We start from the raw sequence: 144,179 nt of genomic DNA, 5'->3' as shown, positions 1-144,179 counted from the left end.
TTGTTCCTGTTGTTTATTCATCATGATTTTGTGAGGAAGTGAGAGGCTGCGTGTTGCCTTTATACGTATTGCAGAAAAAAATATGCCTTCAGGATTTATGTCGGGAATGTCACTTTGTTTGCGTGCATTTGTATATGTGACAGGAATTGTGATGGCATAAGACTTTTTTTTTCCATTATTATTATTATTTTTTTTTTGTCAGAGTATGAGTTATTGCGAGGGGGAGAAAAGGGTGTGCGTTATCGCCTTGTATGTGGGCTAATGTTTACTTTAGAGACATGAAGATGGAGTGTGTTGGAGAAGCAGAAGCTCCATAAACTGCCCTTCCCTGAACCAGAGGCGGCCCAGGAGCCTCTGCGAAACACCTCAGGTGATTCAGGAAGTGATCGATTTCATAGTCCTACTTTGTTTCCCTGCTTTCTCATAAATAGCAGATCAACTTGCCATCACCCTTGTTTGTTTTGTTTTGTTTTGTTTTGTTCCGCCTTTGGGCTATTTTCTCTGACATTTCCTCTACTAACCCTGTTGATGCCGGGAAATCATTTTACTTATCTGTACCTGCCTTATCTATTGAGGCAATGATGATGATGGCAATTATGATGAAAAGCCTGAGGGTAATCATACAAATGGCTTTTGATGGTTGTGATGCTGACAGAGAATGTGAGATGCTTGGGCTCAGAAAATAAAGAAAAAAAACTAAAACCTCATTTATAAGATTTGAGAATGAATGAAGTCATCAGTTAATGACATAGACGTGTGTCCTATTTGGGAGGTCAAGGCAAATCACGCATGAACTGAAACAGGCATTGTTTCTGAAAGCTTTATAAAAGAAAAGTTAATGAAAAAAAAGTCAAAGTTAAAATTAAGTCTATGACTTGTATTGTAGATGATTCTTATCTTAGATTTGTCTGACACCAAACAAGGGAAGGTCTTAAAGCAAGTCAATGATATGATAATAAACCACGAAAAGAGGAAACTGCTGAATCATTTGGCTTGAGAGTAACTAAATCCTGACTGGAGCTAACTCCAGCAGAATGTAGACACACAGCTAATATTAATTCAGCAAATGTATGAAGTGAACCAACAGAAACCTGAGTTTGAAAGTAATGCTGACGTGTTGCATGACGGGTCAGTTGCTGTTAATGTGTAAACAAATGAAGCCCATGTTCTGATTGAGTAAAATTAAAGCAGGAAAAATGTATAAAATGTGTGTACAAGTATAGGTTTCAGACAGCCATTATGATCATTTCAATCTTCTCCTTCCTACTTTGACTCCATTCTGCAACTTCCTGTCATATCCCAGCTTTGATTGTCTGAGTGACCCGCTGAGAGGTGTTATTATTCAAACTAGTAAGTTCCTTACGGATTTCATAAATTCCATTAAATTTGAACCCTTCTAACCACCCTGTGACTAATTTCATTTCATTCTGTCAGAGTGGAATGTCAATAAAAACCCTTGAATCCCTCAAGTAAATAGTGACCCCATTGAGTGTCTAATGAGTTGTCTGTCATTATTTTATTCACAATCATTTTTCAGAGGACCAAATCAGCATGATTTCATATTTTCTTTCATTGTGTTGTCTTTTCCCTGCACGCCATTCTCTCTTCTCTAATGCAATTGTTAATGCAACCCCTGCTACTAACACCACTACTGAAACTATCACTACTACGCTTCTTCTTTTCATTTTGTCTTTTACTTTCAGGGTTCGCCACAACGAATCAACCTTCTCCATCTGACCCTATTCTCTGTATCCTCCTTTCCACTCTCACTACGTCCATAAATTTTCTCTTTGGTTGTCCTTGAGACCTCCTGTCTGGCTTCTCTGACCTTCTCTCCAAAACATCTAACATGAGCCGTCCCTCTGATAGACTCATTCCTGACCCTACCCATCCTTGTCATTCCCAAAGAGAACCTCAACATCTTCATCTCTGCGACTTCCAGCTCTGCCTCCTGTCTTTTTGTCAATGTCCGTGTTTCTAGATCGTACAGCATCCCTGGTGTCACCACTGCTCTGTACACCTTTCCTTTCACTCTGGCTGATTGCATAGTACCCCTGATACTTTTCTCCACCCGTTCCAACCTGCTTGAATCCACCTCATATCACAATGTCATCTGCAAACAACAACAACAACAACAACAACCACTACTACTACTACTACTACTACTACTACTACTAATAATAATAATAATAATAATAGTAAATAACAGTAAATGCAGCCTCTGGGGGCACAAGCCACTGCCATTTTGAGCCAGTTCCAAGACCAGATAAATGCAGAGGGTTGCGCCAGGATGGGCATCTGGTGTAAAAACTATGCCAAAAAACAACTATGCAAATCAAACCGATGACTTCCATACAGCTCGATCTAGGTCCGAGTTAACAGCCACCATTGTTGCCGATACCCTACAGGGTGCCAGTGGAAATTGGGGTTACTGTGGGGTCACCCACAAAAATGTGGACCAAAGAAGGAGAAGAGGAGTGTGTGTTCAAAAGCAGAGAGAAAAGAGAAAAGGAAAGAGTCTGTGACTTAGAATAGGGACTTTGAATGTTGCGACAATGACAGTAAACGCTAGAGAGTTGGCTGACATAATGCAGGGAAGGAAAGTTGATTTATTTTGTGTCCAGGAGACCAGGTAAAGGGAGTAAGGCTGGAAGCTTAGAAGCAGGTTTTGAGATGTACTATCAGGGTATTGACAAGTAGAGAAATGGAGTAGGAGTTATTTTGAAGGACAGTTTTTTTAGGAATCCTCTGGAGGTGCAAAGATTGTCTGATAGACTGATGAGTCTGAAGCAAGAAATTTAAGTTTTAATGCTAAATGTTGTAAGTGATTATTCCCCACAGGTGGGATGTGAGTTAGAGAAGGACAAATTCTGAAGTGGATTAGATGAAGTGATGTAAATATTCCCAGAGGTGAGAGAGTGGGAATTGGTTCAGACTTCAATGGACATCTTGGTGCAAGAAATAGAGGTTATGAAGAAGTTATGAAGCAAAAAAGTTTGCTATAGTGAATAATTTTACTGTGAAGAGACATAGGACAACTAGTGAAGTAGGAGAACACAGGTAGATTACATCTTGTATCGATGATGTAATCTGAACGAGATCAGCTACTGCAATGTAGTGGTAGGTGAGAGTGTAGCCAAACAGCATATGATGGTTGTTTGTAGGATGACTCTGGTGGCATGGAAGACGAAGAGGACAAAGGCAGAGCAGAGGATGAAGAGGTGAAAGCTAAAAAAGGGAGGAGAGTTGTATGGTTTGCAGAAAGGAGTTAAGTAAGACTCTCGGTGGTCAGGGAGAGTTTCCAGATGACTGGACAACTGACGCTAATGTGTTCGGGAAGGCAGGTAGGAGAATACTTGGTGTGCCGTCTTCAAGGAAAGTAGATTAGGAGACTTAGTATTGGAATGACGAAGTTCAGGAGTATATACAGAGAAAAGGATGCAGTGGGACATTGAGAGGACTGAAGAGAGCTGACAGGAGTACAGGGAGATGCAGTACAAGGTAAAGGTAGTCCAAATAAAGGGTACAGGATGACTTGTGAAGGTTGAAAAGTAAGGGGCGAGAGAATGATTTATGCACGTTAGCAAAACCGAGCAATAGAGATGGGAAGGACCTGTAATAGGTTAAGGTGATTGAGGAAGGAGAGAAAAATGTATTTACAGATGCTAGGAGAGTGATGGGAAGATGGAAAGAATACTTAGGTTAAATAGAGCAATAGAAGAGGTGACTATTGTGGACCATGAAGTAACAGAAATTAGTAAAGGTGAAGTGAGGAGGGCATTGAAGAGGATGAAGAATGGAAAGGAAGTTAGTCCTGATGATATATAGTCATGGCCAAAAGTTTTGAGAATGACACAACCATAGAAACATCTGGCAAACACCTAAAAACCCTGAAGGAACAGACTTTGTGAAAGTGTCATTCTCAAAACTTTTGGCCATGACTGTACTTATGGAAGTACGGAATTGTCTGGCAGAGGCAGCCGTAGAATTTCTGGTTAGATTATTCAACATTATCTTAGAGAGAGAGAGAGGATGCCTGAGGAACAGAGAGGAATTGTGATGATGCCCATTTTTAAGAATAAGGGGGATGTGCAGAATTGCGACAACTATAGAGGGATAAAGTTGATGAGCCATAAAATGAAATTATGGGAAAGAGTAGATGAAACTAGGCTGAGAGTAGGTGTTTGTTAGCAACAGTATGGTTTTATGCCTAGAAAGGGTGCGACAGATGCAGTACTTGCTTTAAGGATGCTGGAAGAGAAATACAGAGGTCAGCGGGAGCTGCGCTGTGCCTTTTGTAGATCTCGAAAAGGCATGCGGCAGGCTGCAAAGAGAAGAACTATGATACTGTATGAGGAAGTCTGGAGTAGCAGAGAAGTATGTTAGACTGGTGCAGGACATGTATACAAACTGTGAGACGGTGGTGAGGTGTAATCGAGATGTGACAGAGAAGTTCAAGGTAGAGGTGAGACTTCAGGGGTCAGCCCTGAGCCCCTTTTTGTTTGCAGCGGTAATGGACAGGCTGACAGATGAGGTTAGGCAAGAATCTCCATGGACCATGATGTTTGCAGACAATATTGTGATCTGTAGTGAGAGCAGGGATTAGGTGGAGGAAAATGCTTTGGAGAGGTGAGGAATGAAGGTTAGTTGCAGCAAGACAGAATACATGCGTTGGAATGAGAGATCGGTGGGGCTACCAAAGTAGAGCAGTGGGGCTACAGGGAGTAGGGCTAAAGAAGATGAAGGATTTACTCAGGGTCAAAAGTCCAGAGCAACGGAGAGTGTGAAAAGCAGGGAAGAAACAGGTTCAAGCATGTTGGAATGGCTGGAAAAAAGTGTCAGGGGTAAAGTGTGATAAGAGTATCAGCCAGAATGAAGGTAAAGTTATACAAGACAGTGGTGAGACCACCAATGTTGGATGGTTTATAGAACTGCAAGGCAGAGGGCATAAAGGGAGACTGAAAAGGAGATTTACGAATGTTGTGAAAGAAGATATGAAATAAGGTGGTGTGAGAGTTTAACTTTAATAATGCAGGGTTTAGCACTTCCACCTCACAGCAAGAAGGTTCCTGGTTCAATCCTGAAAAGGGGGCATTCTGTGTGGAATAAGCATGTTCTCCCTGTGTCTGTGTCGTTTTCCTCCGGGTTGTCCATTTCCCTTCCACAGTCCAAAAACATTAAGTAGACTGTAACTTGCCCAGAATTTTGATTTTTTTATTTTCTCAATTTGTGGCCTTGAAATCGACTGCCACCCAGTCCAGGGTGATCCGGCCTACGCCAAGTGACATCTGGGATAGCCTCTTGCCCGCACAACCACTAGTGCAGGATGATAGTTATTGTAATAACAGTAATAATAACAGTAATAATAATATTATAAATAAGAAAAATATTTGGATACTGAGAGTAGCCTCGGGGAGCTGAGCGTCAGCCCCCAAATCGAAGGTCATGTCATTGAGATCGTGATGATAATGTCATGACGCGGTAGAGATATTTATGGCGGCGATCATGATGGCAAATGGGCTGGTAAAAATTATAAGTTCAACAAAGAAGATGAAATTAGTCATAATGATTATCGCAGAGATGATAATGAAGAAAATGAAAGGGTAAATGTTACAGTTTTATACCCAATCATAACACCCACATTTTTGGAGGAATCACAGTTTAATCTCCATGATTTAAATACAAACTTGCATGCAGCTCATAGGCTGCAGCACACACATTAAAATGTGGATGTAATTAAATATATTATCTGTCTCAAAAATTATCCCTTTCCAAAAATAGCAATGTTCTGTGTTTCTACTCTACAACCACATACGTGGTAGGTGGGTTTTACATGACTCCCCTTCCACCGATTTTTACCTTGATAACACATCAAGTAGATTTATTATGTTTAATCTTTATGTAAATAAAAAAAATCTGTAAAAAAGTGTCCAGTTACCATTTGTCAAAATCTAGTGATCTAGATCGTTTTTTTTTAAACCTTGGAGACAGCATTACACAGAACATAAAGATAACTTTGTCTAATCTGTATTGTTTATTGTTCTATCAAAGTGAATGAAACAACTAGTTGTTTAAATTTTTTTCAACACATTTAATAACCCCTATGACGGAAATTATGTTACTGTATTTTCATTACTTTGAAGGGAAATAACAAATCCGCAGAATAAATTACTCAGATAGAATACGACTACTGGATTTAATGTGTATTTAATACGTCCCATTTACTTGTATATGTCACTTTGACATGTATTTGAGGAAAAAATAAAATATTGTATCTTATCTAGCACTGAATGAAAGCACTGTGTGACCAAACTCTAGGCAGTACTCTCTTTACAACCAAATGAAACTGATTAATGGTTCATTGAGAAAAAAAAACATGATTTTTTTTTCTTTTTTCTTTGTGGACAGGAAAGCCTTCCTATTTATGGAAGTAATTGGTTTCTCACAGAGCTGAGATTTCATGGAAATGAACATCTGTTCAATGAAAATAACTTATATTTAACAAAAGTCCAAGAGAAACTTTCTCTTCCCAATGAAAGTTTTCATTCATCGGTATTCACCAACTGCCAGGCTGTGATAACATGACAACCGGTGGACTGACGACAGTGTTTTGATTACCTCTGTTTACAGCCTTTGAGTTGGAGATGTGATCAGTTATTTGCGTGACAGAATGAAGACCGGATCCGATTGGAACCGAATAGCATCTGTTGTTGAGAACGCCACTTATTATACCTTGATGTAATATTGAGTGTTTTCCTTTTCAAAAACTCTTGATTTATTGTCCTTAGATAGCGGAGATAGAAATGAGGACCTTTTAAGACATGTTGCAATGAGTTCCTGGTACTTGTGTGTATGTGTGTGTGTGTGTGTGAGTGTTCACTTCCGAAATGGAGTAGATGATTTATGACCTTTTTTTCTTTTGCCTGTGAGCAAATACCACAAACATACCATGGAATAGAAGTTGTGTCGCATCAGGAAGGGAAGACCAACCAGAATAGTATTTCTGCTCTGTATGGAGTGTGTGTTCATCACATCCACATACTGGTGAGAAGAGATTAGCTGACAACTTGGGATAGACCTTGTAATAACGGCAAAAAAAAAATAGCTGACCTGGAGGAAATCACCCCATCCAATGGTTAGCCACCCATGCCACCAGGCTCAAACAGCATGCAGTATTTCAGAGACACACAGATATATCTACAAAAACAGCTCAGGAAAATTCAAGCTGTGACCCCAGAATGTGGATTTTGCTGTGATCGGTACTTTAAGTTGAGTCAAGTCAGGGGAGTGAGGCCTCGTGGCTGGAGTCAAACCAACTTTCACAGGACATTGGGCCCGCAGTATCAACTCCTTGACAAAGACGAAGCTTCATCCTCTTCTTCAGTGAGGGGTCTTATGGCAGTCAACATCCATGGATTTGCATTGGGACTACTTTTTCTCAGTTCTCAATCACTGAAGGATCTGAACTTGTGCCTCACTTGTTCTGATGTAACAAGTTCATGAGTTCACCACGCAAACCTGACTAGAATTTACGATGCCATTTATGTTTGGTGATTAAGTCACAAGGTTTGAATGTTTTGGGTTGAGGTCCCTTTTTTAATGATTCACCTACGCTGGGAGAATTGATAACCAGCTTAGTGAGCTCAGAGATATATCTCTAAGAGACAACCCAGATGTCCCGAGGCAAATTGCTGACCTATATAACCTGGTGTGATACACAGATGAGGAGTAGCATTTACATTTGCTGAATGCTGACCAGGCAGCCATGGTCCCTGTTTGATGCAGCGCTTTTTAAATAGAATATTTTTATATAATTAAGACGGTGTCAATGGAATCTTGACAATCATCTTAAGTACCGTCTCTTCTTGGTAAATGACATCATCCTTCAAGATTCCGTTAAAAAAATAAATAGTGTTGCAGGAGTAGCATAGTCCTGCCTACAAGTGTGCAGGAAGTTTGCCAGAGGTGTGCACGTGAGGTGTGTGCATTGATGTGGGTGTGTCTAAGCAGATTTCCTCTCTCTAAAAGTGAGCATCGTGTTGTCGTTAGTGTCATGAGCGAGCATCGAGTTGTTGTTTATCCTCCATAACAGTCACATTAAATGTTGATGTTTGAGCTAACTGTCGTTGGAAATAAAATAGCTTTCTTGTGCTCCACCATCACTGTTTAAACATTTACATTTAATTCTCCGTGAACCAGGAGCAGTTAGCAGCCACTTAGCAGCGCCAGGGGAGCAGTGTCTTGCTCAACAACACTTCAGCAGGCTCGGAGGAGCGCGGGAATCAAAACAGGAATGTTCGGTTATAAGGACAACCGTTCTGACTTTCAAAACTATGCCACCCCGCAAGGGGCTGACGCAGTGAATAAAATATAGTGAATGATTGATTTACTGTAAGTGTGTTATTCATTCATAATCTATGCCCATTATCCTGCGGTCAGGGTCCTAATGTTGCCTGGATTTGGTGAGAGGTGCCAATGACTGGTTACAAGTCAAGTCGGTGACTGATCATATAAAAACGTTCAATCTCTCATTAACAAGTCTGTGCAATTTCAGCTCTCAAGCTGGATTTGGAGTTTGGAAGGCAACTGGAAAACCAGGAGAAAACACATGCAGACACAGGGAAACATGAAAACCCCACACAGAAAGGCCCCCAGTCACACTCAAACCAGGGATCTTCTTCCTCTAACTACTGTCCAACTATGCTGCCTGATTTGAGTGTATGCAATTAAGATATTCATAGATATTGAAAAGCAGTGACAGTAAAAATAGAGCTTTATACGAAGTGATTCTTATTTAAGCACATAGAACCCTTAAACGCAAGCATTAGGATCTGCTCTTTGAGCCGTTTTCCACCAACTCAAATAAGATCTTTTCCTAATCTTGGGCCTACGACAACAGCAAACGTGTTTGATATTATCTCAAGTCTTAACAGCGACGTAATACAATCAACAACAAACAGATGAGCTCCAACATAACCAGAAAAAAGGAAACATGTTAGACAAACGGTTTTGGTGGCAGAGACTGTATTTCTTTGCGGTATGGATGAAGGGGAATGGTGAAGGACATTCTGATCAGTATGGATCATCCAGAAAGAGAAGTGGATGGTGGAGTTGTGGGCCAAACAGCCCAGCTTGTACGATATCATTGTGTTATGACCATTGGGGGAAAAGCAAAAATGATTGACTGAAGTAGCAGAGGCTCTTCAAATACCCAGTGAAAACATTGCATGGTGAGGAAAAATTTGCAGAAAAAATCTAATTGTATTATTGTGGAAATATTCTTGTCTTGGCAACTGGACTTGAATTTCTAGTTTGAGACTAAGCAGAGACTTAAAACTAGTCATTAGATGTCAACTGGTGTGCAATGACAGTTTGATGCGAGTCTTTTCCTAACCTTATCAGAGTCTTATGATGACTTTGCATAAAAGAGCAGAAAAATTGGCAAAATAAATGGATGCCAACAAAGGATGACATTTGCATTCAGTCCAGAGAAGGAAATATGAGAGGTGATGGAAAAAAAATTCAGACCATAATGAGCAGGCTGAGGATCAGCGCAGCAGGAAAGGGCTCAATGGTAAATTGTTTATTTCAGCTAATCACCCCGTGAGTCTTACCTCTTTCAGCCACGTCCCAACTATCACAGAGTATTTCTTTTTTCTCATACGGGGAATATCTAATAATCATCCAGTAATGATAAGATGTGGATTGGTTGTCTCAGCATGAAAATATTTTGGCGCTTAGGTAGATACATTAAAAAATACAGAAAGCAAGATAAAGAGACATGTAACAAAACCAGGCCATTTTGCGAAGAAATATTTCCAAGAGAAAAATGTCATCAGATTAATTTGTTGACTGCCCTGCATTCTGACTGCACATGCTGAGAAATGAAGAACTTTGCGATAAGATCTTTCTCTCACTGCTGCCCACAACCTAAACTAGTCGGCACAGTAGAAACCAGTGGATTTGTTTATCTTTTAAGATCTTCAGACAGCACCGTATTTTATCTTCATCATGAATGAACCAGGAAAATTCTCCAAAAACACTACAGTGTCTTTTTTTTTTCTTTTTTTCCATTACCCATCCATAAATTGACTGTGTTAATGATTACAAATTGGCTGATGCTGATGAAGAGGAGGATGCAAATGCGCGATGCAAAACATTATAGTGGGGAATATTATAGTGATTATGCTAATGATGAGAATGTCATGATAATAAATAAGAATAAAGTACCAAACACTGGCAAGGAATAAAAAATCAGAGTTAGTCTTAATCCAGGAGGTGATTTCCATGTCAGGGTGACAGCTCAAAAAAAAAAGTTGCCGTGTGATGAAATAAACATTAGAAAGAGATGAAATGCGGCCATTTATCTCAGTCTAACACTACAAGGGTCCAGATTAGTTACAAAGGCAGATTTCAGCCTTTATTTGTTTAATTTGCCGGTGAATTATTCATCCAAAAGTACAAATTGAATTCCAGTCCTTCTCTCTCCTTGGCCTTTATTGGACTTTGGAAAGAGGGTTCGTTCATTGTGGATATTCTTTTCCAAAAACACTGCTTCGTTGTTTGTTTTGCTGACAGCCTTGAACCCCTTGCAGGCGTTTTCATTTCCTTGCCTGAGGGAAATGACATGCCTGTGTGCAAAATTTGAAATAATGTCATTAAGCGGTGAGATAAAATAAAACCGCTTTGCTGGAGTCAAATTCCTTCTCATTGGGAAGGACGGTTGTCTATATGTGCGTCTCTGTGATTCAGCTCATGTCGGTTTCAAGTACCATTTAGTTATGAATAAAAGTGACATCTCAAGGGCGTTTAAAAGGGTTTGAAAAGTAAGTATCAGTACTTATAAAGTGATTTGAGTGAAATTACAAAGAATTAGTCTCCAAAGCACCAACAGGCAATTGATTGTAGTTATTCCAACTGCCTGTCCTATTTTTGTATTTATTGGTTTACGCTGCAGAGAACTAATGACCACTGGGGATAGGCCACTCAATATAAATAAGACACAGCAGAATGCATGTATAACATTGATTGAAAATTATATCCGAATAGATGAAAGCAGTGTCTCTGAGATCAGGGGCGTTTCGATTCCAATAATAAAAAAAGAAGCAGTATGACCCAAACTACGGTTTGTGTTCACTGTGTTGATTGGCCGGGCCAGGCCAGAATGAGCCACTGGACTGAGCTCTGGGGATAAGTCCAAGGATTAAATGGGGAGTATGAGGGAAAATGGAGAGAAGTTTGGAAAGAGGAGGTGGTGGTGAGAAACGAAGATGAAGTGAGGCAGAGAGAAAAAGGGAAATTGTCTTGAATGTGTTGGAACAGAGGATAAATCTTTGAGGCTGTGGCTTTTAAAAACTTGAATAAAACCAACTGGCTCACGGCAGCACTGGAAAATGGAAGAAGAAGGCACTGAGTGGCCAGTCCAAGGGCCAGTGGAGCGAAGAGGGGTCCGATGAGGCTTGGTAAAAGGACAGTGGGCAAAAAGGATTTCGCAATAGTTAAGGCAGAGTGCACCACATTTAGCTAAACCGCAGATGGTTCTGAGGCATTCCTCCTCAGCCCTTGACCGAACTCTAATTCATATGTCTGCACTGAAACTCCGGGTATTCACAATATACTGCTTAGAACACGGCTATCATTTCTTTCTGCATGTGTAACTCCCTATGAAGCATTAGCAGCTGGAGTTAAAGTTAACTGTTGCACTGTAATATGACACGCAAGGTCTTTTAATTATATTATATTATATAATATAATTGCACGTTATATTAACGGTCAGTCATATTGACAGAAACACCGATATAATCTGTCAGGAAAGATAATGAAAAGAAGGACTTGATTTATATTAAAGACTCAAAGCTGCAGTGACTGATTCTAAACTTTTTTTAAAGACGTCTACAATCTGTCATGATAAACTTGACCGTATACTTGGCCACCTGGATGAGGACAGAGAGCTGAACACCTGCCAGTTCTGCATCGGCAGGGACAGCGATGGTGCCTCTGGAGCAGGTACGGGAACAGGCTGGACATCTGTAACGCTCAGCAAAATCTCTGGCATCAGACAGCATCGAGGACTGGTTATGTTAGGGCCCTTTATGACCTTACCATCTGCCAGATCCACCTGAGAGAGTACAAGGGTAAATCATCAGGGAACAAGGGAACCCTTTCAAAACTGGATGACTAGGACTCCTTGACTGGTGGCTAAGGGGAAGCAGGAAGGCTGGCTGGTTGTTGGCTCACTGTGGCATAAACTGCTGCTCATAATGTGGTTTTGCATCACCTCTCCAGAGACAGAAATTTCTGTAAAAAGCAGGTGTCCTCATAAAATAATCTACTTTGACACACCAAAGTCCTGCCTGCAAATAAAAAAAGGGTTTGGATTTGTGTACCATGTCTTTGCACAATGCCATGGTTTGTGTTCAGCAAACTAGAACTGGAGGCAAATGTAGAATTAGACACTAAAACTGGTATGGGGTTATAAGGAAATAAATCCAAAAGTGGTAATTGGTCTCTACTACTATAGCGCACCTTGTGGATTTAAAACACTTTGCACTATATTGCATTCACCCATTCACACACACACCATTGACAGCAGTGCTAACATGCAAAGCTCTAACCCAGCCATTAGGAGCAATGTCAGCTTCAGTGTGTTTCCCAAGGGCACGTCAACATGCAGGCAGGAGGAGTCAGGGACTGAACCGTCGCTGTTCTACCAATCCAGCTACACCTTGAAAATCAAGATAATCCAAACAAAAAAAAGACTTGAAGTATGATGGTACAAACTACACCGTTTATCACCGAATGGGTAACTAAGAATGGTTAATACATAGGCTACATTCTGAAGTGCAATCTGTTGAGCAGGAGAGTGTCTGGTTTTCAGAGGAAACCAGGGCACACAGATAGAACCCACAAAAACACACAGAGCTCGAGTCCCCAAGAAGATCAGTGTTATGCATGGTTGATATATGTAGTCCCATATATACTGAGAACGTTGTAAAACAACCCATTAGAAAAGTCCTTCATCTGTGGCTGGGCCAATTGAAAAATAGCAACATGTTTCCTTTCATCGGCCCAAAATAGAATATGAAGGTCACCAGAGCAAGAGAAGTGTGACTTTACGCATTGTTAGAGGGGATAGGTAGAAGTGTCAGGCAAATGAGACAGCATATCTTTTTGTGACAACAATGAATTCTTGTAACAAAATCAATTGGAGTTAAAAAGAGTGTAGCCTGTAGAATCCAAATAAGATGCACTGTGTTCATCCAGTAATATATCGAACTGTGAGAGACAGAAAGCAAGAATGGTCAAAGTCTTGAACAGCTCTTTCAAAAACATACACTCCTTGTCTTTTTTTCACATAATGACTTTGTTTGCATATACTAGCATTTGTTTTCAGATATTATACCAGTGGCCTTCAGATTTAGCTTTCCGCTCCTTTGGGGGATTTGACCCACAGCTTAGGAAGCAAGCAGTGAGACATGCTGTGTCCCGTATTTGCTCATTTACCATTATGCATTATTGAGCTATCAATTCTTTCACAAGACAGATTCACATTTTTGAGAGTAAAAGAGCATTAATAGCAGACTTAAAGAATTTCCTTTCAGTATAATGTGCTATTTGCATGTAGTTTCTGTATAATTGCTCATCACTTTCATTCTTCTGAAGTTTGCGGTAAAAAAGGAACGTTTTCCTCTCAAGATCTTGGCAAAAGAGCTCTCAAATTCTGATCTGTAACTTGGGCCTTGACAGGCTGCAGTGGGATTGCCATCAATTGCCATCTCGCTTCTTTTTTTAGAGGGAGGAGATAGCCGTGCCAAAAGAAGCCGGTGCGCTGACAGCCAAAACTGACATCTTTACAGGCCTGTCCTCCAGTTTGCATATGCTGACACCACATACACAGTCCTAGCTGACCATGCAAGGAGTATGTTGTTATATGTATCTCATGTCCTTCTTTCATGTCAATTTACTGAGGGTTTTGTTTTCATTGTGTTTTGAAATTTGACGAAGCAAACAAAAAGTTCCCATGTCAGTTTTCATATCATCACCCTCTTAAAATAATCGCCTAAGTCATTTTTTTACAAAAATGTTTTTTTTTTTGCCTAAATCATCCCCTCATGATGCTGAACACCTCTGGCAGAATTGCCAGCATCCTCAGTTAAACAGATTATGCCATTCTACCCCTTTTAGTAGAAATTGCCTATGTCAAGAGTGCATCAAACGGTTTAGTTTTTTATGTTTCCTGAAAAATCAGAAAAAATGACTTTAGCGATTATTTTAAGAGGGTGACAATATGTTACTCATTGTAATTTCCTCCACAAATATAAAAGAATGGGTGAGCTTTTTGCTTTGTGTCTCCGTAAACATCAGAATGGGATCTCCCATCCTGCTGGTTAAGACACTGACGCCGGAAGGACATAACCAGTGTCGATGCTTAACTCTGTTAGTGTTATCGCCGACAGCGAGACAGAGGTCAGCTAGTAAATAACAATGTGACCACTCAGCCATCCAGATGGCAGCTGTCTCTCCCTCTTGCTATGCGCAAGAAATCAAAAAGCCTGTTTTTCTGTAGTGTCACCTCCTCAAGTGTATTTCAGGGCTGATGACTTGTTTGTGTGATAAGCTGGAGGAGGATTTCTTCGTGACTGCATTTTCTTTGGATTTGTGTACTCTGCTAGAAGAAAATCAATTGCCATTTTTATTAATTTTCTGTTTGTTCAGGGAAGAGAGAAGGGAGGGACAAAAATATAATGGTTTTTGCTTTGAATTATGCCAGACTTTCTCTAGTGGGTGCTGTATATAGGCAACAGGACATGCTTGAGGTTCTTACAGTAATTTAAATACTTTTTAGACATACTTTCTGGGTTCTAAATGGATCCCCAGAAGTCATTTAGAGAGCTCTCAAAGTTGCTTTATGGGAAATAGGATGCACCATTAATTACAATTTCAAAACAACTATTCTTTTTGTAAGATGGGGTATGAGTGGGAGCCTGTGCCTATTATTTAGAGGTAAATCATAGTTGTGTAACTCTGGGATTTCCATCCATGCATGAAGAAAATATTCAGTATTGGGCAGATCCCTGATCTTAAAAACAGAATTTTGAGTAGCACACAAGATGATATGGACGGACAGTGTTGAAGCATACTAATTATTGTGTTTACTTTTCAAATATTTATACGATTTTGAAATATCTTATGGGCTGAGAGGCTAAAGAAAAGAAACTACAATGCAAGTCATGAATTTACTATTAGAAAGAAAATATAATTCCCTCTTATTGGACACACAGTGAGCAAAACCTTCATCCAATAAAAGGCTGAGGTCTGTTTTCAAATATGTTCTGGTGTGGACAATCCACCAATAACACAATCAAAGATTCAATGATGTTAGAAAAAAGAATTTTTGAGAATTCTTAACAGGGTATCTGTCACCGAGAGCTAGATTAGGTGTCATCAGCTCAGCCTCCTCTCCATCCAGATGTGGAAGTTTTGACATTAAATTCAGCTGTGAGGTGACAGATGGCTTTGCTCATCTTCCTCACATATGAAACTAGCGGTGGAGATGGTTGGTGGACTCAGGATAAGATAAAAGCAAAAGGTTCAATTTAAAGAACTAATACTTAATTTGACCTGTGTATTTTCCACAGTTTGGTTGGTAATATTTGGCGGATTGTTTTCTTTCAGCACAAGTTTGCTAAAGCTCACAGGAAATATTAATTATTAACCCCTTGTGTGTAGGCCTGCAGAATTGATGATTTATGGTGCCTCATCAATGACCTTGCAGGAAAACATTCTGGCCTCCTTGCTGTATGTGTGCAGCCTGCTGACATCGGGTACTAATCAAGGAATAATTCAAAATACAGCTCCCAGAATCAATAGGAAACACAATCTTCAAATCATCAGATATTAGAAAGCAATGTCTATGCTAATAGAATCCATGGCACAAGGTTCACCAGGTTTAAACACTGATAGAAAGAGCATCACAATAAATACATTTGGCTGTTCGCCTCTGATGCAGTCATTCAGTTATTTGGTGATTATAAGCAAGACAATGCGGTCGCGATGCAACGGGGGTGAGACTAAAGCAGAGAATGTGTGGCTCACATCAAAAGCGTGAAAGTCAGTCCTGGCTATGACCTGGTTGACTAAGAATCTCCACAGGCAGATGTTGTTTGTGGCTGTAATTGTTTTTCATGCTGTGAAAGCAGATGGTCTCTATATCTCCTTTAAAACATGTCCTGGAGTTTTCCTGCGGAGAAACCGCAGTCCCCTCACTGCCTCCCATCAAATATAAAATGCAATGGAAAACTACATGGGGCCTAAACATGTGTTTCAACGCTCATTATGAAACATTTTCAAAGCTGACTTGTTTATATTTTGAAAACTGTGGCCTGTCTCAATCGATGTGTGTACTTTTTTTTATTTAATACATTTCAATAAATCTCCAGCTAATATTACTATCGCACAGAATGTTATAATGAGGGCAAAGCTTCAATTGTTGTTTTTTTCCTGATACAAGAACATTAATAAAATATTATGCTATGTTGGTTTTCAGTCATTTTTATTTGTATGAACAGCAGCAAAGGAATAATGACAGGAACCCAATCACTGTATCTGTGGAGATTCTCAGTCATCCAGGTCATGGTGAGTTCTTGTCGAAATCTTCTTGTCATGGCAACTGGACTTGAATTTCTTCACTTAAAGATGTTCCGTTCCTCATCCAAGAAGCTTCTTTAGTTTTAATGACCTGTGGGGAGTTTTACAATATAACTGCCAGAGTTTTGGACAGGTCTAGATTATGGTGGTTGTTATATAAATGTAAGAGAAGAAAGATCTAAGGGGGTTGTTATGCTAATGGCGTTGTTGTTTGTTGGGGACAAAAGAGCAACTTTTGTGGGATTGCGTGGATCGGAATATGAAAAGATAGAGCTAAAAAAAGGAGTGAAACCTATTAATAAACTGAGGCTCATGTGGAAGTTACCAGGGGCTGGTTCTGGTGGTGAATCTTTCCTGGTTTGTTTGGAGGATGCGGACGGGCCTGGTTCATGTATGCAAATGCATCTTGGTATTGATCCAAGTACAGTGTTAAAAATTTGTGAAAGGTTGGTCCGAGACTCCGCCCCCCTTTTCACATTCTGATCCAGGTAATCCCACAAAAGTTGCTCTTTTGTCCCCAACGAACAACACCCCAGGATTCCAACCCCCTTGGACCGAGTTTGTGCCGATCAACTCTTACATTCACGTAACAAGCCACCATAACCTAGACCCGCCCAAAAGGAAAGTACCCACAGGTCATTAGAACTGAAGAAGCTTCTCAAACGATGGGTGAAACATCTTCGAGAGAATAAGTTCAATTCCAGTTGCCCCAACAAGAAGATTTCAACAAGAATTCAATTAATGTACAGTATCTGAATTAAGAGCTTGAGTTGAATATCTATGGGTTTCAAAACCATATCAGTGAACAAAATGATAATACTTGCAAGAATAATCAAGGTGGGAATGATTGATTTAACAGTCTTTTTTTTTTTTTTTTTTTTTCACGAACAATATGTTTCACCAAATTTGAGGTGCATCATAACACACTGCACTTTCCACACCATTTGTTACCGGCAAACATGCATGCAGTTACCTGACACACACGCCAAAGACACAGTTTGACCTGTCCATTCACTGCATCTGCCCCTCCCATGTACATTGAGAGACTCCCCAGATAACCTACTATCCCACAAATTAGAAGTCACTCAGCTCACTCCTTGTCGGCAGATTCTTCAACAGTTTCAGTTTTGTGACAGTCTCGACATACAGATTCAATTTAAATCTCCTCTCGGCGTGATGCATGGTGGAAAGTTGTGCTTTAGCATCATCTTGCTTCTGGAGGTGACAGGAATTTTCCCTGAAGGCTTGTCTTAGTGCTGAGGCAAGTGTCTGATGTGGGAATACCCCTAATAATGGAGCTCCACCTTGTCTGCCTGTGGTCAAATATATAACCTTCAAACTTTCCTATGACGTATGCTCATTTTTTCAGAGCCACCAATCGCTCACAAAAAGCTATGAATTTGTAAGAGCCGAGCTGGTGCCACTTCAGTGCAGAGTCAAATTTGCTGGCATACAGCAAGCTTTGAAATCTCTTTTAATTGTATGTACTGCTTGACTTCAAAGTTTGGGGGTGACAGTGGTGCAATAATTCCCTTCATATATGATGTGCTGCAGGAATTCCCATCGGACTCAGCTTTTATGAGAAATAAAGGTATGAATCACATCGAGCCAGGAGTAAACAGTTGCCTGTCATAAGTCTGTGATGTAAGTGATTGAAGAAAACGCCTGACAGGCAAGTGTTTATAGTTCTCTCTCATTGTCCAGGGGGATTTGTTTCTAATAAGATATTGTTTTTTTTATCATTTCTTGTTGAATGCTAAATTGGCTTCAGGGAAATTGATCATGAATGTCACTGTCAGATTTCACAGACGCTACCACCATCAACCCCTCCCCCCACTGAATCTGGAAATAGATGCACTGTTCTTATAGGAAGCTTGGATGGATTTGCTCCACTGAGAATCATGACACTTTATTGCAAAGGAAGGAAATTCAAAAATGCGCAAAGAAATATCTTTGACGATTAAAAATAAGGAAATTCAAAAATGCGCAAAGAAATATCTTTGACGATTAAAAATATTTAAGATCTTTCACCACCTGTAACTTTCAACACCACACAAAATTATAAATTCCAGTGGCCCAGATCTTACAGGATGGAAGGAAAGTTATTCTTTCCTTGATTCAATGTAGCGACCCCTGAAAGGAAAATAGAAAGAAGGAGGTGTAATCTATTTGCAGGAAGTCACAAGAATGTACATTTCCTGTGTGTGTGTGTGTGTGTGTGTGTGTGTGTGTCTGTGGGTAGGTTTTAATTTCGCCTTTGTCTTTTGTTAGTAATGAGTTTTCTCTGGTTTTCTCAGTCTTTCCGTCTTTTGTGTTTGCCCAGTTTTCCTTTGTCTCCTCCTATAATTATAGACAAATTAGTCGACATAGTTTTGCATCTTTAGAAGCCAGCCTCTTTTTCAATTTTCAATGGATGTCCAAAACCAATTGCTACCTAATCTAAAGTGGCCTTTAATAAAGAAGTTCCTGTGGCCAATAATGAGGAGAGACATGGTTTCACTGAAGCTTAGCGGAACCATCACCACAATGTGTTCCAAGTTCTCGAGAAGCCAAACCTCGAACACCATGAATATTGGATCAGGAATTCTCCTGTTCTGCCTCCTCATGACTAGACTTTAAAGTAGAACATTATTCCTTATTCAGATTTTATTTAACCTTCAGACATTTGAAAATGGTTGGCCAGTTATTCAGTTTTAGAATGTCTACATTCACCACTACTAAAATAACTGGAATGCAAGTAATCAATAACATAAATCAACTTATTAGCATTTTGTTTGAATCCCCATTTGAAACACGTACTGTATCAAATCATAATAACTGAAGTGATATGTTTCCAAGGTTACCAGCATTTTTCACATTAATGGGTCTCCATCAAATCTGTCACTTAATCTTTGGAAATGTGATCGGACTATTGCTCATTTGATCATCAGTAGCAGATTTATTGAAAGGAATGAAACACATTTCCGGACCCTGTGTTTATTAACAAAAGAAACGTCTGGCTTCATGAAATATGAATTATCATTTAATTGTCACTTAACAGCCATATTGATTTGTAAGAAAACTTTGCGTGTCTGTTTGTGTGTGTGTGTGTGTGTGTGTGTGTCTCCTCAAACAACGTAGAACATTCTTTGCAACAGTTAACCCTTCTCTTTATCAAGCTTCAGCCTCATAGGAACAGTTTACTTCTTCCAGGTACATGCTGCATATTGCTTAGAGACCCTAAATTGTCTACATAAATGAATGAGAGTTTATTTGCACAAGCGTATGAGAGTGTGAATGGTCGTATGTCTCGGCATGTGGCCTTGTGATCAACTGGCGACAGATCCAAGCTGAGCCTTGCTTCTCATCCAACGGCAGCTGGGATGGGCTCTTGGCCGGCCATGACCATTCGTCCTAGATAGGGTATATAGATAATTAATGATTTAATTAATTAACCCTTGTCACCCCTAGACATCTTGAAAGGTTAGAATAAATGTAACAAAATGAATATTACATCCTCATTCAACCCCTAATGTGACATAGTTTGCCCAGGGCTGTGTGAGACTGGATGATTTCTCAAGCACACAAATACTAATGTAGTAATTGTTTTCTTCTCTATTTCTCCTCTCTGATTTTTGCCCACTGTGGGACGATTAAAGGAATATTCTATTCTATTCTATTCTATTCTATTCTATTCTATTCTATTCTATTCTATTCTATTCCTCATTATTTCCACTTGATGCATTCTTGGCCTCTGGGTTGCTTCTATGAAACTAATTTAGACTCTGGATTTCTAGTCAGGCGGTTCGGAAATGTAAAAAATATTTTCAAAAGAAAACCTTCGGCCCTCTGCCAGTCCCTTTCATTTCTAGATTTGCTAAACCTTATTCATTTATTTTACATACTTATCAAATAGCCAAATAATCTCATTTGTTTTTTGAGTTTATTCATGTCTTTGCTGAACTTACGGGTCACCAAATTTGGAGAAAATATACCTGTGCAATGAAAACAATAAAAAACTGACTGAATTCAACAAAATCAAATCTACATAACTGAACAAATAATATGGTGGTGGATGAAGTCTAAACTTCTCAAGAGGTAATGCATACACACCCTAACTTCTTCTTTCGGCTTTTCCCTTCAGGGGTTGCCACAGCGAATCAACTTTCTCCATCTAACCCTATTCTCTGTATCCTCCTCTCTCACACCAACTACCTTCATATCCTCTCTCACTACGTCCATATATCTTCTCTTTGGTCTTCCTTGAGACCTCCTGCCTGGCAGCTCCCATTCCAGCATCCGTTTACCAATATATTCACTATCCCTCCTTTGTGCTTGACCCACACTGGTTTTGCAAAAAAAAAAGAAAAAAAAGAAAAAAAAAGAAAATGGATAATCAAATAATGGGAAAATGAAAGAAATTTCAAATATCAAAAATCGATATATTATCCTCCAATATGTCAGATTTGTGTGAAGCAGCTATGATTCAAAATGTCATGCTTAACCTGGATCACTCTGGAAATGTAATGGCGCCTTCCCTGCTCAAGATACAACACTAGATTAAAAGAAATGTCAAAATCTGTCTATGCTGTTATTCGTAATCTTTGAAATCGACAAAAGATGGGGGTCGTACAACTAATATATAAAAGAAACATAACATTTCACTGCCATCTAGCGTTGTAAAGGGGTAACTAGTTTTATGGACATTGAACAGTTTGGCCACACGGGTTCCAGCCTGATGACTGGAATATGAGCCAGATGACCCGGAGTGGGAATATCTAAATTTCACTTGACTTTGCAAGAGACAATGTATCGGATTGTAAAAGTACTGTGTCTAGTATGATTTGTAGTCTTGTTGAAATTGGTCAAACTGACAGCAGCTGCTTTGCCTGTGTTAAAGCACAGCGGAACAAATTATGATGAACATATAGCACATACTGGTAGTAATCCATCCAAATTGCAACCAAGCAAATGACATAACTTGATGAAGGCGGGGGGGGGGGGGGGGGTGTAATCTCTAATCTAACCACTGGATGTCACAAGGTCCCACATGCTCATCCTCAAAGTTTTTGATTAATAATCTAAACATCATAATGCAAATTCCTTTTAGTATATCAGCTCCGGTTGTAGAGATGTATCCTAATTTTCTCTCTTTTTTCAGTTTCAAATAAAATCATCTCAACTGAACAAAAGTAATTTGTAAATATCTTTGTCTTTCAACTGTTCCCTTCAGGGGTCACAACAGTGAATCATATTCCTCCATCTAACCCTCTCCTTTGCGTCCTCCTCTCACACCAAATGACTTCTTGTCCTTTTTAACTCCATCCATAAAACTTCCTCTAGGCCTCCAGCCTGGCAGTTACAACCTCAGCATCCTTCTAGCAATATATTCACTATCCCTACTCTGTACATGTCTAAACCATCTTGATGCAGCCGCTCTGTTTTTATCTCCAAAGTACCTTATATGTGCTTTCCCTCTGATGGACTAATTCCTGATCCTATCCATACTTGTCACTGCCATAAAGAACCTCAACATTTCCATTTCTGCTACCTTTTCCTAAATGTCACCCTCTCTAAAACAAAAACAAAAAAAGACATAGCTGGTTTCAGCACAGTCTTTTACACCTTTGCTCTTTTATCACACACCACTCCTGACACTTTTCTACAACCTGTTTCAACCTGCTTGTGCACATTTACTCACCTCTCATCCACATTCTCTTTTGCACTGGACTGTTGACCTTAAGTATTTAAAATCCTTCACCTTCTTTATCTCAACTCCCTGTATCCTCAATGTTCCTTCTCATTTACACACATGAATTCTGCCTTGTAGCAGCTAACATTTATTCCTCTAGATTTTCCTCAGCCTGTTCTCCATGCAGATCACAATGTCGTCTGCAAACATCGCAGTCGATGGAGATTCCTGTCTAACCTCAAATGTAAGCCTGTCCATCACCACTGCAAACAAGAAGGGATTCAGAGCTGATCCCTAATGTAGACTCACCTCCACCTTAAGCTCCTCTGCCCCCCAACGCCACACCTCAACACTGCCTTCCAACTGGAACCCAAAAAGCAAAAAACAAAGAAATGAATGTATGTATGGATGTGGTTTTGAGATGGCTATTTGGTAGAGTGGTCACTTCTGACTTCCGACTACTAGTACTTTGGATCCTCGGTGACTGAATTGCACTTTTTTTAAGTCGCTTTGAATAAAAGCGTCTGCCAAATGACTGTAATGTAATGTAATGTAACATATGTCCTGCACCACACGGAACATACTTTTCTCCCACTCAAGACTTCCTCATACATTACCACAGTTTGTCTTTTGGCCCCCCAGTTGTATGCTTTTTCTAGATCTATAAAGGCACAATGCAGGTCCCTCTGACCTTTTATGATCTTCTCTATCGACGGTCTCAAAGCAAATACTGCATCTGTAGTGCTCTTTCTTGGCATAAAACGACAAACCTGCTCACAAATGCTCACTTCTGCCCTCAGTCTAACTTCCACTTCTTTTTCTTGTAAATTCATCGAATGACCCATCAATGAATCATCATTTTCTTCTTCTTCTTCTTCTTCTTCTTCTTCTTCTTCTTCTTCTTCTTCTTCTTCTTCTTCTTCTTCTTCTTCACCTCCTTTTGGCTTTTCCTTTCAGGGGTCGCCACAGCGAATCAACTTTCTCCATCTAACCCTATTCTCTGTATCCTCCTCTCTCACACCAACTACCTTCATATCCTCTCTCACTACGTCCATAAATCTTCTCTTTGGTCTTCCAGCTCCCATTCCAGCATCCGTCTACCAATATGCTGTATTCACTTTCACTCTCCCCAACCATGTCAGTCTGGCTTCTCTGACCTTCTCTCCAAAACATCTATCATGAGCCGTCCCTCTGACAGACTCATCTCTGATCCTATCCATCCTGGTCACTCCCAAAGAGAACCATAGCATTTTCATCTCTGTGACCTCTAGCTCTGCCTCCTGTCTTTTTGTCGTTGGAACTGTTTCTAGTCCACACAGCATCACTGGTCTCACCACTGTCTTGTACACCTTTCCTTTCATTCTGGCTGATAGTCTTCTACCGCATAATACCCCAGACACTTTTCTCCACCCATCCCAACCTGGTTGACCCCGTCTCTTCATCTCTTTTCCACACTCTCCGTTGCTGTGGACTGTTGACCGCAAGTACCTGAAATCCTCCAACGTCTTGATCTCCACTCCCTGTAGCCTCACCGTTCCACACGAGTTCCTGTAATTCACACACATATACTTTGTCTTGTTACGACCAACTTTCCTCTCCTTTCCAGCGCATACCTCCACCTCTCTAGATTTTCCCCAACCTGTTCTCTGCTCTCAGTGCAGATCACAATATCATCTGCAAACAAAATTTATGAACTCTTATTATTAAAAGCGAAAACACTTAATTGTACGTCATTTGCATAATTGTTATAACCCCCTGGGCAGTTAATCCAAACACTTTCCCACAGCCAATAAAGTAAGTGGGTGTTTAACATTTACACACCCAGCAGCAGGCTCAAAATGTAATTTGCCTGTAAAATAGTTTGTTCTCTCTTCAGCCCTGATAATGACTCAGTGCTTCAAATATCCCTCACCCACATAAGTCCAGCTTTGCAGCGGGTACCTTTCTCACAGATTGAGTTCACGAGTATTCCTTTAGAAACACTTGCCAGTGTCTCAATCTGAAAAGGTCAGCAATGACATGAAGGTCATGCGTGATCGACCCGCCTCTGCACCGCTGAAAACAGCAGTGGTGATGATAGTAAAGCTGACCGACAAAATTCTGCAGTGTGTCTGGTGGTGGAATGATAGGGTAGTGAAAAAGATGCGCAAGTAGTGCCTGTGTGTGTGTGGAATAAACAGAACCACATCTTAAATATAAATAAAGTAGCTATTAAGATCAGGCTTTGTCTGTAAACTGGTGTCTGCTGTGATATCATATTTTCCTCTCCATGATGTTCAGGTTTCCAATGTCTTTTAAGAACATGTAATATAGCTTTTCATCCACAAGATGACAGTAGAACATCAGCTTTAGCGCTCAATAAAGTGGAATCTGTGTGTTGAATGTAGACAAGGGTAGGTTTTGTGATTCAGCTCCTTACCGCAGGAGTGAGACACTGAGAGGGTGACTGCACATGTTTTATACATTTAAGAGAAATAAATAACAAATGAGACCCTGTGGACATCCATGGACACACTCTCACATTTCATCTGTGTGCTTGTGCCTGCAAGTGTGTTTACACAACTAGGATCATCTACTATAATAAGAAACATCCTTAACCAAAACAAAGCAATATTAAATAAGAAAAACCTGATTATTTATATTTTTACAGATAACATTTTAGAGGTTCATTTAGATCTCAGAAAGAAGAAGCTGACACACAGGTGCAAATCTGGCTCGCTCACTTTACGATCTTTATTAAAGTCAGTTGGTCAGAAATTTTGGTGCCATCTTTGATCAGGAGCTCAACTGCAAAGTCGAACTTCAAACATAAGCGTAACAGCTGCGATCAAATGATTTCCACATATAGATCCACCTTGTCCAAAACATACGGCTCCAAATTGGTCCATGGATTAATCTCATGTAAGTTAGACAGTTGTAACCTCATTACTGCTAAGATGGTCAGATAGAACCATTACTGCACTACAGAACTGACTTCAGGTAATTCTGATCTTTTAAAGGTCACTCAATAATCTCACTCCTAAATACTCTGACCTGCTCACTGCTTCCCCACCATTCGGATATTCAAAGGGAATTTATGTCTTTTTTTTCATGTCTTGAAAAATAGTGGTCTCATTTCTGTCATATGAAAAAAATTACAAGGGCAAGAAAAAAAGAGAACGGTTATAAATACATCCATCCCAAATAGTAGACAATTTCTGCTGTTAAGTCAGCCGTCCCAAATTAAAATGATTGTCATGAAATCTGAGCCACCTCTTGGAAAGACTGAATAAGCAGATCTCCACAGGAAGACTGCTGAGTCTGATAACACTCAGCGTTTATAGCTGTGGTTATAGCTGTGTGACTGATGACTTGTCCATAAGGCCTGTCTAATCTAGAAATGCTATATACAAGGTTAAATGGACAACCTTTGCACGAGCATTATGTCATTCTGGAGCACACATAAAGAATCTTCTCTCAAAGCTAACTTTGTGGCAGACCTGTAAATTTATTCATTATTTTCAACATCTTCTTTTGATTCTCGCTGAAACCACATATATTATGTCTGTGTATGATGTTTTATTAGAATTGCGTTGCTCTTTTGTTGCCCGTAAATCACAATCTGCACTACTGGCTTCTCATCTCACTATAATTCTGCGGTACCTTCATCACCTCAATACATTGCTTCTCTAATATTGCGGGGGAGGGGGGGGACCCCGGGACGTGACCACAGGGTACATGCGTACATGCTTATGGTGTAGTATTAGCTCTTGAGTGTTTTTTTTTTTTTTGCACCAAGCTTGCGCACACACAACACACAGCAGGAAAAATGAAGTGCAGTGAACAAGCCCGAAAGAGACACCATGAAAAATATTTAACAGGGATGATAAGAAAGGTGGTGAGAGACAGAGATAGTGAGACAAACGAAAGTCACCCGAAAGCTTAGATGAGGGAATATGACGAAGCGTATGTAGTGCTTGGCTTCTCTGTGACAGCGGTGGAAAGACCAGTGTTTACTGTGTGGCAGGCAAATGTTGGCAGCTGACAGCAAGAAGCCAAATAAATTAAGGCGGCTCCTAAAGACGTTACACCCCTATTACGCTGATAAGCCACTTGAGTTTTTTCAGCAAAAACGTGCCGAATATTGGCAACAATCGTCGCGCTTTGTGAAAGCTGCTTTAGTAAAACAGTGAGCACTGTTATGTTAATAAATGTTAGTAAAGTTATTCTTTGTTGCAAGTTGATTATATTTCTTTCTTTTTTCTTTTCTTTAATTTTAATAAGGACACAATGTCGTGTAGAGGTGTCCATGTAACCATTTTATAGACAAATTATACTATTTACAGTTGCGGTGGAGAGAGGTGGTGGGGGCATGCGAAATATTTTCTTCTTCCTTGGGGGACATAACGGAAAATAATGGAGAAGCACTACCACTGTGCAAACTGGTACTTAAAGCCTTCAAATGTTGTATATCCTGAAAAAATATATCAGCAAATCTTGCTAATCCACAGACAGTTCTTTGGAAGATTTCCTTTGAAACCACCCTGTAAAGAAATCATAAATGTGAAAACAAGTTTGGCATCTTTCATCTCACCCGCTACTTTTGGTCATTGAGACGAGCAGTATAATGACTACACATTCATTTAATGGTAATTGAATGCTAAATTTCAGACAACGGTCTTTGTTCAACCCTTTTCAAATATACTGCTCAAAAAAATAAAGAGAACACTTAAACGAAACAATGTAACTCCAAGTCAGTCACACTTCTGTGAAATCAAACTCCCCATTTAGGAAGCGACACTGATTCATTTTGACTTGTTTTAAGGACATTACATCAAAGTTGGATCAGTCTGAAGTGTGTTTTTCCAATTTTATTTTAGTGTGACTGCAAATCCAGACATCAATGGGTTAATAATTTTTGATTTCCATTGATAATTTTTGTGTGATTTTAGTGTCAGCACATTCAACTATGCAAAGAATAAAGTATTTAATAAGAATATTTAATTCATTCAGATCTAGGATGTGGTATTTTCATTTTCCCTTTAATTTTTTTGAGCAGTGTAGTTAATTTAATGTTTTTTAGTCTAATACTTTCTGTCAAATATAAGGCAAGTTCTGTGTCTTGGCTGTGCAAATTGATTTGCAATGTTATCATTTCCAAAACACGAAACACCCAGCTGCTAATTCAAGTTATGCAGAAAAGCAATAAAGCTTTTTTGTGTACCCTCTGCCTGACCTGGCTGACAGACAAATAGCAGACACTAACTCCTCAATTTGGCTAAATCTATTTCTACTAAGCAGTGAATCTCCACCGTGTGGATAAACCCTTACAAACACTCCCCTTGCCTTTCTGCATTTCCCACTCTACTAAATACCTCAATAAAGATAAAATCATTGGATATCACACTTTCATTTTATCACTGAAATGTAAATGAATCACACTATGGTTTTGTTGAAGATAAGTAACAGGGCAGAGGAGGGCGTTTGTGAGATTTTCCATATGTGTGAGGTCAAGAAGATACTTTATAGATCTGAGCAGGGCCTGTCTAAAGGGTTTACTCTCCAATGTAGCCTTTGCAAGGTTGTGGCTGGGTGGGTGGGTGGTAGGTGTGGGAGTTTGAGTGGGTGTGTGGGTGGGGAAGGTGGGGGTGCTTCTCGCCCTCCGATCCGGTCAGTCATCCACCGTATCAGCCAGGCTGCACTACATCGACCTGACGCTTGTGTGCGCACTGCAGCTTCCACTGCAAACAACACCCGACAGGACCTACATCAACAAGTCAAGGTTGCCATCGAGAGCGAGAATAAGACGAGAAGCCGACTCTCGGTGCCTTCAAAATAAAACAAATAAGAAAGCTTAAAAAGAAGGAAGAAAAAAAAAAACTAAGCGCAACTGCCATGATAAGATTTGGCACAGTTTGCGCATGACCTAGAGGATTGAGAACCTGCACGGACACATTATAAAGGAAGAAATTAACCCGTTTGAAAAAGGGCATCTGCATTATTTCTGAAGGAATAGCAAAAAAAGATGCAAAGATTTGCAACGCTTGATATGAATCCGTCACCTGGAGTACCGATGTTAAACACCATCCAGCCAAAATAAGCGTGCGGGCGAGGGTTGGGTTAATTCGTCTAATTGTACGTGATTGAGGCTTAAATTTTGAAAGGGTAAAAGCGGATGCTCGTTTCCCCTCCATTCTCATTTACTTCACACCGGCCACCCAGCAGATCCCCACAGTACAGCCGAGACTGTCTTACGCGAAATCCCCGTTTCCCTCAGTTCCTGTTTCCGCCACAGCCCCGCACTCAATTTCGGTATCAACAACTGTTTGCTGCCCCCGCGTCAGAACCAGCGTCCGCAGCCCCGCTCGGATGCCGCTGGAAGCCGGCGTTTTCCCGTTAAGGTAGGTGATAATACGCTCGGTACATGGCGGAAATGTTGCGGCTACGAGGGGGGAACCGTTCAACCCGGAGACATCCCTGCTCCATCCCGGCCTGCTGACTGCGTCGCGGCGAGCAAACGTCGGCGGAGGGCAGGAATCCGCGGTCCGTTATGCGGACGCCTTCACGCCAGCGTGTCGTCGCTCCACTTCTAACGGATGTTTCGTTGATACGTCGGTATTTCAACGCGGCCAACCCCCTCTACTCTTCGCCGTCTTAGACAGAATTCCTTTGTTGCTTATTCAAGAAAAAGTGGGCTTGTTCCGAAGCGATTCCGTTTACGGTTGATCGCCATCTGCGGCGGCAGTTAGCCGAGCCGTCATCTAGCGGCGCGGCGTCACCTGGCCGCGGGCATCCCGGGTGGAAAATCAGCGCAAAGTGTTTTTATTTCGCACAGCTGCGACGTTTTTTTTTTACACGACAAATGCGCGAAAGCGTGCCAGAACATTCTAGCCTTTTTAAGCTAGTCGTCTTGTTTACAGTTTGTCCCGGGCATGTATGCTATCTTAACGTTAAACCGTGACCTCCACCCTCACGGCATTAAAAATAAAGACATGACAGGAAAGAAGGGGGGGTTCACGAGTGGGTGCATCCTCCTCTGTCTTCCCTCGCCGCCGAGCAGACAAAGCAGCTGCATGTGTTCGGGCTGCGCCGCCGACGGTGACACGATTGGAACCACACGCACGGGCGTGCGTTTGTTTTGGCAGCGCCGGGGGTGTGGGGAAACGGCGATCGTGGAAAATAAGGCGAACTCGGGGCAGTTGGATGCAGCTTGCATGTGGGATGTCCACCGACCCCCCCCCTCCCCTCCCCTACGGAAACCACACACGCACAACCCCGCGCATGAAGATGCGTGTACCTGTGCGTTGACCCTGCGGGAGCGCGGCTCTGCCTCCGGCCGGCCGATGCAGTGAAGGGGCGGCCAGGCTCGGGGTCCCTTTCTCGTCCCAGATGAAGCAGCTGTTGATGTGAAAGAGCCACCTAATGGCTTGTGGGGAGCAGGCAGCTGACATGTTGGACCCAGGTTGCAATATTTTCTTATGATTCATCTGTAAGAATGGAAACAAGAGGGTGTATTCTCGGAGTTTCACATATACGATTATAAATGACTTAATAGAGTGCAACTGCTTTTTCTCATGAAACTGTCTTGTGATTTTAATTAGTTTGGGCTTTTGTGGCCGAAATCCATCAAATCTCAAATTCATTTCTGCAAGATACAAGATACATTTCGAGTCCGCTTCGACGACTGATCTTTATTTCTTTGCTTGGATATTATGTGTCAACAAACTATTCGGATCCGTATTGTATAGCGGCACAATTATCCCAAGGTTTGGCTGCGTTTGTGTACGATGAGCATTGTGTTGTTTCCAATAGCAGTTGCTGACAAGGGAGAAACTCATCAGCCATGGACAACTAATGCATGATTAATGTTATCTAATAAAGTCAGTCTTGGTAACTGGAAGTAGATTGATTGAGTTAGCTGCCCTAATCCATTCATGAATAAGTAAACAGCCATATATATTGCAGTGACAGCAGTCTAAGCCTTGGCAGGGGGAGTCCATCTAGGATTTCAGTTGTGACTGTTTCTGCACAGACTCAAGTTTGAACTTTCTGATCGCGGCGCTGTTTTCGTTTTTGAGGAAAGTGAGTCAACCTCAGTCAATATATTTTCCCCTCGTGTCATTTTCACAGTTATGGGTAAACCCATCTGAATCACCAAAATGCAGATTTTCTTTTAATTTACGTGAAAGTTCTGTTCACTCTGTCCATGTGAAAGCGTGCCTCGAACAGTGTTTTGCTTCTGCGTGTTTCTGTGATGTACATCAGCTACTGTAATACATGATGTCGCTTGTATAATACAAAAGGATGTGCTTTCCAGAGAGCGCAATGTGTTGACTCACCATCTTCCCCCTCCTCACCCCTCTTGTCCTCTACTACAAACTATCATGACCCATGCCCCTGTCTGTCCTCATTCTAGCTAATGAGTTCATTAAATATATTAGCATTGCTCCGCTTTAGAGGTTAGATGTGATGCGGTGAGCAAAAAAAAAACATGGGGGGAGAGAGGGGGTGACTCATGTCATAGTTTTATATTTAACACTTTGAACATTCGTCACATTGCAAGAGCCAGTTGTTTGTTGAGTTTGGTGCAGTAGGCCACTGCCAAGCGGAGTTTTATTTGAAATAGAGGTTGGATTTGTTTTTCATTTGGGTTCTGACTATAATACCAGCCTGTCACCTGCACAGCAGGCGCCTGTGTTTGCATGAAAAGCCATTCTAATTTCAAGCATCACAGTGTTTTGGCTCAGTTTACAGTGTGTGTATAATGCTTGATATTGGCTTCCATGTGCCGTGTGTGTGTGTACATCCCCCTTTCTTGCTCTCCTGTTGTCCCAGATATATGCCTTTTTTTTGTTTGTGAAATCATCAGGCAGATGAGAAGAAGAGGCTGAATAGAGCTATGGAGGGAACCAAACAACACATTTTAAAGATATGTTCCTGTTTGCAGGACTCATACTACAAACAGAGCGCAATGAGTCTATCCAAGATGCAGGCCATTCGTGTAGCAAGTTCTAGTAACAAAACGACCGAAGGAGAAGGGCTCATCTGATAGCATTGTTTTGTGGATATAGTTAATCTCTGTGCAGGGTGTTTCTGCTCAAGTTCCAACACTGCACTGTACATAGCTGTTGGTGTTCCGCCTTTGAGGACAGGAAATAATGCTTGCACAGAACACAATGATTTCTGACTGGGTTTGGTGAGAAGTTTCTGTGTGGTCAGTAGCATTTATTATGTCACACTAGTTTGTGATGCCATGAAAGCTTGTTATTGTGGAGCTACAAGTGAATGTGGTGACAGTCTAAGACTTTTAGCTGTCTTTTAATTTGTCAGAAAAAAAAGGACCCTTTTTCCATCACTCCCCTCCTGCTCACATCCTGCCAGAGGGCTATTGTTATGTGTATTGTGTGAGAGTCTGTCTATTGATGGCAAGAGCCAATCACAGTACGATTGTGGTACAGGTTTCCATGGAGAAAAGCAGGCCGGTCAGGGTGGCAGCTGAATATCAGCCTGAGCAGGCTAGCCTGATCTAAGCTGATAGTATTTTCTATAAAAAGGTTTCGATAGGACTTCCCCTCTGTCTGTCTGTTGGAACGTCAACCTGTCTTACTTCCTCCCACTGAGAGCGCAGTGTGAAACACATTGTCTATGTTTCAAATTTTGCTGTACTTTATGCAGGGCTTTTTATAAAACTGTGATGAGTGAGAGATGTTTTCTGTCGAGAGTTGGTTCATCTCAATATTTGCTTGTCGGAGGTCTTACTTGGAGGCACACTTCTATCCAAATACTCTGCAGTAGCGTCATAGAAATGCAAGTTGTTTTTTTATTCAGATGCAATGCTGTAGCAGCGTTGCCCCAGTGTAAATACATGGAATTCTAGCATTCCGTAATAGAGCTACGGAGAGCATCTGTGCCTTGTATGAGTGGTTCTGCTGTCGGGGCTGTTACACAGATGTCGATTCAGTGCTGTAACAGCCTTCGCTGCTGGCTTAGTGGCAGAGCGTTCAATATTCCCAACTTGAACAGCCTGTAAAAAAGAAGCTTCTGACTGGCCCCCCTCGAACAGTGTGCTGCTCCAGTACTGTTTGGCTCGACAGGAAGCTGCTGCCCAGCCCGTACTGTCTTTTTATCTCTGTAGATGTGCTAATGTGAAAATTCGTTCTTGCCTTTGCTTTCTCTAGAGAAGTGAATGGATCTGTTGCCTGAGCTGAGAAGTAGGTCTTGCAACATTTTCAACTTTGCTCATTCAAACTGCCTGGAAACAGGCATGTAAACATCCAGATGTATTGCTTAAATACTTTTCCCTTTTTGAGCCTTCTCAAGCAAGAGCACTTACAGTAACTATATCTTGATTTCCTTTGCGTTTGTGCCTTTGCTCTTTTTTTTTTTTTTTTGCTAAAGAATAATCACTTTCGGCATATTCGTTCTACATTTTTCCCGTTTTGAGAACTTTCAAGGTAAAACAAATAAAATGTGTTGAATGCTTGTGGTGCCACCCCTGAATTCACACGGACATGACAGACAGGGAAATATTTAGCTCTGTATAAGTTGCTGACGGACTTACTGCGGGACCCAAGTATCCCCTTAACACTCAGCCATTGTCCAGTCCACCAATTCCCCTGTTCCGGAGTGCCAGAGACCCGTCAGACAACCTTGACAGCCCCTTGTGAGTCCACAACTCTGGCTAGGATCATAGCAGATATTGGTGGGCTGCTGTTCAAAGAGCTCGCTAAATATTTCGGTCACCTGACAAGAAACTGCGCTGTCGAGGTTTTATGCAACTGAACTCTTCTTCAAAGGGCTTTCTCTAGCATGGTAGTCTCTTGAAAGTGCAAACCCACACAGGTAGTATCCTTGGATGGGTGTGACATAGATTTGGAGTGAAGACAAGGCAGATGGGTATGAAGGGGGAATTAGGGAGGGGAAATGTAGTAATTGGGACAGCTGCGCTGCTCCGGGCGCAAGCAGTCAGATCACCCAGCTTGCCCCCAACCCCTCGCCCCCAATAAAATGGGAGCCAGAGACCCAGATGCTGACCATTAGGATCATGGTGACAATAGCCCAGATTCAGTCCACAGCCAGAACAGAGAACGCTCGCACAACACCACAAAGACACAAACATAACAACAGAAAAGAACAAGACTCTGAGCTCAGATGACAGAATGGGTTCATTTCACACACTTGGGTGGAAAGGTTGTGTGACAGGCTTGCCTTTGCACCAGGGCTTGTGGATATTATACTGTTTTCAACAGGAAGCCTAAATTCTCAGCACTCACTCCACAAACAACCCACATGAGAAGTATTGAATAGCCTCTATTTATCAGTGGTATCTGATCCTGCATTGGCCAGTCTTTGGTGGCCTACAACTCCAGGCTCAAGAGGAGAAGAAAGAGGGACCTTGAACATGATGAAAGGTGTGCATTATTTTTTTTTCTCTCACTGGAAAGGACTGTTTATAACACTGGTACCAGTCCAGTTTTCTGGAGGCAGGAAGAGTGCGTGTGGATTTTAGTTGCACTATTGATCCCCAAGGGGATAATTTTTCATGGTGACCTCCACTGAGAGGACAGAATTTTGGGTCAGCCAGACTGTGTAACCCCCCAAGCTGTTAGGGAGTATTTCAGTCAGCACTGAGGCCCTTGATGTCTCTGCCAAGTTCACAGGAGGTGAGGTGGGTAATGTGCTTTTGTCCATCTACATATCTATCACACAGTTCATTGTGAGTATGTGTGTGTGGCATGTGCTGTTACTAATGACTGGCAGTGCAGGGCAGTGGGTGGAGGGATTGTCAGGGATCGTGGAGGATTGGCCTGATTGGATTGCTGTGGCAGGACTCCTGTCACCTGCTCCAGACTGGGTGTGTGTAAAACGGCAGGAATAGCAGTCATTCATCCAACCGTACTGCAAATTCAGCCAAATCAGTAATCATGCATGCTAGATGGAAATATTGACCGAACATAAGTGTGAACCGGTTTCTCCCCATCCACACCAACACCACCATCATTTTATATCTTCCTATTAACAGAGCTCTTTACGAGTTGAGTAAATCGTTCAAATACTGTTTTTTGACAATGATGCCATATACCATCAGTATTGATTATTTCCGGTGTCACTAAGACTATTTTGTTTTCGGAAATTTAAGAGTATCAACATTATGTTGACAGAAATCACTTATTGACCCCACACTGGGCAGTCGCTTTTATTGCTAACTTGTGCGTACCACCACCTGTACTAAAGAGATAAAGTTCTGAAATACCTACTTTTCTCCTTCAGACACAGCGGAATAAAACGGTTTGTTCTGTCATGCTTGTCAGGCCATTCTCAAGAGATTCTTGAAAAGCACACCGAGTATTACAGAAAACCACCAGCTAAATTGGTTTCAGGCTACAAAGGGTCAAGGCAAGTAGCTCTAAATAAAATAAGCAACACAAATTCGGAGACTAATAATAATAAGAGTGCATTGTTCCATATATACCAAAGATTTTTAATCACTTCAGACTGCTCTTTTGGGGATTTAATCTCTCTTAAATTGTGGTGGATTTACTTGAGGAAATTTGCCACTGTCAGTTCCAAATGTTGTAAAGGCCGATTCAAATATTAACTGGACTCATGCAAAATATGGAATGTTGTTTTTGGTTGCGTGCATGGAAGAAAACATTCTCTCTAACCCTGATATTTTCATTTCGGTGTCACAGATTTAAATCTCTGATGTGTCTGATGCAGAGCCGAGTATCGTAAAGCTAAGCCTGCAAAACGGACAAACCACGAGATCAGCCTCAGTCTGATATGAATCGTAGTTTCAAGGCATTTAGTTCTATCTTAGCTGATATTCCTGACTTGAGACAGCGCAGCTTCAGGACAATACCATGGAATATCTCCCTTTAGCCCGTGTTGGGAGATTAATGTTATATCTTTGCCGGGCAAGTATCTTTCTCAGTGCCATAGTCTTTGATTGAGTTTTAAATTGATTTAATGTCCATAGTTTAATCTTAGCACAGAGATATTGAATTCTGTGATACGGCAATCGCATGGCAGTTTTGTTTTTGCCTAATGAAGACAGCGAGTGTTTCTATTTTGCAGACACTAAACCTTTACTTTATTTTATCTCATTTTTCTTTAAAATTGCCTTTAATTTGATAGATCCCAGTGGTGAGCGAAGACCATGGTGTGAGAGAATGGCATGCAGTTAAAGGCTTGCAAGGCCAGGAGTTGAACCAGGACAAGCAATTCAGAGCAGACATTTTATGTTAGTAATGCATACATGTCGTTTCAAAGTGGCGTGAGAGAGAACAAAAACCTCACTCCAAGACCACTGAGTATTCAGTCACATGACTTGTTGATCGGTCTGCATTACGAAAAGATTTAGTCATAGAATGATGACATGCCTAAGTTTGAGTAAATTAAAGCATGAAAGTCTTTTCATAGTGGCCGGCATAAATGCAGTGCGATTGTGTAGCTCCATGAACCTTCATTTCTTGACCCCAAATCCTTAATTAAGTGTACGGTCAACCCCCCCTTTTTGATGGAAAAAGTATGATTGCCACATATCTAGATTACAGTTATTGAATCTGTAATGGTTATCTGTAATATCACCATATTGTTTAATTCTTATCAAACAGATGATTTTTTTTTCTGTTGTCTCACTTAGCTGCATTGAGCACTTGTCAATTCGCATTTGCCCGGTGGTCAAAGATGTGACTCATAAAAAGCAACAGGGGTATGATTGCACAAGATATAAACAAAAAATAAATAAATAAATAAATGTGGGCACTGTTAATATATCGTCCATAGATAATTAGAGATCTCAAATTAATCATAACTTGCAAAATGTACCTCATGGGCTATTTTTCAATTGCTTGATAAATTAGCACAGATGTGGACAAATGTGTGTATTCCTGCAAATGCCACTTTACAAAAGAAATAAAGAATAGAACAGTTTAGAGACCCTTGAAGCTTTTAGCAAGACAAATATGCTCAAATAATGACATGGAAAATTTTAGCCCAACAGCCCTGCTAAAGCAGAGTGTACCAAATTATCGTCTGTGTTAACTTTAACCTTAAGTCTGTGAAAGTAAAACCCTCAAACGTTGCATCTATATCTTCAGTCAGGTGTGGTTAATATAGGAGGCAAAGCAATCCGAGAATGTGCACGTCTTTTTGAGCGACTCATAAAGATAAGACCAGAGTTTGACAAGAGACTTCTATGTGGAAACTTGGGAGAATAATGAGTGCAAACACAAGTCCAGTGTGTCCGCGGGGTCTGCAGCTGTCCATATGCATGTCCCTGTTTTAGTAAGACACTGGCCTGAGCGTTGACCTTTATTTTCCACCGTGTTGGATTAAAAAGTGCTGGGCGTATTCTCGGCCATCATTGTTTTCATAACCATTGTGCTTGTGATCGCTGTCATGATTCAAATAATGCACAATTACCCTGAGTAAGTTAAGGATGAGCCCCTCAGACATTATTACAAGTCTTCTTAAGGGTTTACATTCAGTTGTCAAAAATGGCTGCAAGTCATGATTGCGTTGACTCAGGAGGCATTTAGAATATGATTACAGACATCTCTCCCTTTGTCCTTTGTCCCTTTGTCTTCTCCTTTTGTTTATTTTCATCAAAGGTCCCGCGTTGAAAATAGAATGACAGTTGAACTCTGCAATGTATGAAACCTTGTCGGGCCTCTTGTTCTGTACTTGTTTATTTTTTAATCTTTTTATTGCACATCCTGCAAGGCGGCAGATGACCTTTAGTCCTCATTCAGTTCTTGTTGGAGTGGCAGCTATGGCATTCACCTACAGCAGAGCCCTTGGCAAACCAGCGTGAGACCGTGCATCCGACACACCTGACAAGTAGGGGGGTCGCAGCACAGGGGTGTTGCATCACATGATGTGCCACCCTCCACCCCCATCTCATGACCATCAAGTGTTTTACATTATCAATGCTGGGCAGCTGTAAAAGGCCTAACCTGCAGCCATATTCCTGGGCTTTTGCAGGTGTCCAGGCAAGCAATAACAATGCGCCAGTGAGATGTAGGAGCCCTTAATAGGACTCGATGAGATGGCATAGCAGTCCAAGACCTTTTTAGGCTGTTGCAAACATAAGAACAGATGGAGGAAGAAAAGGAGAGAGAGAACACGCGAGAGCAGCTACTCCACCATCTGCAACAAATGATGGAAGCTAAATAGAAAGGATGTAGTGGGCTGTAGTGTGTCTGTCTGTGTCGGTGGCCCGGTGCTACTTTTGATGAGGATCGTGGAGGCACTTGTGTAGTCAGCCGGTGTTTCGAATACAGTCAGTATCTGAGAAATAGTGGTGTGTGAAACGCAGTTTCAGGATAAAAAAGGCAAATAAAAACCCCTCTGGGTTCCCTGTGATCTTTTGACAACAGCAAGGAATAGAAGTTGGCACATCAACTCAGTGCCCTCATCGAGCCGAAGCACCTGGCAGGGTCTTTGCCTCTCTGCTTTGATTTATGGAGTGAATTGATGATTATTATAGATGAGCTCTTTCGGTTGTCCTCCAACACTTAGTGCTCAAGCTAAAACTTAAATAGCGGGACCTAATGAATTGCTATGCTGTCATATAAAGGAATGGACATCCTGCGCCCTTGTAGGGCATACCCACTCATCATCATTCTGCATTTACAACACAAAGCAGTGGCAGTTGTTCAGAGCCATAACGGTAGACTGCAGTTAATGAAGAGTCATTTTCAGTGTGTGTAATGAGAGTTAATTATGTGTTCTCTCTGGAAGTGATGAAGAAGTCACATCGGGGAGAGGGTCAAGACTGACTAAGGTCAAGCGGGGAAGGTAAAGCCCCCACTGGCAGATGCAACTTTTCTGTTGGACGGCGGTTCCATTCATCCATTTGATTATAGACCAAATGAAGATCCAAATTAGGCCTCTTTTCTGCTGCGCTGCAGATCCTTCACACTCAAATTTAGCCTACCCTTGATATTTGGCACCCTAATTGAGGCACACTTTAGCCATGTTTATCACTGTGGCAACATTACTCTGCAGATAATCATTGTCTTGTGGATTAGCATGACAACAGAGGAGAGGCTTTGCTTTAATTCCACTAACTCTGGACCAAGCTCCTTTATATCGGCTTGCTTGCTGAGCTTGTCTTAACTGGGATTAAAAGCATGGGCTGCTTGCGCCCACCAGACTCCCCACATTGCGCTCATGCCCACTCCTTAGAAGTTTTTGAACTGTCTTGCCCATAGATGTCTTGCAAGGAAAAAGCAAAAATCCCCATTTTCAACATCGCAATGTATTATGAATTTTTCTTTTTAACCTTTAAACTCAAACTCGTGATACTTAACTTTTCTGCAGGTCATTGTGGCTTGTCCTCAGCTGTTCATGAATATTGACCGAAGAATATCAGGCACAGTGCTTTGCAAGGCCATGCATTTCCATTTGCGCATACACTGTGCTGTATTATTTGTACTTCTATAGGTTTTCTTCCAATATGAACCTCCACAGTAGGACTCAGGTGCAGGAAAGCATAATGGGTCAACAATGTGTAAGGATTTTCTACAGACTTGTTATATTCATTGCGGTTGTCCAAATGCTGAGAGTGTGTGTGTGTCTGTGCGTACATAAGGATTTTTATCAAGTAATTTGAGAGGTCTTTCCTTTAACTAGTGTAATTGGCTGTGGCCTTAAATAGTCATGCGGGATTTATCTCATCATTTATTAACTCTTCTGACGTGGAGAAATGTTTTTGTTGGTGTTTTTCTTTTAAGTTGTTAGAATTATACTATTATTGAATGGAATATTATTAATGAAGTATTTCTACAACCATAGTACAAGCTTTGACAGTCTCCTCTAAGGCCTTTGTTGCATTGTGTATGGATATTCAAGACAGAAGTATTGAAGCAATGTGATGGAAGCCCAAGCGTTCAAACCCATCCTACATCCACATTTTCATCCTTCTAATTTTCTGCTGTTTGAACGGGATGCATATGCGGATGCAGACACACAACACTTGATCTGAGAAATGTACAGCAACAGGTTGTTTGAGGTCAGCCCGTGCAATATCGTACATACATTTATTGTTATAAATTGTTTTATTTCTGAATAGGATGACCTGATTGATCAAACAGTGGTCAGAATCTGCAGCCTTTTATCTTAGTCAGCCACGACTGGAGAGCCGCCAATCAGTCTCATTATGGAATTCCATGTCGGTCTAATTTATGAACATGCACTAGAACAATGGTTCAGTGATGCATGCAGGGACAGTCGTGCCAAAGCCACACACACACCCACACAATAATGCAAATACACGAACACAGTGAGGTTTGTTAGTCCGACAGCAGTGAAGACTATGGGGACAACAAAGTTATTCTGACCTTGTTTACTTGTTTACCAAGTCGAAGAAATGGCTAAAACACTGATTTTCATAAATTACATTGACCTGATCATTATTGTAATGTCCAGTTTGTAATTCTCTCCGCTAGAAACTGACACTTATGCAGTCAGTCCATAAAGAATACTTCATAGAGGAAAATCATACAGCGTATTATTTATTTGCGCTTGTTAACAGACCATTATTTAAGATGCATGTTCACTGTCAAACTCAAAATGGAGGAATCAAATTAGGCTTGTATTGAATCATCCACAGCTGTCTCCTTCAAGCCCCAGTACTGATGTACAGTCAACCATCACACCCGCCGTCCTGCAGCGCAACAAAAGCTGAACCGTGTGGATGAAAGAGAGAGATCAGCCAAACAAATTTTCACTTGGCTCACACAAGCTCATGCCAGTAACCCGGGGCACTTCATGTGGACATTTGTTTAATGGAAAGTGGAAGAAAGCGCTTGGGATTTTTTTTTTTTATGTCATTAAGGAACTACGGTATATATTACAGAAATACTGTTTAGTTTTCTTTTTTCTTCGAAAGGAAGAAAATAAATGAGTAAAAATATGAAATCAGTTGTAAGAAGAAAAATCAAACGTAACAATTTTATCTTTTAAATAATCATTTTCAAATTATATATGTTGTCATTACAATTATCTTTTAAGGACCTGGAGGAGAACTAACCCTTTTGTTAACCAAACAACACACAACTGACTGTGACGGTGACTCATTGATTGTTTATCACCATGTAAGCTTTTGAAATAACATCAGACTTTATTTATCCAAAGGATAAATATCATTGACACATCACCAGCATAGTTATTAAGGACCTATTGCAAAAGAGAAAAGCAATAAATGAAGAAAATAGCAAAAATAAAGCTGAATCTTTTGTAATAATTTTCCAAATTCATATTTCAGTTGATTTTTGTAAGCTGATGTAAATGCAACCGATGGACATTAGTCCAATATCTGAAATGCATTCAACTAAACCACTTTGCTTACAGTGACTGCCTCCATACTGAAACAATACCATTTAAAAACCTGTATCAGCATGAGTTAAAAAATGAATTTGTCTTTCATTCTTTAACTACTAGTTTGTCCAGTACTGTGAATTCTAAACATAATAGTAGTAGTAGTTGTAACACAAGCAGTATGATATACCACATTAAGGAAGCATTATAAGTCAAGGTTGCCGGGCCACAGGTTTGTCCTAGCAACCCCCTAACACCTGTCTGCATTGCTTCTACCATCATCTAGGTGATGCCGAGTGGGAGATTCAGAGCAGTCCAACCCTCTAAACCAAATGTTTGGTTGCTAAAGCAGACTGTTTTGGCGGAGAGCTGGAGCACCCAACAGCTGTGTGTTGTCCTGCATCCATAATGCTGCAATTCCAGCTGCTAACTCACTGCTGTGTCCCTCCAGGCGGGAAACAATACCAGATTTTAAAAATTAGTTCCAAACCATGGCATAATTAAAAAGAAATGTTTTTGTCAGAAAAAAATACATTGTCTTTCCTTTCTATTGTTAACTTGCAAACATTAAGTAAGAAAGTAAGAAGAGTAATAAAAATATCAATATAAAAACAATAGATTAAACCAAACAGAAGTTTTATTTAAACTAGTATTAATAGGACAGTCAGTGTCCCAATGGGAAAGAAAAATACGGAAAGATAAATATTGTGAAAAGAAACAGAAACATAGCCCTCATTTTGTGCACGTTAACAAAAACTGTTGTCGGTCTCAGTGAGTTCCCCCCTGTGTAATTAAAGATTAATAGCATGATAATAAAACAAGACCACAACTCTGATTTCTTATGTGTGCATGCAAAAGAGTAATAATATAATACACAAGTCTGTCATAACAGCATTATGACATGCAGAAATATTAAATGAATCTTTCTGTGCCTTTCTGGCCTTTGAAGGTGTAAAGCCAAAACAGGAGAAAAAAAAGAAGATCTGAAAAGCTAGTATTATTTACATTTCTTTTTTTTCTGTGGGTAAATAAGCCATATATTTGCAGAATGGTTGAACCATTAGTTTTGTCCACGTTTGGCTCCCTCGCATCATTGTCTTACGTAGCATTAACACAGCTTCATCCGTGTCCTGGCCTTGAGTATCTCGTTGCATCTCTGTTTCTATAACACCGGCACTTTTCAAAACCACTGAATTAATAAATTGAAGTGTTTCAGGAATGATTAACCGAAACTGACATCCTTGGTTCAAAGGAAGTCCAAGCTGCTGCGTCTGGGCTTCATTGGCAGCCAATGCAGGGAGAGGAGACAGCCGTGACGCCGCAGCATGCCATGCTGTCCCCCCCTGATCTGTCGGAACAGCACAGCAGAGTCGCCCACTGGGGCCTGGGGGGTAGTCACTTGTCAGTATCTACAGGCGGAGGGGCAAGGGTAGCTGGCAGGGATGAAGTCACAGGAGTAAGAGGTGGGTGGGGGGGGGGGGGGGGGGGGGCAGCTACCGACCCCATTAGTTTACAGGATTAAGGGGAATAATAAAAAGGGGTCTTGGAAGTGCTTCACTAATTTCCATGGTAATTTTAAGAAATGCCGGTGATGTGTGGGTGGGCTCATTAAACGTGTGTATGTGTGCGTGCACAACAATCGCTGTAGATATTTCCTGTGCTTCTGCATCATTGTCTTCAAATGGTGAAGCGTGCAAAAGGATTTTTTAGGCCCTGTCCTAAAGTTGACCACATCATGGCGAGGGTGTCTCTTTGAGAGATTAGCACACTATATCACTACATGCTTTCGCCACACACAGATGTTAACAAAATAGCACATAAGCACTTATATACACACACACACACACACAGAAAGCTCTTTGGTCATGAGCATGTGTTTCACTTTGGGTTGATTAAGTTTTCCTTGCAATGATATTAAACATATTTTATTTAGCCTCAGTCTTTTTTACTCTATATAAGGGAATAGGTCCAACACCCAGCTGTATTCTTTTTTTCCTCTAACTTGCCTTGTCTGTTTTTGGCAAAAATGGCTACAGAATTTAGTCTATAGCCCTGCATAACAATCCCTCCAGTGGATGGTTAAAAGAAATCTGTTACTGCAACTGGAAGCTCTTTTTCCAGGAAAAACGCAGTGACCAAATCAAAATAACAAACAGCATTGGATGTCCAAATAAGTAAAAGCACTGGGGGGTGAGTTGGGGGAGTCCGGGAGGGGGTCTGCATGAGACAGGCTGTTGGAGCAGGTGACATCTGTGACCCAGCACAGCAGTGGTGGAGATTTCACACGTGCTCCTTCCTCAAAGGCAACTGGCAAACTCTTATGCTTCGAGAGGCTGCATGGTTGCACATACAATGTCAAACACAGATACATTCTAAAGAACCGCCCGAACATAGCTTAGCATTAAAAGATCTGCCAAAATGGTTTTCCGGCTAACAACCTTTTACTTAAAAATTTTCGTCGATTTGAAAAGATTAATTATTCTAATTTAGTAATAATGGTTGTTTCCCACTACATATCAAGCATTATCTTCTTCCAAAAGTCAAAGGTTGATTTTTAAAACTAAGGTGACAAATTTCACATTTTCATATAAAAAAACCTTCATGATCAGAAATGAGAATCAGAATTACTTAATTGATCCCGGAGAAAATTGATATGCATGATGTGTACAATGTGTATCATGTACTCTGAGGTCCACAGGTCCACCCTGATGTTATTTGCTAGTTCTGTACTGCGTCAAGTGTATTTTCTAACCAGTGACAATATCCCCCAGGGCTTGACCATTATGGGATATTGTGACTGATACAGATACAGATTTTCAAGGAGAGTAAATCATCATTTGCTGATTTGGCAGCAGATGGGTTGAACTTTAGAGCTGCCATGTGAAAATGGACCTTTTCCAGGTGGTGGATGATTTTTTTTTTTTTTTTTTCGTTCTACTCTATTTATTGCTTTTATTATTTTTTGTGATGAGGGATGTTGAGGGGTTTTATGCATTTTGTTGCCTTTTACGCAGTAATTTTTAATATATATGACACAATAAACACAACTAAAACATTGTCGACACAATGACACCCATTCAGCTGACAAGGTGAAAGAAGCTACATGGTTCACTAGATGGCTAATGTTATTAGCAAATTAACTCATCATAATCTCATTGTCCTTGTGAATACAAGATTCGGACATTTAATTACTTTGCAGCATTGCTTCTAAACAGTTACTGAACTAATTAGTGTGAAATCTACACTTAGCGCCATCTACCACAAAACTCACCAACTCAGCTTCAATAACATGGGCTAAATTCTATCTGCAAGACTATAGGCTCATCCAACATAATTCATTAAGTACAATTTTGGCCCAGGCCAGTCAATATCAGCTCGGGGTCTACAATTGCAAACAGTAACCAAATACCGCTTCTCATCAAGATGATAAAGGCTTCCAAACTGCAGGAGGCCTGTAACCAAACCGTGAGCTTACTTGTGACCCCCCCCCCCCCCACACACACACACACACACACACAAACAAAAACTTGACCAAATCTCAACCATGATGTTTGCATACACTTATTCCTATCTTCTGATAGACGCACAACCCTACCGAGATTGCATTGCCTATCACGACCCGTGAGAGAATGTGAGGTAATGCAGAATGCGGCTGTGTTGCGTGTGAAACGGGGTTCGGTTTAATTTTATGGAAAATATCTAAAGGAGAGTCCATTTCAACAATTGCCTCTTTTCTGTGCTCAGCAGGACATACAACACTGTCTCTCTATCACATGCATGCAGATTGGGTACTATGCACATGCATCCGTGTCCTCAACTAAATTGGAACTTCATCCAGCTTCACACAATAACAATCAGATGATTGATCTTGCTTGCTGAGTTATTAACCCATTATATTTACCACACCATTAGTTGCCTGATAACAGAACTGTTAATTAAAACACAGTCCCAAAGTCCGCTCACTGAACTGGGTAACACCAGAATATTAACACTACGTCCATTCCCATTGCCTCGGCTTGTTCATCGTGTCGGGCTACACAAATATATGAATCTTGATTAATAATACTGTCTTGCAGGAGTTTTCCGTCTAAACGCTGCCCATCCCCTCTTTTCCCCTTCCCCAGAGGCATGTGTTTTATCCTGATTTCTGTGTATTATGACAAAGAAGACTCTCTGAAGTCTCCTGCCTCCTCTCCTCTTCTGCAGTGAAGACAGTTTTATGCTCCCTGCCAGTTTTTCTTTTGCCCATCCTTTTTTTTTCCTAGCATCCCTGGTGAGGTGCCTTGTCCCAGTGTTGTGTGGAAGGGATCACCCAGCACGAAAAATTTTGTTAAAGGTATAGATTTGTTGCACCATATGTCTGGCAGTGCAGCATTCTGCTTGCTTTCCACCGGTGCATGTGCGTGCGCGTGTTCGTGTGTGTGTGTCCAGTCCATGCTCTGCTTGGCTGCGTCAGGATAATGCTGTTGGCTAGGAAAGCTCCAGCAAACAAAACAACATATATCATATGGGAGAGAAGAAGTGCTTATATTGCTGTGGGGGGGCGGGGTTGACTGTAGATTTGTTTTTATGCATACTTGTGTGTTTTTGCAACCCCATGCCGTGCACTGCCACACTACTGAGGCAGAACTGCAGGAGGCAGCGCAGCCAGATTGTGACAGACCTGCTCTAACCAGACTGAAGGCAATCATGTAATAACAGAAAAGTTGGACTTTCCTGAAAGGGGTCAAACACGGTTCCCCAGCTGTGCATGCTTTGTTTTTTGTTGCTTTTCCTTCTTCTGGTAGGCCATCGCTGGACTGCGAAGTGTCTTAGTAGCTGGCTGACGTCAGTTTCCACTTTACCAAGCCAATCAATGTACTTGTTTTGTTGTGATAAAAAGATGTTAGTTGCTGTTGGAAAAAAACTTTTTGTCCGGACCAGGTGTCCTCACCATAGCTCCTCTCTGATAAATAAGTATCAAGTTAAAAATTTAAAAAAACTACAAGCAGGAAATTGCATTTTCAATGGAATGGAATTCTCTCCATTTACAGCTTAATTTGTGTTGCCTAGCAATGCCCAGTTCCTTTCACAATTTCCATGAGACTCTTAAGAGGATCCATAGACCAATCAGCCCGCAGTCTCGTCTCATTGTTCAGCCAGGAATCACATTAAAGATTGTCCTTTCTTTTTGGGTCTTTGACCTTCCAAATACATTATTCCCACCCTCTGGGGGAGTGCCATATTGCTGCGAGGTGCTGGTAAAAGTGTAAAAATATTGATCTATTTTTTGATTTATAAATGAGTAGTACCGTATTTGACAACCATGAACATCCATGAGTAGGTTTTCAGAACTCAGAAAACCAGAACTCAGAACGTTATATTAAAAATAAGCCAATGACAAGTTTAATGAATAAGTAACCACATCTAATAATTGTCATTATAAATTTTTACATAATGGAGAAGCCTGTAAAAGACAACTAAGTGCTGTCTGTTGAAGTAGTAATACTGCATAGGTCATTAACTCCACTTTGGCAGGAGCATTCTCTTTCCTCACCAGCTGTTTGCCAATTTTGGTGTCGAACCCGATCCGCCTTAGATATGCATCTTGGCTTGGCCACTGGAAATCACCGGTAATCGATAGAGCATGAGGCGGATCTGAAGACTGAGGTGAAATTAAGCTCCTTTTGGCTTCATGGTTTAATGTGATGTAATATACGCCTCATACAAGGCTGTGTCTTGAAACCAAATGTCAAAACTCTTACAATTAATATCAAAAGAATAATAAAAAATGCAGTCTGATTGTCAACACAACTTGAAACACTAATGGTGTCTCATTTTCTCTGTCTTTTGCTTCCTTTTCCCTTTCACTAAATGGTATGTAAATGTGTATTGTGGGACAGGCTGTATGGAAATATGGAAATATTCCCTGCACTCAGCGCTTATCGGCCTCTCTTTATACAAAACACTCACACACACACACACGCGCGCACACACACACACACACCAGGCCTGCATTCAGCATACATAACTGTTCAACTTTAAAGTTGTCCCTCTCTGCCAGTTTGTCATCTCTCACTAGCCTTCCAGATGGCCACCCCTTTGCCCTACACAACACCACCCCCCTCACCTGCACCTCACTGCCATGCCATGAAGCATGCATTTTCAAATAAAGGATCTTGACTGAGGTAAAGAAGAAATGAATAAAACCCTCTCTTGAGAGACTCGTGAAGGGAGAAAGATGGAAAATTACACACAACGAAGAAATTGCTGCAATTCGAGGTTTGAGGTTTAACCTCAGGACTAATAGTGCATCCTGAATGTAGTCTTTGCAAAGAAACGCCTTAATTACTGGATGAATGAGATATTAAACACGTGCATATCCAATTAATTAATGATAATGACACAGGCATTCATGAATGGCAATTTAAATGGGCATTCAAGAGCATTTCTTGGGTTATTTCATTACTTTTCCAGCAATTCGGGAATCATGAAAATTAGATAAATTAATTTTTAAAATTCAGTTGCTGTGAAAATCTGCAAGTCAATAAAATAAAATCTGCACATTATAGATACGGATGGCTGACTCACAGTTTTTGACCAGGGTTTACAATTTAATTTGCCTTTTTTGCTTTACCTTGTTTTTTTTTTGGGGGGGGGGGTGTCTTTTAAAGGTGCAAATAAAGATTTATCTATTTCTATTTTTTGGAAAACAACAGTTTTTGCAAACATTTCATACATTATATGACGTCCAAACAAACAAATAAAACAAAACAAAACAAAAAAAAACCTACGATAACCAGGCTTAAGCAGCAGTTCTGAGCAGGATGATTTTTCTGGGGTGGCCAAACAGACACTTGTTGGTTTTTTATAAGAATTGTCTTTTAAACTAAATTGCTTCTGAATTTGATCACTACACAAAATGCTTTTTTTTTCATCAAACAAGCTTCATTAAATTATTCAGTGAGAATTTGCTGAAGATGTGTGCTCCTTCTCTGCAATGCCCTGTTTCGCATTCACACAGCAACGCTGATTCACCAGGGGGAGTGTTGTAAGAGAACCACACGTTTGTTTCCCTCCTCTACAGAGTTCTGGCACGGATTGGACAGAATGGGATGCTGGACTTTGGGGGGCACCTCTGGTCCTATTATCATCTCTTTTACTTTTTGCCTTTTTAAGTTTTTCATCTTTGATTCATTTCGCTTATTCTTTTTTTAAATTCAGGTCCTGCCATCAGGCCCATTCAGTCATTATCACTAGCTATTCAAAAGCTCTATTCCCATTTTCTCCCTGTACTCAGTGGCACACTTTTTCATTATTGTTCTCCGTTCACTTCCTGTTGTTCCCTATTAGTACATCCCAACTACCATCCTCTGGTGAATTCCTCTAGATTGTATATAAACTCCCCATTTGTCCCTGTCATCATTCCCTCTGTTTCTTATTCCAGTCCCTTGCAATCTTTCCATTGTAGTGGGATCTGCATGCCTCTCCCCGCTCCCTCCCTTCTTTGCATTTCTTTTTCCTGCCTGCATCTTTACTGCAGGGTGTAATCATCCCTTGTTTCTGCCTGCCTTGTCACATTGCCCCCCCCCTTGCCCACGTCAGTTCAGGCCCCGTCACATGATGACGGTACAGGCCCGGCTGACATCTCACGCCGGTGCTGAGGGCCTCTGATGCCCGTGACACTCGTGCTGACCTGTCCCCCACTTCTCAAAGCACTGAAAACATGAAAATGGGATGTATTTCTTCCCAGTGAGCTGTTAATGGGGGAATTTGGCATGAGCTGCGATTTTCTTCCATGACATCTCATAAATTGGAGGAGGGAAAAAAGAAAGAGTTTTGTCTTTGGTGTTTTTTTTTAGTTTTGGCGTTATCAAAGACCTAACCTCGATATTATGCCTTTCCCTTTAGTTCATACCCTGCTGTCTTCTCACTTGGTATTCTCTGGCTGTTGTTGGTGGGAGAGAACACATCAGCACTATTTTCTTCAGAGCTTTCTGGCACTGAGGAGCCACCGCTTCCCCCTTCAATACTACCTCAAATAACAAGCATGCATACAGTTGCACATGCTCACATGCGCAAATACACCTAGATGTGCAGAGCTCAGTCCTTGATGCAAAGCTGCGCATCTGTGAACGTCTCAGTATCTCCGGGTGTAAGGATTTGTGTCATGGCTCTGATCGTGCAAGCTAAGTGAATTCTTTAACGGTCACATGCTAATCAAGTCAAACCAATGACTGCCTCATTAAATAAAATACGGGAGCAAGGACAAGAGCCCGCTCATTCCTTATCCTTGCATATTCATCATGAGCTCTCCTGCATAATGTTGCGTGGAACGATTTTACGCAGGTTGACATTTGGCTTGGTTCTCCTGGTTCTGCAGACCCTGCTTGGAGGGGTGTTTCAGTGTACAAATCTAGACAAGGCTGGAAGACTCTTGACACGCTCAAACTTCAGTCAGCATATTGATCATGCATAGTGTTCAGCTATTTTGTATCCATTTTAGAAATGTGAGTTAATTTGCCACATGAACACAATTACAGTTCACTTTTATTGTTACTGATGCATTAGTTTGTGGCATTATTAATATTTGTCTGTGAATGAGTTTGTATTCATCTTTGTGTGTGTGTGTGTGTGTGTGTGTGTGTGTGTGTGAGTGTGTGTAAAACATATAAAAGAATTTCAGCAATTGGAATCAAAATTACTGACTGTAGGCCATTTTAAACAGATGGCTTTTGATTTTTTTGACCTAAACAAAGCAGGGATTCAGCATTTCGGATGTCACGGGGGAATGAATTTCAAAGTGAAGCCTTGGATGAAGACCTGTGAGAGCAGAGGGATGTAGCAATATGGAGCAGGTCAGAAGGATTAGGAGGGGCCAGGTTATGAATGCATTCAGTGAGTAAGTAGCAACATTTTGAAATTAATCCTAGATTCTTTGGCCAACCAATGGAACTGTTGAAGGATGAGGGTGATGTATTCTCTTGGGGTGTCTGAATACTGGTGCGAGCGGCAAAATGCTGGATGAGCTGGAGTTTATGAAGGGATTTGTTAGGAAGACAGAAAAGAATTAAGTTGCAGTAATCTATGTGGGAGGTGATATTGCAATGGACAAAAATGGTTGCAGCATGTGAATTGAAGCAGGGGCGAGATCTGCTGATATAGAATAGAAAGAAATAAACGGACCAGCTGATATGATTAATATGGGACCAGAAAGATGATGCCCTATCTTGGGTGTCACTTAGACTCTTAACCGGATTGGAGAGAAGGATGGAGAACTTGTCAATGCTAACAGAGAAAGTTTGAGATTTGTGAATGGTGGAGCTGAACTGAAACGAAGAACTTGAGTTTTGTTAGTGATGAGTTTGAGAAAGTTAGAAATGAACCGGGATTTGGTCACAAATAGCCAGTCAGAAAGGGAGGAAGGTGGTTGAGTGGAATTTGGTGTCATCCTCGTAATGATGAAAGTTGATGATATGTTTACAGACTGTTCCGCTGAGAGGGAGCAGGTAAAAGAGCATTAATAGAAGGGGCCACACTAGCAAGGATGGGAAAGTCATGGGATGAGTGGGATTTAAGTTGGACAAACTGAATGTCACTGGAGAGATAGGAAGGTGAAGGGTGTGGGCTAAATTCTGATTCATGCAAATCTGTCATGGAGAGTGATGTGAGATACAATGTCAAAGGCCGAAGAGTGAGGATGGTGAGAAAAACAGTCGGCTGCCATCAGAAGGTCATTGGTCACTTTAAACAGAGCTGTTTCTGTTCTGTGAAGGGGGTGGATATTTGGCTGGAATTTACCATAAAGGTCGTGATTACGGACGTGTGTGAAGCCTGGAGGTGACAACTTTTCTCAAGGAATTTTCAGATAAAAGGGAGATTAGAAATTGGGGAATGGTTTCGGGAGTCATATGGATCTGAGCCAGTTTTTTCCAGAGATGGAGTAACAGAGGCAGTTTTTAAGTCATAAGGGAACAATTCCAGGGATTAGGGAAGAATCAATGATAGAGGTAAAGAGTGGGGGCAGTGAGGGGGAGACATGTTTTAACCAGAACTGTGGGGAGCGTGTCCAGGTGGCAAGGAGATGGTCGAGTTTTTGAATTTTTTTTTTATACGTCCTTAATGGAGGGGAGAGTTGAGTTTGAATAAGATGGACAAAGAGAGGAACAGGGTGTAGGCTTTACAAGCTGTAGCTACCTCAGAGGCAAATTGCTGGTGGAGGTGTGTGATTTTGGAAGTGAAGAAGGACATGAGGGAATAGCAGAAGTCAGCAGAATGCATATGAGAGGGAAGAGAGTCCAAGGACTGGTTAATGTTGTTTAACAGAGAAAAAAAGACACTTGGAGTTGGATTCATTGGAGGAGAGTAAATCCAGGGTAGTAATTGAATTTGGCTGAGGAAATGCAGTCCTAATAAAACATAGCATGGTTCATCGTACTGCTCCTTTCAAACGGTGAGTCTGTACTGAGGCATTCAGGTTGGTGTCGTTTAGCTTTGAGGATAAAGACATTGATTGGTGTTTGAGCGTCGCAAATGTGTTGAGAAGATTGTTGAAGTTGCCATTGTAGTGGGAAACTAGTTCATCCGGGTCAGTAGTTCAAGAGAGTGTGCATTTGAGGAGCTTGTTGATGGCAGATGAGAAGGTGTCACAGTTAATATTGTTGGTTTTCCTAAATGCAAGGAGTATATGTTTTTGAAAGCACTCGTTCACATTGAAGGAGACGGATTAGTGATCAGTGAGTGGAAATAATTTGGCTTGGCAATCAGAAGGAATGACATAGGGACGGCACAACACATCCAGGGTATGGCCTGTAGTGTGAGTGGAGAATTGAGTGTATTGTTTAGCTGAAAAAACTATTCAGACAGGATGTCAAGTCTCTCGAGAGGGAGGTTACTTTCATTGTCCATATGAATGTTGAAGCCACCAATGTAACCGCGGCAGGACTTGACAGAGATGTCAGAATAGAAGAAGAGCCACAGGCGGGAGCGCGGCCAGGTGGAAGCGGAGATGCAGAAGCGGAGTAATGAAGGAGTGTCGCTGTGGGGTGATGGACAACCGACAGCTCAATTCAACATGGGCCACACAAATTATTTCTCAATGAGTATACAGGTCAAACCTGCCAATTAAATTTGGAATATTGGAGATTGATAGGCTGAAATTGGAGGCTTTTGTTGGCCAATCAAACTGTTTGAGGTTGTTGAAGATTTTTGTCTTCTTCTATTGGCTGCTCCTTTCATGGGGTGCATCACCGTCCTCCATCTAACCTGTATCCTCGTCTCTAACACCAAGTAACATCATGTCCAGTTGGCCATGATGGGGTACCATTAGGCTATTTAGTTATTTTATTGAAACTTTAGTCTTAAATTAATGGGTTGGTTTCACTGCAGAGATAAAAAAGGTTAAAGCCTTCCAAGCATTTCAAGTAGCAGTTCTTCTGTGGAATGTTGGAAATTTCAAGTGAAGTCGTATTTGCACAGGCACTTTTGTTTATTCTATTATTTATTAATATTTAGGCCGGTCACATGTCACACTTTAAGGCATTTGTAGTTAATCTCCAGAAAAGAGGAGCATTTTCAATGGAAGAAAGCTTAAAAAATAATTAATAATGTAATCCACATCGGTGTAACCTCATGGATACGATTTGGATTAAGATATTATCAGAGTCCTGTGGGAATTTGATGTTTGATACTGCTATAACACGGCAGGTTTAGTACAGTGGAATCTGCTATCAAATGGATTCAATCGTTAGGTTTTAAATAAAATATTAACACCGATACATAATTATCCATAGCATTTCAGTTTTTTTTTTTAATAAATGCTTGTACAAAGTTTCATTTACATCATTATAGTAAGACCGTATGCTGGACTGAATGAAGTCAAGGTAGTTGCAAAAAAGAGCTATAAGAACAAAGCAATTGAGAAAATAATACTGTATGTATATTGAAATTATAATGCACTTGATGAGCAAATATAAAGCTTAATCCACCATTTAGCGTTCCCTTACTAAATTTTTTTTTTTTCAAGGCAAACCTAAGTATTGTGCTGTATGCAGACAAAAAAATGTTTAAATTCTACTATTGTATATCATATGCTGGTGACTGCAGGTAAACCTTTTAGCAATGGAATTAGTACTGAAGTGCTTTTTTTAATTTTATTTTTTCATTTTGTGTAAAACAGAGGGATAAATATGAGCCAATATTAAACCCCAGTGGTGAAAAGAGCACAATAAATCATTAGAATGCATTAGAATAGAAAAGCTCTTTTGTCACTGTACAAATACAATGTGACGGAATTAAGGATTTAAAACAAACTATACTGCCAGCATGTTGAAAATAAAGTAAACATAATTTCTAGCCAGAAGGAAAAAAAAAAGATGTACTGAGATTCCACCAATTTATGTGAAAATCTGAGAGACTGATACAGGCACGCTGTAGTCTTGTACCCTATAGGAACGGCAGGGTGGCCCAGGAGGCCAGGATTTCATGCTTACAGTAACTCTGATTTGTAGCTGGCAGTCCAGGCAGGGAAGAATAGAGAAGTAAAAGAGAAGCCCACTTAGAGATCACACTGATCCTTGGCCCAGAGTGATGGCTGAAAGATGTGCAACGAAAGACAATGACAGACAGTCCTCATTAATGCTGGAGCCTGTGCTGTAGAGTCCAATCAGGGCCCTCTAAAGCAAAGTAATGTCACACACCGAGAGCCTCCAAGACCCACACACATGCAAAGACACATGCTATCCAAGCAATGAGATGAGGCAAGCTAAGCGTGTGGGTACTGATGGCTTCACTGCTCAATTGATGGGTGCTTATGGCTAAGAGAAGAAGAATAGCTCCTAATGCAGGGCCAGTGAGATGAAGTGGAGAGAGATGGAGCTGTGCCTGTGCTGTATTGATGAGTCACTGATAGCCCGAGACCAGCGGCGCTTCCGTGCAACACGCAAAGCCGCCACATTTGACCAATGTGCTTCCCAGCTGTTTCCATTAAAAAGCTTTAGCCATGAAAATCACCTCAGCTGTCACTACAACCCTAATAAAAGCATGCACACTCTCAGGTGCTGAATAATACCAGTAAAAAGCTGTGTTATCATGTTTTATAGACTTCGGGTATGGAGCAGATGGGCTGTGTGTGGCGCAATGATAGAATTATTTTACAGTCATAAACTGCCACCAATACAAAGGCATTAATTTCTGTACCAGAAATAGCTTTGCCATGGCGCTAATGTATCTGAGCGGGTGTTGTATAACTTGGCTGGTCTGAGAGTGTGTGTCACAGATCCATATGTGTTTGTACTGCCATTCAAATGTTTACTTCCCATCTGAATGTAATCAGTAGTGTGTGGATTTATTGAACGCCTGTTTATTGGTATGATTGACTCAAATGCTGGACAAAGAGGCAGACGACCAGTCAGCCTTTACGCCTCCCCTTTTCCCCTCAAAAGGTACTTTTTAGACTTTCTAATGCAGGCTTTTGCCCCTGAACTGTTCTATAAATAACTTTTTGGGGAAGACGGAAAAAAAAAATTGAAGTCAGCGTAGGTATGAGTTCACGGGGGTTCTGGGATTGGTCCTTGTTCCCAAAGGTGATGCAAATGTTTGAAACCAGATATGACATTAAACAACATCTCAGTTTAACTGTTGGTATTATCCAATCTCCCCCCCCTCCTAAAAAAAACAAACAAACAAACAAACCATTAGATCCAGGTGACAGCTTGCATAAAGCCTTGGCAGTACATCAATACTGCTGAAAAATGGGGTGTGTTTTTCATCAGAACAATGGAGTAAAGGGGAAAAACTACGAACATCTACCATAGAGTCTTACAGTCAACCCCTACTGGGCTTGAATGATGCTTTCAACAAAAAAAAGCAAAAAACTTTGGAAGTTGTTTATTAATGAAAATATCTATTGACAGCTCCAGAATGTGAAAACAGTGCTACTCATTGCGAATCCACTTCTTTTTTTTCCATCAAAGCCTCTTGTTCGCAAGTAGTTAAAAATGACATTCTGACTAACACAGCATGTCAGTTCTGGTTATCTGTTACATGTAAATGATTTTGTGGGACACTTTTCTTTAGATATTTGCTTAATGGTGGGCGGCATTAAAGCATACTTCCTTTAAAAAAAGAAGAAGAAAAGAACAGATTCCCAGAATATTTCTTTGAACACATTCCCAAAAACTTTGATCCCCATGTTCTGATAATAATGATAATGATGATATAATGATAAATTAACCTCAGAGAAGCTATTCCTGAGTGAAAAGTTTGTGGGATTTTTTTGTATTTAATTCCATGGCTGAAGTAGAAAGAGGAAGATGTATACTTCCTCCTGTTTTATCTCAGCTGCAAGATGCTTGGTACGCACACTGGATATGACTCAGAAGCCAGTGCTCATTTCAGAATTAGTGCTTTTGAAAAAAAGAAAAAAAAGTTATATTCAAAAATCAAAGTCTATAGCTCTGATTGGGAAAATATCTTTTAGTATGAATAATGAACATAGCTACAATTTAATCCCTGAAATTATGCCAGAATGGCTCTTTTCGTCAAGGCTGATGTTCCCTTGAGAGCACTCATCTGTTTTAAATAACAGCTCTTACACCTATCAAATTGCTGCCGTACGGCCATTAGATTAAATAAAAAAAAATAAAAAAAAAACTTGTGTAATCCATCTGGTGACCTCCACATCAGCAGCCTTCACCCACTCCCATCCTGTCTGCTGAAAACATGGACACACATTCTTTCCTAAGTCTTCCGATTCTTCACAGTTTTTTTATCTTTTAAGAGTATGTGCTTGTGTATGTCTGTGTGTTTGTGTGATCACATGGCACATGGTAGCATGTCGATGCCAATGAGTCTCACGAGATAGGGTGATTTGGGGAAAAAAAGTGTGTGTGTGTGTGTGTGTATGTATTTATATGTATACATACATACATAGATATGTATATATATATATATACATACACACACACATATATGTGTTTGTGTATATACAAATGTGTGTGTGTGTGTGTGTGTGTATATATATATATATATATATATATATATATATATACATACATACATACATATATATATATATACATGTGTATGCTGTATCTGTGTGAGACGTTTAATTTGGCTGCTGCACATATTTGCAACCAAAGCGGCCGTTAGATCTGCATCCTGTTGAGCAGTCGGGAATGAAAAGAGATCAGCTTTGCTCCATCCATCAGGAGTGCGGTGAGGGTAATGAATTTCAGGAGACTGAGCATGCTAACGAGTTCATTATTCCAGCCTGGTTTAGGAGTAATTACCATTTTGCATCCAAAGCCACTGAATATAGGGTTGCTCTTGTCAAATTAAGCCAAGTGTGAATTCAGATAAATATTTTCGTATGCAGTGATGCCTCAGTGGGCAGTGGTGATAGCCTGAGAGGTGATATAGTTTTTTTGGGTTTTTGTCATCCTTCCAGTGATGGTGATTTTCAACTAAAAACATTTGTTTCTTTGTTTTCATATATTTGCTGAACACAAACTAAGCACAGTGAATAGGGGTCCACAAACCTTCGAGGGACACCATTACACCGGAATTTGGTTGACGTTTTTCTTCCCAATTCGGTATTCTTCACAGAACCAACGCGTATTTCAAGATTATTTATGTGTTTTTAAAACAAATCTCCTTCTGCAGAAGTAGAACATTCTAGTGGTTCAGGAGGTATTTGAAAAAAAAAACAAAAAAACATGTTTTTCTAAAAATGAGAATTGCTGCAGCAGATAAAAGGTCAGTCTGGATTGGAGATATTGCAAGCTGCTTTCAAGGCAAATTCCCTTCAACTGCAAGAACTTACCTCTGTTCCTGAAGGAGCTTTAGCTTTAATTTACAGACACACTTCCAGAACTTTGCACTGGAGCTGATAAGTTTCCCAGCAGTACCGGTAGTTTTATTTCAGAGTGTTGTGCATGAAACTCACGAGTGCTCAAGCACCAGTTCACTAGAAGATCAACTGCTGCACTTCCATTCAAAAATGTCATTACCAATGACAGTAATGTTTGCAAGAGGTTGCAGTGTTGTAACCAATATACGCGCAGTGAGAGAAAAACTCACTTAATGTAATTAAAACCTACTTTTTCTCTCCAACACTGACTTGGTGAATGCAAGTGGGTTTTGACAGATAAGATTAGCAGTCATGTTAGTTGCGGCATTAGGGTAGCTGCATTAGGGTAGCAGGATTCATTTTAGACTGAAAGTGACTCATTACCAGGTTGCGGACTGTGTGTATTGTGAGTCCCCACCTCATAAAATTTATCTTTGAGGTTGTGTGTATCCCCGAGTAAATACACACATTATCAGGAGTCCAGAGTTCAGCCCACAGAGCCATGTTCCATTCTTAAGCATTCTGACAGGGAGGGGACACCCTGATGCATTCAGAAGAAATTAAACTTGTTTCTTAACACACGGTTATCCAGTTGTAACGTCATTTGGTTGAAAAGGCATGTTTTGATTAGAACTGTGGAATTGCTTGGAATTCGAAAATGTATAATTTATGAAGGAATGAATGATACAAATTAAAGCATACTTTTGAATGCAACATTTTTTTTTGCTTATTATTTAATAATAATTCCTGTCAAATGGAAGGTTTGATTAGTCTTTTCAGGTGGCTCATTTTACCATCCTTTTTTACTTCAAAGGTGGATAAGAAGAACTGCAAGATCAAAACCCTGTTTACTAATGGGCATTATTAGGACACAGTGACACTCATGGAGAATTACTACTTTTTGTTTGCCACCAGCAGATATCCTCATCCCGAATGAATAATTTCTTCTGCTACCCTAAAATAGCTATATACTGCCATGACAGAACGGTAAACATTTCAATTCGATAGCATAGCTTTTCCTGCACACAGCCGGGTTTTAAACTCGAAATCATCGAAATCACAAAGATATCTCTTTTTATTCCCCTCTTAGAAATGTGAGTCTTGGTAGTGACTAGTAATCAAGTAGATATCTGCAGGGTGAATATTTAGTTGCTAGGCAACAGTTGTTGGCTTTGGATGGGAACCCCAGAGCTGAAGAGTTGGTGGGGAGGCGGTTTGGTTGGGGTGCTTTGTGCCAAACCAGAAACATAAGTAGACCAAAATGGGTTGTATGGACAAATTGGCAATTACCTCTGGACTGCATTGCTCATGTCCCTTTGACAAATCGGGCCACATGGTGGAAAGCTGATTATGAAACCCTTTTCACTTGGATGTCCTTGTATTGACGGTTATGAATTTGTACATTGATCGTTATGCTCATGAATTTAAAACAATTGTCTCTACATTATAGCTCAGTTATTGACGACCCTTGTTTTTCTTGTCTGAAACAAACGAGGCAACAGAATTTGTTGGGATTGTTACAGTATTGAACAAGAACGCTGACATTCTATCATTAGAGGGCTGCAACATTTATTAGTACCTGTGAGCGGGATAAGAGCAGCCACAAAAAGTACCACTCACTTTGCTTCTAGAATAGAATATACCGTTTTTTGTCTCACAGTGGGGAAATTTCTATTTACACAAGAGATAGCAGAGAGTGCACCAGTTTTTAAATATTGAAGTAGATAAATATATGTTAAAGGGTGGCATTAAAAATATCAGATATTATAACAATAATTCTTCTTCATTCGTCTTTTCCCTTTAGGGGTTGCCACACCAAATCAACTTTCTCCATCTAACCCTATTCTCTGTATCCTTCTCTCTCACACCAACTACCTTCATATTCTCTCTCAATGCGTCCATATATCTTCTCTTTGGTCTTCCTCGAGACCTCTTGCCTGGCAGCTCCGATTTCAGCATCTGTTTACCAATATATTCTCTATTCCTCCTTTGTACATGACCACACCATCTCAGTCTGGCTTCTCTGGCCTTCTCTCCAAAACATGTAACATGTGCTGTTCCTCTGATAGGCTCATTCCTGATATTCTAACAATAATGATAATATAAAAAGAATAACACTCGTATGCAAAAATGGAAATCTAGCAGCAGAAAACAGTTGCTTACAGTTGCAACACCAATGAATAAATGATGAATGAAATGAAATGTTAGCAAAGCTGGATGTTAAACAGTCTAATGTAGAATGTATTGAAATGCGACAAAGCAAAACCTGAACAAAAGACCCGTTTGTTGGACCTATGTTGTTGTTGTACACTTTTGTAATATTTCTATTGTATGAGTTTTTCTTACTTAGTATTGTTCCATCTGCAAACATCCCAAAGAGTAACCTGCTAAAAGGAGCCTCGGAATAAAGTAATTATAAGAATCACCCCTGAAACATGCCTCTCCATCCATCCATCTTTCCCAGCATCAAACATGATAGCCCATGTGTTTTACCCACCTCTGTTTTCCCATGTTCCCCAATATTCTTTGCCTTATCCATGCCGCCCACACACCTTGGTCTACCCTACAGCAACCAGTGAAGTCCACAACGTTGACAAAGGATTTTCTTAACACAGTTCAGAGGTCATTTTGTCCCACAGAATCGGGACTCTGGTTATTTTTAATCGTAGGGCACCAGCTAATGGTATTTGCAGAGTTAAAACAGTTTAGCGCGTGTTTTCCGTAATGGCTTTGACTGCGTGGCATGGCCAGCGGCGCCGTTGTGACTGGTGAAAGGATAGCTCTAATTCAGCCTAACATTGTATTGCCCTGGTTGGACTGCAGATGGCTGGTGGGATGGTGGTGTCAAGGGGCCACAGTAACACATCACAACACTGTAAGTTTGACACATGCAGCCGCTGACATTTGTGGAGTCACATGTAGAATCATCAGTTTTGGTGCACAATCCACAGAACAAGGCTAATCAGGGCCCAATTAAACCAAATCTTTTGCTGTCAAATGAGACTGAAGCACTGAACCTTCCTTTGGGCAGTCATTGGGTTGGTGGCTACATCTGTACAGGGTAGTAGCTCATAGTTCCATAGCTGTGTAGTTGATGAAATGGCTTTTATATGAATGGCAAATTACCCTTTTCCCAAAATCAGCTTATCAATGCATGCTTGTAAATTGATGAAATCAAATTCTCAGTTTAGCTTGTACATATGTTTGTTTGTGACAATGGGGTGTCTGTGTGTGTGTGTATGTGCGCGTGCGTGCATGTGGGGAAAAAAAACAACCTCAGTATCCGTTAACATGCCGCATGTCCATTGACCTTTGCCAATTAGGTAAAGTATGCTTCAGCGAAATGGTTAAAGCATTTTGATGCTGACCTGCTAAGTTGTCCCATCCACATGTGACAGTAGTGTAGCATCTAACACAAATGGTAGTTAGTAGCTTTACCTTCCAAAACCATCATAGTGATGGACAGTAGTTTTTTTTTTTTTTGACAGCAGTACGGCTAAAGTTTTCATTGATTTTTTTTATACATATCTACCGAGAGGTTTAGTCCAAGAAACAAAGGGGTCAATGTTCAGTTTCAGTGCGGCTACACTCCACAAGTCTCTGTGTAACTTGCTAAATCTCCATCATAACTGCTGTGCATAACAGGGTCATAACTGTATGTGAGGTAATCGTGTCTGCTATGAGTTACAGGAGAAAATAGAGTAATAACAGATCAACAGTCCGCTTAAGAGTTGTAAGGGTCAAATATTGTTTTTCAGATATACAGGAGTGTTTACATAACCGCGGCTTTTTATGTACCTCACACCTTTCTATTTTTTCCATCTTCATGCATTAGAAATAGAAGAGACCTGAATGTAACCCAATAACCTCATGAATAATTGCCAAAATTCTGCCAAAAATTTTGAAGTCAAAATAATAATCCTCCATCCAGCCATTGTCTACCGCTTATCCGGGAAGCAGTAGAAGCAGAGTTCAAGACCTCCCTCTCCCCGGCCACTTCAATTAGTACTTCCAGGGGGATCCTGAAATGTCCTGACACAGCCTAGAGACATAGTCCTTCCAGCGTGTCTTGGGTCTTCCCCTTTGGGCCTCCTTCCGGTTGGACATGCTCGGAACCAGCGAGGCATCCTAACCAGCCCAAGCCACTTCACCTGGCTCCTCTCCACGTGGAGGAGCAGCGACTCTTCCCTGAGCACTGTGGAGGAAGCTCATTTCAGCCACTTGGATCCTTGACCTTGTTCTTTCGGTCACTACCCGCAGCCCGTGACCATAGGTAAGGGTAGGAATGTAGCTCAGTTGGTAAATTGAGAGTTTTGCCTTTTGGCTCAGGTCCTTCTTCACCAGGACAGAGGTCAGCATCACTGCTGACGCCGCACCAATAGGCCTGTCAATCTCCCGTTCCATCCCCTCCTGCCACTTGGGGCAGGACCTCCTCCCTGATTCAGAATGGGTAGTTCATGAGTTTCCAGCTGAGAGCCATGGTTTTGAGCGTGAGGTATTAATCTTGATTCTGACTACTTCACATTTGGCTGGAAACGGCTCCAGCGAGAGCTGGAGATCACGGTCTGATGACACTAACAGAACCACATAATCCGCGGAAGGCAGAGACCCAATCCTGAGGTCACCACACTGGACCCCCCCTACACCCTGGCTGTGCCTAGAAATTCTGTCCATAAAAGTTATGAACAGAATATGAGACAAAGAACAGCCCTGGGGGAGTTCAACCCTCACTGGAAATAAGTCCAACTTAGCCCCAGACAACATAACTCCTGGTGGTCACTGTGACACGGATCCCCTCCACCATGATAATATGGCTCCTAGAGGAGGAAAAAATAATATTAAGAAAATAATAATAATGAAATCTATTTGTGACACAAGAAGGCATTTAATTCTAATATCTGCCATTAGTCTGCGCTAGCCATTGAGAGGGAAAAGACATTCATAGATAATTTGCAAGTTTTGAATCAAGTTCCAACATCCCACGAAAAGGCCTCCCATTAATTTGTCGGGGGGGAAAAAAGGAAATTGGAACTTTTCTTTTCATGCCACCTGCTTTTCATATGTAGTGTCTCCTGTGTCTCAGTGGACAGTAACGCAGAACCTCTGAACCACACGATTTGAAAGGTTAATACTATTTTTAAAATCCCATAAATGCACCATTACCAGAGCAATGAAAATATAATCAGTTTTAAAACTTACGACAGCCATTTTTACAGCTCGTGTCACATAAGCTCTTGTTAAAAAGATAGATTTGCAACAGATAAAGGTCTTTAGAGAGAGTGTCTATTCAACTCTCCCCTGAAACACAGAGTACAACTGCCATGCCAAAGAGCAAAGGTTCTGGGCAGTTCACACCTTCACAATGGGAGATCGCAGAATCAGAGCTAATCTTGAAAAATGGGTTGTTCTCACTCTGGTAATATCGATATCATTTATAATGTATGTTACCTAAGATATGTAGCACAACTTCTTGACTCTAAGCTGTGTGTCTAAAATGTTTTAACACCTCTTGAAATAGATTAAATGTTTCAGGAAAGACTGTCCAGTTTGCTTTGTTTTTCTATAGATGTTTGTTTTGTTTGTCTATAGATGAAATATGACCATATAGCTTCATTCTCTGTGATCAACAAAGATTGGAATGAGCTAAAGGTATGATGATACACTTTAATCAAAACAAAAAAAAAAAAATGGAGCTCAATAGCAGCAGAACTGATAAGTAAATTCATTGATGAGAAGAGCTTGAAGTAATATACCTTGGAAAAGTGATGTAAGTCAGACATAATTTTTAATTCTAATAGATTAGACAATATGGCTTATGTTGGTCACTCTTGGGAATTTGTGGAAAAGAAGTAGAAATGTCCATGGCATGATTAAGAATTGTGTAATTTTTTGAATCTGATGTTGGGGCATTTAAGATATTTGTCAAAAAACATGGTATTTAAGACAAGAGACTCAGCAAAGACCTTCTAAAAATACATTGAGACAACCCAGGTGGAGTTGAGATTGCAGTTTTCCGGGAGTGCATTTCTAGGAGGAATTGACATGGAAAGACCAAAAAGATGGTGATGAATGTAAAGAGGTGTCCAGCAGGGTTGGAGCGGCGAGCTGATGCTGCGTCCTTGAATTCTCTACATGTGGCCCTCAACAGATCGACAGCAGAAATTCAGTGCACTGGCAGGCCCGGACTTCATACATTTAAAGGATTTAAGGGTTAGTTTAGGAGCAGTTTGGAAGTGACCTAATACAGTATGTGGCCTCCAAGCTCAAGCAGATGAAAGCCCTCTGACTTTGCAATGTAAACAGCTAGTAACTAGTTATTGGTTCAACTGAATAGAACACTTTGTTTCTCATTAATAGTTTCTTTAAGACTCAGGAGTTTCTAATAGTATCCAAACAAGAAACTAACACCAACTGACTTTGAGGGGCCTCGGTTTCTATGCAGGTCAGGCATTTTACGATTCCCTCTGATTAAAGATTGTCTGTGAACCAGATTTTTGTTCCATCATCCACAGAATGTGACATCTCAAGGTAAACTATGATGTCACTGTCATGCATAAAGTCACACTAAGTCATCTGTCATGCAGAGCTGTCCTTCCTATTAGAAAAAAAACATGTCATAGCATTATTGAGTTACAGTTGGGCCCCGATCTCTCACGTTTGTTTGTTACATTTATATAATATTTACACTTTCTAAATCTAAATAAATAAATAGAGATATGTAGATGAACTATTTGGTTTCCCGGGTGTAGTTTTGACATTATTTTATCCCGTTTTCAGCTTGGCCATCATGACTCGTTCTTTGGTTTCTGCAGCTCTCCCACCCAATTTTTTTTTTTTTTTTAATGCTATCACATAGCATTCAGCAAAAGGAAATCAGGTTGTTTTGAGTGTGTGCACACATGAGATTTGAAATGAAATGAACTAAAATGGCTTACTTTTGTATCGAACGCTTCATGAATATTTATAAACATTCTAGGAACATCCATGTTTGAGCATTAGAAACTACTCTGTTGTTTACCAACTCCAAAGTAATTCAACAAGCCAAGTGATCAAGTGGATTCAGACACAGAACAGACAAACTGACAAAGGACCTAGTCAAAATAGGGCAAGTTGAAATCCACAATAGATTGTTGAAATCAGAGGGAAAGGCAACAGTGTGGAGAACAGCAAGAAGTTGCAAGGCACGTAATGTATCCTAAGCAGTGATGAGTCAACTGAGGATTAAACACCATAATCTCAACACTACACTGCTCATTACAGGAAATCAACTGACAGGTCTTCACTATCAAAGTACAGAGGCTGAAAGTGTTGCGCAGAGTTTTTCTTTTTAATTTTCAAGAAATATGTCCTTGAGAAATACAATAATAAAAATGTGGTTTCCAGAAAACATTGGGTGGAAGTAATGAGAAGGCTGTGGTTTAAGTGAATAAAACAATGCATTCACTTAAAGACAGCTTGACTTCAGGATAAGTTTGAAAGCAAGGAGTTCTTTTTGAGAACCTGATTTGAAGATGGTGGAAGAGAAGAAATCTTGCTTGCGGACTTGGATGAGGGCTTTGACAGTAACGAGCACCGAGGGACAATAGAATTCAAAGTGGTGGTACTGCGACTCGTTTTGGGCACCAACTGCTGTAAAACTTAAGTGGTTGGGAAATTTAAATGTTATGTTTTTTAGGACGTGAAAGATGCCCAGCAAAATAACAGACATTGAGGGATGATTCAAGGATCGTGTAGTTGGGGCTCGGCTGAGCATAAATTGAGACAGTTTTGCAATCTGTGAAGCTGTCAGGTTGAAGTGTCATTGTAGCTTGCTGACATCGATTTCAAATGGATGTTCCTGATGTATTTCTTGTGTTGATTAACTGATTAATTAAATTTTTGGCCATGAAAGAAACATCCTTGCTTGGTTGGGTGTCCATCAGACAGTTTTGTAGAACAAAGTGAATGCATAAAGCTACATCAAAATGTAGGGGAGGCGTATGGGAAAGCAATTCAATTCTTTGATAAAATTGGAATTTGTTCATTTATTGAATTTATTTCACTAAACTGCAAGTATTGAAAACAATAAAGTTGTGTTAGCAAATTCTGAAAGTTATAGTCTTGGTAATGTTTAGTTTATTCAATGAGTGGTTTCCAATGCAAGTAAAAGACTGACTAAATAAAAAGTCAAGATAACAACTGATCAAATATGGCGTCATTATGATTAAGATCAGCAAAAAAATTGTATTGGTCATTGAAACTCATTTCTTTTACCTCTTTCTGTGGAATCACTGCATAGACTGGGAATCTGAGCCTTTTGGATGGTCTGTATTTTTGCAAGCTTGAGCCTTTGCATTGATTTGTGCTCAGTACACTTGAATACGCATTAGCTTTGTGAGTCTTGCTCTCCCCCACATGTCGCCCCCGGGTCCGAAGGAATCATTGGAATCAAATTAAATCAGGTCAGACTTGTTTATGCATCCCTTCCCCTCTAAGAAATTCTTCTGACGTTCCTGGCACTAACAAAAATATCAGATGGCATTAAGGAAGCATGTCAACAGCTGAGCACATGCAAGGAAAAAAACATGCATGTGCATACAGCCATGCCAGCATGAAGTTAATTCAAAGCAGTTGCATGTGAGAAACTGTGCACATAATGTGCCTGACTCTCTTCCCCACTAGTCCTACCAAGTTGAAAGGACCTGTGGACCAGCATGTACATCTTTTTCCCTAGGAGAAACCCTATAATGAGAAAGCAGCATTATGGGTCCTACAGGTGGCTGCACCTCTGTGCTGCAGCCGGCAGTTACCCATGAGGTCTTTCGCTTTGTTAGTTAAGGGGAAGAGCAGCCACAGACAGCCCTTGCTCTCCGCTTGTTAGCCAGCAGTAATGACTAGGCTGTGGGGAGTCGGGCAACCAAGCACAGTCACTGACAGACCATTCCTCTGCTAGCCCACAGCTCACGGACAGGAAGGGGAACGGAAGCAGACCCAACAGAGGACAGCTAGTGGAATCTGAAAGACTGAGGAGGATAGAAGGGCGCTGGGACATTACTACATCCGGAGAGATGGGAACCGAACTACACCATTATTGGCATATACATACAGGCAAGTGCATGGGATAAAGCCAGTACCAAGCCTTTTTGTAGTGTAGGCATTAGATCAACACTAGTTAATAATGGGAAATTCACTGCATACTTTGTACAAAATTTACCTATGTCTCTTTAGTAGTAGCGCATGAATGAAACAAGTAAGCCCATTTCATTTTATGATCTCTTATCCAGACTGTATCCTAAATGGCTGATGTTTATCTGTTATCAACAATCTTAAGACACACTAAAATTCCACTGAAGGAAATCGCACCACTTGTGCAAGCAGATCAATAATTGAGTGTAATAACTGCCTGTCTGGGAAATATAGCTGCTATTATACACATATATGTCATGTCCGGACAAATGTGTGTCGACAAATGTCTAGTTGCTAATATATATTTTAATGGATTTCAAGAGCCTCAAAAACAACAGTAGGGTAGTTTGGGAAAGAATCCAAAGCGTTGCATTTCTACCTGCTGCTGCTGTTTGTCGACTCAGATGAAATCCTTGGTCCTGCCCAAGGGCTGATTTGATATTGAGGAAGCATTTTGTAGCTCAGCTTGGTCGCTATTGATAGGTTGCAGCACAGATGTAGTAGTGAGACACGGCAATATAGCTTAGAGGAAAGTGCAGTTGCAGGCAGTAGTCATTTCAGTTATTTCCATCAAATCAAAAGCTTCAATCAAGGGAAATTGCCCAGCCTGTTGTCCCCATGAAATGATGTGTTTTTTATCTTTGTTTTCTTAACCTTTTTTTGTAATGATGATCTAGTCATAGCCAAACCCCTGACCATAATTGCCATCTAGATTACATCCATTGTCAGCAGTATTAATGTTTTAAGTAGTACATTAGCCAAAGATTCTTCTTTCCCCCCTGTATTTATGCTGCATTGGTTCAGTTTATCTAGATGCAAATAATCAACTTCTTCCTCTTTGGAATTTTGTAGTGCAGATGGATGAGGCAATATGCTGTGGCATAGATGGATATCATTACATCATAATTTTTTTTCGTAAACTCGCATCCTAGCTTGCTGTTCAGTATTTGTCATGTTGTACGGTCAACACATGAGACTTGCCAATAATCTGTGTTGCACAGCGTGGTGTAAAAAACTGCTAAAATACTATAACTCATCGGTCTGTTGGAGGCATTGGGCATGGTTGATCAGGTACTTTGTGCTGACTTGAAAAGAGCTTAGCTGCCTACAATGCAGCCACAATATTCAGACCATTAACCTCCGTGCCTCACCTCTCCCTGCACTGCACTGAAGGTTTCTTTTTTTGTTTTTTTGTTTTTTTTCTTTTGTTTTTAATGAAAAAATAAGACTTTTCAAGTGATGCTGCATTCAAGTTGAGCATCTCCTGTTTATGCAGCTGGGGAAACCAGTCTTGGTCTTGTCAAAGGTAAGGCCACAAACTGAGAGGACTGGAGAGGAAGTTTCCGAGGAAAAAAATGGGAAGTGATTCTTTTTTCAAATTGTTGCCATCACCCAGGGGAATAACCTTAATTTGGCTTGCATACTGGTATGATAATAAAAGTTCCTTGAATGCTTGAATATTCAGCATGAAACGATGATTGTCAGTTGCACAGCTTTGACTAGAAGCAGGGGTCAGTCACCTGCAGCTCTTTGATCCCTCTGATGCGGCTACCTGTGGGGTTTGAAAATAATCTGCGTCTTTAATTAAAATGTATTTTATTTCAGTATGTTCATTTTTGAAATGTAATTTTAAATTTGGAGATTATAGCGGTCTTGTAACATCTAAATAAAATGTGTTCAAATATTTTTAACGCTCTTTCTGCACATGGCAGTAAAAGGACGACAGCACACAGAGTGGACGGTAATTATAATTTAAGTTAAGCTTTTTTTTTTTTTTTTTTTCATAAATAGAAGAAGACTCAACTAGACATTGAGTATTTTGCTTAAAAGTAACCTTCAACCCAGTTTCTTTTTTTCAGAATATAAAATGTTTTGTTGCATGCAGAAATGTAAATTCGTTTTCTCTGAAGTTGTTCATTGATCAAAAAAAAAAAAAAAAAAAAATCAACACATATTGTTTATATATACATAAAGGCAAAAAAAAATATTATATGCAGTGTTAATAATTTTCAATTCCAAAAGGGTTGTGTGGGTTTTCTTTACGATTTGGAAACGGGGCCAAATGGCTCTTTGAGTAGTAAAGGTTGCCAACCCCTGGACTGGAGACACGGGAACTGGATAGTTGAAAATGCAGAGAATTCCAGCCTCAAGCAAGCAGTGGGATGAAAGCCCAGTTACTACACTCAGTAATTCAAAATCCAAAGAAAAGTCCCTCAATCTTTGCCTATTAGTGCGGTACTATAATGACAAACAAGGGTCAATGTATAGTATGTGACCCAAAATCAGAAAACCATAAGCTTGGTCTGTGCAAACTCACCTGTGTCTCTGTGTGCTTCCAGCTCTTTTTGCCTGACATTCAGGTCTGTTTTGGCAAATTTCTGGGGCCACGTTATCCTGAGGATAAACAATTAAACTAGGCCACTTTTGCTTCAGACCAGGTCTCACTATGTTTCTTAAAGTGGCCAAGAAGGATACACTTGAGATGTCTCAGATCACAAAACAGCTTTGATAAGTCTATTTTGTAAATCTATCATTATGTCTATTTGTTTCATTATGTCATCCATCAGTGTGTATAAACGCACACACACATATCTATAAAATAAAATAATTTCACTGTAAATCCAAAAAAAACTTGTCAAGGATCAGAATCAGCGCTTTGAACACTGCACCTCACTAAATCAACATTTAAAAATCAAAAACCTGAAATAGCCATTTCTCTGACCAAATCTAGAATTCAACTGTTTGGCATGCCATCTCAGGTTCCTCTTATTCATAATAGATGGTTATCAGTGCTGGAATTCTTTAACTTGAGCCTTCTCTTTGGCACTGTGACATTTCATCCACCATCTGAGTCCATATGATTGTGCTTGAAATATGTTTGCACAGGCTTGCCAAAGTAACCTCGATCCCATCAGCTGTAGATGAATTTTGATTCTCAATGAAGCATATTTAAGGTTACTGTGTTGTGAGAATTTATTTTAATTCATTTATCTATGTTCGATTTTAATACACTTTAACTTTAGTGGGTCAAATCACTCTGATTTTTCCAGATTACTGGAATAGTTCAATTACACTGCACTATATCTAACCCCTTTAAAATCTGGCATTGAAGACATATAAAAAATTGACAAACCCTAGATCCTGTTCCAGGCTTTGTTCGGGAGGGTTACTCAAATTAGGATTTTTATCAGCAAAGCCGTTTCAAGTCCCATCATTATCCAGTCTATTCCTTCCATTCGGAATCCTTATTTTTTCAGTATTTGTTGTAGTACTGTATGGCGCACACATCTATATACATTGAGAGCAAAAGAACAAACCTCCTCTAAATACTTCAAATAACAATGATTGAGTATGTTCTTTTATGTTGTCTCTCGGCTGATCCTGACGACAGTTACTAAAACACGGATGCAGCAGCTCCCAGTCAGGGCAGAATGTTCTGCCAGTGATTCAAGTGTTCTTCCCTTTTACCTTTTATGGCAGCCATGTTGAGTAAATCCACGCCGCTCGTAAGACCATAGCACATTGCACATGACAGGAAGAGGAAGGAGTTTTTATCTTAGTGGTTATTCATTCACTCTATACAAGGATGTGTTTTTAGTTGACTGCTTCAGGTGTGCATTGCCTGGCACGGTATGCAGTGAGCGTTTCATCACTGATTAATTAAAGTGGTTCAGGCAACAGGTCCTGTTTTGTGCAGGAATGGGAAAGGAGCGATACCGTGGCAGTTCTCTCTTTATCCATTAATAAGGGTCAGGGAAGACATTTTGCTGGTAATTTACTTTAATCACATTTAGGGAATTTCATATCCCTTAAGTGAGAGAGGGACCTTTTTTAACTCTTGTCTCTCGTCTTTTATTGTTCCCCAGAAGAATGTGGTAAAGAAAGAAAGCGCAAACGCCTTCAAATTGCTTATGGGATTGGTTTACCTAAACTGCAGAACAAACCACCCAATGAAGCGGTCAAAGACACAACACATGAAGCCACTTTTATGATCCATACATCAGCTGCAAAAGACTTACAAAGAGGTCACAGCGGAGGAGTATCCAACCGGAAGCTGATGCAGACGCGCAGTGGCAGACGTCACACTGGAGTGTAGAATTCAGGCGAACAAAGGCATATAGTCCCCGAGCAAAAAAACACGACCTGACGGGGACGGGGAGTTCTGCCAATATGACTTGTGTTATGATGCCTGTATTTTGCTGCAGTTGAGGTACACAAGGGAGTGAAATGGTGGGAGGGATGGAATTAAGTTCAATATGACCTGAAAGCTTGAATTGTTAATCTGAGATGGACTTGGGGTAAAGTAATGTAAAGTAATGGAAGAAAATAAAGAAAACGGGAGAATGGCGGAGCACAGCAAATATGATGTCATCCCTTGGCTTCTCGATTTACGCTAGTCCCATAAAATGCAATATGAGAAATAGGGTTGTTTGACACTTTTGCTGCAGACCTGACAAAGTAAAGGTCTCACCATGGCTACAGTTGCTTTCCATAGTCGCCCACGCTGAGGCAGTGAATGGCAGGGCGGAGAGCTGACCATTCCTGACCATTTTCAGGAAAGCATTATTAAAGAGCAATCTTTTTCAGAGAATTTACTTTCACACATCAATAACGCAATAAAAATGCTCTCAAACCGTAAGGTAGACGACAAATAACAATAACATGTTCTCTTAAAAATAAGCCCACCTTCTGCCTGACCAAACGCTGGTCTCGGGCCTCTGTGCAACAAACACAGTCTCTCAAGGATTGTCCACAAAAAGCAATGCTGAAAAGACCTCAGCTGTGTTATACAACAGTTATGGTTACAGTGTCACCAAAGTCGACCCTCTGTTAGTTATACCAAGGCCTCTAAACACCCAAGTGAAACACCATCTTTTTCTTTTTCTTTTTTTTTTGCAAAACTAAAAAGCCATTTCACACCAGTACGGTGAGAAAAAGCAGTGTGAAGAGTGTGGAAAATCCCCATGCAAATTAGCGGCACGGCTGCTGTGCACCCTGGGTTTTGTGTGAATTATCAGCACCGCCGTGTTGCCCAAAACTGTTAATAGTGTTCCACAAGATACCATCCGTGTCTTTGCAACAACAAAAAAAAAAGATACAAAGCGAGGACATCTATCAGGTTAAGGTTTAATACACAGTTATAATCGGATGATGCCTGGCTATTCCTTTTGTGAATTTTCGAAAGGAGACCTTTGCTAAGGTGTATCCCTGCTCCTGCATTATCTGCAGCAAAGTACAGTCGTTTGTATGTTAATGTTGGGGCATCTTTTAGTTGTTTGATAATTTTAAGCAAGTTTAAAGGGGTTTATTTGGTTAAAATTAATTCGTTGTAAATTAATTAACTCATTATTAATTATTATTAATTATGTATTAAAAAAGTAAATATATAGAAATACTGTACATATTTTATTTTACTTTTTTTGCCTGTGTACAGCTATGCTTATGTAATGATCTGTCAGAAAATCATTCCCTCCACATGAGTTTATAGTTTACAAAGTAAAGTAGTCACATGAATCACTTGTGTGATTCGTTTTTATAATGCAATTTATTAATAGATTTGATTATATAAAGTGTTGAACTCATTGTTCTTTCCTTCTCGCATATAGCAAGAAGAAAGTGCTCTTGTAGACAGTAAGATGCTCAACTTCAGACATGCATGCACTGCAGAGATGAGTGTAATAATCATTCTGGTGATTTGTAGCCCAGCCCGTCTCCAGCCCACATCGGCGGGGCAGGCGTGTGACTCCGCTTGTCACATTGCCGCTATGCCAGATGCCTCACCTGTCTCGGCTGCCAAAAGACAGCATTTAAAATCCAAGCAGAGAGCTACTGCGGTAAAATATCATATACTCCCTTGTCATGTCAGTTTGGTGTAAAGTAGCATATTCCAGAACATTATAGACCGACGCGCAGCCAGCATTTGGAGCTTAATTTCTCCTCGCCGCCAGTCTTTGGCCCTGAGTTTGGAACAGAATAAGCAAATTCATCACTTTTTGCACACTGCAGGAATAGGAGGACACAGAGTGAAGGGTTTCAGCCAAAGAAATCGTGGTAATGTAGCAGAGAGCAACGAACTGAGGAGCTGTTGGCTACTGGTCTTCATAGAACTCCCCCTCTCTATTAGTCAGGACTAAAGCCCTTAGGGAAAACTCTTCATCCCCCCTCTTGCTAAGTTTTCACAGCGACCATCTTTCTTCTGATTGCCATGTCCTCACTCTCACTTTTTCTCCCAAACTCATATTTTTTTATGTCCCTTTGACTGGTGTTCCTTTGCTCTCTCGCTGTCTACACACTTCTTATATCTTCACCCGTGTTCTGTTGAATTTCTGCTTCCTCCGTCCTCAGTTCACTACCCACTTCTGATCACAGAGAATCGACAGCAACCACTGAAGGTGCCCCCCACCCCATATTTCAGTGTAGATGATTACAGTCTCCTTCTTTTCCTTTCAGCTGCTTGCTGAAGGGGTTGCCACAGCCAATCGTCCTCCTTCATCGAAACCGATTCTCTCCACCCTCTCCTCACACCAACTATCATCTTACACTCCATCTACAATCTTCTCTTTGGTCTACCTTTCAGCCTCCAGCTTGGAGGTTCCACCCTCAGCATATATTCATAATCCCTCCGCTGTGCATGACCAAACCCCCAGGCTGGCTTTTTATCTCTGGATTATTTAACACGTGTTGTCCCTCTGATGGAGTAATTCCTGATCCTCTCCGTCCTCCTCACTCCAAAAGAGAATCTGTATAAATGATTACAATTACCAGTATTCTTATGGTAGTCACTGCTGGTTTCCTCTATTGTTATCCACAGTTTCCACCTGCATCATGGAGGCTGTGGCCTACTTTACTGGGAGATATTGTTCATATATATGTATTCATACATCTATATATGTTTGTGTGTGTGTGTGTGTGTGTGTGTGTGTGTGTGTGTGTGTGTGTGTGTGTGTGTGTGTGTGTGTGTGTGTGTGTGTGTGTGTGTGTGTGTGTGTGTGTGTGTGTGTGTGTGTGTGTGTGTGTGTGTGTGTGTGTGTGTGTGCATGTATTTATGTATGTGTGTGTGTGTTTTCAGTATTGCTGTGGCTTTTGAATTAGAAGCAAGTTAAAGTACTAACTGTTGTGACTTTTACAACTGTTTAGTGGAAGTTTTAAGGCACAGGACTCAAGCTGCTAATAATGTTTGAATTTCATGTGACATTTCACGTGAATTTCAAGTTTGAATTATATGTGACGGGCTCCTGTGGTATTGCTCACCTTAGCTTTCATTGGAAGATGACATGGTTATGTGGATCTTTTTTTTCTCACCATTTTCCTGCCTGTTAGTACTAGTCACTGACCTCTTTATTCTGGGCTTCACAAAATCATGTCCATTTGTTTGTCTTTTTGATTCTGTGGTAAATCTGTAATCATAGATTAAAATAGTTTTTAAACATAATCTGAGTATGTTAACAAGAGGGCGCATGCTACTTTCCTTTTTTTTTTTTCACATTGCTCTCATAACAATGCAACCATACTAAGCAGAAATGTAATCACAGTGTAAGCCCATCCTCTTCAAGGTGTGTTTCAAAGGTGTGATTGTAATTTGAGCAAAATCCATAATTAGTGGCTCAGGTTGAATCACATTATGCGTCACCGCCTATTCAGATGATAAGATTACACAATTTAGTCCAGTGTTAATAGCAGCTGCTCTCTTGTTCCCATGTTTTCTTTATCCCCTCTCCCTCCCTCCTTTTTCCAATACTGATTTTCATCCAGTGTCCCTTTCGCTCTCTCTTTCCTCCTGAGTATTCATTCACTCATTAGGCTACTTCAAAGTAAGTGAATAGAGGTTGGCACTCTCTGGAAGGAGGTCATGGTAGCCCCCATCCACCCCTACCTCGACCTCCTGCTCACTTACTCCCCTTTACTAGCTCATCACTGGCACCCCGGGTTGCAAAAGGTCAGCCATCATTGGGATTCATTACGAAGAGCAGAAACCGGAACAGACAAGAAGGGTGTGTGTGTGTGTGTCTGTGCACATGGAGTTGTGCAGTTCGAGATGGATTGATAACACAGACCTTGAACGTCTCCTTTTCTTTTTCTCAGAAATAATGATGGTCAAGGTTCCGTATAGGCTCTCGCAGAGGATCATATTTTTGAACAGCCCTGTGCATAGAGTAAATGAACAATTTGTAATGTTGCTTTGTTCCGCCATTTGTTTGGTACCTGCCTTTCCCTAACTTGTGCTTAAAGCCAACATAGACAAATAATACACTCACACACTCTGTCTCAGACTTGATGTATCCAGCTGCTTGTGTGGTGCTGACAGTTGCTCTTCTACCTGTTCTATCACACACACATACATACACACAACAGGAGAGTCAGTTCATCACAACTACTGACTGAGTGAATTTACAATGACATCCTTGACCATTTCTTAGCCTCAAGATCCACCTTCTCTCATCAAAAGACAGATTGGCTTGGCAGGCGTGGCCCCAACCCAGACCCAGGGTTTTATTCGGGCATAAATAGTAATAAATCTCCAGATTGATTGATTTTTTTTTCCCCTTGTTATTTTTTTATAGCTAATCATATGTTCCCTTGCGCTGATTGAAAACTTGTTTTCATAAGCCAGAAAGGTGTCCATGTAGACCTGTGCGTGTCTGATGTTCTTTTTCTCTGTGTGTGCGCTTGTGTATGTATGTATGTATGTATGTGTGCGTGCGTGTGCGTGTGCGCAAAGCCTGCTGTCAGCAAATTCTCCACAGAGATAACCTTGAAGGCGAGGCTGTGTGCTTGACTTTGATACTGAATGCCAGGCTGCAGCAGGCAGCTGTTGTTTGGCTGGAATTTCTGCGAGACCTTTTGCCACGTCTGTTAGGCGTAAACCAAAAGTTTAGAATGGGAGCCGGCAGCCCACATTTCTTGAATGGAAGTTATGCAAAGATTGCTGGTACTCAGTGTTGTAAGTTTCCTCCCCCGTTAGTAACGCAGCCCCTTTTCGACCCCTTTGTTGATGGTCGGGGTCTTCTGGTTGTACTTTAAATAAAGGCAGTATTCAAAGATAAAGTATTCCCTCAACCTATTCTTCATCCACAAACAGATAGCAAGTAGAATCTGAAGATAACCTGGCATCACCGTGTATCATGATGTTTAGGACATCCTGTTACTTTCATGACTGAGTAACAGACAGGTGGTTTGGATGAAAATCTTTGCTGGATAGTTACTGAGACCATAATAGCAAGTACAGCCCAACTCTATATTATTCCATTTAACCTAACCACTGGATTTTTTTTATTCTGTTTATTCTATTTTATCCTATTTTTTTGTATTAATAGCATTTATATTATTAATTTTTTATTATGCTTTTAGAATTAGTTTTTCGATATGATTCAATAAACATCACATTTATTTCAAAAGGTTGAAGGAACAGTAAACATTTTAAGAGAGACATGAAAAACATGAAACTCACACAATATACTGGATGGGGGAGCAGTTATTTTAAGTTGATCTAGGGAACGCTAATGGGCTTTAAAACATACCAAATTAGTATTATTTTCATTAGTTTTATGAATAATAATATCAGTGTTATTATTGTTGCAGTTTAATGATCATTTTTCTTCTGACATTTTTCATTTCAAAATGCACTGACTGCAGTCTAACCAGCATGACAGATTCCTTGTAAGATCATTTTCTGAGACAGATGTCTCGAAGTTTCCATTATACACACAATAAAACCAGACTATCACACTGCAGCCACTTAAACATATACACACACACACACACACACACACACACACACACACACACACATCCCCATAGCATGCCATTGGTGTGGATGGTCTTCACTGTGAATACCCAGATATGCAGTTGTAAAATAAGCTGTGGGAGATACCAAACATTTTGGAACAAAGCAGACAATTGCCATTATCCCCCTGAACATATTTAAAACCAGCTAGGGGACAGGCTGCAAACCAACTTTTAAAATAATTCACAAAAAATAAGATTGATCCTACATCTATTTGGCTTGAAAACAAATAAACAAAAAGGAAATCTATCAATAAAATAATGAGCACTTCACTATGAATTAAAGCAATAATGAATTATCTTTCCAAAGACCACATGCCTCGATGGGCACAGGCTATTACACTGAATATAACACAAAACCTCAACTGAATGAGTTAAAAATACAGTGCGTGTGTGTTTGCGGGCATGCGCGCGTGCATATGTGTCTTGTGGAGGGGGGGATGTCATCAAGTAGAGAAATTAATACATATACATTTATGTGTATTTATGTGTCTGTGCTTATATATGTTTGTGTATATCTATTATATTAACTTATATACCTATATAATTTCAATTTCAATCCTTCCTTTGTGTGAAACATATGACAGAATTGATAATCAAGTTGACTTTGAACACACATATACATACACACACATATATATATAAATTTGTGTGTATGTATTTATTTTTACCAATAATGAAACTAACCCTTAAATTTGTATACTGTTTAGGGATACCCTAAACAAAATTATATTATATTTATTTGAATGCATGGAGTAAATGTTTTTAAAAAAAATAATTCTTTAGTTACCATTTGTAAAGACCTCCCTCTTTAGAAGTTTGACTGATCTTCAAATCTTTAGATTTCTTGAATTTCTAGAATCTTGCTTTGTTCAGTACGAGCAGAATTATTGTCCTACTGTCCATATTGTGCAGGCATACTTTCCTGACTAGCCAGCCCTCTGTTTCATTCTTTTTTCCCCCCTTTCCTCTGCCTTTCCTGCTTTCCAGCTTTTTAGCTGCCATTTAGTTTAAGTGAATGGACTTCTGCACATTCTGCTTAGAAAGGGTCTGAAGAAAACATCAGCCCATGAAATATTCAACACCCTCGCGTGCGTGCGTACGTGCACACGCAGTCAATAATAACGCACTGAGCAAAGTGACTCCTACGCATCAATTCATGGTCACCCACATTCTATGTATATATAACACGAGGCCACCCCAATAAGCAAGGGGTGTCCTTGTTGCTGCATTCTGAGCCAAAAGAGGAGCTAAAAGAAGCTCAGTGTGTTCTCATTGCAGGGATTGTTCTTCAGTGAGTCATACTCATGTTTTCTTGAAAGCAGAAGAAATCAGGAATTTAAATTTAAAATATATTCATATATCTATATATAGTAGGAGCATAAAAGTGACTATTTAACATTATTACCCTTAGACTTGATATTTTCACATAATGCTGTTTCACCAAAACATTTCAAAGTGTTCTTTCTTTTATTTCCTTTTTTGTTTCTTTTCAGTTAATGTGTTCAGTCTTTTGCTTTAAGTGTTACTGCCCATCCGTCTTCATGAAGAAGAGGGTCAATGCAATAGTGAACTTTCAGGTCAGTTGTGAAAGGTGTGACTAGCTGCCTAGTTTCAATATGTTGGCTATACCTGCACCAGGCTGTTGAAGTAGAATGTATCTGAAGAACAGTTTACTCAGCAAACCATTCTTGTAGTAATTCCTCAGTTTCGTCATACAGCAAAAATTGCTGTATATTTGTACTTCAAACAGGTTTCAATTATTCTTGCATAATGGCAAAGTAAAAACTTAATTCAATATTGAACCTTTTTCCAAATATTGGTAATTGTAGTTTAATTCCTTTATCACTGCAAATTGTTCCACATTATTAAAAAGAATATGTGCCTGTTTGTGATCTCCTTTCTAGTTAAAGTTTACATGCATTATCTGTGCTGCATGCTATAAAAAGTACCACATATTGCAGCCTATTACCCCTTAGCCTTTGGTCGCTCCTAGCAACACACATGAATGCACTTGCCTGCACATAGGAGAAGTGAAAGCCATCTATATATGGTGTTGATAACACTTCTCTGTGTGGAAGTGGGTATGTTGGTGTGATGGTAGCCTTCTTTAGTTGAACTGCATACATAATGCAGGGATGGACCTCACCACTGTGTTTTCTTTTTTAGAGACCAGAGCTAGATAGATGACCTCTGCTGCAGCTGACTCACAGTGGAGATTCACTGGCCAAGCTAGAAACAGGTCATGACCCCTGAGGCTCCTCTCTTGTCTCAGCTGCAGTGGTGACGGTTCAGCCAGCGATTCCGTGCTTACCAGTTTCAGCTTTACCCGCTAAGTTGGTTTTTCGGTTACCCTTTAAGCAATATGAAGAGACTTTGGAAGAGGAGTGCTCCTAAAGGTAATTTAAAAATAAAAATTGAAATGGGAACTATGATTGGGTAGACTGTCTAGAGTGTATTATTGTGCATTTGCTCTTCCTCATGTTTTGGTCGCTTAGTGTTTGAGCCCTCATGCATTTAAGGGGCAATGATGTGACTGAACCAATGGAAAACATTCCATTCAGAATGAGTAGGCCCCTAGAGGAAAAGCTAGATATAAGGAGGAAGCTCTCTGATAAACAGCATCAGTATAAGCCTTTTTACAAAGAACGACCAGAGTAATCAGTTGACTGACAGCAAAACTCAGTTAGGAAGACTTCTGTCATGATGACAAGATTGATAGCATATTGAATCCTAAGCCCCGCTGAGGTGTGTCTTTGTTGGAAAGTTTGTTTTGGCCTATTGTTTATCTACGTCCACAATCGCAAAAACATTATTGTCAATTGGCTCCAGTGTGGCCTTCTGGGTTAATTACTAGATATTGGTAAAAGCTAAATTTACAGAAACTGACAATCCTAGTTCTTCTTGATGAATGAAAACAAATTTGATTTAAAAAAAGAAAAACAACAGATTTTTTTACTTCTACCATGTTACTGATGTTATTGACATTTTTCACTCATACCCTTACTAGCTGCTACATCAGCAGCAGGTGCCCCCTTGCCACTTGCATTTATACAGTGGAAGACATCTTTCTGGTGCTCGTGGAGGTTTTTGCTTGAGAAAAAAAAAAATTCTCCAAGCAACATCCATACATTTGACATAATAATATAATGGCCCCCGGTAGTTGCCTGTTGTGGATTGGAGTTGCTCTCTTGTAGCAAGAAATAGTAGGCAAAGTAAATGTCATTGTTTTGTATTTGATTTTTTTTTTTCTCCCCAAAGAAGATATTTTCTTTTCAAATAATTTTGCAGTATGTTTCCTTGTATCTCGGCCAGTCAAGGAGAAAGTGACAGAGCCAGCATGAAACACGTGGTTTCCTGAGTGGCGCAGCAGCCATTGGAGATGTGTCCTCCTCTGTGTGTGCAGGAGGCTTGGAGGGACCAGTCAGGGCTCATCTGATGCTATGAGTGAACCGGTGCTCAGCTTGAGAGAGCTCCTGTGCGTCTCTGAATGTGCGCATTTCTTTCTGAAAGATAACATCTGCTGCCTCCATTCATCCATTCGTGACAGAATGCTGAATTCCTGTTCATATATATTTAAAGACATTTACACAACCACCCTCTTGCATGAGGACCAAGGGGGACCTCCTGTTGAAGAATGCTATACTGCACTCAGGGTCACACGGGGCCCTGGGCCAATGACAACTGACATTGGGCAAGAGGTGGGGTTTACCCTGGACCTGCAGGCAATCAATTTCAGGCTCGTTTATAGAGACATGCAACCATTCAATCCCTCCTTTACACATACAGGCAACTGGATTGTGAGAGGAAACATGAGGACCTTGTGAGAACCAATGCAGACACAAGCCAACCATGCAAACTCCACTCCAACAAAAGGCCTCCATTCGATTACTGGACTATGAGCTATGAAGGCTCTTTCCGCGAGACTAGAATCTCTGGCTGGAGTTGTCATGAAACAGTCTGTGTCACAGAAAACATTTGTTTTCCTGCTCGTCCAATGATTTCAGAATTAGCAGTGTCAGTATTGCGGCCTGCCTTCTAACAAAGCCCCTGTGGTTTATAAGCTGGTAGACCGAAAAACCTCTCTCAGTTCTTATTTTTCAAAACAAAGTTCAGTACACCGTAGTCTTCGATGCATGAGGAGCAACCACCAATGTGTCAGTTCAGGTCAGTCACAACAGTCACAGAACTTTTTGAGCGGATTTTGAACAACTTTGTTTCTATGACCTCAAGCATTTCTTTCTGCTAAGATTGCACTGTTTTTTTTCTAAAATACATATCAATTATGCTGCCTCGGTACACATGATGAGCCGCTGTTAAACTATTTTAGTGCTGCTCATGAAAACCTCTGCAGGAGTACCTCCCTCAAGCTTGGCTGCTTTCAGCTGGAAGGACAAGTGACACGAGGACATGTCAATCCACCTTACAACAAATCTAAAATGTTCAGAATTATTTCCCTCAGTTTAGTATACACTCGGAGTATCGACACACTCACACACACACACTTGAATTTTCTGTGCTTTCACATAACTGCCAATTTTCATCCCGTCACATGACTCGTCTAAGTTGTGTTGCAGTGCTGTGTCAAAGAGTTGACAGCAAAGGTGGGCTCATAAAACTAGAATGTGTCCATCTGTCTCTTCCCCGCTGCTTTGGGATGAAGGGAAGTGATGATCCAGGGATTTTTTGATTCCCTCTGCTCCACTGAGCTCACCACATCACCTTGACAACGCTGTATTCTGTCACAGAGTCTACAGGGATGGCAGGGGGTTCTTAGGGGAGGAAATGTTAGGGAAGAAGTTTGTTTGATTCTGCGATTTTATTATCGATGTTCCATTAACTTGTGAGTAAAAGTGCAGTGAGTCGATTCTTTTTTTTTTTTTTTCGGTTTATGGGAGACTGGTTGGAAATGTGGTTTCGGGATAGTGGGAAAAGTCGGTGTCAGGGTTGTGTGAGAGCGCTTTCGAGAGAAGTGTGTGTATGAGTACAAGTGCCTTTGTGTGAAGTGCATGCAGGCTGGTCCTGGAACATCCCCTTCCTGCATCAGCAGCACTAGAGCGCAGCTCAGGGACTCCACATCACCATGTAAATGCAAATTGCACTGTCATGGTCATCAGTTCTGCAGTCTGCTGAGGCAGGGTTATGCTGTGACCTGTCAGCAGCATCTCACCTGCTTTAGTTGTTTGCTTTACTTTTCTCTGCTCTCTATTTCTGTTTGACACAAGATAAATCTTGTCTCCATGACTGCCAGGACTCATTACCGTCTCTTCAGTAGTTGTGTTTTTGTTTGACAAACAGGCACATGACACATATCTGTTGAACAAAACTGTTCCATATGCTGAATCTCATATTTGTCTCTTGTTTTTGCAGGACACAACTACTCCAACAGAAGAATTTCGTTGGACTGAAAGGAATCAACTCGTTTTTTCTGGACAGGCTGATCAACACAGAACTGGCTGAAGAGAAGACACAGAGCCAGTTGTCATCAAAGACACCTCCAAAACGCGCTTACCATGCTTTAGCACACACAGGAGAAGATTGATGATCACTGGGGAAACAGTCTCACCTTTTGTTATACACTCCTGGGCATGAGATTGGTGCATCTCTCTCTTAGCAAACATTTACTGCATGTGATCTCTGCAAACATGCCAATGCTAACATTGGCACTGTGGCATTTGTGGTGAGGAGGCACTCACTCGTCGGGAGTGTGTGTGTGTGTGTGTGTGTGTGTGTGTGTGTGTGTGTGTGTGTGCGTGTGCGTGTGTATGTGTGTGTGTGTGTGTACATCTGGCAGGCAGCCTGAGGGGACGTTGGGTGTACAGGCTCACCAAAACACATTTTCATCGTGGGCGTGGGTGAACCATGCGGCCCTGGGCGGGTTCATGGCGTTGGATTACCCTGGTGCTGTTAGCCTGGGGCACACTCCTCTTTTACATCGGTGGTCATTTGGTGAGGGACAGCGAGCACCCAGAGCGTTCCAGCCGGGAGCTCTCAAAGATCCTAGCCAAGCTGGAGCGGCTCAAGCAGCAGAATGAAGACCTGCGGCGCATGGCTGAATCACTCAGGTAAAAAAAAAAAACTTTAAAAGCTTTTTGGAATCTACTTAATTCTTATCCAGCTGTGTGGCATCCTCCCTTTCATGTTCCTCTTCAGCATTATTATGTGTGACTTAAGAAGCAAAAGTAATATTTGCACTGACAACGGTAACTTGTGTTTCTTTACACTGGAGGAGAACATTGACCTGTCGACGTCGGATTGCTCTGCACAGTCCTATTTGGTTGGTTATGAATAATGTCGGTTTCTCAATTTTTAACGCATACATCTGATCCGTGTTGAGATATTAACTAAGAATGCAAGTTTGGATTAAAAGTAATTAAAAAGTGATCTCGAAAAAATAGCAGATTCTTATTGCTGGGATTAACTTTGATTGTTTCTTTTGTCCACCATGCTTAGTTAAGTTGAATTATCAAAAGACAATGGCAGACTTGCATATGAAGATCATTCAAGAGACTTCGGAATAATTGGTTTGTCATGAAATACTGGTGACTTTATTGTGGGAAAATAAGGGGGCCTGTCCTGAACTATTATTGCTTCCTCTCATTTTCCATGATAATCTTTTTAATGTATCCTTCCCCCTGGCATTGGTAAGACAGCATCAGCGTCTCTAAACATCTACGTGATATGAAAAGTAAAACACTCTGTTTTCATCTTTTATGCAGTTCCTCCTTGGTCCCATCTACTCATTCAATTTATGGAAAGCAGGAGGATATTGCATTTAGATTTCAGGCGTGACAGTTAAACAGACTTGGTGAATCTTTCAGTCCCTCTTTGCCTGATCAGTTTACACATGTTCTGCAAAAAAGTTAAAACATCGGTTGTGCATTTAATTACACCATCAGACCCTCTGGTTGTTTTGACATTGAAATAGCAAATACTAGCATATTCAGATCTCTCTCAAATATTGATAGTCCTCTGAATGCATATCTTATTAAGTATGGAAATTCACATCAGCCAATGAAGTCTGTGCTTGGTGGTGCTGCATGGCATGGAGGAGCATGACGTTATCGGTTGTAAACTACAATTTTCTCTTACTGTTTTGCAAATCATTTTCAGTTAAATCTGATTCAATGTTTGCCATAGTTCTGATTATCAAAATGCTGTATCTCAAGTCTTAAAATTTTATATTTCCTGAATACTTAGAATAATAAGGAGGATTGACCATATTCGGCAAAAGTGCTTTTTACACAACTTCCCATCAAAAATGATCAGCAAGATCCTTGTCGAAATCTTCTTTTCGTGGCACTTGGGCTTGAATTTCTTCACTTGAAGACATTCCACCCTTCGTCCGACACACTTTTTCAGTTCATGGATCAATTAACAACACCGTGTGTAACTGTGATTGACGTCACACATGCATGCAGGACTGTCTAAGAAAATTAGAATATTGTGATAAAGTTCTGTAATGCAATTACAAAAACAAAAATGTCATACTTTCTGGATTCATTACTAATCAACTGAAATATTGCAAGCCTCTTATTATTTTAATATTGCTGATTATGGCTCACATCTTAAGAAAACTCAAAAATCCTATCTCAAAATATTAGAATATCATGAAAAAGTATTTTTTGTTTTTTTAATTGCATTACAGAAGATAAATAACTTTATCACAATATTCTAATTTTCTGAGACAGTCCTGTATAGCAGTGTATTGCTTTAGCATACAGGAGTGTATTGAATGAGCCTGTTCAGTGCACAGCATCTCTCACACATTCAAGCTTAGCGTAATAGAGAGGCAGATGGTTCTGCTCTCATCTCTGCATGGGGCTGGTGTTTCTCTTAACATATTAACATCAGGTCTTTGCACAGGGTATGTATCTTTGAGCGTGCATGCGTTCTTTGGGAAGGCACGAGCGTGTCTTGATGTGTGCCATATTAATAGGGAACTCGAGCTTCAGATGTTGCCATTGCAGTGCCCGTGTGATGTTTTGATTCACTTTGATGCAAGGCCATCATCAGTGTCCGCAAACATGAAAACACACCCATACAGGAGGCTTCAGACAGCTGCTCCCTGATTGAATCTCACGCATTTATAATTATCCAGAATTGGTTCAAAAACAAAGATGGAATTCACAGCATAGAAAAAGAACAAAAAAAAATAAGCACAGCCTTCAGAGAACAGTGTCCAGATGGGTAGCTGACACACTGAATGATTTTTACAGGTTATGCGTTTTGTTGTTTATTGGGGACTGAGGCCCGCACTCTTATTATAATAGGGGGATTACTGCAGTGTTTTCTCAATTCTCCTCAACATTCAACAGCATTTTCGCTTACTGAGCTCGTCATGACCGGGTATGTTTGCCTCATATGCAGATGGTGCTTTTGTTGAGTCATATGTGTAGGATTTCCCAAAACATACTGATTCAGGAGAGAACTCTGTTTGCTTTATCTGTTTTTCCTTTTCCTGAACTGAGTCTAATTGAAGTAAAGAGGCTTTATAAAGCTGTCCATCATCCCTGTCTCAACCACTCAATACCTTCAATACCTCCAATTCCCAGTTCCACTCCTTCTCCTCCTCCCTCCTGCCCCACACCAGCACCAAGCTGCCAAAAGAAGCATGGTGTAGTGCCAAGCTCCAGCCCAAAGGTCAGGGGTCAGCAACCCGCAGTTCTTCGATCCATCTGATGATGGCTCCTTGCGGCTTTTGAAAATAATCAAGAGTATTTAATCAAAATGTATTTTATTTTAGTTTGCTTATTTTTAAAATGTAATTTTATATTTGAAGATTTTGGAGATCTTGTAGCATCTAAATAAAACGTGTTAAAATACTTTTTTTATAAAAGACTGCACGCATCAATAAAAGGATGACAGAACAGAGAGACGACAGCATGTGGGGTTTGCATGCACAGTGTGTTTCCCTGTACAGTGAAATTCCTACTTTGCTGTCGGCCGTGAATTTGGATAAATAGCATCAAGGCAAAAAATATATATAACGTTATATGCCGTGTTAATTCATTTTAAATTTCAAAAGGGTTGTGTGGCTCCTGGTGTCTTCTTTACTGTGTGGAAACAGGTCCAAATAGCTCTTTGTGTGGTAAAGGTTGCCAACCCCTGCCATATGTCATCACACACGGACAAAGTGACTCACAACTCACAGGCAAAATGGTGGATCGGCTTCGTTCTACCCCATCCCAGTACACTGACACACATATCAGACAGTTTTAGGTTTGGACCTGGATATGAATCTCTTAACGTTTAGAAGCAGAATGCAGCTTAACCAGATTCTGCTAAGGGTAACAACCAAATTACTAGATCATTTTATCGTTACAATATTTTGTAAATTTCGAGTCCTTTTTTTTTTTTGTTTGTTTTATTTTATATATATATATATGTGTGTGTGTGTGTGTTTGTAAATGGGTGTGTGTATGTATATATATTTGTATACACATATATACGTATATATATATATATATATATATTTATACATGTATGTGTGTGTGTCTGTTTTGTTCTTCTTCTTTCAGCGTTTACCTTCAGGGGTCGCCACAGCGAATCAACCTTTTCTGTCCAACCCTATCCTCTGTATCCTCCTCTCTCACCTCAACTACCTTCATATCCTCTCTTACTTCGTCCATAAATCTTCTCTTTAGTCTCCCTCAAGACCTCCTGCCTGGCAGCTCCAATTGCAGCATCTGTGTGTGTGTATGCATGTGTGTATGTATAAATCTATAATCATATCTATAACAGAGTTTACACTCTTTTACAAGCAAATATCCCAATGCCTTTAGGACAGCAAAGGCTAAATTTCACTGTACAGGAAAACACGTTTCAACACTGTACATATGACAATAAATTTTGATTTTGGCCCACTCCTCCATACAGCTCTTCTCTATGTCTCTCAGGTTCTGGGGCTGCTGCCGAGCAATGCAGAGTTCAGCTCCCTCCAAAGATTTTACTTTGGATTTAGGTCTGGAGACTGTTTGGCCATTCAAGAACCTTGATATGCTTCTTATGGAGCCACTTCTTGGTTTTCCTGGTGTGTGCTTTAGGTCATTGTCATGTTGGATCCTTCAATGGTCTGACTGAGGGAAAGAGGTTTTTGCCCAATATCTCAAAATACATGGCCCGTTCATCCTCGTCTTAACACAGTGCAGTCGTCCTGGCCCCTGTGCTGAAAAACACCCCCAGAGTGTGATCCTTTCACCCCCATGCGTCACTGTAGGTATTGTGTTCTTGGGATGATACTCATCTTTCTTCTTCCTCCAAACACAGCGAATGGAGTTTAGACCAAAAGTTCTATTTCGGTCTCATCTGACCACAAAACTTCCTGTCATGAGTCCTCTGGACCATCCAAATGGTCCCTGGCAAACTTCAGATGAGCCTTGACATTGGCTGACTTCTACGCAATGCATGATTTTAAACCATTACATCTCAGTGTATTACTGATAGTAGCCTTGGAAAGGATAGTCCAGGCTGTCTTCAGGTCATTGACCAGCTCCTCCCGTGTTCTACTGGGCTTCTTCACCTTTCTTCGCATCATTGATAGCCCACGAGGAGAGATCTTCTGTGGGGCCCCAGTACAAGGCAGACATTGACAGTCATCATTAGCTTCTTCCATTTTCTGACAATGGTTCCGTCAGTTGTTATTTTTTTGCCAAGTTGCTTGGCAATTGCTCTGTAGCCCTTTCCAGGTTTGTGAAAGTCTCTTGTGTCTTTTGACAGCTCTTTGGTTTTGCTCATGTTGGCTGCTACACTTTTAACAGATTGTGGGGTGCGCAGGTGTCTTTAAGATTGCTTACAACCTCAAATAGGTGCTACTCAATTAGAATAATGAGTGTAGTTAGACTCTTTAAAAGCTGAGGAACATGTGTCTGAGGGTCAGAAATCTGGCTGACAAGCAAGGGATCAAATACTTATTTGACCCTGGAATTTACAAAGAAATTGTTGGAAAAAAGTCATACTACTGGTATATTATTTCCCTTTTTTTTGTAGATTCTGTCTCTCACAGAATATACATATATATATATATATATATATATATATATATGCCAAAACAAGGAATCAGAATGCATGTAACAGTTCTGAAATGTATTTTCGCTCTAAACCAATAGAACATAATAATGTTAGGGAAAATTTAACAGAAGTGTCCTTGATAATATATTCAAATACTTGTGGAATAGCGGACTGAATTTATTCGACCCTGGATGACTGCATTTGATAATTTCCGATCACACTGAGACTGGACATATAAAACACGTCATTATGGCATATGTGATGCTCAGACAATTTCCAGAAAGAGCCCTTAACCTTAAATTGACCTTCTTTTCTAAGTGGCCTAATTCAAAAAATGAAAATGAGAGCTAAATCACACCTTTGTGTTGTTTGATTAGACAAATGAAATACAGCGAATAAATTGTTTTACAGGGTTAAAGGATGGGGTTATAAATGCGTAGAGATTACAGTCACATGAGGCCTTCAATATAAGACAGATGCTCTGGATGAAACAGTCAAACTTTTCAAAAGAATGCAATTGAATATTCGAGGAAGACCAAAGAGAAGATTTATGGACGTAGTGAGAGAGGATATGAAGGTAGTTTGTGTGAGAGAGGAGGATACAGAGAATAGGGTTAGATGGAGAAAGTTGATTCGCTGTGGCGACCCCTGAAGGGAAAAGCTGAAAAAAGAAGAAGCAATCGAATATTCTGTTTTACTAATTTTTTTTTAATTTCATGACGTGTAATTTTTGTAATGTAAATTACATCACAAAAATATTAATTTCTCATTTCATTAACTGTTATGTTCAGCCTAATGCTCCATGAAGGAAGCAGGTTTCTCACTCCGGGTCGCCTGTCACGCTGCACTCAGCCGAGTTGCTGTAAAGTAGAATCCAGCTATGACTGTTTGGACAGAGTCCCATTAGACATTTTGTTCTTGTTGAGCTTTTAGATAATTCCCCAAGTTGCTAGATGTGTGATGGTAAGTTGAAACTGGAACGTTTTGATATCATGGCTTGATTTGTTCTGAAAGTTCCATATTTTCATCACTGTTGACGCTATCGTTGCTTAATTCCTGCTCGCATCCAAAGAGTTTCTACAGCTGGAGCAGGTTGTCCAAATGATTCCTGACTCTTCCACAATAGAATCCATTTTACTTTTTCAGACCTCTCCATTGCAATACAATTTATTTGTGTGTAAAAATATCAGTTGTGACTTGATCCAAGGTATGTTTTATTTGGAAAGAAAGCAGGGAAGGCAAGGGGTTTGAAAAGTAAGAACATAATTTACTGTTGTAATCAGGAAGTGTTCTATAATGTCTGCTGTGATACATAGGATTGATTCCTCAGCACTGAGAAAACATTGATATATACTACCATATATATATATATATATATATATACAAACTTGAAGTGGTTGTCTTAATACTAATCCATTTGCTTTATCATACAAAGAGACACGCACACCGAAGCAGTTTGCGCTGATATTGATTTACCAGCTCACTCATTTGCAAATGTAAGTGTCATCACAGAAAAAGAGAAGATGAAGTCATTCAACCACCTGAATGAATTCCTCTTACATAAGTGGATGTGTTGTATCAATTTTTGCTGAAGTCACCATAATTTCGAAGAAGGAGGTGTCATGTGAAATTAATCAATCTGTCAGACCGCGTACAGAATGGAGTTAGTTTCACTTGGCTGGCCTACAGATTCAGTCCAGTGATTCAGTTATTCAGGCCATCCCTCAGCGATTTGAGTGACAGGCAGAATGCCAACCCACCAATCACCCAGCAGCATTAATGAGAGGTGAGCCAGGGGTTGAGCTGTTCAGTCTGTCTGGCTCCGCCCTCTCTGCAGCTGTCAGTCGCTTTGGGCAAGACGCTGCAGCTCCTGCGGAAACAGTAACACTCACCAGTCTGATGTGTGTTTCTTCAGAGAGAGCGAGGGCTAAGAGTGACAGTTGGGCTAAGTGATGGGGATCTGATGAATACCTTGGGCATGTCAATAGATGGTAGCAGGGATCCCGAGGGAACCAAAGAGCATGACGAATGGCATGACAACGGGGATATTTTGAATAGAACTTCAATCCCTAATCTTTTCCCGCGGTGCCACCTTCTGTAAAAATCATTTAAACCAGGATGATGTGTGTGTCTGATCAGGATTGTCCCAAATGTTTTGATGACCCACCCTTAGTGAGGATTCTATCAGTATGCTGTGTGCTCTTAATAGTTGAGAACTCTGATCGATTATCAATTATAATAGGTTCTAGCCTACTCTCACGCCAACTGGAGCAAATGTATAGTATAGTACTGCATGGTACCATGAAATATTAAGTGTAACATTCAAATAAATGTCACTAATGTTTTGAATGCCTGAGTGTAAAATGTAATGCTGCACAATGTGATGGGCTGAACAAAGGGTTTTTAGAATTACTTTTCCTAACGTGCCCCATATCTGGGGGAGAGAGAAGAACAAGATTAACAAAAGAGAAAATTGTTTTTCCATGCTTCAGTGGAATTGCATTTTAATGTTGCAGTCCATTGCATCCCTGTCAGCCCCCCCTGGCCCCCCCCATTTGCCCTGATGTTTTTTCTGTTTGTTTCCAGCGTCATTAGTTTGCAACGTCTTTTTAACACATGATACATATTTTTGCCTTATTTAGGTCTCTATCCTGTAGAGAAAGTTTGAGCACTGCGTGTAATTGTGCATGTAGGTATGATAAGACCAGCTGAGTCGAATCCTATCAAATATAGAAGGATGATTTTTCTTGTAATGTGCAAACAATGTGGCTCCATGGCCAGGTGCCGCTGTTCCTGCCTCTGGACCAGAATGTGCACCAACCAGATTGTTGCTCAGGCTCACTGATGAAACTTTTGTGACCAAACACACCAGCACCATTGTGGTTCTTTCTGTGAGCAGGACATCTCTGTCAAGCAGGACTTGGAGCGGAGCTGCCCGACTCGGACTATAATGAGGCTTTGAAGCATGAAAGGCAAGAATGTACCATTTAGAAGCAATTCACCCGGGATTATACAGTTTAAGTCTGTGGTCACAACATGGGTACATCAAGGGAAGCAGACATGCAGAGCCAAGATAAACTGATTTGACATAACGATTGGACACAGACACAGCAGACTGACAGTTGTACTGTGGTACACAATATGACACATTCAAATAATGTGCTCAGACAGTAGCCTTATCATCAAATTTATAAAGTGCCCTCACATGGCCTGTACGGATATCATGAGGCTTGATGGATTGGTTTCATGGAAATACCAGACATTTTCACCCATTTATGGTGTTTACTTGCATCTTCCCACTCCCACATTCCTGTGATTATCATCCAAGCATATTAGAGTCAAGTGGTTTCAATGTAATGGACAGTTACACTGTCCTGCTTATGTAAATTGTGGTCATGTTGTCAACGTTTACCTGTAGCTCTAGATGAAGATATTGTTAGTTTGGCTGACTAATACACACAGGCATGTAAGCACACACACACATATACACTCACAGCGCCATGATAACTCAGCAGCTCGAAGATCACACATGAGGCATATTTTGCACATTCTACAGGTCAGCGTTTTGAAGTTCACCATAGTTAACCAGAGCGTATCTGAAATCATACCCTTACTCCACCGTGCCTGTACCACAGTGGCCCCCCACCCTCACCCCCACTATTCAAGCGCTCGACCCTGTTAACTCCACGGCTACAGGGTGCTGTTATGGGAGACATCAGAGCGTCAGCTTAGGCAAACGTTTGAGTGGAAAGTGGGTTACATGCTGAATATTACCTGCTGTGTGGCACACTGCTGGATGCCAGTAGGGTTCAGCTCCAAAGGCTTATGTACCACTCATCACTTGCCCCCTACCTTCAGCACTGCCTCCCCCGACTTGTTTTTTCATTCTGTTACTTCTGAGGTGTTTGATTATGACTGTTCTACTCTCAGCTTCAGATCCTCTTGGGATTCCAGGACAGTTTATCTCTTCTATGTGTCTTCGCCTTGACACCATTGAGTTGCTGTCTACTGTATGTTATGTACAGTATTTGTATTTGTTTGTTTGAAATGCTTGTATTAAGCCCACAACAGAAATGTGTCTCAGCAGTTTATTATTTGTTGACGTGAGTTTGCTCACCTCTGGACCACATCTGCATTCATCAGTCCGATGGGTGACGTTGTGGCCTACTTAATCTGCCTTTTTCAGGGACACGTCAGGTTACTTGATACTACATTTTTAGTAGAACTTAAAACCCCTGAGAAATGTTGTTGGGGGGGAATAGTCCTATTTCCTGTGCAGTGATTTCACTGGCAGGCCTGGCCTCCGGGGGTACTTTTTGAGGATGCTTTGAATGGACATTGCATGGTAGGTCTGATATTTGTAAAGGAAAAACACCTAGTTCAAGTTTCAAAAGAATTGTGTCACTGAAATGGAAGGGACAGAAGAAGGGAACGTGAATGCAAGAAATGCATTGTAATATCTACAGAGGTATTGAAATCCACCCTCTAGTTGCATAATACGAGTATTAAAAATATCCTTCATTTTCTCCTCATTTATTTCCATATCTTTGAAGCCCAATGTTCTGTTAGTACTCAGTGAAGAGGGAGGCTAGTGCTTCTCAGGGACAGAGGCTGGAGCAGTGGAGGGGGCTTGTGTCGCACGACGGGCCATTGTAACTTTAAATGTCTCATCTTTATGCCTGCCAGCAACTGATGTTCCTCACTGGGTGAGCAAATTGAGTTTGCATGCCTTGATGACTCATTAACATGGCCTTTGCGGCACTTCACCGATGCCCCCACCCCCACCCTCCAACCCCTCCCCCGCCCTCAATTTTTAATAGTTTCATGGAGAGGAATTGATTTGGTTTAATGTCAGGCACATCTTTTTTTTTTTTCTTCTCTGCTGATTTGGAATCTTTTTTTTTTTTTTTTTTCCCGAGAATGAAGAGCTCACCAGACCGAACCCCACCTCACACTCAATTCTCAGCTTGGTTCGGCGCCTCGGCCACAACCCCTAGTGCAGGATAGGCAAAACGGACCATGAATGAATGCATTAACTATTAAACATTCAGGCTTATTATAATGCATTTATTTTCTCAAGACCAACTGGGTGAAAGACAAATTGAGACATGGATAGGCACATCTGTAGTATACTCTTGGCTCAATGACCGAAAAGAATCAGTGATTCATTGTTTGAAACGTGATTGCTTTGTGTGACAAAAAATCTTTTCAATTCAGGATGTGAGAGCAATTGCGATACTCATGTAACTGTACAGAATATGAGGTTTTCCAGTGCAGCCTCTCACCAGTAACCGCAGTAGGCTGTTAGATTATCAGAAAATCAAAATCTCCCCCCCAACTCAGCCATTCTAAACTATATAGTCTAAGTCTAAGTCCCTGTTATGTTCACAGCATATAAAAAATTACATTCAAAAGAAAAAAAAAAAGCTAACTCCATGAGCAGGAAATGTAACACATGGACATCAGGAGAGAGCAGATCTAAACTGACAAGTAGCAACGTACAGTAAATACTGAACAGAAAGCAAAGGCCAGACTTCATTCCTGACATTAATTGCCGTAGAGAAGTCAATCATCCGAGTCTGGGTCACATGCAGCTTTTCTTTTCTTATTAACAGTCCCTGCAAACTGAGAATACCAGCCCTTGTGGCATGTACTTTTCAAACCATCTTTGAGTGTTGTGAATATCTGTCATCCCTTACATCTCTCCACCAAAGCACCAAAATCACTAGATTTCTGTGTTTCCGATCGGGCCCCCCATCATACCCGGGGCAGCGTCTGGCTCCTCTTTCTCCTCCATGCAGCCATTGTCTGTTTCACTCTCAGCCATCTCTTGTGACAGGCTATCACCGATGAAGTTTCTCTCTTCAAATGAAAGGTGGACCCATCAAGCGTGTTGCAAGAGCTTTATATGACGGCCGCAGCCGTGTGGCCTCATCGCCATTCCTCAGGAGAAAATAATACGTAATTCTCAAGTTCCCCACAGTCTATAATGCTGTGATAGTCACATCGGCAGCACTGACAACCTGCGACTTCGCCATCTGTTCTAACAGCAGGTGTACTGCCTCCGCTTGAGCGATGTACACCCAACCTATCTGTGCATCGACTTGAAATTGTATAGCGTGGCTCAAGTTCCATATCAAAACCTCTTGGCTGCCTGAGTGAGATGTTAGCTAGCAATTGACCCTACAGGTTTGGTGCCGCTAAGGAATCAGACCGCAACCTTACCTCTCAGTGTGACTCTACCTAAAATATAAAGTACATTTAAATCCAATTTTTGCCACCGAAAAGCCACTGTAAACCTAGATAAGTGAAGTTTTAGTCCGCCCCCTGCTGGACAGCACTTAAACCGGTCGGATGGGCACAGCTAAAGAGATGTAATTTTACATTTCAAACTATTTCTTTGGACCTCAAATATGAACCATTAATTCTGTGCCCCAATACGGTGTCCAAATTCTAGGTAGAAGGTTAAAGCCCTAAACCCTAGTCAACTGAGAAATAAAATTTAAATGTGCTTTAATTCCTTCGCTCAGGATTCATTTCTTAATTCCTTTTTTCAGTTCAATGTCTCTAACTAAATGCTTTATTTCACCTTTTCTTTTCCAACAAAGAAAAAAACATTATTCTTATGATATTATAGATTGGCCAAATATAAAAATGCAGTCCTTACAGCCATTTGACAAAGGAATATTCTAATATTTGATCTGCATTGTCCCACCCCACACGTGCATTTAATTCTAATTCTAGTGTATAGGAATAGTTTTACATCTTCGGTTATTCAGGAAGCCGCTAACCTCGCAGATCAGACACCTGCTTAAAATGTCTTCACTGAAAGGATAACACACACACACGGACAAACAACCTCAAACTCATCTGGAAATAATAAATGCTGAATTTGACAAGAAACAGAAGTCTGCTGGACGTAAGATACCGGCTACGTCAATGTTGGGTGTACCTAACCGCACTCGTAGTGTGGTCAAGTTATGAATCCCAGTTTGCTCTTCATCACCAACATTCTGTAATGACTATCCGTTTTTATGCTAAAATATCATTCATTAAACATCTAATAACAGTGGAAGCATCACATTTGCAGTGTGCAGACACGACTATTTTCTAGTAAGGGAAGTAATCACTGGTACAATCACAGATACTGACTGAATATAAACAGCATATACATTACTGGTGTAATTATTCTGGGGGTTTGCATTTTTACTAGCCTGCATTTTATGGCGAGTGTGACCATTATTCTTACACGTGCCACAGTAGTTATTAATTACCCTAGCATGGAAAACCATAATTCGTCATAAAACGATCTCCTGACCTTGTCCTTTCTGAAGTAGCTTGAAGGGTCACATGTCTGTCAACTGTCCGTCACAGCTTTACCTTACATAAAGCAGATTTTCCCGTCCCATAGCTCGTCACAGCTGTAACCAGTGCATCTTTGTCAATGCGTTGTAGACAAGAGCACTTGTATTAGCAGTTACATCCATCATCTCTCTGTACACACTCACCTCCCTGCTGTTGAGGATTAAAAAAATGGCTGGTGTTAACACACCATCATTCAGAAAGCTTTGTAATTTAGCTTATTATATAATTTTTAACAGCAGGGTACTTGTATAGGCAGCATGGTGGCACAGTTGTTGGCAATCCTGCAAACAGGAGCAAGACCACCGATTCCTACACTGGGTCTTTCTGTGTGGAGTTAGCAAGGTTCTCAAGTTTCTTTCCACAGTCCAAATACATGCAGGTTAATGGGAAGAATTGAAAAATTGCCAAGATGTGTGAATGACAGAGCGAATGGTTGTTTGTCTCTATGTGTGGCTCTGTGACCAACTGGTTACCAGTCCAGGGTGTAACCTTCCCTATTGCCCTTGTGGCTTCAGCATCCCTGAGACCCTACCCTCAGGGAAATGCCATACATTGCCACAGGGGCGGCAGTGGTTAGCAAACTACAATGTTTATCCACTGTTTTGGAGACGTTGAAACTCACCCAGCTCTGTCACTGTCTGCCCCACCCCACCCCATCCCTAGGATACCAGAAGGTCAAGCCGAAGCTGGGTCCCTGGCCGCAGGGAGACTGCGCTCCCTGGAAGACCAGCTCACCAGAGCCAAACAGAAGATCCACAGCTTCCAGAAACTTACTGGTGATGGTAAGCAAGCGTGGCACCAATCCAAAGGATGATGAAGAATCTGACATGCTCCTTGGAAATATTAAAGGTCTGATCTTGAAGGCCAGCCAGTTGACTACAAATGGAAAAAGACAAAAACCGGAAAACAGACAGTAATCGATTCCAGCAGTTGCCATCTCCATCCATCCATTGGATGGGTGGGGGTTATCGGTAAATTTGGCACTCTACGACAACGCAGGAATGAAGTAGAGGCAAAGTGAGTGCCCCATTGGCAGAAAGTGAGTGAGCCGGGAAGAGAAAAGAGACAGACAGGGAGAAAATAAAGGACATGTAAGCGTGAAGGGCAGTGCAGGGTCAGTCTTTCCATCTTACCGCAGGGGAAGAAAAAAAGCTAAAAATACCCTCTAGCTTTTTTTCTTTCAGAAAAGGGGAGGGAGAGTGAACGCAAGATATGAAGGTTTAAAAAAAAAAAAAAAAAAAAAATCTTCCCTCTTAGTCACTTCCTTTCACTCAGCTAGAGGCTATCTTTTCTTTTCCTCCATTTTGTGTATTTATTTATTTATTCATTCATTCATTGCACAGCTGGGTTATCCATGTGTGCTACTTTACATTGTTTGGCAGGGGCGTGGTAGAAGTCCATCCTGTCGTTTGAATTATTTGTTGAAAAACAACTAAAAGAAAGCTGTGGGGCACAGATGGATTGAGCAAGTGCTTCTTAATGAGGTCAAAGCTGGAAACAGTAAAACTGAGCCTTTAATGCTAATATTACACAAATCTGGCTGTGTGTTAGCCGTGTGTTTGGGCCCCCGGCTCGCAGGGCATAATATCTGCTGTTTTCCCGTGAAGTTCACATTTCTGATATATCGATTCAGATTCGATCAATACCTCAACGATCACAACACCCGAGTATAGATATTGGATTTTTATTTTTAACTTCATTTTTTTCCTTTTTTCTTTTGCCTCTCTCTCTCTCTGTAGGTCCTGGGCCCACTCAGGAGGAGCTGCGGAGGAGGGTGGAAAATGGCGTTAAGGAATTTTGGTACTTTGTTCGAAGTGAGGTGAAGAAATTAACCAACGTGGAACCCGGCGAGAGACAGAAATATGCTGACACGCTCCTTCAGGACCTGGGACACCAGGAAAGGTGGGCACAAATTTTATTATAGATGCAAGGCGATGGATCATGTGTTGAAATGTTCAAAAATTCAGGAATTAAAAAGGCTTAGGACGGTAGCATTCTGTGGGCTGTTTTTTGTCTTTACCACAGAGTTGCTTTTCAAACCACTTACTCCCTGAAAGGAACCTTCCATTATGCTTGTAAATATTATTGAAAATAATTTTTTTTACTCATTGGTATTTTAACGGTCTATGATATTAATAGCCTAACTGATATGGCTAAACAAACACAAAGCACATCCATAAAATGGCTCTGAGGTCAGTCTCAAAAGTATATTGTCACTGACTTAAATATCGTCAGAGTACAGAGAAAAGAGCCGCCGGGCATCCTTTGATCAATTTCGTTCATTTCTTTCATTTGTCATACACTCTGGGATATTTCATTTTCAGTTGATTTTAATTAACTGATTTTGGCGAACTTCTCATTCGTGTCAGGATAACAGTTCAGTAACGTGCCTCTATAAATGTTCTCAAGTGCAATGTTGGAAAAAAAGAGACTTGTGGTTGAGGTTTGAATAGGGAAAAAATACTGAAATGTTAACCAACCCCAGTCGCCCACACAGGGGTATTCTCAGGTTCTGGCTGATTACACCTCTGATCAGATTGAGGCTGGACGGTGCCTTGCCAGTAATTATGTGACAACACTGGACTCTATGCTCTAATAAGGGTGATGAACATGTGATTAATCCCGCAACAACGACTAATGGGAAAGTTGCTTGGGTGTCAGTCTAACTCAGGCTGAGCCGTCCGTCTCCATTCAGAGGAGAAGAGTAATCAGCCAGACAATCACTTGTGTGAGTTAACAGTTGGCGTCCAGGGGCTTTTAATCAGAGCTCTGTCTTATACCTGTGTTTGAAATGAGTGGAAGTTGTGCGTAAAGAAATTACATTATGCTTTATGGAGTTGTCAAACAACCAAATATTTAGCCCTGTTATTCACCATACAGCTGTACAATGCATAAACTCATATTTGTATATACAGAGAATATAAAGTACTCCAGCCTTACCGATAAATATATAGCCAAACAGTCCCAAAATACCAAATGCATAGTGAAAAAATATCTGCTGACAACTCATAATCCTAGTGTTTGTTTGATTTAGCTCTGTGTTTTTCCGACCCTCTCTTCCTTTCTTGGGATGATTTTTCAAATAAAGCAAGATCTTGAATGGTGAAATGTAGAGATCCATATATTGTATTGGAGCTTCAGAATGCTCACAGTCGCAGTTACAAAACCTTCAAATAATCTCTTTAATTCAAGAAAACTGTCAGGTTTGAGACGGAAGCTTGTGATCATCAACAGCCACGTTGGATTAGGTGGCATTAATGCGTCAGGGTTTCAAAAGGGATCTGACAGTACAAAAAAAGAGAAATCAATGCCCAATATCTTCCCTTTCCATTGCAAAGAAAAAGATGACTTGGTTTCATGATACAATCATTTTGTTGTTTTGGCTGCAAATTATATAACAACCACTTAACATTATAATAATTTCCGAAATTCAATGCATAGCCAAAATACATTGAATTTTATTCTATTTATTTTTTGGAATTCAGACAAGTGGATAAAGCCATACTTGACGGGCTCAGAAGTGTATTTCTCTGAAAAGCCCATAGAAATATCTGACGGATTGTTTAACCACAGAGGAGGAAGCGTAGCCACAGTAATAGACAATTCATTTCTAATCTCTCCCAAACAGAAACGTATATTTTCCTGTGACCTCCGCAGTGGCATTCTGTCATAACTCACTCATGGTTAACTGCTTGCAAGACACCAGTTAAACAAAATACATTTGGCGTTGGGAAAATAATTTGCAATTTCTCCCAAATTACTGACAAATGTGGCAAGCAGTGTTATAGCTCTCACTTTTCAGACCACATTTTAAAAGGCCGGTTCTAACATCCGAAACAAGTGCTCATTTAATTTGTGTTATTTTGGACAAAGGCAACTTTTTTGCTGGGATAAGGCCTCATTTATTAACATGAATACACTTGGAATGAAAAGCTGCAAATGAATAAAAGTTTTATTTTTTGAGGATGTTTTTATGGGTATGTGGGTCTTTCATATCAGTGTGAGGAGTGCCTATGGGTTTACATGTTCCCGTTTCATCAAGTGTGTCATGCAGCGTGGGACTCGCACTGGTCTGGTTTTGGTCTTCTGTCCCTTTGGTCCGGTGTTGGTCTCAGTTTAGCCACAACAGGGTCTTGGTCATGACTCAACTTTGAGCTAACAAGCAGGAAAAACTTCCGCTAATAAGGAATGATCAAGCAGAGATAACCCTAATAAATGTGCATCTCTCATTGTCACAAACCACACTTACTACGATCCTTCCATGAATGCATACTTTGGATTAGGGAAGACGCAATTTGCAATTCATTAAGGCGCTTCTCGTGTTTTTCTTTTCCTGTATCAGGTCTTAACCTCAATAACAAGTTCATCAAATGAGAAGCGATCAGCATGTTGAAAAGTGTCTGTAATGCACCTCCCCTTTACTATGTACCACACTGTGCTGGTTATGTCAGAGGTTGAAACGAGGACACCAGAAGAGGCGACTTGAAAGCAGCAGCTGTGGCTCCGACACTTAGGATAAAGGTCATAGAAGCATTGTCTGCCATCTGGAAGGTAGTCTTCAATGAAGCGGGATGAAGAAAGACCAAGTGTGACTTAACCAAAGTGTTTTCTTTGTAATCCTGTTGAAGTGGCTTACATAGCCCATTGTCTTAGTCATTCCCGCCTAAGCAGCTTTATAAGGCCTGAATCCTCCTTCCATATATGCATACTCACATGGACACGCGCACGTATGCACCAATAGTCACAGACTTTCAAATGCGTTGACTTTTGAAGCCCTGCAGTTTCTGCTCATGCTTCAGGCAAAGGCTGGAAGAGCCGGCACAGATCGGGGTAGGAGGAGAAAGAGTAATGAAATGTTTGAGTCAAATTAAGTCACTGCTCAGTTGTTTAAATTCTGCTGAAGGGGGGGGGGGACAAGTTCTTGTCTTGAAAAATTTCCCAGTAAAAGGCAAAAGCACTCCCACCCTCCAAAAATGATCACAGCGTTAGGAAAGGCTTTCAGTTTTACTGGCAGTTCAAATTAATGCTCTAAAGTTTGTGTCGTCCTCAAATGAAACAAAGTAATAAAGTTAACTACTACGGTAGAAAATGAACAAAGTGAGTTTTCCTGTTTACAGGACTTCTTGCGAAAAACAACTGAACTGATCAAATCAAATGAAACACCAAGAGAGTATAATTCTGTTGAGAAAACCCAACTTCTTTAATTTCTGCCAAAATTATAACTCAGAGGGGATATGTGGTATTAGACTGTACTATAAATTAATCATTCATTTTCTGAACATACCACTATAATTAAGGGAAGAGTTATTGAAAAATATCCCTCCTCCTTCAACCAACAGTATACTAAAGAGTTCCTGCACCCAGATCGCAACACAGAGATGCACGTAGTGAGTGTGTGATGTCCTTTTTTGAGCTCCAAGGTGATTTGATAGGAGGTTTCTATGATCTTTCCATCATAGTTAGCAATGTGTATGAAATTTCATTGGGGAGATAAAGCTGGTAGAAAAAGTACAATAATTTGCATTAACTTTTAATTGGGTTTAAAAAAAATGTCCAAATGTAAATCTCTTGTATAATTACTGATTCATTTGAACTGGTAATATGCAAGGTAGTCAAGAATCACAAAAAGAACAGGGTTTTAATACCCACACATGAAGGTAGACCCTCAATCAGTTGCTTTTCCTGGCTGGCTTCTTCAACCGTCTCTTCCCTTCTCGTGCCATAATGTTCGCCCGCTCTCCAAAAAATTCATCAAATGTGTATCTAATATTCACAGCCATGGTCTGCCAGCAGCCCCAGCAGGAACAGACACATCATCTGTAGTTAAAGAGTCACAGAAAGTCACATTTTCACACACACCCACACAGCACACATAGCCTCAATACATATGTGGGACTTCACGGCTGTGTGGCCTTCCCCTGTCTTGCTGCCACCCCCCTCTGGGGCTTGGCTGTTGGTTTCTTCCTGTGCAGCCAGCAAGGCTTTCCTTTCCTTCCTGTAGACAATTGCGGAAGGCCCCCCCTGTGTGCTTTTGCTGAAAGGAAATTTGACATCCATCCTTATGCCACAGTTCTAGCACTAATTGGGCAATGAAACTGTTTTGACCAAAAAGAAAGACAATGCTCAGCATGCCAAAGCAGTCCAATGTGGATGCTCTGGCATCCCTGTGTGTTTTTTTTTTCCTGAGCTATACAGTGTGCTAAAGCGGTCCCACACAGGGATTTGACTGATTTGGGTCATAGAAGTGAGTAATAAATTAATCTTGAGTGTGTGATGTGTTTTGTCAGCCTTTTTATACACCAGAGCTCTCAGGCATGCCAGTGAGTAGATGGTCCTAAATCAAAATATTCTCAAGTATGACATGAAGAAATGCCTACAGATAACTGATGTTAGCCAATCTGTGGTTAAAAGTAGTCCTAGTGATTCATAAAGTGGGATTCATAATTTACTTAAAAATATGTCATAGAATGATGGACAATTCCACTGTAAGCAAATTTTAAAATATTCATATTATACTTATGAGACACAGGTTCCCTTCGTGTGATATTTTTCAGCATACTGTTTGACTGACATGTAAAAAAATTTGTCCTGACTTGAAACATTCAGTCTACTTCAGAGATTGCATTTACAAATCTGCTTGTTTCTAGGAGGGGTGACATCAATGATTGTGTCATTTATTGTGGTCTGCATCTTAACTTTCTTCTGGTGTGGCATCTCATTGTCTCTTAACATCAAATGATAGTCTGTTCCTGTAAATGTACAAAGCTGTGGAAAAATGTCTATATTATCACCAGTATGCCTTAAACATCTGTCCAAAGTAGCTGTAATGGGGAATCACAGAGGTGCAAGCAGAATCCTTTGTATGTCGTCGACTTTAAAACCATTTTTACAATTGTTTTTGGTTGCAGTCATGATGTTTAAGGTGGAGTTGGTTGGCTTCTTGCACGCAAAGACTATTTGTTTTTTTTTGTTTTTTTCTCAAGTGTCCACTTCCTGTTGTAGGTCCATCATGACAGACTTGTACTACCTCAGCCAGGCGGATGGAGCTGGCGAGTGGAGGTTGAAAGAGGCGAAAGACTTGTCAGATCTGGTCCAGAACAGAATCACGTATTTGCAGGTATTTGCAGTCTCTCTCTCTTTCTATGTCTGTCTGTATCTCGTTTTCACACACACACACACACACACACACACACACACACACACACAGCACTGTTTCACTAGCAATGTGTGAGCTCAAGCATAACATTGTGTGAACATTTTAAGGGCTTCGTCGACTGACAGACACCCGGAGCTAGCATCCGTTGTAAGTTTGCTGTAAAATAATGGCTAATTGGGAGTGTTATTCTGGAGGATTGCCAAAAGTGAATTAACAGCTGTTCTGTGTCTTACACGTTTTCTCAAATACAAGCTTCATTCATTCATCATTGTTGGATTGTTGGATATAAATTCCTTCATTCTTCTTAAACTTAAAGTTTTCAGCCGGGGTCAGCCATTTCACCATCCTGCCAAAGTTATTAACCTGAATACAGGTACATTTTCACCTTGAGAGAAAAGACATTCCACATCAATGCATTCTGGCGAGGTTATTAGAAGACATTGAAGAAGAAAAAAGCACATTCATGGCCTTATTTTCATAAACATAAAGGTTGTTATGAGGGTTAGAGAATGTAAAACTGCATACACAGTGGAACGAACGCCCCTAATCATGAACAAATAAGCATATGAACAGAGTTTTTGAACAAATTTTGAATCAGTACATGAACACTCAAACAAACAAACCCATGGGATTTGCATTGTGTGGCGTTGGAGCGTAACAACTGTTGTGCGTGGTATTTAGTGTTGCTTACATTGTTCCTCCTTGCATTCTCCTCTGTATAGGCTTTTTTGTGCTTTATGCATTAAGCCTTAAGTTGCAAGTGGAGTCAGTTGCAGGCTTTCATTGAGAAGTATCACCCTAACAGAAATGTGACCAACAGAACAGTGGATATCTTAAATGACAATGTGATGTGCCATTTTCAGAGAAGTCTAACAAAGAACAGGACAATTTTCCCTGGACCATTTTCTTGTTCAGCGAGCACCCACCAACCAGCCATCGAACCAATCCAGATGACACAAATAAGAGATAAACCAAAAAAAACAATAATGATTAAGGTTATTTTTAATTCCTGTCTGTATATTTCCCACACATAAATCCATGAAAAATTTCTTTAAAAAGTATGTTTTTGGGGCTGGAGAATGGACCAATGGGGTTTACATTGATTTCAATGGGAAAAATTTAATTGGTTCGCGACAAAGAGTGAATTATATTTGTAGGTCGAGGTGCTACTGTATCTACTAAAAACTAGATAGAAGTAGTAATTCTTTTCTTTTACTCAGACTGGGTGCAGCGCAAAAGTATATTAAGACTGTGCAAAAAAAACAAATAGTAAAAAATGCCCTCCATACTTTACGCACATTGTTTAATGGCTGCATTTCATTCAGGTCCTAGTCGGATTGTAGTTACCCCCAATTTGACGTTTTGATGGACTTCACAACCAAACTTACAGTTTACGCTCTGCTGCTGAAAGCGTGCAAATCACGTTTACTTCCCGGTCACAAACACACATGTATAACTGCTGACGCTCCAGCACTCACTTGTCTCATTTGCAATATTCATAACTGTCAGGATCAGATCCTTGAGAAGCAGGTGTGGGTGTGATAGCAGTATGTTCTGGGAGTCGGATGTGACAAGTAGGATTCTCGTTGCTTGTCAGCGGTTTAGTTACACATATATACTCGCACATATGTACACAAGCACAGATGGATGACAGATCAATAAACACAGGAGGGAAAAAAAAAACATTTGTGAAGCGCAAAGACAGGAACAAACACACTTGCTCGCCGAGGCTCCGATAGACATTAACAGTATGTGTACAAGACGAGACGCAGGACCTACTACTATACCGCTACCTTCGCCAGCTCTGCTACCGCTGCTGCTTCTCAGGTGGGCTTGTGTGATGTGACACCAGCGGGCACTGCAGCAGTAATGAGGCAGTGTGTTTGATGAAGATGACCCAGTTGGTCTGGCTGGGCGGAGACAGCGCCGCTAACAGTTGCTGTTGCCACCACTGAAGGATCACACCACTCAAACAGCTGCCATCACTAATTCATCACACGCACACATTGCCGTGCCCTGATGGATTCAACCACACCTATGCAAGCATTCTCCACATAAACACACAACACTCAACCCAAAGATTGATGCACACACTTGAGATGCTGCATGTGTGTCCAGTTATCGCTGTCACACACAGACCACTTAGTTAGTGTCCCACATCTCCCTGCACTCTTCCTTCCTCCCCTGTTGTCTCTGACAGCAGCAGCAGCATCATCATCATCGTTCGTTTCTGGTTTAACGAACAATCTGTGCGTCTGCTCCATCTGTCCGCTCGGAACACACAGCGAACATGGCAGCTCCTCCAGATAGACTTGTGTTGGACCAGTTCAGTTTTTGCTGTCTACAATCTTTCCTTCTGTCCAAACTCTGTCACAAGATCCCTGTCGGAGGAGAAAAACAAAACTGCGTTAGAGTGTAATCGGGGAGAGTTCTATAACTAAAGATATTTTTTTTTTTTTCTTCTATAAAACTGCATCAGAGAGTCAAGGGCCTCCTCACCTCCAAAGTCTTAATAGCCTGTCTGCCATGTTGTTGGCCAAAACCAGCAGGGCAAGAGAGCAGAAAATTGACAGGGTCTATTTAGTCTCAGAATAGGAAAGTAGGCATTAATGAAAAGGGTACACCTGACCAAATGATGTAATCTCCCTTTTTTTTTTCTTCCACATGAAATAAACTAAGCATAATAAACTGGATAAACATATAATACATATACTATAAATAATATATGATGTGCATTAGTATAATAAACTAATAAATTAGAATATGTTTATATTATTTCCTTATTCTTTTAACACAGAAACACTATTTTTCAAACTTGAAAACTGAATGGGAGATAAGGGCTAACCCCATCCACAAAGTAATGAGCCCATTGCCCCTTGAACCAGACACCCTAAATCCAAACTCTTGGATGTAGATTTCTGCTCACTGGATTTCCTCTATCAAACGGACCACCCAAAAGATGTCTGACTGGCTCTGCAGTGCATTTGTTGTTGTATATCACATGTGTCAAACTCAAGGCCTGCAGGCCATATGTGGCCCGCAAGAACGTCGTAAAAGGTTTGATTGTCTTAAAATAAGTCAAACACGTGCATTGACCATAAACTACATTTCTCACAATTCATGCCAATCATGCTATCCACTCGAAGTGAGGGTATTAGATTGCAGTGTATCTACATCAGTGTGATTTTCAACAAGTGGAATTGAGAAATACACGTGATCCCTAAATGTCCAGAAAGAGAAAAGTTGATGCAGATGGGAGGCAGTTTCGAGAACGATGGGAAGGTGAATACATGTTTGTGCTTCAAGGAGAAAAACCGGTATGTCTTTTGTGTTATGAGGCAGTGTTGGTTATCAAAGAGTACAAGCTACGTCTGCATTTTGACGCCAAACATGGAGCAAACACAGAAGTATGCCAAAGAAAAGGGAAATAAATATGAATATAGATATGAGTCTGAATAGAAAGGCAGAAGACAGGATATAGCAAGAAAAAAAAACTAAGAATAAATAAACAGCAGATAAGTAAACGGGCAACATCAAGGAACAGTAAGGGAGAAAAATACACAACTAGAACTAAACAACAATATAAATAGTTACAAAAATAAATAGCAATGAATGACATAAATAACAAAAATAAGCATGGTGTGTGAGCTGGGACGAACAAAGAGAGACGGCAGAGTTAGGACATGACGTGAGTGTGTGAGGTATTGAATGGAGAAGGGTAGTGAGATTGTGGAATTGTGGAAGCATTACAGGTGCACTCAGGCCAGTCAGACTTGTTTGCCATCCAGACTGCTGTTATACAGTCTGATTTGGTTTGACAGATACTTTTAGAAAGGTGATGATTATTGTTTGCAAACACTGCACATTTGACCACGGGACTTTAGAAATGATATCCTCCCTTAATGTCATTGTTCTTAATTTCACAAAAAGACTCCACTACAGAAGGGTGTGAGAATCAAGATTCTGTTTTGCAGAATCTCCCAATTTACCAAACCAAACATTCAATCTTTGGCCTATTTTGTATTTCCTCTTATCCATCCAACACTTTGGAAACAGCATCCTTGTTTCTTATACTTTACTTCTTCATTATTTATGAATCTGCATCCAGTCCAAAACACAAAACATAGACCACTAAAAGATATTAGTCATTATTTTACTTTTACTTTTACCCCACTACAATGACTTTGTACCACAGCATTCAACAGGTTGTCTAAAAAGTATTTGAATGATAAAATTCAGTGCGGTGCATTGTTACACACTTTTACACTTGAAGCCCTTAAATGTAAATATTGGCAATATGTAATGGCCTTTTGGAGCTTTTGTTCCAAGCACAGTCCATTGGTTTTTGCTCATTCTGTTTGCCCAGTTCTTTTTTTCGAATAATTAATGGTTCTGCACTAATTATAAAACATGTCTCAACTGCAAATATTTTCTTTTTGAGGGTCCTCCTTGGGGCAAATATATAAACTTTAATGAGCAGGATATATTGTCTGTGTTCGAAACAGTACGAGCTTCCAGTAAAGCGGTGCTTTACAGTATTTATATAATGTGTGACAGGGCCTTCAAACAGCATCGATCAGCATCTGCTGCTTCATTTCAGTTCTCAGGAAGTCTCCAGTTATGGGGATCTCTGGGAATACCTACATTTGATATTCTATCTCATGTTTTCACCTCTGATCAGCCATATTCTGAACAACTGAACAAATATGTAACAGTTCCTAAATTTAACACTGAACACTGACAGTAGTACAGTAAGTTAGATTTCATCAACAGGGTTAATGGTTAGTAGTGAACAGATAGCTTGACTCCCGGAGGAAATACATTTGTGGTTTCTTTTAGAAGTTTAAGGCTGTATTCCAATTCATTTTGTTTTATTTTATTACTTACTCTATGGCAGTGAACCACATTTAGGTTTTGGTAACTTCTAGGCAAGGTCAGCCAGTTGGCGCCGGGCAGAGGGAATACTGTAAGCCATCCATAGCAGCAGCCTAAAAAGGAAAGCGCTCATGTTAGTTGCTAATTGTTGCTTAGGAAGTGGATTGGTACAAGGGTTGCTGAGTCACTCCAACTGGCGCAACAGCAAATCACAATTCTTTAAGCCTTCAACAAAACATGGGCATGATGTTAACCTAGACCCAGATCACAAAATTACAAACAACACAGCAAAGAATTGCAAGACTCAAAACAGAGGCAAGTGTACACACATTTTAATAAGCCAATTTTCATCTTTCCATCCTGTGGCATACATATGTTCTTATCCGTGGCCATTCTCTAGTAAAGGCCTTGCTGGTTGGACCAGCCATAGGGGGTGGTTGCTTGGGCCCAGGTTGAACAGTACCCACCCAGGCTGAAGTGGCATGTGTTTTGAGGTCTCATGGATGAATCAGAAGAAAGGCTCAATAAAACAGAAAGGGCTCATTCAGTTTTCCCAAGCTGCTTTAATTGCATACCAGGTTAATCCTGCCCTCCAAGGCCTCGGATCCCCTATCAATACAATTTTCCACTGAGATGCACATGAAATGCCTTGGCCCTTGGGTGCACCCTGGTGGAGTAACACAAGTGGGGGCATTGAACAACACAGGCAAGCAGATATGGCTGAACTTAATTTCCCGTTCACCACATGTTTAATGCAATCATTGATTAGCCATACACTATGGATGGGTGCACCTATACTCTGACACTGCAGAAAACGTCAGCAGAGCTGTTGGCATTTTTGTTAAATTCTTACACAATCATGTAAACCAGGCATTAAACAAGGAAAAAGAAGTAACAATAAAACAGAGGTGATCGAGCAATTTTTACAATCTAAATGTTGCCTGTCTGGGGCTCTTTAGAGAATGAAATGAAATCAAATTCAACATCTGGAAACCATTTTAGAGTTAGACTATTTAGAAATTAGTGAAAAATGTTTCCACTGTAACATTATAACCTGGCTCCAAAAATTAAAGAGGATACATTTTTGGAATTTTAAGCCATAGCTTTGTCTTCACAGTCCTAACAATATTCCCATGTGTTCCCATGATTACATGTAATCTCATTTTAAGACATTTCATTTAACTATTCAAACCGCTAACATTTTCCTTTGAGTATGTTTCTTGGAGATGGTACCATAAATTTTTGATAAAATCACAATTCAATTTGAACTACTGGAAAAAAGGCAAGGAGCTGATTGGATGAACACACAATGAACAGGCAATTTTGATCGAGGACTAATTTGCTGATTGGTGAAAAATAAAAACATCGGAAGTACAAACAAGCTGGTTCAAAAGTAGATAAAGATTACTGAAATTAAGCAGGTACACAAGGGGTGAAAACAGCGGACAAATGGCCACTGACTTATGAAATTCTGATTTTCAAAGACCAGCAAAAATTGTTTTTTGCTTTTGTATTTTTATTAAATCCTGAACCAGGCCTATTTTCAGGCATGAGCAGCAGAGAATATGGAAAATCTCAGAACAGGTTCTGTCTCTTGGGTTTGAGAAAAAGACGATTAATTCGAAAGTAACAAACTTATTTATCCTAAAAACTAGAACAAGATAGCTGACAGACATGACAAACTCTTAAATTGCAGGGGAGAAAGCCCACTTATTGCATTACCCATTAAACAAGGGTAATGCAGCAAGTTTTTGTTGGTTTTTTTTTTTTAACTTGGACTTTTAAATCAGGACACGCTTATGAACAAAAATAGCACCCTTAACTTACAGAGCCAGCAGCTGTTTGGTTTATGTTGTATCTTGATTAGAGAGTGTGGTAAAGCTATCAGTGAAAAGCATTCAGCGCCCTGGTTGGCAGGGCAAGATCATGGCATCACTGCAGCTTATCTTTAACAGAAATTATTTGCTGCAAGTTGCAAGATTTTCCAAAAAATGTACACTTCATCAAAGTTAGGGGTTGGTCTCATGTCCTGATGAAATATTGTGTTGATGTTATCTGTCCATGTCCAAAAAAAAAAAAAAAATTATAGCGTTTACCTCTAAAATATAAAAAACAATTAAAACAGAAATTACGTGTTATAGAACGGGGTCACGTTTCGAGGGAAATGTTTCAACCTGTTGTAGCACAATAGCAATGACCAATGAATGAATAGCTGATGTACAGATGAAACTGCACTTTATAATTCTTGGAAAAAAGGTCCTCAGGTTTGAAAACCCAGCTATATTTCTGTTAGAGACTAACAGAGTAATCCGGAGGGGACCAAAGCTGTTTTAAGTCAGTCTTGATTTGCAGTAAAAGGGGATTTATGTTTGAAATGTACACCTTTTGAAATACAGTCACAGCAATTCGTTATGTCGAAACATTTGATAAGACTGAAACATTGCCTGAAGGAAGATAAAGTCTGTGAATACTGACCTCTGATCAGGCATCTAGATAAGCACATACGCCAAGACACAGGCACATGGATTTACTGGATTATCACATCATAGGATACCGTGTGCATTTTTTACACGTGCATGTATCTGTAACTTTAAAATATATTCACATGACTTTATGACTGTCACTGTTTAACACAATATATGTGACTATATGGTTATCCAATGTGTTCTTCCTTTTTAGTGCCAGTTGCTATAAGACAACGAGGCAGAGTGACTAGCAAAAGTATAAGGGAATAATAATTTGACAAAGCAGGGAAAAGGAGCTAAGATATGAATGAAATAGTAGACTGTCAGGAAGCATTTTGTAAAGAGATTTTGCAATAGTATTTTGAAGGAATTGCAGAAAAAAGGAAGAATCAGAAAGTATTCACCCTCAGGAAGTTCCAGGAAAAGGAAAAAAGTGCTCAGACTACAATCCAATATTTTTTCTTTCTCTTTTTTATGTTGTTTTCAGCAGACAAAAGTACATCCATCTCAAAAACATGAGTTTTTTACGTTTGAATCAAACAGATCAATTCTTCATCCATTGTCACTGGAGCATTTGTGAAGCAGGAGTAAATATTGCTAACATGGCTCAACAAATCCAAAATCGCGAAGGTGAATCGGTCAGGCGGAGAAATCTTAAAGATTAAAAAGAAATTTACAAGCAAAGCAGAGTTCCAAATCCCCAAGGCAGATTTTTCAGGGTTTGGTTTCAGATTTTTGAAAGATAGCCTTGGACCAAACAGTGCTATGGACACAATTGGTTAGTCCTACAACCAACCACAATAGAGTGGTTGGTTGGAGGAGTAAAGTAACATGGTAGAAAACCAGTTTAGGACTGGAAAATGTCACCAGACGCTGGCTGCTCACCAGAGTGTCAGGAAATCAAATCAATCCCATTTGCTCACTCTCTCTGCAAAGTCCGCCATGTGTTTTGGGTCATCTGAGAAGGGAAATGTTTTCATTGACATCAATTATTCATCCTCAAGTCCCTTAACACCAACCCTTATAAAATAAATGTTAGTGATTGGCTTATTGGAATTAGGCCTCTGACAGTCAGAACTGCAAGGGAGGAGATTTGGTACCAATCTGTGGACTGGAACAAAAATGAGATTGGCAGATTAGGCTTATTGCTGTGTATCTATATAGCATTTCTAAAGACATGTATCACCCACCCATTAACACAAACTAATGAGTACTTATGGGACAAGTGCAAGGACGATGGTTTACAGTGAAGCACTGAGATCATAATGATTATGGTTGTGAACAACAATGGAGGTTTATGGCAAAGAGAATAAGTTTCTCTCCAAAACAATAATCACGGGTTATGAGTTAGAGACACGAAACACTGTAACAAGTAGAGAAAAGGAAAGACTGCTCGCAAAGTGGATTCCAAGATATAGGTGCAGGTAGCACAGAAGACAATCACTTAAGGTGTATCATTAACCCGGAGCAGGGCTCAGAGAGACATAAGACAAAGGTCAAGCAATAAAAAATGTTTAAATATTCTTTCTTCCTCTCTTAGAATCCCACCGACTGCAGTAAGGCCAGGAAGTTGGTGTGTAACATCAATAAGGGCTGCGGTTATGGCTGCCAACTCCATCACGTCGTCTACTGCTTCATGATCGCTTATGGCACCCAACGAACACTCATCTTGGAATCTCACAACTGGCGCTATGCCCCTGGCGGCTGGGAGACCGTCTTCCTACCTGTCAGTAACACCTGCACCGACCGCGCCGGGGCAACTACAGGGCACTGGTCAGGTAAGCGCCAACAAATATGTCCAGGTTGCTTACAATGATGGTCAATGATAGTAGCCACATGTCCCTACACAGGGGTATCCTGATTAACACAATCCCCAAGATTCTGACACAGTGAATTGAGATTTGCAAAAAGGCACACACACACACATATGCATATATATATATATATATATATATAGATAGATATATATATATATATAGACACATATAAAGACAGAGAGAGAGAAATTGATTTAATTTTTTTTTTTTAACCGTCTGTTCTATCAACAAACTAGAAATATAGACCTCATAGTAAGTAAATTGCTTCTGATATAAGACTACCAGAGCTCCCTGTTGTGATTCTTCAGAGAAAACAGAAAGTGTGAATTTTCCTGTTAGCAGGGCCACACAGTTCCTTTTTAAGCATTTTGGCAGCTTAGATAGTCATTCAGGTTAGTGGTTAAATGTTTTATTATCAAGAAATGCAGTATAACTCAATAGTTGAGATTTGAACTCACTTAATCAGAAAGAGAATGTTCATTAAAAATGTGTTCCTCGTGCTCCTGAAGTGGAATATTTTCGTGAGAATGGAGCGTGCGTGCATGGGTGCAACAAAATTGGCACAACATGGTTATCCCTCATTCACTGTTAACGTCACTGTGCTAATTGAAATGTTATTACAAGAGGTAGGTAAACAAATATGATGTGGGACATCTTAAGAAGTTCAGTCACTTGTAGTTTAGTATTGAGCAATCACAAGTTTGGCATTGAAAATTCAAGGCACAAGGACTCAAAGACAAAGAAAAGACTCTACAGATAAACTTGTAAAACAATTGGGGTGAAAAGAAACTAGCATCTTTTTGTTTTCCAGGGCTTTATATGATTAGATTTGGTTCACTCCACATAAAGAGAAAAGAAACCCTCTCATGCCAAATTTGGGTACACAATCCATCCATCTTCTCCCGCTTATCCGGAGTCAGGTTTTGGGGGCAGCAGCTGAAGCAGTGAGGCCCAGACTCCCCTCTTCCCGGCTACATGGTCCAGCTCCTCTGGGACGACCCCAGGCCAGCCTGGAGATATAGTCTCTCCAGCCTGTCCTGGGTCTTCCCCATGGTCTCCTACCAGATGAACATGCCTGGAATAACCCCCCAGGGAGGCATTCAGGAGGCATCCTCACTAGATGCCCGAGCCACCTCATCTGACTCCTCTCTATGCAGAGGAGCAGGGGCCCTAGAGTCCGGTCACCGCACGGAGAAAACACATTTCGGCCGCTTGTATCGCGATCTTATTCTTTCGGTCACAACCCATAGCTTGTGACCATAGGTGAGAGTTGAAACGTAGCTCGATCAGTAAATTGAGAGCTTCGCCTTCTGGCTCTGGCACGAGAGACCGGTACAGAGTCTGCATTACTGCAGACGCTGCACCATTCCGCCTGCCACCTATCTCCTGCCCCATCCTTCCCTCACTCATGAACAAGATCCCAAGATACTTCTCCACTTGGCGCAGAACCTCTTCCCTCAACCCAGAGTGGACATTCCACCCATTTCCAGTTGAGCACCATGGTCTCGGATTTGGAGCGGCTGATCCTCATCTCGGCCAGTGTGAACCGCTCCAGTGAGAACTGGAGATCATGGCCTGATGAAGCCAACAGAATCACATCATCTGCAACAAAACTCGATCCTGCAGCCGCCAAACCGGATCCCCTCAATGCCCTGGCTGCTCCTAGACCGAACAGCCTGTATAACAGGGTTTGGTACCCTATACTCCCGGAGCATCCCCCACAGGATTGCCGTCAGGACACAGTCGAAGACCTTCTCGAAGGACCACAAAACACATGTAGACTGGTTGGGCAAACTCCCATGCCCCATTGAGGATCCTGCTGAGGGTATAGACCCGGTCTACTGTTCCACTATAAGGACAAAAACCACACTGCTCCTCCTGGATTTGAGGTTCAATGACCCGGTGGACCCTCTTCTCCAGCACAGCTGAATAGACCTCAACGGGGAGGCTGAGGAGTGTAATCCCCCTTGTATTTGGAGCAGACCCCTGATCCCCCTTTTTAAAAAGGAGGATCACTAACCCGGTCTCACAAGGGTTCAAGGGTTGCCATCCCAACTGGCGCTGACTGCCTTGCCAGCTCACCACCAAGTGATGATCAGTTGACAGCTCTGCCCATCTCTTCACCCAAGTGTCCAGGACATGCAGCCGCAAGTCTGATGACATGACCACAAGGTTGATCAAAGAACTGCGGCCGAAGGTGCGTTGGTGCCAAGTGTACATATAGACACCTTTATGCCTGAAATGGTGCTTGTTATGGACAGTCCATGACAAGCACAGAAGTCCAATAACAAAACACCACTCAGGTTTAGAGTGGGGGCTGTTCCGCTCAATCAGGCCCTTCCAAGTTGCGCTGTCGTTGCCCACACAAGCATTGAAGTCTCCCAGTAGAATGAGGGAGTCCCCAGTAGGAGCCCTCTCTAGCAGCTCCTCTAGGGACCCCAAGAAGGGTGGGTGAACTGAACTGTTGTTGGGTGCATAGCCACAAACAACAGTCAGAACCCGTCCCCCCACCTGAAGGCGGAGGGAGGCTACCCTCTCCTCCAGCGAGTAGAACCCCAACACCATACAGGCGCCGAGTAGGGGGGCAATCGATATGCCCACACTTGCCCAGCGCCTCTCACCGGGGGCAACCCCTGAGTAAAAAAACAGTCCAGCCTCTCTCGAGAGGCCCGTCTCCAGATCCCATGCTGTGCGTCGAGGTGAGTCCAACTATATCTGGTCAGAATCTCTCAGCCTCACGCACCAGCTCAGGCTCCTTTCCCCGCCAGAGAGGTGACATTCCATGTCCCAAGAGCCAGCTTCTGCAGCCAAGGATGGTATTGCCAAGGTCCCCCGCTCCAGTCACCACCGCCCCCCTTGGCCCTTCCCATGGGTGGTGAACCCAGGGGGAGAGGGACCCATGTCAATCCTTTGGGCTGTGCCCGGCCGAGCCCCATGGGCCTATTGAGCCCCGCCCCTGGGCCTGGGAAGGGCCCCGGTGACCAGCGTCCAGGCAAGAAAGACTGTATACAAAAAATTTTCTTCTTCATGAGAGTCTTCTGAGCTGCACTTTGTATGATCCCTCACCTGGGACCCATTGCTTTGGGTGACCCTTCCACGGGCATAAACCCCTGACAACATAGCTCCCAGGATCATTGGGATCAAACCCCTCCACCAAGGTAAGGTGGCAGCTATCAGAGGGGTACACAAGTTAAATTAAAAAGATCTCGATACTTTGAGAAACTACAAATTGATGTCCTCTTTTCTGGACTATACTACTCTTTTCAATTTATTTCCAGTTAGTTTGCTGCTTCAGTTTTAAAGTGGGACTAGATTCAGTTAGGACTCAGCTGGATGTCTGCACAGAGCATTTTATCAGGAAATTAACCTGCAGCACTAACACTCTCAACAGCCCTTTGGTTTTTGTCTGGGGACCCTTGTTGGTCCAAACACAAACATTGAGCTGCGTCCAGCTGGGTGCACGCAGGGCCAGATTAGACTCCGTCATAAAAAATGCTAAGTTTATTGTAGAGCGCATTCATAAGAAAGTGACTCTGGACAGGATTTTTTTTTCTTTTCTGGTGGGGAAGGATTGATAGTCTGTGCAGCTTGGGGAACAGCAAGAATCAAAGAAAATTACTGCACATCCCTCTTTTTCTTTGCACAGCTCGTGGGATTTCGCAGCAAGATCCTTGTTGATACTCAAAAAGGCATTTAGAACAAGTGCAACAACCTGCATTATTTCCTACACAATGCTGCTGTTTTCCAAATTCTTGAAAGAAGTGAAATAAATACCCCCCTGCTTATATTGTTCACCTGTTTTATAATGTATGGGAGAAATATGCACAACTCTGTAGTCCAACTTCCTCCTGTAAGACAAAATATGCCATTTTCCATATCGGTTTTACAGCACTAAACCAAAGCCAACTTCTGCTTCATGTAATATAAAGTATTTTTACTGTGAAAATATTGGGGTGATGGGTCAACCCAATTTGTCAGCAGAGGACTTACTGTGATTTCCAACAGTTAGGAAAGTCAGCCTTCTTAAAAATTGAGCTGGTAAAGAAAACTTATATAGGTTATAACTAATTATGATGCTTGAAAGATTTGAAAGAAATCTTGATGTAAACCTGAGGATTATTTCTAAAAATCACCTCAGTCTGAAAACCAACCTGCTCTCATTTTGATGAAATGGATGTCCCTGGCAATACAAATACTGAAAAACAATGTGATTCAAAAAAAAGCATGATTAATGGTGCTGTAATACAAATGTATGCATTTTTCCCCCTAAGCTCCCTAAATGGGATTGCAAACAAAGATCGGTGAATTGGAGGCTTTACTATCAGTATGCCTGCCTCTCTCACTCTCCATATCACTTTCTTCCTCATTGCGTTCTTGTTCTCATCCCTGCATCCTTTCAGCTCTTTATTTTTCTCCTATCGCTTCATTTGACTCATGCTCTCCTGGGCTGTTTCTCTTATCTCCTACTCTCCCATTTCCTTCTCTCTCATATTGTCCTGCCTTTCATGTGTCCTTTCCACTGCCTTATGTCTTTCTCTGGTGCCTGCCTACTATAGATCCCTATATGGTATATAGTAAATGCCATCTGGCTGCACACAACCGATCCATGAGCAACCCGGCAACTCTGTTCCTACCTCACAGCATTCTGCATTGTCCGTATAAGGTCTGGCTGTTTACAGAAGCAATATTTTCTGTTGCTAAGACCATATAACCAGTTGGGCCTTTCCAGGGTTAGCATTCTGCTTTGCCCTGGTCCCAACTGGGATTGCACAAGGTGATGCTGTAGTCTTAGGTAGACAAAAATGTAATGTTTTACCAATCAGGTAAAATATAGGCTCACAACATTTAGCATGACTACTGAGTGGTCCATCTTTTGTGACCTGAGGTTCTTCTGCTAACCTCAGCAATACCAAGAAAGACACTGAAAAATGGATTATGTTTTGGTGATTTGTAGCACTTAATCATAGATTAGCAACCTAAATCGACCATGTTCAAAAACTGTAATAATTAAAAAGAAAATAGTCAGTCCGTAACTAAACTGCACCGTTGATACTGGTTGTCAAAATGGGTGGCTAGTGGCCAGAATTTCTAATGCATGAAGAATAAATCAAGAAGAAAATAGAACAAATTCATTCCTCTAGCACTGCGAGCACTTTTAATGAAACTTCCTCCTTCTCTGCTACTCTTGCCTAATGATCAAAACAGCAAACAGGCTTAAGAAAAGTCAGATTTTTCAGATCTAAGAGGCAAATTAAAAAAGACCAGGCCAGCCACAGCCATCAGCACAACATAGCTTGTCTACCAATTCTGATCCAGAAGTAATAACCAGCAACCTTGCTTGGAGGAAAGACTAGTTTGAGTGTTAAACCCTCAGGGACAAGACCTGCTCAGTCCCTGTCAGGAATCCAGAGAAAGCCTTTTACTGGTGTGGCGTCCTCAAGTCTAACATTGTCTTTTTTTCAAAACCTAAGTATTTAGTTTACAAACCATGTCCAAGTGAATACTGGTAGCAAGGTCAACCAAAGGTTTAAGAGATGAATTTGACCATTCCTAAAAGGGTTTCATTGTACAGAGACAGCAGGGAATCCCCTCCAATAAGCCTGCACGGTGTAATTTGATAAATGTTACTCCTGAGCCCTTATTGTTTCCATGGTTGGTTTCCGCAAAAGCAGCTCTTTTTGCATGATGTTTAGCATTTAATATATATTCCGCACTGAGCAGGTATTTATATTGTTTATGGGAGAAATTGATTTAGTTGGTATTTTCTAGAGCAACCCCACTAGATTCCCTCCCATCCCACCTTCCTGGTATATCTCAATGTGGTTAACCCACTTTCTATTAAGAGTTTCCCTAAGGAAGTGAGACATTTATAGACAGAGACAATGGACTGTGTATGTATCTGTGACTGGAAATCTCTGTCAGGAAAACATATAGCTTTGGGGGAAAATCAAAGATAGAGAAGAAGCCATTATGGGAACTGCTGATGTTCCCTCCAAATGGGAAATGTGAAAAACAAAACATAACAAGCAGTTCCACATTAAAATAGAAGTAACTCATAGTTCACCTCTAGGCCAAATAACTTTTTGGGAGTACAAAACTGTACAAGTCCACGAATGTCTTTCAATTCAGACTGTCTTGGATATGGACTGATTAACCAGTGGTTGTGATGAAATCAGTCCAAACAAAAATGAATTTTTAATCTAAATTAAGAACCCAAAAGTCTAAATCTTGTCACGCATACATCGCCAGATTTTTGGTATTTGAACACAAAAGGGGAAACACGTTGATCATAGAACGTATTTGCCAAAGAGAATATATTCCTTCTGAGATTTTTGAAGACATTGCTGCCTTATGAGGGAATCGGAGAGCATGAGAAGCATAATGTTCCCTGCCATGCGATAAAAAAAAAATGTAACATCCTTTCTCTAAGTTCATAATCTCAGCATCATATGTATTACTAAAATACCAGCTTCATATTTTTGCCTTTATAGCGCTCAGCTCTCCTGTGTTAAAGCTATGTTAATCTTCAAGAATATTTATAGGCTCACTATACATCATCGGTAAATTAAGTGGGGTTGGTATTATTTCAATGCAGATCTAGGTGCTTATAGTCAAGAAGCCTACAGGAAATGTATGTGGAGGTTTTGGAGTTGAGATGAAATTTAGTGAAGCTTTGTGATCTAATTAAGTAGCTGTGGGAGGATCACGTACTGCATATCTGTATATTTATGCCAAGAAGTGCAGGCGTCAAAATATGCCCATTTCCCCTAATGTGAATCATGCCAGTGCTGTTATATAAGCAATGACGGGTCTGGGAATATTTTTTTCTGTTCAATATTTAATGCCTCTACTAATCTATATTCAGTTCATGCTCCAGCATACGTGCACACGCTCACACACACACATGCATATACATGCACACGCAAACAAATTGAAGCCTCTGCGTTTGCCCTTGTTCTTTGCACAGTTTTTATGTACCCTCTCTATGAAAGGCCATTTTTAATGAATCATTATGCCATTTATATGGAAGTATGTTTGTGGAGGTTGTTTTCATCCAACTAAGGGTCCGTCTCTTGTAGTTAGAGACATCACTTTACGATCTCAGAACAAGAGACCCAAAACTTGTTTATACCTCAATCTTGGGTTTACACAGACGTACACACACACAAACACACACACACCCGCACGCAAAGACAAAACAATGTTTCCTCTGCTTTTAAGACTGAAAAAGACTGAAGTTTGTGTCTGCCAGGCAGATTCCTTCTGGCGAGATGAGATTATGATTGTGTATGTGTGCGCGTGTGCATGCAGTTCTTCATACGTCTGCAGTTTTATTGCGTTTGCTTGCACATTGCTTTTCTTTTTGTTGTTGTTATTCATTTGTTCTTAATTTGCATTTTCAATTGTAAATCCATATCTTTTACTTTCATGTTAATGGCTGTGCGTGTTATTTTTGCATGTGAGGATCTTGTTGGTTCACATAATTGTGACTCTGTGTGTATAGACAGCAGGCCTTGATGTGTCAGGAGGCCTGCCAGTGCATCAGGGTTTTCTTCCATCTAGAGAGGTGACCTTTGTAATCAGGCCTTCCCTCTGCCCAGAGTTTGAGCCAAGCAGGGCGCTGCCTGAAGGGGCTAATGCCAGACTAACAGCTTCCCACCTCAGCTTTACCCTCTTGCTTGACACAACCTTTATATATATAAGCTCACCTTGTCCTTGAAGCAAGGATAGGCAAATAGTAGCAATCAAATCGCAAACGCTGTCCCTGACTGGTAAGGAATTCAGGACAGCAATAAGGACAAAAATGCATTTGTGAAGGTTCTTAGTCATCCAGCTCATCATGGCAACTGGATTTCATTTCCTCCCTTGAAGGCCTTGACCTATGGCCTCAAGTCATGTATCTTGTATGAAGTATATATTGTATATATTGTACAGTATATATTGCTAAATTTACTGTCTTTAAAGCTTCCTTGATTGATTTCCTCTGGAATTGTGGGAGGTATGAATAAAGTTGGCGGAAGAGATATATCACATGGATAAAATGTCTGCTATCTCATTCAATTATTTTCCCAGGTCATCCACAGATGTTCCTCAATCATATCAGTTATTTGACTTTGTCTTTTCAGCCAAAAGGCACAGTTTAAGGCCAGAATGTGGTTTTTATCTGTGTTGACATCTCATTGAGATAAGCCCCACCTCTGTGTTGTTCCTCCTACAGAGCATTGGAACACACTCATGCTGTCAGATCTAGATCTAGTCTGGTATTACTTTAAATGTTGGAAAGGTCTTTTACCTGGAGGCATACATAGGACCCAGACCATGAGACCCTGTCTACCTTGGCTCCTTGGTCTCACTATCTGGTTGGCCCCATGAATTTTTTTAGACCACTTGAACCATGATTTTTCACATCTGAATTAAGGAGCAAAGGTTGTACAAGCCAAAGGAGAGCCACCATTGGTTAGAGAAATGGTTGGAAATATCATCTGTTAATTTATCTTTATTGTTCTGCCAGACTGTGACTTGAATCCGTTTTGATTTTAGCCTGTGGGTTGGACAAATAAAAACAAATCAGACTAAACATATTCTCAGCTTTTCAAAGAACCACACATGAATGTAATTTAGAAAAATGATCACGATAATCCTCATTAAAGATGTACACTGCCAAAGTTTTGACAAATGTTTGAATAGAACCGAGCATCTTCTCTAAATGTTCCTTTGTATTCCTTCTAGGAGAAGCCCATGATAAAGATGTCCAGGTTGTGGAGTTGCCCATTGTTGATAGCCTCCATCCTCGTCCCCCTTACCTGCCCTTGGCCATCCCAGAAGACCTGGCCCTGCGACTGCACCGTCTGCATGGCGACCCCTCTGTCTGGTGGGTGTCCCAGTTCGTCAAGTACCTGGTGCGCCCGCAGGCATGGCTTGAGAAGGAGATCCAGCAGAGCACTGCCAAGCTGGGCTTCAAACACCCCATCATTGGGTAAGAAAGCTCATCCGTCACTTTTTTGGCTTTTTTTTTTAATTCACCATTTTTTGCAGAGTAGAAGCCTTCAAGGAATGACTTTGACTGCAGCGATGACTTTGGTTCCACACTTTGGTTCTCAGCAGTGAAGTCTACAAAGGGCCTCAGAATCAAAGCAAACATGGGGCTTAGTAATAAGAAAACAAAGACATAGCTGTAAGGGATGTCATGGAGTACAAATACTGCTTTGGGTGAGGTTAATATGAGGTTAATACAATAGAACTTAAAGTAACTTAGGTTGATGTAGGTGTTTTGTTTTGTTTCTTTGGTAAATTTTTGACCTTTTATTCTTGGTAGAGGTTTGCTTTTGATAATGCCCCACTTTGCACTCATGGCAGATATTTATGCAAATCAACTTATTATGAGGTATTTTAACTTGCTTTTTATTTTTTTTATTTTTTGCTAATAGCAATTCTGTTGTCTGCCCAGTGAAGATCTGTTGACACCAAACCCCACTGGATAGATTTGTTTTTTTAATCAAGTAGTTAAACAATCTGGCATTATACTTCATCGGTTGATTTTTAAAACTATAAAACCAAACAAGACTAGGATTAAATGGATTACAAATTATTTAATGACGGCACTGGCAATGAACAGACTGGATGTTGGCCTTTTTTGTTTCAGCAGCTTTTATCAATTTCAGGACAAGCTGATGAGGTCCTCTATTACACTTTTTGTCAATAAATTCAATTAACAACAAACAACTTAATCAATTTCAAAGTAAGTGAATTAAGCACATAAAAGTGTTGAAACATTGGCACTGTAGTTCATGTCTAGTGAATCCCTCGCGATATCTCTTCCACACAGATTCCCACACTATCACTCAATGTGTACTAATCCGTCACTAAACATAATTTCGAATGTGTGAAAGTATGTTTATGTATTTATGTGTGTAGTTGAAAGTCCTCCGAATGATGGTGGCAATTATTCTCAAGGGACCAGAGTCAAGCATGCCCTGTGTATCTAGAAGTTGGGCACAAGGAGAAATATATTATTTCTATCAGCAGGTCCTCCTACCAGTTATTTATTTTGGGGTAATTTATAATCTGCTTCCTCAACAATTGTAGTTTGTAAATAATCATGTTATTACTCATCAAGACAGGATTGGTTGCCCAAGTTTATCAATCTAACATTGCACCAGGAGACTCAGCCATAGATAAGATCTCTCTCAGTCACAGTTCCTGCATAGCCCTTTGTCTGTGCATGTGTTTCTACATCAGGGTTTGACCAATCACAGAGCAGCATAGCATTGTTAGTTGAGCAGGCTTGAGACTTGCAAGGGCATGGTTATCAAACTCATCACTGCTGCTTGGCTCAACACCTGTGAAAAATGTTTTTAATCCCTTCATGCTGGCTGATGTTGGCCAGCTTGAAATATCATACCAACACTTTGGCCAACCGTTGTGCCATTGCTCGAGGGACTTGGGAATTTTTTGATGTCAGTGCAATAAAACTGAAATGTGCTCATAAAGGCAATTATGTTGATGGCTTCTGAAAAATTGAATGTATACATATTTATCTACACATGCGTGTTCCCAGCACTCCAACAGGGTTTATTAATATACATGCATCCCATCCTTGACTTAAAACCAATTCCAAATGTCTTTGATTAGTACTTTAAACCGGCGTAGAACAGGGAATCTCAGATAATCTCAACAGCTGTTTTAACCTACTTGTTTCACCAGTTAGCAGAAGAGTTACCGACACACATAATGACTTGTAAGCTGGAAGTCGCAGAAAAGTGTGAGAAATGACTTTCTGATACTTTGTCTTTAAGTTTCTGCTCCATCCCATGAGGCTAGCTTCACCTGCCTGCTAAAGGAAGTAGTTTAAAAAAAAGGCAAAGAGTTATCTTCCAATAGTGTGTGAAGTCAGGCTGGTTTAGTTTTATCATCACAACCCTCTCATCTGTATGTTCATAGACTCTGCCTGCTACTCAGCCTTCACACCTCCCGTTCTTCCCAACTTCTTTACGCATCGCTGCAAGCAATCGCTGCAGATCTTCATTGCGTTTTCCTGTCCTGCTCAGCTTAGTTCTCCCTTTCCCTTGATGTGCTGTCTTTTCTGCGCTGCTCCTCTCTTTGGTTTTTACCTCTGCCTTTCAATACTCCCGCAGCTGACATTTCTTTGTCCCATCCTTCGAGCATACGCGCCCTATTTTTTTCCCCCCTCGATTTAATTTTCCATCTCCCGACGACTTTTTCAATCACCCCACCCTGTCGCATCGTCTAATTTGCGACAGTTTCCTTAGTCTTTATTTGTTCATCCTGCTTCGAGTTTTCTCAAATTTGTGTACATCACACACATATGCACCTCAGCCTCACACTTCCTAGGCACACACATCTACCCACGGTTCTCTTGTTCGCATCATTTTCGACACATACCTATCACTGGGCCAAGCTAACGGATATTTTCTATTTTTTTCTTGGGTATAAGAGAGCGTGTGTGTGTGTGTGTGTGTGTGTGTGTGTGTGTGTGTGTGAGAACATAAAGAGGTGGAATGTAATGTAAAAGATCCATAATCTCGCTGCAGGAGGCCACTGAGCAGGCGTATTTTGATAGAGCGTGCACCACCAGGAATAGGAAGCCAGTTTGTCTCTAGAGTGCCAAACAGCAACTAGTCAAACTCTCATTCGCCTCAATCCCCCCCCACTCCCCCCTTTCCTTGCTCTTCTACTATCCTTGCTGTGGCACATAGCTGCAAGAACGCCAGAAAGCTGCAACTATCAGCAGAGTTCCATCCTGCCAACATTTAATACTTCTTCTTTTGCTGATACTGGAGTGGCATTATCACCGTGGCAGGTTACCAAGAGGTGCATTTACTGCCTCTTTTATATCATCTTCACACAGCACTTGTGCTCTGTGAGAAATACTTGTATGAGTACTCGTGTCACAGTCAATATTCTCCCAAACACAATTACAATTCTGAAACAAAGTAAAAAAAATAATAAATAAGTAAGCAATTGAGGCGTGAATATTTGTTTTCAGGGAAGAGAGGTGAGAGCTTTGTTAGCTACAGTCAGTTTAGCTTTCTGCTGCAAGCAACCTGAGGGCACATCTGGAGAGATACACCGACTCCTGCCCAGATGGCAGCTGGAGCTTTGTCCAAATAGTCACATCTGGGCTCTATTTTGCACCACCTGCCACTATCTGCAGACAGCAGACCAGAAAGGCATTCCAAGAACCATATTCCATCGTTACAGCTGATCGGACCCGCAAATAAAATAAAATAACATTTGATTCATTTCTCTTTAGAGATATTTTTAAGAAATAGTATTCCATTGATTTTATATATAAATATAAGTATATATTCGAAAGCCTTATAGTGAAATAATTCTAAAATCAAATGGACTGTTTATCAAGTATATCAATTTGAATGATTTCTCACTGATTGGAACATATGGTAATAATTAGAATCCCATCCGTCACCACTTTTCTCTTGAAGTGCATGAACTGGAGAGTATAAAACCCTTTTTTATGGAATAAGTAATAATAATTTCAATAATAATTTTCGCAAAATTGTTTGAAATTCAACTACAGTGATCCGGCGATACATTTTCCAGATAGACTGCCAGAATGTTACAACCTCCAAAGTTATTTGTGCTGCAGCGATGGTTGCAGGATATGCACTTGCCGTCTCAAGAGTGGGTGTGTATGACGCATTAATATATGCTTTTACACCCACCATGAGGATTGCCTGTTCTTACCAGGACTGCATGAATAGAGCAAAAATGAATTGAATTATTGTTGCAGCAGTGTGGGAGAATGGCGGGGAGCGAGGAAGCAAGCGAAGAAAGAAGCGATGCCTCAGTGTTGCCTGCATCGCACCAATGGAGCCAAAGAATTGCTGACATAAATGGCGTTTACAAAACTCACAAACTGTGAGCATTAAGGAAAAAAAAAGCAGGACAAAATTGGAGAAGGATGTGAAGCCTTGAGTTGAGACCTCTGGCCAATGAGGGAGACAAAGACTGACGCCCTCGCCACCTATTCACCCACCGCGCGCTTCAGTGCTATTCTTCTTCATTTATTTACCACTTAAATCGAGGGTCTCTCCGTGGTTCAACCCGGCACCCACTGATTGATCCTTGGCCAGTGGTTGAAATTTAGCACGGCCTGTTTACTCTGTTTCTTTGAACCGCTGACTCTCGCCTCTCTCCTTCTCCCAATTCATTCACGTAGAAGTGGCGGTGGCAGCCTCGAGGTTAGAGAAGCCTTTTGAATGTCTAAGCAACTGGAATTTCCCGAGCAGCAGAGGCAGGATGCCGGAGTAAAGACGCTCCAAGGCCGGCAGAAGACACTAAGTTGTATCGGGCTGACCCCCTGTGACTATCGTGATGTGGTGGCACATCATGCCGGATAAAATTGGGTAGTGCTTCCCTCAGTTTTCCTGATGAAAGCTGAGAAAAATTTTTTTTTTTAGATTTAGAAATTCACTCCCCTCCAAGCTGTGTAAGTCACAATCGAGACGAGGCTCGGTGCTTTTGTAATTTAATGGTTCTGGATGAAGTAAATGGCAACAGAATCTGTCAGTCCGAGGAATGCTTGCGAGTCAGCAGCCATGTTTTTATGAGTTTGAGTTTCTTCTCTAGTAAGCACGGTTCTTTCTTTTTGTCCTGGGTTACCGAAGGGATGAAGACGACAAAGCCAAAAAACGGTGATAGATGTTTCCTTTCTGTCCATCTTTTTCTTTCAGCTCAATTTCCTCTGCCCTCTCCTCGTCATTGTTTGCATTTTCATTTCAAAGTTTCTCTCATCCCCGTTCCTTTCTCATTTTCTGCTGATTTCTACTTTGGTAGGAAAAGGAATTAGCTTTAAACTACGGCAAGGAGTTAGAACCCAGTGCCACATTTCTCAAAAAACCTAATTGATGCAGGAGTCAAAGAGGATCTCGTCTTTCATTAGAATCCATTTGTTCATAAACTAGCAAACATCGATGGGTTATCGTCTTGCACTCTGCAATTTATCATTGATTATATGATAGAGCCGGACAAGTTAATGATTGAACTGCCTTTCTGTCCACCGCTCTATTCTCTTTCTGTCATCTTCAGTTTGCCGTCTAGCTAGCAGCACCACAAAATGTGCTTTTAGTTACTATTGTATAAAATGTTTTTCTGTTGCAAAGAAAGAAATGTAACATTCTTGAATCCCTCTACATTGAATGTCGTTACAAGCAAATCATCAATCACCAGTATCCAAACTGGAGGTGTGTATACTAGGGATGTTATATCTTAGACTTGTGACTTTGTTACTGCAGATCTGAAATACTTATCTGACTCTGCAATGGATGAAGTCAATTACCAGAACCAAGCTGCTTGTTCCTATTTTTTTTATGTTTGAAAATCAAAGTATGACATAAAATTTTAAGTAGTTGAAACTGGTTGTACCTCACTAAACCTACCGGCGTGTGTTGAATTCTGTTCAAGATTTTGTGCAATACAAATAATTCATGATTGCCTTGATCAATCTGTGACCTCCCTCGCAGCTTCAGAGATCCTCATTCTCATGAAACGGATGGGCGTTGTTATATTCATTTTGCTTTTTCTACAGTTCTTGTTTACAAGGCTTCCTCCACTGTGGTTGTCAGGGAAACAGGAGCCAGGTCATCTGTTAAAATTTCCAACCTGCCACTGTGAGCCCATTAACCTGCAGCGGCTGTTGAATGTACCCAGGTGTTTAACCCAGCAGAAGTGATATGTTCAAGAATAGGGTTGAACAAAGCAACTGTCTCTCACTTGATCATTAAATAATTTGCGGACTTTGATACTTGATGAGGTTTACAGCTGAATTAACAAAAGAATGTGACAAGAATTGATCCAAATCATAAACAACGGGTTTCAGAGAATAGTGAATCACATGCCTATTTAGTAGAAGTTAACATGTAATTGCTGTCTGTTTTTTTCGTACAATGCAGAGCACACTTCAATAATCTTTCGGATAGAACTGCAAAACCTGAAAACAGAGGAAAAAAATGTGGATACTTTTTTTTTTTTTTTCAACACAAGGTTGTTAAGCTTGGCTTTTCGTGCCACTATTGAGTCACCCCTATTCAGTATTTTCCATCGTCTTGTTTCCCTCAATAATTATTCATCCTCTCCTTAATACAATGCTTCGGGCTCACACCCGCTCTCATTCATATTTTTGCACCACATATACTGAGGAATATAAGTGAAGTGTCTGAAAACAACTTGAATACCTTCAACGCAGTAATTAATTTGGCACTACGTGGCGCTTAACATGTACTTTCAGCACAAATTAAGAAGGGATCAATAAATCTTCAGATATCTACCTCTCAAAGCAACCCTTTAAGGTAATCATATCAAGATTAAAACATTAGCATATTTATTGAAGCCTTATCATTAACAAGTCGTCCACAATGTTTACAATCTCAGGTCTCCAAGCGTCACAGTTAGCGTGGCATTTGAAGTGTAAAACACTCTTGATTAAAAAAAAGAATGGAAACTGACCTGAGAAGAGGTGAAATAGTTTGCCATCACATTAATTAGGAGATAATGACTCTGTTTCAAGACTGTGGTTTCATGTCGTGTTTGTCAATATGTGCACGCATGCAGAGTCCATGTGAGGAGGACAGATAAGGTGGGGACTGAAGCAGCCTTCCATCCCATAGAGGAGTACATGCTGCATGTGGAGGAGCAGTTCCAGCATTTGGCCAGACGCGTCCATGTTGACAAGAAACGAGTGTACCTCGCCACTGATGACCCCTCACTGCTGCAGGAAGCCAAGACAAAGTAAGTCTAACGAAGGACTACATGATATTAATGATTCCAATATAAAAAGATTTGTTCACTGATCTGGAGGATGCACAGCGCAGTGGTGTTAGCCTGTCCGATTCACAGGGACATGGTCCCTGGTTCGATTCCCACGTGGGGCCTTTTTGTGTGGAGTTTGCATGTTCTCCACGAGAATTACGTGGGGTTCCTTCAGGTTCTCTGGTTTTCTCCCACAATCCAAAAATATGCAGTTAGTTTATCATAAATCCTTAATTGCCCAGACTTATGAATGAGAGTGAATGTATGTCCCTATATGTGGCTCTTTGATCAACTGTCAACCGGTCCTGAGTGCAGGACAAGCGGTATAGATAATGAATGAATAAAGGTTTGGAGGATTATCATCTTTGAATATTAGTCGAGGGAGTAACAGATCTAAAACAAATTGTTTTTTTCTTGTGCATCCCACTTATTCTCCTTCACATATTATTCCTCTAAGGTACCCAGAGTACGAGTTCATCAGCGATAACTCCATCTCGTGGTCTGCGGGTCTGCACAACCGCTACACAGAGAACTCGCTGAGAGGAGTTATCCTGGACATCCACTTCTTGTCTCAGACAGACTTCTTGGTCTGCACCTTTTCATCGCAGGTCAGTCCCTGGGCCGAGAGATAACAAAAAAAATAAAGATTTTTATATAATTGTGGATAGCAAGTACGTGCCTGCACATTTGTATGCTTTATGAATGGTGAGGCTCAACGTGAGGACCCATATTCTGAGGCGTTAAGTTTGTTCTTGAGTAGATTTACATCAGAATGTCAATAGGTGTTGTATAATATGCAAGCAAATACTCACAAATACATCTCCTGCTACGTGTAATTTTCCACCAATGGGTTGTAGGCGTTTTCCTTGGATTTAAACTGAAAGAAAATGATTTTTGAACATCTTTTAATAGAACATTGAGTTTCCACAGATTTAATGTGCCAAAAGGTATCTGTCTTCTTGATGTTTCCAAGATGAATGTTATATTACTCATTTGTTCCAAGAATTGCAATGATGTCATCAGCCAAAAGATATATTTTATGTTCCTTGCCATTTTTTATAAGTTCCCTCATATCCTTATTTTGAAGTGGGTCTTGCAGTAAAGGCTTTACAAAGGCAGCGCACAGAGTGGGTGCTGCCCCGTTCAGCATTATTTAAAATTTCTCTGTCGTTCATCCAATTCCTTTAATTCTCACAGTGGTTTATCAGTAGAACCTCCCCATGCATCACCTTGATTTCCTGCTCTATACGAACTTTTCTACAAACACCTTCCACTTAAAGTGCTGGATCTTCCATACGTATGACTCTGTAATATTATCCTGTGTTTGTCCCTTTTTAAAAAAGTGAAATCAAGTGCACTGCTCCTCTATCAGCTGTTTTAATAGTGTTCGGTTACTCAAAAAGCCATTGCTGAAGATGCTTTATTGGAGGATTGAGCTAAATGTATGGTGCTCTAATGCCCTTCAGGTTCTGGAATGACTGAAATGAGACCATCCTCCCATGATGGAGGAATCCCCTTTTTGTGAACCGTCACCTCTTTTCACCACCCAGACATATCTTATAGTCAAGCATGTCCCATCTATCCAACAGAAGGCAAATATAGGTATTTAAAAAATGTTGTCATTCTTCCTGTGGGTAAAATGTATCGGACAGCTCTGAGTGATCTGCTTTAAAGATTTGATACAGTATATATCACAAAATATCTGTTGGCTTACACAACACTACACTATTTCAAGCCCTTCTGGCTGCTGCACGGTAATTTTTCCAATGTCATCTGTGAATATGTCATTATCTTTTATCAGTCATCTATCTATCATTTGTCTGAACAACCTTGACCAGTTTATATAGCCCTTCCTTGGATTTGCTTCTGTTTCCTCAGTGTCCCTGCCCATCCTATATATACACTGTATAGCCAAGAGTGTTCATTCACGCATCCAAATAATCTGATTCAGGTGTTTCAATTACTTCCACGGCCACCTGTGTATAAAGTCAAGCACCTAGGCATGCAGACTAACCCTTTTTACATACATTTTCGAAAGAATGGTTCGCTCTCAGGAGCTCAGTGTATTCCACCGTGGAACTGTGATGGAATGCCACCTGTGCGACAAATCCAGTGATGAAATTTCCTCATTCCTAAATATTCCACAGTTAACCGTCAGCTGTATAGTAAGAACATCGAAGTTTTTGAGAACCACAACAACTCAGCCACAAAGTGGTACGCTACGTAAGCCTATGTAGCGGGGTCAGAGGATGCTGAGGCGCATAGTGCGAAGAGGTCGCTTCTGCAGAGTCAATTGCTGTATACTTCAAACTTCATGTGGCCTTCAGATTAGCTCAAGAACAGTGCACAGAGAGCTTCATAGAATGGGTTTCCATGGCGGAGCAACTGCATCCAAGCCACACATCACCAAGTGGAATGCAAAGCGTCGGATGCACGGTGTAAAGCACGCCACCACTGGACTGCAAAAGACTGGAGATGCATTCTCTGGAGTGATGAATCGCGCCTCTCCATCTGGCAATATGATGGACGAGTTGCCAGGAGAACGCTACATGTCTGACTGCATTGTGCCAAGTGTGATGTTTGGTGGAGGGGGGATTATGGTGTGGGGTCATTTTTTAGGAGCTGGGCTTGGCCACTTAGTTCCAGTGAAAGGATCTCAGAAAGCTTCAGCATACCAAGACATTTTGGACAATTCAATGCTCCCAACTGTGTGGAAACAGTTTGGAGCTGGCCCCTTCCTTTTCCAACATGACTGCACCAGTGCACAAAATAAGGTCCATAAAGACATGGATGACAGAGTCTGGTGTGGATGAACTTGCCTGACCTGCACAGGGTCCTGACCTCAACCCTATAGAACACCTTTGGGATGAATTAGAGTGGGGCTGCCAGGCAGGACATCTCGAGGAAGAACAAAGCGAGGATTTATGGACATAGTAAGAGAGGATATGAAGGTAGTTGATGTGAGTGAGGAGGATACAGAGAATAGTGTTAGATGGAGAAGGTTGATTCGCTGTGGCGACCCCTGAAGGGAAAAGCCAAAAGGAGAAGAAGAAGAAGAAGAAGAGTGGAGACTGAGAGCCAGGCCTTCTCATCCCAGAATGGTCAAAAATTCCCAGAAACACTCCTGAACCTTGTGGAGAGCCTTCCCAGAAGAGTTGAAGCTCTTATAGCTGTAAAGGGTAGACCGATGTCGTATTGAACCCTATGGATTTGAAATGGGATGTCACTTCAGTTAATATGCGAGTCAAGGCAGGTGAACGAATACTTTTGACCATATGATGTGTTTTGATTGAGCACTTTTTGCCATTTTACCTGCCAGTGTTCCCTTAAGTTATTCTCATGCCTGCTACTCCTCCGCTGTCCTCTGTTCACCTTGTCAATTCACACGTTTACCTTTGACTGAGACATCAGTCTTAGTGTTTCCAACCCTGCGCTGTAGAGCACTTTGAATCGCAGTGTAGTTAAAAATGGCTCTAAAAAGAAACTTCTGTTGCTTCTGCGTCCTTCACTAGTGATCTCCCACATTCATCAGAAAGCTGCCTGTATTTAAGCTGACTTTATTGGCAGAAAAATGGTGTGTAAAGGTTTTTTTTTGTTTTGTTTTCAAGATGATGTGGGCTTCGGAATGCCTCTGTTCTCTCCATCCCCTCAAGCAACAACATGTACCAATTAATCGTCTCAATGCATTTAAGTTTCTTGTGGTTATAGGTGTGTATTTTTTCCCCAAATGTAATCAACAGTGTGATCAACACCAACATTGTCGTTCAGCACATATATTCGGTACTGAAGATTTATCATGGTTTGGTATCAGGTTTGACGAGACTCAATCATGTCATCCTTCTTTTTCCGGACTGGAGAAATAAAAATAAAACTATAGCGCATTCTCTGCATGTTCACAGCCCTACAGTCCTACAGTCAGGGTGATTCCTTCCTGTGATTTCTCTCAGGTCTGCCGTGTAGCCTATGAGATCATGCAGACCCTGCATCCTGACGCCTCCTCCTTCTTCTACTCCCTGGACGACATCTACTACTTTGGAGGTCAGAACGCACACAATCAGATCGCCGTCTATCCCCACCAGCCACGCAACAGCGAGGACATTCCCCTGGAGCCCGGTGACGTGATCGGCGTTGCAGGCAACCACTGGGATGGATACTCCAAAGGGATCAACCGCAAACTAGGCCGCACCGGCCTCTATCCTTCGTACAAGGTCAAAGAAAAAATCGAGACGGTGAAGTACCCGACTTACCCCGAGGCAGACAAACTGCTCACCTCTCAGAGGAAGAAATAAAAAAGATGATTGGACGTGAAACTCGCAGACTCAGATTGCCGAGACGGAGGCTGCTTTTGTACAGAAGGAGGCGTGCCCTGCACGCCCTGCTGAGGAGGAAAAAAAAAATGAAGGCCTTTACCTGCGGCTGGTAGGTCTGAGGATGCACTCTGTTTATGTGAGTGTGTGTGCGTGTGTGTGTGTGTGTGTGTGCGTGTGTGAGAGTGCGCGTGTGAATATGGGAGCACGTGTAAATGCCCTCGCATACGTCAGGCCATGGAAGACCCTACCACTACTCCCCCGGCCCAACGATCTCACACCCAGGTCTGTAGAGATGTAGACGTTGAACATTGATTTAAAAAAAAAAAAAATACAAGAACCAAGAAAAGGCTAAACTCAGCACGCTCGCTCTCCGCTGACTGACAGGCACTATTTAAGACTGGAGCTTTGAATCAGTGACTGAGAAAAAAAATGATTAACTGGAAAAAAGTGTTTCGATTTTTATTTAAATCCTTATGGTGGTTTTGATTCTAATCTTGCCTTTCTTTCTTTTTTCTCCCATTTTTGTTTAATATTGTTTACTGAATGTACTGTATCCTCTTCTTGCCATGCTCTCCACTACACCACTCCTCTCTCTGTGCTACTTCCATCTCGTCTCATGTGCACTTGATTTCATAATACCATAATGTGCTTTTATTGCGTGTTTAACTGTCTTAATTTTGAATGGATGGGGTTTGTGCACCATGTACTGTACTGTGTGTGTGTGTGTGTGTGTGTGTGTGTGTGTGTGTGTGTGTGTGTGTGTGTGTGTGTGTGTGAGACAACGAATGTGTGCGTGATCAAGTGTGCCTGTGTCTTAAGTCTAAAGGGGCCATGTCACGACCTGGTGCCTGTTTCTGGTGAGCAGTGTTTTTTTTTTTTTTTTGTTTCCATGCCCTTGGGGAGGCTGGCACTGACAGCAGGGACTGTCTTCAAAACACAATGGTAAGATTATGTGGAGTGCGGCAGAACTCCTGGTGCGCACGCACACACACACACACACACACACACACAGACTCACACGCACACACACACACACACAAGCGCGCGCATATTCAAGCACGCACACACGAGCTGTCCCAAGGCTCACCAAATAAAGCAGTCCACTGAGATCATGTCCTTTTCTGCATCTCTGCTGTCTCTTATGTCTTCGGTTGACCCAACCCCCTTTTTTTTTTTTAACTTTGCTCTTTGAAAATAATTGAGTAAAAAAAATATATTTACATTTGAGCTTGAAACCGCAGCGCATTATCATTTATAGAGTCCTTGTCATTTCATAACTTATGTTCCTGGGCATTGTCTTTGATAACCACAGATCGAATAAACTTGAGAAACCAACACGGCACGTTTCTTCTCCTCTGTCTGATTCCGCTCTCCATCTGCCACTCTGTCTTTCAACCTGTGACACCATTGCTCTCTGGCTCGGGCTGAAGATGCTTTTACAACATGAAATACAGTACGTTACAAACCACAAATCACAGTAGGTGTTTTTCTGTTTTTGATATTTCTGGGTTTTTATTCCTGAGGGTGAAAAACACACTTAAATACGTCCTAGGAGGAGTTCTCGTTTCATGAAATTCCAAACCAAACACTTCTAACAGAGACAGAATTCCGGCATGGTGATTTAAACTATCCCGTTCATGTGGAGTGTTGTACCTCCCGCTGCCTACCTGTCTGGACAGTGAACTCCATCTCTGTGTCTTAATTATGGTATGTTCCCTACTCGTTTAGTCAAGGGGCTGAGAGCTTTATTAGAAATCATTCCTTAATTCTGTCTGCTTTATTTGACACACAAAACAACACATGATTACTGTCTGCAATCTATTTATCTCATGTTGACCCAGTGTTCAAAATGCAACTTACAGCAGTTCACTGCACATCTTTTTCCTGGGAAAGAGCCCCTTGTGAGTTCTACAAATGCACATCTGAGCTGTTCAAAACCTTAATTAAAATACACTCACTGCTGTCACAGTGGCCTGTAACAGTCATTTAAGAAAGATGTTAGTTCAGCTAATTGTTCTGTTAAGTGAGCCAACCCTTCTAGAAGACCATTTGGATCTGTAGACGGGTTCTTTCCTGATTACATTTTTGGCTTAGTGATGGTTCTTTATGGGTCCCCAGCATGAAGGTCTGTTTTGAGGAGAAAAAAAAAAGAATCTAATTTCCCACAGTCTGGCTTTTATAGAATGGCTTCATATTTCAATTTTTCTTAAAAAACAATCTCAAGAACAATACACATGCACAGATGTCTGAACCAGCCCAAAGATTACAAGAGTGGGAGGAAGTAGATCCCGAAGCAGCTGAAGGAAAAGCCTGTTGCAGCACCTGCACACAAGAGGTTATAATGAAAGCAGCTACAGCAAGGATGAGCAGATCAACGGGGTATGCTCAACATGTTTCTCTCCTGTTCACAGATTTTCAGTAATTCTGTAATACCCGCACCCAGTGGCCCAAAGCTCTGAATGGCAATTTTGCCAGTTTTGGCCAATTGCTTGTGTTTGCAATTGAAAAATTTGCAAGGTCCATATCTGGTCATAGAAGTGTTCCACTACGCATCCAACATAGGAGACCCTCATATAAGATAAGAGAACAGGCTCTCTTTGCAGCTCATGTGCTGAAGCAGAGGAAGGATGTCAGTGTTGATATGGCAACATGAGTTAGGCGACTGTTCTAAGGTGTCAAGGGGGTTGGGGGGGGGGGGGGGGGTATCTCTTAATACTGCAAGAATGTGGACAGAAATTTCGACTCGGTCGTGTAACTCCGATGAAAGTCACGTTTTTCTAGAGATAATTGGGAACACCATCACCTTGTAGGAGTCTTATCTTGTAAAGGGCAGCAGAATTAAATGTGACTGACTCATGAAAAATGGGAAGGAAATGATCACTGTACTCCTGGCTGACTCCAATCAGCTCTCCGATGCCGCAGTGGTAACAAATGAATCTGCCGCGACACCCAACCCACATCATAGCTGAGGGGCTAGGCCCCCACGAGCAACTTACATTTCCACGAAAGCAGATTGCAGCATGTCAGTCTTTCCCCTTTTCACCCTAAATCAACTCAGCGAGCAGCTACACTTTGGCACCTCTTATCTCCTTCTCTCGCTCTCTATTCACTTTGAATCTAATTCTGTAAAGTTGATTCTTGGCACAGAGGAGGGCTGATTTAAGCTGGTGAAAAGTACCCCAGCACAGGTATTGTTTTGACCCAGAACTCCATAAGAGTGATTTTCCTTTGTCAAGCCAGTAAATCAACAAAGAATTAAATGTTTAATTTGATTTTTTACACTGCATGAAATAGTGCTCAGAAATCACTTGAGAAGAATCTATGTTATCAGAATGTTGACAAAGGATAAAATAAGGATTTGGCTTTTTTTTTTTTTTTTTTTTTTAAATGTTAATGGGATTTAGAAAATAGTTTTTAAGTACCCCAAAGCCAAAGGATGAATATAGATATAAATTTGAATCCAAACTAGATTGGGAGTTGATGTGCTGTCTACTATTAGAAATTAAAACGAAGATGCTTTGGCATTGAGACAGGCCTCACTAAATTCAGACTAAATCAGGCTTTGTGTTAAAACAGACAAAGAGTTCCATGTTATCAGTTTGATGAAGACAAAGTGTGTTATTACCAGTTCATAATTGTTATGTATTAATTCATTGTAATGATGGCAGCTAATGTAATAATTTAATTGCATATAATTATGCATTAAATGGTAATTGTGAATTATTATGAGCGAGGGTCTTATTGTCACAATTTGGACCATGATAACTATCATAATATCTTTCTTCTCACAATTTAATTGCTGTGATTTGAGAATGTCTGGCAGCACTGTCTGCCATAATTGCATACACATATATTTGAAATGGAAAATTCATGTGGATTGTAAAATGTTATTACCTAGGTCACAGACTAAATCCCCTTTTCAGTAATGAGCTGTTGTTCTTACCATAGCTGCAGTTCCTTGGCTGTTGCTCACTGCACATCAACTATAAACCAAAATGAATCAGCTGATTGGTCCCTTGACTGCAGAAAAGAAAGGAATAGAACATTCCCTACCAGGCATTGCAATGATTTGGCAAACCCCTAAAATTACATCTTCCAAAAATGATCTTTTCCCTTTATTAAACTTTGAAAAGTTATAAGTTATACATCCTGGACATGAAAGCGTGTTTATTTTGTTTGACTTTCCCACTGGTTTTCTCTGTTTTAATTCTATAGTTTTCATTCTGTGACTCATTTGTTATCATCTATTTGTTACAGCTTGGCCTACATTTTATGTAATGATACTATTAAGCAGATGTATATGGGTGGTGCACAGCAGTATCAGAAAACTGGGAGATGACGACTGTAACAATGAAGAATCATAATTGGTCTCCTTAATAGTATTACCCAACAAATTATAGCAGGAAAAGCAGCTGCTCTCCATCACCACAGATCGTTGTTGAATGTAAAACAACAATGAATTCATATCCTTTCAAGTCTGTAGGTGTGTTTCTCTGAAACATAAGAGAAACTAGAAGTGTATTTGACATAACCCAGAAGTGTTTTTTTTTTTCAGATTTGTATGATATTGCAGTGAAAGTAAAGTTAAAATGAAACTTCCCTATGCGTGTCTAATGTCAAGTAATCTCGCTTTTCATTCATGTAACTTTATCATCATTAGTGTAGGAATTCTTGAATAACAGCAAATATATCTCCTTCCTGCTTTTTCCTTCAGGGGTCACCGCAACAAAAAATCAACCTATTCCATGTAACCCTATTCTCTGTATCCTCCTCTCACGCCAACTACCTTCATATCCTCTCTCACTACATCCATAAATCTTCTCTTTGGTCTTCCTCTAGACCTCCTGCCTGGCAGCTCCAATTCAAGCATCCGTCTACCAATAAATATACTATCCCTGCTCTGTACCTGACCCAACCATCTCAGTCTGGCTTCTCTGACCTTTCCAAATTATCTAACATGTGCCGTCCCTCTGATAGACTCATTTCTGATCCTATCCATCCTGGTCTCACCCAAAGAGAACCTCTTTGTCATTGTCACTGTTTCTAGGCAATCCAGCATCACTGGTCTCATCACTGTCTCACACCTTTCCTTTCATTCTGGCTGATATCTTCGATGATATATGACCCCTGACACTTTTTGCCACACATTCCAACCTGCTTGAACCTTTGTCTCTACCTTTTTTCCACAATCTCCGTTGCTCTGGACTGTTGACCCCAAGTACTTGAAATCCTCAACATCTTGATCTCCACTCCCAGTAGTCTCACCTTTCCACACGGGTTCCTCTCATTCACACTCATGTATTCTGTCTTGTTGCAATGAACCTTCATCCTTCTCCTTTCCAGAGCATTCCTCCACCTCTGAAGATTTTCCTTAACCTGTACCCTACCCTCACAGATCGCAATGTCATCTGCAAACATTATGGTCCATCGAGATTCCTATGTAACCCCATCTGTCAGCCTGTACATCGCCACTGCAAACAAGAAGGGGCTCAGATCTGATTCCTGATGAAGTCGCACCTCCACCTTGAACTTCTCTGTTACACCCCCAGCACAACTCACCCCTGTCTCACAGCTAGCATACATGTTCTGCACCAGTCTGACATATTTCTGGGCCACTCCAAACTTCCTCATACAATACCAGAGTTGTTTGCTTCGCACCCTGTCATATGCTTTTTCTAGGTCTACAAAAGCAGAATGCAGCTCCCTCTGACCTTTAGTACTCTTTCTAGGCCTGAAGCCATACTGCTGCTCACAATTGCTAACTTCTGCTCTGAGTCTAGTTACCACTACACTTTCCCATAACTTCATTGTATAGCTCATCAACTTTATCCCTCTGTAGTTGCCGCAATTCTGCACACCTCCCTTATTCTTAAAAATGGGCACCATCACACTTCTCCATTCCGCAGGGATCTAATCACTCTCTCTAAGATCATGTTGAATAATCCAGGCGAAAACGTTACAGCTGCATCTCCTAGACAGTTCCATGCCTCTACAGGTATATCATCAGGACCAACTCCCTTTCCACTCTTCATCCTCTTCAATGCCTTCCTCACTTCACTGCTACTAATTTCTGCCACTTTGTGTTCTACAACAGTCACCTCTTCTACCCTTCCCTCTCTTTCATTTTCCTCATTCATCAGTTCTTCAAAGTACTCTTTCCATCTTCCCATCACTCTTCTAGAATCTGTCAATAAATTTCCCTCTCTATCCTTAATCACCTGGACCTGCTGTACATCCTTTCCATCTCTATCTCTCTGTTTTGCCAACCTGTATAAATCATTCTCTCCCTCCTCACTGTCCAACCGTCATACAAGTCATCATACGCTCTTTGTTTGCCTTTGCTACCTGAATCTTTACCATACACTGTATCTTCCTGTACTCCTGTCTGTTCTCTTCAGTCCCCCCAGTATTCCACTTCTTCTTTGCTAACCGCTTCTCTCCTGCACTTCTTTATTCCACCACCAAGTCTCCTTATCTACTTTCCTTCCAGACGATACAGCAAGTACTCGCCTCCCTGTCTCACTGATCGCATTAGCTGCAGTAGTCCAATCATCTGGAATCAGCTCTCCCTGACCCCCCAGAGCCTTTCTCAACTCCTCCCTCAAAACCATTCACCAATCCTCCCTTTTCAGCTTCCACCACTTTGTCCTCTGCACTGCCAGAGTCAAACTACAAACCACCATTCTATGCTGTGTGGCTACACTCTCACCTACAACTACTTTACAGTTACTGATCTCTTTCAGGTTACCTTTTTTAAACAAGATATAGTCTACCTACGTGCTCCTACCTCTGCTCTTATAGGCAGGCCTCTAGCACATCCTGCCTTCATGCTGAGTGGCACTGTCACAGGGACATCTTAGATGGTGGCATCAAGTGCTAAGGAAGCTGGCAGAGCACCTAGAGATGAGCAGAGCAGCTGCAAACATCTCATAAGCCAACCCGCAAATGTCCAAAACTGTGACCAGGAAAGAAGGAAAGGCGTGAAGGATGCGTGATGACCTGGATAGGCAGCTCGTCTTCCCAAGTCAGATCGCCAAAAAAACTTTGAGACAAGACATCGTCATGTGGTCCACGGCTGCCAAGCAGGTCCTCATCATCGAGTTGACCGTGCCCTGGGAAGAGGGCATACCAGCTGCACAAGAGCTAAAGCGGCTCAAGCACACAGAGTTGGCAATGGAGTGCAGGAAGGCAGGGTGGGCAGCATACATCCACCCGGTGAAGGTTGGGTGCTGGGGATTTGTAGGCCGGTCAGTGATCCAGCTACTCCACTCTACAGGAACAACAGGGGCAAGCCTGCAGCGAGCTGTCACAGAGGTAGTAGAAGAGGCGGAGAAAGCAAGCTTCTGGTTGTGGGTACGGAGGAAGGATTGTAGATGGGGTCAAAGATCCCAGTAGGGTCAGATGCAGGGAGTGGTAGAGAGACATCCCTGTGAAGCCACTTGCACCCCAATCTGGAGATGTACTTGCTAGGGGGCTAAACATCAGTGAAAGATGGCATATACATATATATATATATATATATATATATATATATATATATATATATATGTACAGTATGTATGTATATATGTATGTTGTAAGCAGACCTTGAGCTTAGAAAGTCGCATTGTAATCAATTTTATCTTTGTGTTAAAGTGGCAATTTGTTCTGGATCTAGTGAAAGTCCCTCAAGGCCTTTCTGAGAGATCCCGCTAACAAGTATGGGATGTATTCACTTTAAATCTTACCCTGAGTGAATAAAAAATCACTAGCTCTTGTTCGCCTTCAACCATAGGAGACTTTTTTTCAGTTCATTGTTTTCTGTTGTTGCTGCATTTGGATGTTGTAGGACAGAGTATCTCTATCGCTTCATATCTGAGGTGTTTCCTAGAATCCTACATCATTGTAGGTTCATTGATAGGCAGTAATAGGTCCCTGCTCCTTGATTGTCTCCTTAAATTTCAAAATTCAATTCAATTCTAATAAAAAAATAACTATTATCCTTTGTTGCTAAAAAATCCCCAACTATCTCATGTATCCATTATATCTATTATCCATTATATTGCGAAATCAGAAAAATGTACTGTCTATTTATATCAGCAATGCAACTCATCTGAAATAGAGTGATTTGGATTTGATCCTTTGAATATCTTCCACTTTTGTGTCTCCCCTGCCCTCTGCGAAAATTGGGATTGACACATGGAAGCGTTCAGGCCTGTGTTTCATCTGAACTCTCAGGCTGAAGCTGATATAAAATGTGAGCATGCGTGTAAGCCACACTAATGAAACCCCTCAAACTTAATGTACCAGTGTAAACAATTACTATCCATGATTGGCCTCCTCCGACCCACAGCTAACTCACACTGCCTTCCACCCCCTGTCTGCCATGACATCATCAAAATGAGAATCTTGTGTTTCCTGCCTCATTTAATTTTGTGTTTCTTTCCTCCCAGTAACAAACTAATCAAATCGCAGCCAAATTACAGGGTAAGCCCCTTTTTCTGCTGTTGAATTTTGCATTTTTTTTAATGATTCTGTCAAGATAGTGATTTCACTCTGTCGGTGGGACGTCCTCTCAACTGTACAATATTCTACATGACTCCCGTAGCATCCTGGTGGAGAGTTTTCTGCTCCTCTCCACCTCCCACTCCCACCCCCATCATTGCCTGCGGGATCAGCCTGCTGTGATGACCATTAGTGTTTGGCTGAGGCTGCAGGAGATAACAGGTGATTTAAAGCCCTGTACCCCAACCCAGCCAGAGAGAAATGGCCAGCTGCGACTTATCTCCCACTCTGCCATACTCCGCACACTTTTACATTTGGCATCCCTATTCAAAGCCATCTGTCTTCCCAGTCAGGATTTGATAAAACCGCCTGCATTTCCCATGAAGGGGGTGGAGCGGAAGACTAAGGAGGCACCCACCACCACTCCGCTCACATTCTTACACACACAACAATTCAGAGGATCAGAGTGGCACAGTAAAAGTCGACAACACAATGCCGGCTGAATACCTGATCCCCGCTGACTTGGAGCCTGGGGGTGACACAGAGGGGATGTGACAACAATAGCTGACTGCTGCCCTGGAATGATACTGTACCTAAGTGTAAAAGGGGCATGTGTGTTCCTATTCCCAGACTAATTGCAAATCAATGGAATGGCCTTGGTAAGATGAATACAGCTGGGATAATATCACCTCAGGCTGCAACATACCTTCATTCATGCACAGTGCCAAACATTAATCACATAGTGCACCAATGAAGGCTCTGGAGATAATATTGTTCCTCATAAGAAAGAAGCAGTGCGCGCCGTAGAGAGCTTTTTACCTCAGGCCGGGGGATGACAATGACAGAAATATCATCTCTACTGATTAGCTCAAAAGGGTTCGGCATGTCTTTGGACTAGTGATTGAATCTTAATGCCATAACATACTGGGCAGCCTCTAGCAGAAAAGGGGATTACTACATCCCTCTTGGAGGTGCGTATGAGAGGAAATCTCTGATATCTGCAGGGCAGGAGAGAAAAATGCGCGTTAGCTAAAGAAAACACACTTGAGATCTGTCAGGCAGATTGTCTTCTGAGACAGAAGCAGTTAAATTCAGACTAGGAGTATAATTTTCTCGCTTGCTGATTCTCCCATTGTGAAGGCTAAGTGGGCAGTGGCTGTTTTGCTTCAGTCCCTGCTCTGTAATTATAGTGTCATTTTTTGACAGCGGCGAAAGGACAGAAAGTTCTCTTTTGTCTTGAGATATGCAAAGAGAAAAGTGGGCTCTCCTTTGTCAGTCTGCCTTTCATCCCTTCATCTCTCCTTTCTCTTTCCCCGTTTTGCATCCCATTGAGCCTCCAACACCCCATCACTCCCTTTAGCCTTTGTTCCATCAAAACCTGATGATCAAGCAAATGTGAAAGCGCCTCTGCAATTTACTTCTATTATGCATATGAATATAACTGCCTTATTACTACAGATTATGGCCCGTGTCTTCCATGAAGGCTGCCATTGACCGAATGGAGCTGTAGAATATCCTGTCATCTCTGCAAGGGGTAAATCAGTATTGGTGGGTAAACTTCCCTTCAAGTCTGTTTGACCCTCGCATTTAAGGGAATAGACTTGGCAGTGGCTTCGTGTTTAGAGAACCTCTGAGGAATGGCTATGGTTTTGTCCTCAGGGAAGCAGGAATGTTAACACCCTGTTCCAACGTTTTAACTAAATGTAAACTCTTTCATTTTTCTTTCAAACAACAACGTCAACTCTTTGCTCCAAGCATTTGCCTTGCTGACCCTGACAACGGGTTTGGGTGGGGGTGTGGGGATGAGAGGTTGGCACTATCAGTCTACTAATGTTGACATTTATATTTCTCAAAAGAGAAGTTTTGACTGAAAAATTCGAATTATTTTTCTTTTATATTCAACCTTTGGTCTCAAATTAATTGCAATATTAAATTTATATATATAGGGCCACCCAAAGGGTCACCCAAAGCAAATGGGTCCCAGGTGAGGGACCAGATAAAGCGTAGCTCAGAAGACCCTCATGAAGAAGAAAAACTTTTGTAGCCAGTCTTTCTTGCCTGGACGCAGGTCACCGGGGCGCCCCCAGAGCCAGGCCCAGGGGCGAGGCTCGATGGCAAGCGCCTGGTGATCAGGCCTGCACCCATGGGGCTCGAATGGGCACAGCCTGAACGGACAACTGTGTCCCTGCATGGGCTCACCACCCATAGGAAGGGCCAAGGGGGTCGGGTGCACTGTGAGCTGGGCGACGGCCAGAGCAGGGGGACCTTGGTGGTCTGACCCTTGGCTGCATACGCACGCACCTCAACGGACATTGGGTGTCAGGAATCAGGCCTCTTGAGAGGGGCTGGACTCTCTTTTACTCTGGAGTTGCCTCCAGTGAGAGGCGCTGGGCAGGTGTGGGCATATTGATTGCCCCCTGAGTCACCGCCTGTACGTTTGGGCTCAACCCAAGTGGACGAGAGGGTAGCGTCCCTCCGCCTTCAGGTTGGGGGACAGGCTCTGACTGTTGTTTGTGGCTATGCACCCAACACCAGTTCAGTTTACCCACCCTTCATGGGATCCCTAAAGGGGCTGCTTGAGAGTGCATCTACTGTGGACTCCCTCATTCTACTGGGAGATTTCAATGTCGACATGGGCAACAGCAGTGCGACTTAGAAGGGTGTGATTGGGAGGAACGCCCCCCCCCAGGTCTCAACCCAAGCAGTGTTTTGCTACTGGATTTCTGTGCATTTTACAGATTGTCCATAGCAAACACCATGTTCAGGCATACAAGTGTCCATATGTGCACTTGGCACCAACGCACCTGAGGCCCCAGTTCTTTTGTGTTGTCGGATTCGCGGCCACATGTCCTGGACATCCAGGTGAAGAGAGGAGAGGGGTGGAGCTGTCAACTGATCATCACCTGGTGGTGAGCTGGCTCCGATGGTGGGGGAGGATGCCGCTCAGGCCTGGCAGACTCAAACGAAACGTGGGGATCTGCAGGGAACATCTGGCAGACTCCCCTGTCAGAAGGAGTTTCAACTCCTACCTCAGGCAGAACTACAACCACATCACGGGGGAAGCGGGAGTTATTGAGTCTGAATGGCCTGTATTCTGTGCTTCGATTGTTGAGGCGGCAGATTGGAGCTACAGCCATTGGGTGGCCAGCACCTATCAGGATGGTAACCCTTGAACCCTCATGGGGGACGCCATCAAACTGAAGAAGGATTTCTAACGGGCCTCTCTGGCCTGTGGAGCTCCGAAGGCAGCTGACGGGTACTGGCAGGCCAAGCAGCATGCAGCTTGCCGATGCAAAAACTCAAGCATGGGAGGAGTTCAGGGAGAACATGGAGAACAACTTCAAGAGAGCTTCGAGGAGATTCTGGTCAACCATCTGGCAACTCAGGAGGGGGACACAGTGCTCCATCATCACTGTGTACAGTGGGAGCGGGGCGCTGCTGATCTCAACTCGAGACGTTGTAGATCGATGAAAGGAATACCTCCAAGACCTGCTCAATCCTATCGAAACGCCAGCAGAGCCAGGGGACTCTAGAGCAGACCTACCTATTTCTGGGTCTGAAGGTGCAGAAGTAGTCAAAAAGCTCTTCAGTAGCAGGGCCCTGGGTTCCTCAAGGCTCTAAATGTTATAGGGTTGTCCTGGCTGACATGCCTCTGCAGCACTGCATGGATGTCGGGGACAGTGCCGCTGGAAGGCAGACCGGTGTGTCGATCCCCCCCAGGGTGAGGATCAGTGGGCGTGTAATCGGAGAGTGTGCTCCAACTACAGGGGGATTACGCTCTATTCAGCAGTGCTGGAGAGGAGGGTCCATCGAGTTGTTAACAGCAGATCCAAGAGGAGCAGTTTGGTTTTCGTCCAGTTTGTGGAACAGTGGACTAGCTCTATATCCTCAGCAGGGTCCTTGAGGGGGCATGGAAGTTTGCCCAACCAGGCTAAATGTGCTTTGTGGATCTGGAGAAGGCATTCAACTCTGTCCCGCGGGCAATCCTGTGGGGGTGCTCCGAGAGTAAGGGGTACCGAACCCCATTGTGCGAGCTGTTCGGTCCCTGTATGACTGGTGTTGGAGCTTGGTCCGTATTGCCGGTTTAGAGTCGGTTTTCTTTCCAGTGAGAGTTGGACATCTCCGGGGCTGCCCTTCGTCATGGAATCTGAGGGTCTCAGGGTTGTGGGGGATGATGGTTGTGGTCTTGAGACAGGGGCAAAATGCTCTGGCTGAGATAAAGGTTAAAGGGCTCTGCATATTTCTGCTCCAAGGGCTTGGAGAACAAGTCTTTTTGGCCATGGCATTTCATGAGACATCTCAGCGAGAATGACAGCACCTCTAATTTACAATCACTTCAAATGTCCGACCAATTGCACAATACTACTCTGACAACCCGTGTGAATAAAGTTCTGCTCAGATGATGTATTAATAACAAGCTGCAAACACTCCCAAACCAGGGCAGGCCTTGGAGCTCACAGCATATATAGAGGCCTTGAAGATGGTGGTGAGATCATCAACCAGCCTGATAGCACGTGCACTGGGCCCGTTATTAATGTGACTGCAAATTATGTCCTTAGCCTGATTTGGACACTGTCATTTTGGTGAAACCTAATTGAATTTGAGTCAAAAGGTTTAGTTTTTCTACATTCCACCCGGTGCCTCTCTACCACAACAGTTGCAAAAATGCCCCAGCCAATAGAAACGCCCAAAATCAATCAGATGACCAAAAACGGCTGCTGCTGCATTATTGTTTACATCCTAACATATTTTTCATATTAACCGCTGAGGTATGTTGAAGTACAAATGTTAGAAGTTTTTTTAACTTGTCAAAAACGGGAGATTGAAAGATTTTCACCCACACATGTAATCTTCATCAAATGTAGAATTATGTCAGGTGTGTTGCAAAGACATTATTTTTGAATTACTTCTTGTAGCTTCCAATCTGCATGGAAATTATGTGTCATGCCCACAGCCAGTTGCTTGAAGCTGTCTGAAACAGTTCATTTCTGGCCTGTGTTGGGCTGACTCACTGTTACTCACTTATATTGAGCAATTAGTGCACCATGGGAGAATTCTAGCATGGTGGCGAGACATACCAGGAGGTGAATTAACTTGTTAATATAAAATTAAATGCCTTCGTATCATTCTGTTTTACCTTTACGGGATTTGCCAAACATTGTTGCAGTCCAATCATTCAGTAAGGAACAGCCATGTTATTTGTTACTATTCAATGGAAGTGATGTTGTGATGTAACAAGTTGCTTTGAATAGACATATTTCCTGCCTGTGTTTATTTTCACTGCCTCCTATAACATCTGTCTCTGCCTTGAAATCATGAGGCGGAAAAACCCGTTTCTTCTTGGACAGAATTACGATGATAATTGAAGTGCTGTGAAAAATACCAGCCATTAGCGGGGAGGGAGTGATGGACTGTGCCTGTGACATTTTAGTGAAAATGTAGTCATGTTTGCCAGAAGGCACCCAACCAACTGTGTAATATTCATTAATTTCTCCATGCCCCCAAAA

General features: G+C 41.1%; 1 protein-coding gene and 1 pseudogene across 2 annotated transcripts; both read left to right on the top strand.

The window, feature by feature from the left end:
- The first annotated feature begins 28,524 nt into the window (after positions 1-28,524).
- Positions 28,525-136,462, top strand: fut8b (fucosyltransferase 8b (alpha (1,6) fucosyltransferase)). Of its 2 annotated transcripts, XM_086166807.1 has the most exons (11): positions 28,525-28,698; positions 65,386-65,540; positions 80,772-81,466; positions 94,440-94,558; positions 95,516-95,678; positions 100,779-100,893; positions 109,813-110,050; positions 118,820-119,066; positions 125,681-125,857; positions 126,336-126,486; positions 129,826-136,462. In XM_086166807.1, exons 3-11 carry the CDS (start codon positions 81,264-81,266, stop codon positions 130,165-130,167), a joined length of 1,755 nt encoding a protein of 584 aa, XP_086022933.1. In that variant the 5' UTR covers positions 28,525-28,698; positions 65,386-65,540; positions 80,772-81,263; the 3' UTR covers positions 130,168-136,462. The 2 variants fall into 2 exon arrangements, with proteins under 2 accessions (XP_086022933.1, XP_086022934.1); XM_086166808.1 differs by lacking the exon at positions 65,386-65,540.
- Positions 136,064-136,956, top strand: LOC147222942 (uncharacterized; annotated as a pseudogene).
- Positions 136,957-144,179: the final 7,223 nt, after the last annotated feature.

Source organism: Fistularia commersonii, chromosome 20, assembly GCF_037954325.1.
Source record: "Fistularia commersonii isolate RoL2024-O1a breed Wild chromosome 20, RoL_Fcom_v1.0, whole genome shotgun sequence".
In the NCBI taxonomy this organism is placed as follows: domain Eukaryota; kingdom Metazoa; phylum Chordata; class Actinopteri; order Syngnathiformes; family Fistulariidae; genus Fistularia; species Fistularia commersonii.
The sequence above is the reverse complement of the archived record's forward strand: the minus strand, read 5'-3'. Positions and strand labels throughout refer to the sequence as shown.

Coding starts and splice junctions, on each gene's coding strand:
- fut8b (XM_086166808.1), top strand. CDS start 81,264: ATGCGGCCCTGGGCGGGTTCATGGCGTTGGATTACCCTGGTGCTGTTA. Junction 94,559..95,515: donor CCAGAAACTTACTGGTGATG/GTAAGCAAGCGT, acceptor CTCTCTCTGTAG/GTCCTGGGCCCACTCAGGAG. Junction 119,067..125,680: donor TTCAAACACCCCATCATTGG/GTAAGAAAGCTC, acceptor GCACGCATGCAG/AGTCCATGTGAGGAGGACAG.